Consider the following 102741-nt stretch of genomic DNA (forward strand, 5'->3'; position numbering starts at 1 on the left):
CTGAACCCTGATGATCGTCCCCCAGCCTCCGCGGGCTGGGGCCGTCTGGTTCCACATGTGCCACTGTGGAAGATCCTGCGAGCTGTCACCATTGGCATCCTTGATTGTGCATTCTAAGTGGCTCCCCTTTCTTAGAATTCTTGGCAAAGCATAACAAGGTCTTGGAAGTGGAGATACCGAGAAATCAGATTTAATAGTTGAGTGATGCCCAAGAATTTTATTAAATCCCCGATTGTGTAATTTTCAGACATCGCTTAACCTGGTATTAATAATACCTTGTTTTTCCACTTTAATACTTTACATTTTTACCTTAACGATTGTAATTTTATACATATGCTGCCCGTACATGTGCGCTTCCAACCATAGATGATTTCCCTTAACTGTTTTGCTGTTTACCCCACAGGATGAGAGTCTTTTTTTTTTTTAAGCAGAAAATGACAATTATAAAATCTTCTAAATTTTGTCAAAGGGAAGAATAGCTTATGGTGTCATATAAGTGAGACCAATCAGGATTGAGTTTAAAAACCCATAAGTGGAGTATACAACATTCTGGACTCAAATGCTATCTCTAAGAGTAACTGTGCCGTGGACGAATTACTTATCTTACTCTCAATTTCAAGGAATATGGGAGTTTATAATATTTACAAGACATCAGGAGGATTAAAGGAAGCAACATATGAGACCATGAATAGTCAGCAGATGGTTTTGTTTTCAAAGATAAGAAAATATTTAATAAGCTAGTGTTTCTTGCCCCCCACCCAACTCATTATTTTAATAAACCTAGACTCTCAGGATATTGCAAATGTAGCAGAATTCCATGTACCCTTCACCTAGCTTCCCCTATGACAACACCTTATATAACTACAGTACAATAAACTCAGGAAGTGATCTCTGCAAAACATTAACTAGACTAATAACTAGCCTTATTTAGATTGCACCAATTTTTACATGCATTGGTTGGTGTGTATGCCCCTTATGCTGTATTTAAAAAAAAAATTTTTTTTAGTTGTAGACAGTCACAGTACATTCATTTAATTTATTTATTTTTATATGGTGCTGAGGATGGAACCCAGTGTCTCACTCATGCCAAGCAAGTGCTCTACCACTGAGCCACAACCCTAGCCCCTTATGCTCTGTTTTTAAGTGCTGTGCCTTTATGGTGCCACACCTTTATAGTTGGAACAAAGTGTTCCCATTCTTTGGAAATCACTAATCTGTTCCATTTTTTTAAAGTTGTAGATTTTAAATTATAGATGGACACAATGCCTTTATTTTATTTGTGTATTTTTAATGTGGTGCTGAGAGTTGAACCCCGTGCCTCACATGTGCTAGGCAAATATTCTACCATTGAGCCACAACTCCAGCCCTAATCTGTTCCATTTTGTTCTTTGAAGATGTTGCCTAAGTTGGGTGCAATGGTGCATGCTTGTCATGTTCCTGGCGATAAGAACACTCAGGGTCACTCAAGGGGAACTGCGATGCATAAATAACCACACATGAGACAGAGATACCTTTTTCTTTGGGGGTCCTGTGAAGGCTCCTCTGATCTTAAGGGGGGAGGGAGAGAGAGAGGAGAGAAGAGAGAGAGAGCGAGTGAGTGCTGACCCCTTATATTGAGGAGAAGCCATTCAAATGAGGCAAGTGGTCAGGTTTCAAGGGGTTGAATCTAGTTTCATGATGTTTGCTGTCAGCAGGTTGACTGACATCTAGGAAGGCCACACCCAAAGGCAGAGCAAGAGAAGGGGACACACAAAGGGCATTTCCATGGAACATTCTGTCCCAAACAGGGCAAAGGGGTACTATCACAAAGGACAGGCAAGTGTAGCTCCACCCATGGGATTGTAGGAATGCATGTCTTTGCATGAAGACACATTTGGCTGCATTTTTAGTACCCTTAAGATTGGGGCTACTGTCTTCAGCCACTTAAAAGTAGCCAGATCACCCGGAGTGACCGACAGTGCCTTAAACCGATCAAGAGGGGAAAATGCTAGTCACATGAGATGGTGGCCTCCCACACATGCTTGTAATCCCAGCCACTCAGGAGGCTGAGGCAGAAGGATCACAAGTTCCAGGCCAGACTGAGCAACTTAGCAAGAACTGTCTCAATCAAAGTGTGAAATATGATATATCAAGAACTATGTAATGTTTTGAACAGCCAACAATAAAAAATTAAAAAAAATAAAATAAAATCAACAATCATGACCTTTGAACCAGGAAAAAAAAAAAAAAAAGAACTGTCTCAAAATAAAAAGGGCTGGGGATGTAGCCCAGTGGCAGGGCACCCCTGGATTCAGTCTCAGTACAGGAAAGAAAAATATATATATACAAGTGGAATTACATAGTGTGTGACCTCTGGAAGTAGCTTTTTCTTTTATATCTTTGAGATCCATCTAAGATATTAATATATTTGTATCAATTAATGTCCATTGTCCTTTTAAATTGTGTATTAGTAGACCTTTTGATGATGCATATCCATGTTTTAAATAAAGAATCTCTTGCTAGGTATGGTAGTGTACACTTGTAATGCCAGCTGCTCAGGAGGCTGAGGCAGGAGGATCTTGAGTTCAAAGTCAGCCTCAGCAATGATGAGGCTCTGAGCAACTCAGTGAGACCGTGTCTCTAAATAAAATACAAAATAGGGTTGGTGATGTGGCTCAGTGGTCAAATGCCTCTGAGTTCAACCCCCAATACCTCCCCCGCAATCTCTTTTTTTCAAATATTTCTTTTTACATAGAAGAATGCTCCATCTTTGGTGGTTAAATCTCTGGGTCCAAGTCGACCAAAATTACAAACAATAAGATAAGTTACTAAAGCTAAACATTGGAAAAAATTTTTATGCATTTACCCAAGTTAATGTGTATACATTATTCAATGATAAGGGAGAAAAACTTTAGGGACAAATAACATTATCTGTAATGCACAGAAAATGCATCACCTATAGCAGGGCACCTTGTCGAATGCATGTAATCCCAGCAGCTCTGGAGGCTGAGACAGGAGGATAACAAGTTCAAAGCAAGACTCAGCAATGGCAAGGTGCTAAGCAACTCAGTGAGACCCTGTCTCAAAATAAAATAGAAAATACTAGATAAATTTATCTAGTATTTATCTAATAATTTATCTAGTATTTAAAATAGGGCTGGGGACTTTATTTTTTTTTTAGAGAATTTTTTTTAATATTTATTTTTTAGTTATCGGCGGACACAACATCTTTGTTTGTACGTGGTGCTGAGGATCGAACCCCGGCCGCACGCATGCCGGGTGAGTGCGCTACCGCTTGAGCCACATGGGCTGGGGACTTTAACTCAGTGGTCAAGTGCCCCTGAGGTCAATCCCTGGTACCAATAAATAAAACATCACCTATATAAGTCTTATATATATAATATGTATATTATATATGCACATTTTTTCCCAGTAGGATAGCAATAATTAAATACCAAAGGAAAAACACTGTAAAAGTGAGCCTACAAACCTTTACCTCATTTAACACATTTAAGACATAAATCATGTTGTTGTGGTGTCTTAGACCATTCAGGCTGTTACAACAAAGATATCATAGAGAGATTGCTTATAAAAAATTTCTCACAGTTCTGGAGGCTGAGAACTTCAAGGCATAGGCAGATCCAGTTCCTGGTTCAAAGACAGCCATCTTCTTTGTCATCTTGTGTTCTCACCTGATGAAAGGGATAAGGGAGCTCTCTGCTATAATAATAATAATAATAATTATTATTATTATCAAGTCCACTGAGCCACATCCCCAGCCCTATTTTGTATTTTATTAAAGACCAGGTCTCATTTAATTGCTTAGTGCCTTGCTTTTGCTGAGGCTGGCTTTGAACTCTTGATCCTCCTGTCTCAGCCTCTCAAGGGATTACGGGCATGCGCCACTACACCTGGCACCCGGCTCCCTATTATGTGTTTTGTTGTTGTTTTGTCTTTTAAGTTGTAGATGAACACAATATTTTTACTTATTTATTTCTATGTCGTGTTCAGGATCGAACCCAGGGCCTTTCGTGCTCGAGGCAAGTGCTCTACCACTGAGCTACAACCTCAGCCCCTCTGTTATGTTTTATAAGGGCACTGATATTCATAAGAGCTTCACCCTCATGACCTAATTGCCTCCAAATACCATCACATGGGGGATTAGATTTCAAGATGTGAGTCTGAGGTACACAAACATTTAATCTAATGATTGCACCCTGACCCCCTTTTCACATGCAAAATGCATCATAATAGCCCCCAAAGTCAACTTGTTCCAGCATCGCCTTTAAGTCTATAAGGCTAAAAGCAAATATCTAAATCTAATTTGGGTAAAATTCAAGTGATCATTCATTCTGAGGCAAATTGCTCTTCAGCTGTGAACCTAGGAGACCAAGCATGTTAATGTGCTTCCAAAATATGTCAGTGGGACAGGCATAGGGTAGATATTTACAATTCCTCAGGAATAGGAAAAGGGAAAGGGGTGACAGGGCCCAAGTAAAACTAAATACAAGGCAGATTACATGAGATCTTTTTTTTTTTAAGAGAGAGTGAGAGAGAGCATTTTTATATTTATTTTTTTTTTTAGTTTTCGGCAGACACAACATCTTTGTTTGTATGTGGTGCTGAGGATCGAACCTGGGCTGCACACATGCCAGGCAAGCATGCTACCACTTGAGCCACATCCCCAGCCCAGATTACATGAGATCTTTATCCTTGGCATTTAGAATTTTTACCAGGATATATGAAGGGATGAACGTATATGCTTTTCTGTTAATTTTGTTAAACATTTATTAGACTGTTGAGAGCCACAACCAAGTCAAGTTGGTGCCTGGCATTTTGCCAGAAGGAGTGGTTGAGAAGTAATGCCAGCGAGCCATTAAGATGATGATAATTAAGTTAAGCTGTGTATAATTATTAAGATAATGACTGATTGCTATAACTGGATGATGCTAAATTGAAACAAGCTGTGTATTCAGTTGTGTATATAAACCTCTGCTGTCCGGCAATAAGGCGTTTCCTGCTACCTCAGGTGCCCGCTACTTTGAGTTCTCGCGGAGTTCCCGTGAGTGCTGGAATAAAGTTCGTTCCTGCTTGAATCTACAAGTGGCTCGTGACCTCCCGGTTATTTGTGCCCAGCCAGACTGCGGCATTAGACCATTTTTGAAGAAAGTTCCCAATCTTTCTTGAACTTAGGGAAAATTTTTAAAATAATATATCCCCCCCCTTATTTTTTGAGGGGGATGCTGGGGATTGAACCCACGGCCTTGTGTATGTGAGGCAAACACTGTACCAACCAAGCTATATCTCCAGCCCTTCCCCCCTCTTTTTTGTTACTGAAAATCCTAGTAAGCTTATATTTTGTTTACTGGAGAATCTTACTAAAGCATAGTGATGGCCTCCCAGAATCAGTGGAAGGCTAGGACACCTGACTTGGTCAGAATACAGATGCCAAGGAGCTATAGGCTACATGGCAGGAGTGTCAGCTATGGGTTTACAAGAAATTTTCCAGAACAGGTCTCCACTGCTGCCACTTGGTGTGAATGCTCTCCTGGCCTTTATTATAAGCTCCAATGCCACCATCTAGTGGCTCACTCCTGTACTTAGGTCTGGTTTGATATTTCCCCCTAAATCCAAGATCACCTGAACTGTATCTATAATTCTGAACTATTAACTTCCTTATAATTTTTATTATGCTTTTATTAGTGCATTATAATTATACATAATTTGGAGGTTTATTTTGACATGACTCTCTTGATCAGGAGGGACAAGGGGTTTCCAAAGAATTTTTCAAGAGTTACATTTCAGTAAGGGTTCCCAGGGCACCCTAATGGCATGTTAGGATTCACTTGTTAATTTGGAAGATATTCATTTCCTAGGTCCCCAGCAGGTATCAGCAGGTCGGCAATACCCAGCCGCAGCTCCTGGAACTTCCAATAGAGAACTCTGCCCAGCTGGCTGCAGGGTACGTCATGTGCCAGCCCCCATCTGACCCATCCTGTGCTGGGAGCTGAGAGCTACCACAACCAGCTCTGGCCCCTGCCCACCACGGCTGGCAAGTTGCATAAAGAATGGGACTTGACAACCCTTAGCCCTTGGTCCCAGGGTTACAGAGCCCAAAACAAAACAAAACAAAGGAAGGCTCAACAACATAAGCCATGCACAGCCATCCTTGCCAACAGTTTGACTCCACAGTGGAAAAAACAAGCCCTTTGTTCCTCATTAAGAATTGTTTTCCTATTCCCCCTTTTCCTTTTTTAACTTATTAATTTTTAATTTTCTATTTTTTAAACTTTTTTCCAATCTGCCTGATTTTGTGACATGTGTGTGTGTGTGTGTGTGTGTGTGTGTAATATAGATCTTTTTGCATATAATTTTTCTTTTATTTGCTCACTTCATCACCTGTTTACTATTTGGCCTTGGTTTGACTTTGGTGGGGTAAAATTTTAGTTGGTTTAATTGGTTTTGATCTTACATTTGTACCTTGTTTTTTGTTCTTTTTATTGCACTTCATCACTCTCTTCCCCCACAATATTCAAATGTTCTTGTTCCATCTTCCTCTCCTGCTTTGTTTTGTTACTTTCAGTTATTTTTTATTCATCCACCTTTTTTTTTTTTTTTTGGTACCAAAGATTGTACTCAGGGACACTCAACCACTGAGTCACATCCTCAGCCCTATTTTTTGTATTTTTTATTTAGAGACAGGGTCTCACTGAGTTGTGTAGCACCTCATCATTGCTGAGGCTGGCTTTGAATTCACAATCCTCTGTTCAGCCTTGGAGCCTCTGGGATTACAGGCATGTGCCATGTGTCAGGCTACTCCTCCATCTTTATAGCTATCATCTGCTACCTTTTTCCTGCCTCTCCTCTATTTAAATATTTCAAACTATCCCTTGCCTTCATACTCTATTTTCTCTTCACTTGAGAAGCTGTAATTCCACTATCTGATAGAATTATGTAGTTGATGTAATTTCTACCCATTCGTACTGTGATTATTAATATAGTGGACTGCACAGCAGACACCTGCTGTCTAATTCATGATCTAGTTCATGGTGGTATAGTGTTGGTGCTGATGTTAACTGCTGACCCCACCATTCCATTAAAGGTGGTATTTAGTGTCATAGATTGTGGGGAGTCACTCTGAATGGCCACGCCTTCTAGTCCTGATGCACAAGGCAATGACCAACCACTATATTCCTTGTGGCTTGGGTGTAGACCCATCTCAGATAGCAAGGCCGTCTTCTTTGTATGCATACCCCTAGGGTTGAGCTACACTCAAGTTCCCTGGAGAGTGACTCCCATGAAAACTCAGCTGACTCTTAATAATAGAAACAAAAAAAAGTTTGACTTGCTTCATCTTAAACACCTAGCAAAACCAGTTAAAATCAAAATATAGCCACTCCCGGGCATTTAAAGATAAATAATAATAGTTAAATATAACTTAAGAAATACATTTATGTTTGTCCCCCAAAATAAGTAAGACTGGAGGCTTCAAAGAGAGATTCTTAGGAAGGAATGCCTGATAACTATTAAATGAAACTGCCAAGTCAGAAGTTTTGGTCAGTTTAAGGCCTATAGCTCTTCCTAACCTCCTACACACGTAGGATCAATATTTGCTAACATAATTATCTAACCCTAAGTAACAGAAATAACCAAAGGGTTATGTACTAGAAACTGAGGTCATACCAGTAAAAATTTTACAAGATCAGATAACATTGAGTAGCTTAACTACATCTCATGGGGATGGACATCTGCAATGTTAAAAGTGAAATGTTGTGTTTACGTTCCTGATAACTCTAAAGATGTTAAAGATTTACAATCCTATATAAAGATCTTGTTCCCTCTGGCCTTATTATGGGGACAGCTTCTCAGTTTTCCTACCTCCTGGTGAGAAAATATTAACTTCCGTTGTCTTCATGATATTCATTGACATGTTCCAGAGGCTGCAATATTTATTTAGTATTCATGTTTTTTGTTTCTCTCTCATGGAAGCACCCATCCCCAGAGACTTTACAACCTGTTCTTCCCCAACCAGACTTCAATCCTACCTGACTTCTAAAAGGGAACTCTAAACTTCTTGCCTTTTCTCACATCACCACCTCTCAGCTCTGAAGCAGCCAAAACAGTCATCATCCCTTTTCCTTAGGGTAGTAGAAAATTCCCAAAATTAGAAAGGAGGAAATAAAACTATAATTAGATGGACAGACAGTATAGATAGGTAGATTGAATCAGGTCAGATCAAGGAGGCCAATTTTGAGTAAATCCGGAAGTTGGAGATTTTCCCCTGAGGGATTAAAATTCCTTTAGAGCTTGTCCTCCACCCTATGAAAGATTTGAAAGGGACACATAAGACAAGGGGAGAATGATGAACCCAGCCTAATTCCATCTCAAGATTGGGAGCCATCTTATCACAAAGTCATGAAAAGTTAATTTCTGTTTTACTATAAATTACTACAATTTCTAAACTTGTTTGGAATTCCTGCCCATGCCTTGAACTCACCTGGCTCCCCCTGAACAGATAACAATCCTCTCTGAATCCTCAGCAGTGCCTCATAAATTCTGATGTTGGGATCTGAATTTACTCCTTACCTTGAAATATTATGCCATTTAGATCATTAATCTGCTATCTGCCTTGTATTATGCTTGTCAAAACCCTGTTATCTGTAAGTTCTCAAGATACCCCCCCTTTGCAACTTTTTGTGCTATGAAACCACGTTTCTGGAGAGCTGGGATCTAGCCCGGGATTTGGGGAGAGACAGTCCTGGACAGCTCCTGTATACACAAATACAAGCTTTCTTTAGTTTGATTCAGAATTGGAGTCCATGGTCTTTTTTCACTTCATGGTTAAACAAATTGCAAATTTTATTGGGGATTTATTTATGTCATTTAAAGTTCTGGTCTCTTTCTGGTTCCGGAGGGGAGGATCCCTTGTGGAAACATGAAGCTGCTCACCCACAATCTACTGAGCTCACATGTGCTGGGGGTGGGGCCTCGTGGCTTCCCCCTGAGCCTCCAGGCCACCGAAGGCCGCATCAATCCCGTGGAGTTCAACCCAGACTTCATGGCATGGATGATACTCAAGGTGGAGTGGGCGGCGCTTCTGGAGGCGGCTGACACCTTGCACCTGATGGAGGTGCCAAAAGAGCTTACTGAGGCCTTACTGAGACATTTCTGAGAAAGATGCATCACGTGTTGCTGGAGGTGGACGCGCTGGAGGTGGATGTGCTGGAGGGCACCCTGCAATGCCCAGAGTCAGGACGTGTGTTCCCCATCAGCCGAGGGATCCCCAACATGCTGCTGAATGATGAGGAAACCAAGACTGTTGAGAGCCACAGCCAAAGGGGCCCCAGCAAACTTCCAGCTGCCAGCAAACTTCTAGCTGCCAGCTGATGATTGGCTCACAGCGGCCCCAGCAACTTCTAGCTGCCAACTGATTGGCTCCTCTGCGGTGATGCTCATTGGGCTGTTCCCTGCCCTTTCAGACCACTGAGCTGCTCATTGGGGGACTTTTTTTGGCTCCACCCACGTGACCCAGCCAATCGGCCTCAAGAGCAGGAGGATTGGGGGAGGTTGAGAGGCTTGTGGGAAGCCTGTGGTGGCAGTTGGGCTCTGAGGGTTTTTCCTGAGGAGCTGTGTGGTGTGGTGTGTGGTTCTAAAAATAAAGTTCGTTTCTTTTGACAAGTGGCTCCTGAATTGTGCCCAGCCAGACTGCGGCACAAGACTTAACCGTGTCCAGCACCAGTTTTACGTTTTGTGACCGTGCGTATTTTTGTTAACACATATTCTGTTTGCTAGTTCTACAGTGTGTAGTCCCAGCCCTTGACCCAATGACACAGTGACCACAGTGGTTTTGAGCTCCATAGTATATCTTTTTTTTTTCCTCATTAAAGGTTCAAAACCAAAAGCGCTTTCAAAATAAATAAAGTTCTGTAAGTAGACCTGAATCTTATGTTAGTTTTCACACTGCGGTAAGAATGTAAATATTTCTAAAAGACAATGAAAGCCTGATCTGTTCACATGTTAATTTTGTGAAACTTGAAAGCATTTTTCCACTTTTCCACACAAAAGGAAAGTCAAAAGCTCTCTCAGTCTTTCTTTGATTCATGCTTTAAATGTAATGTTGTGTTAGCTCACATTCATATACACTCAGGAAGCAATATATACTAACTTTGCAAAATGACATTTAAGAAAGAGGCAAATATTAGCTTCAGAACTAGAATATTTTACCTAAGATTTGTCAAGAGCCCCACCTTAACCTGAGATAAGGCTCTCTCTCCCACCTTACTGCATGTTAGAATGCCTCCAAAATAGGCTAGACTTCAGCTCACTTAAAATTGTGTTCAAAAGAATGATGTTTGTTGTAAAAATTACTGTGATCTCAAACAGGGTTACAATGTTCAACTCATTCAAAATTCAAGACAGCTATTACATAAACTAAATATGTTTTTACTTTTGTTAATTTCATTTTGTATTTTCCTTGTAAATTTCATAACTGTTTCCTGTTAATGTTTTGCAGAGATACTGCTTCAAGAACACACAATCTGGGTTAATTTGAGATAATAAGCCATCTCCTATAGGACAGATAGGATATAAGACTAACTTCTAGTACTAATACAGACCCAGATAATTATAAGGGGTAAATGACTGTAAGGTTATGGACTTTGAATTTAAAACCCAGTACTCTTTAAGACTGGTGATATTGGCTTGATGGATGTCTAAGGCCAAGGCTTAAAGATTAAGGTTAAAATAAAAGGGCCAAGAAAACCAATATTTAATTCTTGCCCTCTGAGTCAGCCTGAACCCAGGGAACAAGAGAACTTCTCTAAAGGGCTTTACAACACTGGGCCACATAACTTCCTGGTTAGGGAGATTAATGAGACCACTGGAGAATGGAAAGCTAATCAGTGCATCTGCTGCAAAAAGGCAGGTCATTGGAGAAGGGAGACACCCCTGATGTTTCCAAAGGAATTCACCTCATCAAGGAGACCCTACCTAGCAGATGGCACTGAAAGAGTAAGAAACTGCTCTCAAGTTCCTTAAGAGTGACCCCTGTGGAAACTCAGCTGACTCTTAACAGTAGATAGGAACAAGGTCAATTTGACCAGCGTGGTCTTGAACACCTAGCACAGTTATAAAATACAGCCATACCAGGGCATTTGAGAAGAAAAACAATAGTTCTTCTAAATAGAATTTAAGATGTCCACTTGTGTCAGTCCCACAGCCCTGATACCCCCAAATTTCTGGGTTTTTTTCTTTGCAAGGCTCAAATTTATCCTTGCCTACCAAAATTAAACTGGCCTGTGTACCTTATTTTTCCTTACTCCTCTGACATTTAACCCCACAACCGAAGCCTAGAGCCCCCCCCCCCCACTCCAATTATTCCCTTACTCATAAGGCTGAAAACATCCACTTGGATTACCACAGGAGCAGCAGGATTATGACCTTGTATTCACTATAAAAATACCACTGGTTATTGTAGCTGTCCAACAGGTCATCCATTTGGTACTGATTTTATGAATCAATTGGACTCCCTGGCCTCTGTCGTCTTGCAAAACCAGTTGGGGAAGAATGCTGTTTCTACGTAAATCAGTCAGGAGTGGTAAAAGACAAGGTTAAATGGCTCGAGCACCACCTGGAATAGGGAAAATAGACCAATTTACTATTGCTGTTAACAGGTTTATCATATTGATTCTCATAATAGTCACAACTATGAACATGGCTAATGGCACAGAGATTTATTGGGTCAATATTCCACAGCCTGCTATTGCTCACACAGTAACATGGTTTAATAGTCCCCCTTCAATATATCTTAATTCTACCACCTTTTTGCCTGGTCCTTTGTTACCTACTGGTCCACCCAACAATTTTTGTTTAATTACTCAAGATTGTCCTCCAACCTCCACTTTGTATTTCTCTCAATAACTCATATTGCTACCACACCAAGCCTCAAGCCTGGCCTCATCATGTCCCTAATCAACAGGATCAAGAGGCCAGGCTTACATTTCTCTCTGGCTCTTTTTGGGCCAGTTAAGGACACCATGTTGTAAGTAGGTTTAACTCAGGAGCTTTTTCAGGTCTAGAATGGTGAATCTCAATATGATAAATCAAAAACTGTTAACTTTAACTTTTTCCCTCAAAAAGGATTCCACCTCACAGCAATGTATATTAAATCCATATGTTTCATTATCTGAGCCCATTCAAATACAGTATAATACCACACAAAATATATATTGTGTTAAATGTGAAAACTGTATGTTGCAGCATTGTGTCAATCAAACCATATGGCAGAGCCCAGGACAAACTGTTATGATTCTGAAAAGGCCAGTAGCCACCTGGCTCCCTGTAAACTTAAAAGAACTGTGGCAGGAAACACCTTCAGTAGCATTCATGCAAGAGTTGCTAAGACATTCAAAGCATTGGACTAAATGACTGACGGATGGTTAATAGCTGGTGGTTGTTTGGTTGGCATCATTGTTTCTGCCTCCATAGCAGACGTGGCCTTACACCAAACAACGCATTACCTTCAGCAACTCTATAAGAATTACACTGAAACACGGCAAACTCAAGTACATATTGATCATGAAATGCTGAGCAAGGTCCAGCAACTAAAAGATTCTGTTATATGGCTAGGAGAACAAGTACAAGATTTACAGTGGGCTCAGAGACTCCAGTGCCATTATAATATTACCCACTTTTGTTTTACTAGAGTTTCATACAATGACATTGAAATTCAATGGCAAAGCATATGCAATCATCTCATGTGACTTGATCCTTTTCAAAATGCTTCTTTGGATGAGTTAAAATTATAGTCTCAGGCCCTGGTGATGGTTAATGCCAAAATACTTACTTTTTTTTTGTAATATTTTTTTATTTTTTTTGTTCTCGGCGGACACAACATCTTTGTTTGTATGTGGTACGGAGGATTGAACCCAGGCCGCACGCATGCCAGACCATGCACGCTACCGCTTGAGCCACATCCCCAGCCCCTTACTTTTGATAATAAAGAGATTTGGGGAAGTTCAGCTGAAGGAATTTCTTCCCTTAACCCTTTTAAGTACTTTCCTACGCATATAGCTGGGTTACTAACTATAACTGTACTGTTATTGTATCCTGGGTCTTATTTGCATTATCTGTCCAGCAGGGTGGAAACTATTAAACCATCAGGAAAGTATAATTCCAAGGTTAATCATGCTTGCTATGTTTCAAAGGAACCGGATCCCTGAAATCATGGGGAGAACACCCTAAATTTGATTGGGCCTTAATTGAAAATAATAGAGTCCTCAGCTATATCACATGCCAAAATCATTTTCCTAACACTAATAAACTAATTAATCTTCACCTTTCATGTTAAAATTATTCTCCTAACACTAGTGAGCTAATTAGTCTTTATTTTATATGCTACAATTGTTTCCCTAACCTGGCAAACCAGTTAATTTTCATGTTGTTATAATATCTTTTCTTCTAGTTTCAGTTTTACAGTTTCTTAATAAAGTGATTAGCTCAGCCACAACTGCTGGGAAACATCTCAAAACATCTGTCCTTCCACTACTCACTGCCTGATCTTCTGGACCCTCATGAAAAGAATTGACATTGCTTGCACCTCCCCCTCTGCTTGCACCCCATGTTTACTTCCAGGACTCTGAAAGAAGGGCCCCCTTATGTCACCTCCACCCAACAGGAAGCAACCAGAGATCTCACCTTCTCAATTCAATATCCCTGTCAGAGTCTGGAGTGTTGAATATGGAAAATGACAAACCTCAAAATAGTGTGGCCTGGGAAGAGGGAGTGAAGAGGAAAGCAGCACATTGATGGCATGGATACTTTCCCAGTGATAGAACAATCCATAGAAAGGAAGCCAAAGCATTGATCCTTCCCCAAAGAAATCCTTTTCTAGTGACATACAATGGGACCCTGAAGGGAAAGACATAAGCACTGAACACTGACCCCAGACTCTCCATTCTTCTCCAAGTAAAAATATTGGCCAATAAGAACAAATTTTCAAATTCTCACAAACCTGTTTCCTGAGTGCACAAATTGACCGCTGATCCTGGATTCCCCATCTCACCCAATGAAATAAACCCTAAATTCCTAAGTGCCCCAAACTGACAAGCTTATTCATTTAAGTCACCTCTCAGTGTAACCTATGTAAGCATAGACTTCCCTTGGGCTGATGGCTCATTTTCCACCAGGAAAGTGGGTCCCTCGAAGGCATGATTCTGTTCCTGAATAAAGACTTTGGCTGATCTGTGAAGTTTGCATCCAGCCAGGGCTTTGGTGGTAATACCTGCTGTTCTAGCCCAGGTGTCAGAGGTATGGCTGTGCTAGCCTGGAGGCAATCCCAGCTCCCTGCTAGTGAGTCATTCTAGCTGAGGCCTGGTGAGCCAGGCTGTGGATGTACCAGCTGCCAGGCTATGGATGTACACCGCAGAGAGAAGCTGCCCCTGCTGAACCCTGTCCAAATTTCAGCCAAATATTTTTGCTGTTTTAAGCCATGGATTTAGAGGTGGTTGTTGCAGAGCTATAGATTACTGGAACCATGACCGGCCAGTTATTTTGTGGGATTTACCTCCATTTGGATGTGCCTGAGGTTTGCTCATTAGATTCAGGCTATGCATTTTGGGCAGAGAACCACTGGAATAATGCTGTGCTTTTGTTACTGCAGCTGCTGGTGACATGTGATGGTGATCTGTTTCCTTACTGGTGATGCTAATGTCAATCACTTGAGTAAGGAGAGGCTGCCACGGTGAAGTTACACTGTGAGATAATGTAAATAAAAGCTGTTCCTCATCCCACTTTCATTCACTTATTTTTACCAGTTTACTAATTTCATTGATGTTCTTGCCTGAATTTATTATTATTATTTTTTCCCTAATTTATTATTATTATTATCATTTGCAGTGCTGGGGATTGAATCCAGGGTCTCGATCACACTAGGCAAGCACTCTACCACTGAGCTACATTCCCAATCTTTTTTATTTTATTTTGAGGCAGAGTCTTACTAAATTGGTCATGAACTTGTTATCCTCCTGCCTCAGTCCCTGGGTAGCTGGGATTATAAGTGTGTGCCACTGTGCTGGCCTAAATGTATTATTTTCATTTAAGTTTTTGAGGTGCTGGCAACTGAACCCAGGGTCTTGTTCTTGCTGGGCTGGTGTTCTATACCCCAGCCCCAAACTTTTTTTGTGATGGTTGCAAAATGATGATTCTCTAGCTCATTTATTCTCTTTGTTAGCTGACATTCCAGTATAAGAAAAAGCTTTCTCTTCTTTTAATCATTCATTTATTTAGGTGGGCATAAACTAATGGATTCGTAATGAATTCAGTGGATATTAATTATTGTTTATCTTGTTATATTATCTCAGATTTGATCAGCAAAAAACTCTTTTCAGCTGACTTCTGTGTCCTTTGACATATCCCCATCATTCTTTAGCACTTTCTTACTTCCTGGAACAATAGATCTTCCCTTGGTCACTTTGTCCCTGCCTTGGTCTTGGATTCTGCCATTTCTCCAAGAAGCCCTAGTTTCTCTTACTGGAGAGTAGTATTTAGAAATGGGCGTCTGGGTTCTGATTTTGCTTATTGCTGCTGGAGTGATAGAGCACTGCTTCCAAGGTCTGTCTGTGGCCAGAGACAAGTGAACACAGCAGCAGACACTGATGAACAATAACGCTGGGGAAAGACTATGGGAGCACAGAGAGGGAAGAGACATGTAACCCAAAGAGTCGGGGTTGTGGGAAGGCAAACAAATGTGTCCCAGAGACAAAGTATTTATGGCAAAAGACCTGAGTCAAGAGAACATATCACAATTAAGGAACCGAAGTAGTGTAATGTGGCTAGAAGCTGGAGTGAGGGGGCAGTGGTAAGAGAGCAGGCTGCAGGGCAAACAGGGGCAGTCGTGGATCCAAGTACCCAATGAGCACTGTCAGATGTCTGGAGTTCACCCTGAGAGCAGTGGGGAGCCATTCAAAAGGCTCTCAGCAGAGGTGAGATCTGTGGTTATCTTCAATAAAAAACTTATAGACTCCCCTAAAAGAATTTTGAAAAACCATATACGTCCTTCCACATTTTAAGTTAATATCTAATATCTTTCTGTAAGGATCATCTGCCATAGACATGCTGGGACTCACAATTGCTGGCTGTAAAGAACAGCAGCCACAGGCAGGCTTAGTCATGGCTGGATGCAATTGATAAGGGCCATCATCTAGAGACAGAACAGTTCTGGAGAGTGATAACAATGAGCACCAACTGGGAACTGCATATAAACCACTTGTCCTACCACATCAGAGAGCTTCCCTCCAAGGACATCAGTGAGACTGGCCGCCTTATTGTATGTCCCCAGGTCGACTCCACCATTTCCTGACGTCTACCTGTTGACTGGAGAGAACCACTGGACAATGATAACACCTGCTTTTTGGCTAAAAAAGTCACGTGGCATTAGAGGTACTTTGGGGCTCGTGTTGCCCTAGGATTGTTATTTGCTGGTAGCGTTTAATTGCCATAGGATTATGTGATTTACTTATAATGTTTAATTAGTGTGCATTAAATGCTAGTTGGGGTGCTCCAGCACACCCAACACTTTTTGCATTGTTTGTGTTTGATGATTGGTGCCACCAATATACACTTGCATTTAAAGACAATCACCTTGGAGTAATTCATGATGACGCTTTCGTAAGTTGAAAAGATGTTTACTTATTTTTGGTTAATGGGAGATTGAAAATGTTAAGCATTTTGAAAGATGAATTAAAATTACTATGAGTTATATCTGAAATAAATATTTCATGACATGGTACAAATCTGAAGAGTCTTGTAAAAGTTTTATCTGTGGGATTTATTAAATGTATCCTGAAAAATGTTAGCATCCCAGAAGCCATGGCTACCTTTATGAGTAACCCCATTGGATTGGGAATGTAGTAGAGAGTAGAGTACTTGTCTAGCATGCACAATGCCCTGGGTTCAATCTCCAGCATCTCACACACACACACACACACACACACATAAATAGCATCACTATTGTATGCTGCCTAACTTGAATTGTTCTGAATTCATCGCTATTCTCACTTTTAAAATTATCTACATGGTTGAACTGTTTTGATGACTAAGAAAAAAATACTCACTTAAGTAATATATAAATGACTAACCCACTTATAATCTTCTGGCTTCTTTATGATCAATAACTATGAATCTCAGTCCTAAAAAAATATCTACATGGCAGGTAAGGGAAGGAGGAACTTATACATTTAAAATGTTTCAATTAATTCTTTTTCTTTTGGTACTGGGGAACTCAGGGATGCTCAAGCACTGAACTATATCCCCAGCCCTTTTTCATATTTTATTTAGAGACAGGGTCTTACTGAGTTGCAAGTGGCTTGCTAAGATGCTGAGGCTGGCTTTGAACTTGTGATCCTTCTATCTCAGCCTCCCTAGTCGCTGGAATTACAGGCGTGCGCCACCATACCTGGCTCAATTAATTATTAAAAGAGGTTTCCAGACTTCTGTGAAGATGTAGTAACAGGGACTGGATTTACCCTCCTGCCTAAAACAACCAACTCATGTCACAGGAAAGCAGGAAGCTGACACTCCAAACCTCAGCTCTTGTGTTCCCATGACAGAATATTTAAAGTTAGACACCAAAAGTCATGCAAGAGAACTTTATTAGAAGTGAAATTGAGGGGAAAATAAAGTAAAAGAAAAGTGAAGCTTACGCAAAAAGCATCTTAAGGGGGCCATCTCCAAGCGGATAAGGACCCAGAGACAAGCGGTCCCCAATTTTATTACTGTTTGATTTTTACCAGGAGAACTGGGGACACCTTCTGTACTCTTTGCTCTTTGTTCATCTCCCTCTTCACCTTGGGTGGTGGAGTTTTTGACTTTAGTTGGTCCTCTCTGGAACTGTCAGGGTGGCCATCCTATTTAGGGGGCTTCTTCTACAAGTCAACCCATGTTAGTGTGGGCACTGGGATCAATTGCTGGTAAGAAGTTACCTTAGTGACCTGTGCTACTAAAGGAATCTTTCTTCCCAGACAAAGGAGTCACCTTTAGCCATAATTCCTAGCTTCATATCAACCTCAGTGGATTCTGTCAAGAATTAGTCCCATGAATCCTTTTCCCTTGATGTGCCTTCCACATTAGCTTCTTTGCTTCTGTTTATTTTCTACAAATTAACTACCACACTTTGCTTTCTCATTTACTTTGGGAGTAGTTTAAAGAAGACCCTAAAGTACTTTAAAGAACACTTGTGACCTTGCCTGCATTTCACTGCTCATTGCTAGCTATTACCTAACACTCAGACAAAATATATGGAACAATGGTTTCAAGGTATTGAACAATAGGCAACAAAAGACAGCAATCCCTGGTAGGAAATAAAAAAGGAGAGCATACCTGGCACGGTGGCTCTGGAGGCTGAAGTAGGAGGATCAAGATTTCAAAGCCAGTCTCAGCAATGATGAGGCACTAAGCAACTCAGTGAGACCCTTTCTCTAAATAAAATGCAAAATAGGGCTGGGGATGTGGCTTAGTGAGGGAGTGCCCCTGAGTTCAATCTCTGGTACAAAAAAAAAAAAAAGAGAGCACTTTGATTGCCCCAGCTGACTTCCTCAACAGTCTCCAGAGCACAAACATAACCCTTATTATATCAGTAATCATGTTAAATATAAATGGTCTTAACATGCCAATTAAAAGAAATTGACAGATAAGTTGAAAACAAGACCCAACTATATACTGCCTATAAGAAACACTTTAACCATAAAGATGCAAACAAGTTAAAGGAATGCAAAAGATACACCAAGCCAATAGTAGTCAAGAAAGCACAGCCTGGGGGCTGGGGATGTGGCTCAAGCGGTAGTGCGCTCGCCTGGCGTGCGTGCTGCCCGGGTTCGATCCTCAGCACCACATACAAACAAAGATGTTGTGTCCGCCAAAAACTAAAAAATAAAAATTAAAAAAATTCTCTCTCCCCCTCCCTCTCTCTCTCTCTCACTCTCTTTGAAAAAAAAAAGAAAGCACAGCCTGGTGTGGTAGCCACCTAGGAGACTGCAGCAGAAGGAATACAAATTCAAGGCCAGTCTCAGCAATTTAGTGAGACCCTGTCTCAAAATGAAGAGGAGTTGGGGAGGTAGCTTGGTGGTAGAGTGTTTGCCTAGCATATGGCATGTTCCATCCCCAGAACAGGATCAAAAAGAAAAAAGCAGGCATTGCTATTTTAATATTGAATAAAGTAGATATTAGAGTAAATAATATTACCAGGGGTCAAGAACATCATTTCATAATGATAACATGGTCAACAACAATGTTGAACATTTAGGATGCTAATAACAAAGGTTCAAAATAAATCAAGCAAAAGTTGATAAGAAAAGTCACAATTACAGCTGGAGATGTGAACACTCCTCTCTAACCAATGAGTAGAACAAGTGAACAGAAAGTCAGCATCTGTTTTGAGCAGCATCATTGACCAAGACAATCCATTCACCATTCATTGAACATCCCAGACAATAGTACGATGCACATTCTTCTCACGTACACACAGAACCTTTGCCAAAATCAGCTGGATTTCAAGCCATGAAATAAGGCTCAAGATATTTAAAGGGTTCAAGTTGTATAAAATATATTCTATGATCACAGCAGAAATAAATTAGAAATGAATGACATAGATATAGCTGGAAAATCTCCAAATCTTTGGAAATCAAATAACATGCTTCTAGGTAACCAAGGGGGTCAAAGAAGAAACCGAAAAGCATCAGACATTATTTTGAACTGAAAGAAAATAAAAAAGACAATATATTGAATTTATGGAGTATTGTTAAGCAGGCTATGGAAGAAGATAAAATTCATATGTTAGAAAAGGAGAAAGGTCTTAAACCAGTGATCTCAGATTCCAAACTAAGAAACTAGGAAAGAAGAGCAAATAAATACCAAATAAGAAGAAAGGAAATAATAAAAATCAAAGTGGAAATTGATGAAATAAAAATTAGATAAAATAAAATGAAATGAGGAACTGGTTGAGAACATCAATAAAATTGACAATCCTCTGGCCAAACCGATGAGGAAGAATGGACAGAAAACAGAATTTACCACATTCAGGAATGAGAAAGTTGACATTACTAGTTTCTAGATATTAAAAGAATGATAAGGGAATATTATGAACAGCCTTATGTCTGTGTTTGACAATCTAGGTAAAATAAATAGACTCCTTACATCGCAAATGCCAAATCTCACTCAGGAAAAAATAGAAAATGTGAATAGCTGTATACCCTTCCCCCCCACCCTTTGTGTTGCTGAGGATCAAACTGAGGGCCCAAAGAATGCTACAGTAGACAAGTGCTCTATCTGTGAGCCACATTCCTAGCACCATATGTCCATTTTAAGAAGTGGAATTCATAGTTAAAAACCATATCATAAAGAAGATTCCAGGTCCAGATGTCCTCATTGGTGAATTCTACTAAACATTTAAGGAAGAAAATAGAACTAATTATAAATTAATTCTTTCAGAAGCAATAAATCTACATAAACTCTCAATTTGTTCTTTAAGGGCAGCATTGCCCTGATATCAAAACCAAAGACAATGCAAAAAAATTACAAACCATATTCCTCTTAAACATTGTTGTGATTTGGGTATGAGGTGTTCCCTAAAGCTCCTGTTAATGCAGGAATATTCAGAGGTGGAATAATTAGACTGTGAGAGCTGTAACCTAACTTAGTTTGAATGGACTGACAAGGCTGTAATCTTGGTCAGGTCGGGTGTGGCTGAAGGAGGTGGGTCACTGGGAGCTGCCACTGGACTCTTTCTCTCTCTTCTTCTTGACTGTCAGAAATAGGGCAGCTTTCCTTCAACACTCCTAACCACCATGATGTTCTGCCTCTCCTTGGGTCCAGAGCAATTGAGTTGGCCTGTCACAGGAGAAAAGATGTCTCCGAAGAAAGGTACAAGAAGTTCCCAGAGAAGAGGGGGAATTGAACTCAGGACCAGTGGGGTTCTTGATATACGTAATGGAAAAGAATTTCAGCACCAGCCAAAGTCATAGACAGAGATATATTTAGGAAGGTAGATATGAAAAACCAGCCTCTACCTCAGAGCAAAGCCTGTCCAAGGAAGGGACATGACCTTTGTCCTTGGAAAGACCCACAGAGCACTACTAGGCACATTCCCACCCTGCTAAGTTGTTTATCTACAAATAACAGGAGAGATCTGCTGCGCCAGGTGTCCCTGACTCAGTCAGGCCAGGAGGGATCCATACCAGCCCCCTAGCAGCCACCAATCAGCATGAGACAGGGAAATACCTGGGATGCCAGATGACCCTCCCAGTAGTTTATGGTGTTGGGAAACCATGTAGTTCATCAGCACGAACACCCCTCTTGGTTTAAACCAATCAGTTCAAACACACCCCTACCCAACTTGTTCCCACCAGTGAATGTGCTAATCATGTTTTAGAGTTGTTGTTTGATTTTCCCCTCAGTGTGTGATGATTTGCTAAGAGATGCTATGATGTATGTGAAGTCCCTGCCTTCCCCAAAGAGTGTATAAAACTGCTGCAAACTCTGGGCTCGGGGTCTCTCAGCGTCACCAGTTGCTGTGTATGCGTTCGGAGGACCGAGCTAGCTCGCAATAAACACCTCTTTGCTGCTTACATCCATCTTGGTCTCTGGTGGGTCCCAAATTCAAGCATAACAGATACTCATTCAAGGGAGTGTGTGGGCTGTCTTGAGAGTGAGCAGCACACCTGACTTGGGCTGAGGGTCCAATATTTATAGAAGGGCTATACCAGGGGCTGACCAGAGGTGGATCCAAGGTAGAACTGCACAATTCCCCAGTTTTCCCTTGCCCTTGTGTATTTTCCTCATTTTACAAGGGCATGGGCCAAGGGCTTCTTGCTCAAGATTTAGAACTATGCTTTCTGCTTATGGGTGTTTCTTTTTTTTTTTTTTCAGTTGTCAATGGACCTTTATTATTTAATTTATTTATAGATGGTGCAGAGAATTGAACCCAGTGTCTCACACATGCTAGGCAAGTGCTCTACAACTGAGCCCTAGCCCCAGCCTCTGATCCTTTAAGATTCCCTATTTCTCTTTCTTTATCCTAAATCCCTATCTCAGGCCCAACATAGACTGACCCTCTGAAACCCTAAGCCAAAATAAATTTTTCCCCTCAAAGTTATTCTTGTCAGGTATTTTGTCACAGTGACAAAAAAATGACTTACACAATTGTAGATGCAAAAATTCAAAACCAGAATTTTAGCAAATTAAGTCCAACATATAAAAATGAAAGTATATCAAGATGTATTAAGGGCTGGGGTTGTGGCTCAATGGGTAGAGTGCTTTCCTAGCATGTGCAAGGCTCTGGATTCAATTCTCAGCACTGCATCTAAATATATAAATAAATAAATAAATTCATAAAATAAAGGTTCATCAACAATTAAAAAAAAAAAGATGTGTTGAAGTTTATCCCAAAAATGTAGGACTGGTTTAATAGTCAAATATCAATCACCCTATTTACCACATTAACAAAATGAAAAACAAAACTATTTAGTTATCTGTGGCTACAGAAACAAGAGTTGGACAAGGTCAATCTCTTTTGTGTGACACTGGGGATGGAACCCAGGGCCTCTCGAATGCTAGACAAGTGCTCCACCTCTGAGCTACTTTCCAAGTCCCTAGTATTTCAAAATTTTATTTTATTTTTCAGTTCTGGGGATCGAACCTGGCAGCACTCTACTATGGAGCTACAGCCCCAGTCCTTTTTTTATTTTTTATTTTGAGACAAGTCTTGCTAAGTTGGCCAGGCTGTCCCTGAACTTGCAATCTCCTGCTTCCATCTCCTGAGTTGCTAGGATTACAGGTGTGTGCCCCCAAGCCCAGCACAATATCCATTCTTGATAAAAACTCTCAGTAAGAAATGCTCTCAACTTGATAAAGGGTCTTTATCAAAAATATATATTTCTTTCTCTTCCTCTCCCCCTTCTCCTCCCTCATCCCTACCCCTCCTTAATCTCAAGGGAAACAGGATTACTTTTCTTTCCCATCCTAAGAAAAATTATCTGTCCTTAAGCACACACCTACCACTCCAACCAAGTAACTCAGATTTAAGAGATGGCACCAGCAGATCTAGGAAATGACTACCTCTCAAATCAACAAGTGAATTACAAATCTGCACAGGGAATACCAGGAATGTATCCTTTGAATCACCTCTTTAAAAAATCCCCTGATCTCTCTGATGGAGAGAATCACACCTCTGGGACAGAAGTCTCCTGTGTTTCTCCTTTGCCTGGAAAGCAATGAAACTAACTTTATTTATTTATTTTTGGTACCAGGTACTTTATCACTGAGAGATATCCCCAGCCCTTTCTAATTTTTTGAGACAAGTTCTCCCTAAATTGCTTACAGCCTTACTAAATTGCTGAGGCTGGCTTTGAACCTGTCAATCTTTTGCCTCAGCCTTCTTAGTCACTGAGATTACAGGCGTGCACCACCGTGCCTGGCAATAAAACTTCTTTTTCCTTTTTCTCAAAACTGTGTGCTTGTTATTGGATTGGCATTGGGTTATGAAGGCTGAGCTTTTGGTAATAATATCATGGCGCCAATGAGAGTAGGCACAAAAATTTGGGGACAGAAATTAGTGTGCTGTATTTGTTGTGTTTGGGGTCCAAAACAATGTTGGGACATCCAACTGAGGGTATACACAGTTAAATAGATCTGGAGCTCAGAAAAGAGATCTCAGGAGCCTCTTAGGAGTAATTTATTTTTTAAATAAGTGCTAAAGGGAAACAGGTGAAGAGTTAAGATGAGAAGGGGGCTAGAAATGCAAATACTGAAGAACACTACAATGACGACTAGGGAGGATATGGATAAGGCAAAAAAGGCAATTAAGAGTAATCATAGTATGAAAATATGCCACTATGGAGCACTGTAAGGGAAATAGTTTCAAGACAGCAGGGGTCAACAGAGTCCAAAGTCCAAGAGGAACTTCAACAGGGATCCTAGTGTATGCTGAAATTCTTAATAAACACAAGTGACCTCCAGAAATCATTTAAAGTAGACATTATCTAATATGGATGAGAGCTAGCCAATCCTCGATGTCAGCACATCACCTCACATTCCATGCCCTCAGGGGTGAACATTTAGGCAAGCTGAGACGCTCCTATTGGCTACCAGAGTATTCTCCAGATTGTTCACAGACTCACCAAGACAACCCAGTATCCATGACTTTGGAGGGCTCCAATATTCATTTTTCAGCTCAAAAAAAGGTAGGTGGAATATTTTGAGTCTAAACCTATTCTTTTCCAGGTTGGGTAACCTTTACTTCTGTATTGAGAAGCATATTAATTCACTCAAACTTGATTTTCTCCTCTGTATCAGGGAGACAGAAATACCAATTCTCTTTTATTTTTAAAAACTTTTCTTTTTTTTGGCACTGGGGATTGAATGCAGGGTGAGTTAAATCCCTCTATCCTTTTTATTTTTTAAGACAGGGTCTAGCTAAGTTGCTTAGGACCTGGCTAAGGTGCGAGCCTGGTCTCCAACTTCCTACTATCCTTTCTCACTCTAGGAGGTGTGCTCACAGTGCCAGGCTAAGAAACTCCAATTCTTTCTCTCTGGATCTCTCTCTTTTTTTGGTGCCAGGGATTGAACCCAGGTGTGCTTAACCACTGAGCCACATCCCCATCCTTTCTTATTTTATTTTATTTTGAGACAGGATCTCTCCAAATTGCTGAGGCTGGCTTTAAATTTGCAATCCTCCTGTCAGCCTCCCCTGCTGCTGGGATTACAGGTGTGCACCTCAGGTAGCAAAGCATGAGCCCCCTGTATGGAAAGAGCTGGGTATTTGTAGAAAGGTTTTGTTAGGGGAAGAATTTCGAGAGTGTTAGTGTCAGTCAGGTGGCGCACGCCTGTAATCCCAAAGGTTTGGGAGGCTGAGACAGGAGGATGGCGAGTTGAAAGTCAGCCTCAGCAATGGCGAGGTGCTAAGCAACTCAGGGAGACCTCTCCGAATAAAACACAAAATAGGGCTGGGGATGTGGCTTAGAGGTCGAGGGCCCCAGAGTTTAATCGCCGCTACCCAAAACGAAACTGTTAGTGTCGTTTCGACCCCAATTTGAGTCCCTGGATAACGAAATTCAAGGCAATACTTGTTTTGATCGGTAAGTAGAGGGACTGCAGCTCGCTCCCTCCAAAGATCCTAATAAAAAAAAAAAGTTTGTTTGCTATATAAATAGAGCTGCAAGAGCAGTCTCTTGGCTCAGCAGCCTACCTAAAAGCCGCTCCCCAACTCCGTTCTTTTGGAAATGCTGCTCCTGCTGTGGCCCCTTCCCCAGCCCGGCATCCATTGGGGATTGAACCCAGGGGCACTTTACCACCGTGCTACACCCAGAGCTTTTTATTCATTTTAAAATATATATCTTTTTTTAGTTATAGATGGACATGTCTTTATTTTATTTGTTTATATGTGGTGCTGAGGATCAAGTCTCACACGTGACACTGAGCCACAACCCCAGCCGCAGCGCTTTTATTTTGAAACAGGGTCTCGCTAAATTGCTGAGGCTGACCTCCAGCGGCCCTCCAGCCTCAGGCTCCCGAGCCGCTGAGACTACAGGAGTGTGCCACCGCTCCTGGCTATGGGCCTTTGGATGGATCGAATGGTCCAGTCCCACACTGATGCCCCCTGATTGACCACGAGACTTTTCGAAGCAGGACGCGGCCAGGGCCCCTCCGGTATCTCGCAGCCGCCGAGGGCCCCCAGTGCAGCTCTGCAGAAGCGTGCTCTCCTGGGCCCGCCACTCTGCCTGCGCCGGGGTCTGAGCGCTGCAGGGCAGCTCCCGGGCCTTGCGGTTGGAGGGGCCGCAGCGCAGGCGAGAGGGATCCTCCTCCAGGCGGAGGCGAGGGGCGTGAGGCCCTGCGAACTCTTCCCCAGGGCGGTGTGGGGACCGCTTCTTTGTGGCCGCGGGGGCGGTCCTCAGAGGAGGCCCCACCCACTCAGGGGCGGATACCAGCGCTGGCCACGCCCCGGCTCCTCCCCGTGCTCGGGCGGAAGCGAGTGCGGCGCGCGGCGGCGCTGCTCTCCCGCGGCGCTGGGCTCGCGCGCGGATCAGGCCCGACACTCTCCGCCTCCAGGCCTTGCGCTCGGCCTCGTTCCGCGGCGTCCGCTCCTCCGGCAGCTCACAGCGCGTCTCGTGCGCCTGCCGCTGCGGCCCCGATGGCTCTGTGCAACGGAGACTCCAAGGTCAGCTTCGGGCGCGCTCATCGCTTCCCGCCCGCTGCGGCGCGGGGCCCGACCCCGAGCCTCGGCGGCCTCTCACCTCCCGCGCCGGGCCTGGCTCAGGGCAGCCCCCCGGCCCGCCCGCCGCTAGCCTGCGCCGGGAGCGGCGGCGCTTTGTTGGTTCCGCCTGCGCGTCTGGGCGGGCGAGCCCCGCCGGCGGGGGCCCTCGGAGCCCGAGCCCGGCGGGGTTGCCGCCTCGGGCCGGCCTCCTCCGCCACCCGCCGCCTGCCGCCCTCGGCCGCTGCGCCCCTCTCCGCGGCCCGCGCGCTGGCAGGTGAGCAGGGGCCGCCCCGTCCGCGCGCCCTGCTCGGGCACCGGCCTCCTGCCCGCTGCGGGCCTGCCGCCACCTCTCGCGCGGCGTGGGGCTCAGTGGCCCGGAGTCGGCCCAGCCCCGCCTCGAGGCGTTTGGCCCGGGTGCGAGGTGCGCCTTCCCGGGGCAAGGTGTGCGCGGTGCACGGTGTGGCCAGGCTTTCGGAAGCACGTGGGTCAAGGTCGCTGGGGTGCGTGGAAGGCTGGCTTCGATGGACGTGACCTGGCCGAGCGGGCTGCGGTGTCCAGTCCTGGCAGCAGGTCGCTGTGAGAGGACGGGCGCTCGGTACCTGGTCACGACCTGTTTGCTGAACGGACGAGACCGGTCATGAGGTACTGGTGATGCGCAGGCTGGCTGGAGCTCTTCCTCTGATCCTAAAGCCGGATGAGACGCTCAACCCTTTAGTTTCATACCTCAGAAGCTGATGTGAACCCGAGTGCAGCTCTCTCCACTTGCCCTAATTTTGATCGTTACAACTCGCGGAAAGATCCATCTTTAGGCTCACAGATGAATCAACTGTTAGCATTAGAAGGACTCAGACCTAATTTTCATGCTTTGAAAATTACCTAGTGCGTCCGAGAAGAGGAAGACTGACGTTAAGATAGGCCCCCTTCTTTTGTTTTGACTTGACCGGGAATTTTAAAGAGAATCTTGATCAGTTTGATGGGTTTGAGCCCAAGGTGAACTAAGTTTTATTTCAAGGCCCTCGATATCTTTATAGTGTAATGAACCATTTTACAAAAGTATTTTGAAAATTGAATGTGAATCAAGTTGGAAGCATTTTCAAGAGGAGCAATTGGGGAATTAACATATTTAATCAAATCTATAATTTTTATGTACTAAGGGCGAGGGAGAATCCTTGATGCCTGATTTTAAGTATTTAAAGTAAAGATATGTTAAATATAGGGAAATATGCACAGTAAATAATTGAAGTAAGATTTTCTAAGAGACCCACCTGGAAGTCTGAGTAGGAGTCACTTTTCCAGAGCCTACCACTGAACCACTGTCCCATGAGAGTAAAATACCAGTAAAATACTGAGGAACTTAATTCTGGCTTAAAAAAGGGACATTAATTATGCTTCTGTATATTATATGCACATCCTAGTTTATAAATTAAAAATTGGGAAAGGGCCGGATTTGATTTCTATTTCTGGTACATTTATCAGAGTTTTCTAAAATGGCATTTTTGTACAGTACAGACTAGGGAGTGACCTAAATGCTGTAAAATAATTAGGATATTTTCTTTGGTTTTGTACATAGCATTTTAGAGCTGGGAAGGAAGGACCTGTATGTCATAGCTGGGATTAGAATCTAGCTTTTTTTTTCTTTTCTTTTCTCTTCCAAGCTACTTGGTTAACCTCAAGGCAGACTAGTTTGTTTAGTTAAGGAACTGATGTAATGTTATTAAGCTAAAGATCTCATTTCATATCAACACAAGCATAAACAGCGTTTCTCGAAATACTTTTTCTCACTATGGCAAGGTTGTATATAAAGAAGACAGCATTATCAGTGGGCTTGTTTGTATGACTTGTCTAGTTTCCTGCTGTTTGTCCCCTTGTCTAAGCTGAAGGCTCTTGATTGGAGTAGGGTGGTACCTTCCCTGAGATGTTATGTCTGGGTGTATGAGGCTTGGATTAAAGGTGTTATCTATTGATTGGGTAATATAGACTCTTCAATGGTATCTAACAGTGTGAATTTTTGTTTTTTCTTCTTTGCTGGAGATTGAACCCAGGACCTTATGCATGCTAGGCAAACACTCTACTACCGCTGAGCTATATCCCCAGCCCTAATAATGTTAACTTTAAAGTTGAAACTTTCAAAACTAAGGTTTTAAATTTAATGGAACTATAACCTGGATTTTTTATCTGGGATGTATTGGGAATTAAACAATTATCACCTTTTAAAAAATATTTTTATTTTGTTTGTTTATTTTTATGTGGTGCTGAGAATTGAACCCAGTGCCTCACAAGTGCATGGCAAGTGCTCTGCCACTGAGCCATAACAGCCCAGTTATCACCTTTTATAATAATGTGTTATGTGAAAAAAATTTCAAAGTTCAAAGATGGATTTTTTTACCTTCTTGTTTTGTTCTGTAAGTATATTGCAAAAAGAATGGTTTTTATTGTAGTATGTTCTTAGATTTGAAAGAATTTGAAAGTTTTCCAGGAACCTCAGATGACATTACTTTTAGAGTAGGCCAACTTGTCACTTAGGAAAAATAATTGTCTTTTTAAGAAAATTTGTGTGTGTGTAGTGCTGGGATTGAACAAGAAGGGCTTTGTATGTGGTAGTCATGTTCCTTTCCAATGAGCTACATCCCCAACCCAAGAATTTTAGGTTTTATTTTTATAAAATTATAGAATTTGGGGGTTTTATTTTATTTTTATTTATTTATTTTTGGAATAAGGGATTGAACTTAGACACTTTGCCACTGTGTTAAATCCCCAGCTCTTTTTATTTTTTTGGTGGGGTACTGGGGAACGAAGACCCCTGAGCCACATCCCCAGCCCTGTTTTGTATGTTATTTAGAGACAGGGTCTTCCTGAGTTGCTTAGTGCCTTGCTTTTGCTGAGGTTGGTTTTGAACTTGCCATCCTCCTCCCTCAACCTGAGATTACAGGCATCTGCCACAGCTCCTGGCATGTTTTTTATATATAGACTTGTCCTATACTTATTTTGAAGATAAACTGAAGTATAATCTGGAGGATACTATTTGAAGTAAGGAATGATTATTTGTTGTGCAAAATAAACTCTTATGGTACTTAAATTTTGTTTTTTTTTGTTTGTTTTTTTGACTCTATCTAAACTCTATATAGATGCTTAAAATGAGTGAAGCCCTCGGGGTTAATACATAATTCTGAATCAAGAAAGGATTTTTTTCATAGAGTTTTAAATCTTGCATATATTTAACGACAGGTTAGGTAGAATTTTATTTTTTTGTGCTTGTTGTGGAATAAAGACTTTTTTTTGTATTCAAAATCACAGTGATTTAATAAATATAGCTTTGCTATAGTAGTACCTTAACAGTTGTTTTTCTTGTTGGACCCTTGCCATGGCTTCAGGTTTATGTTTTTGAGGATCCAGGTGATACTTTTTTGTTGTTAAGTCTTTATACTCAAGATTATTCAGTAAAATAATGTACTAGGAAGAGAGTGGTTGTAGCAGCATGACTATATACTCTTAGTGCCTAAATGGAGACACAAGCATAAAAAGAAGTGTGGAAATAATTGATAAATATCGCTGCAAAATAAAATGTTATCAAACAAAATAAATAATTGTGGCTTTAGGCAATTCAGTAAATGGCAAAACACCTGTTGCAAGAGTGCTTCGTTTACTCTCTTCTGTACAATGCACAGGAGCCTTCAGCATCTTTCCTATCTGTATTTCTCAAAATCTGACCTTTTCCACTCCACCCAGAATATGATGGCCTAGAGGGTTTGTGCATCTGCAAGCTGTGGAATGGCTCTGCCACAATTGGCAGGTGGACCCACTGTCTTGTTGGCACTGCAAATTCTCATATGTGTCCATTCTCATCTGAGGTCGGGTAGCTAGCTACCCCTAGTGTAATGCCAGTGTCCAAGTGTGCTGTATTGTATACAGAAAGAGCTGTGTTGTCTGTCTGGCTCTCAGACTGAACCAGAAGTTAAAGAGAGCTAAGGCAGTGGCAGGAGGTGGAAATGTAGAGTGAAAGTCCAGCAAGCTCCTCTCATCCTGCCTTAATGCAATTTTACATGATAATATGTTGTTAAAAATGGAAGATCTCAGACAAATGTTAAGTTGTGAGATACACTGGACAGTCCTGGGTGATCTGGTCTGTGCAGTCACTTCACTGTGGACCACTTGCTGTTCTGAGTCTGGCTCTGATTTCTAGTAAAGTGTATTTACAATTTGGCTAAAGTTCAAACCTAATGTATATATGTTAGGATTATTTTTTGAATTAATAATTGTGCTAATAACAAGGCTATTATAAAATTCTTGAAAATTGAGGTCATAAATTACTTGTTTTTTAAAATCAGTTTTATTGGTGTGTTATATAATTAAACATGATAGTGGGATTCGTTGTGACATATTCATACACACATATTTGATTGGTTTTATGCCGAGCTGCCTCCCCTTGCCCTTTCCTCACACTTCCCCGGTCCTCTTCCTCTATGGGCCTCCCTTCTGTTTTCATGAGATTCTCCCCCCGCCTTTCATACATTTTTTTCTCTAGCTTCTACATTTGAGAGAAAACATACAATTCTTAACTTTCTGAGTTTGGCCTATTTTGCTTAACACAATGCTCTCAAGTTCTGTCCACTTTCCTGCAAATGCCACATTTCATTATTTTTGACTGAATAAAACTTCATTGTGTGCATATACTTCATTTCCTTTGTTCATTCATCTGTGGACAGTCACCTAGGCTGGTTCCATGACTTGGCTATTGTGGATCATGCTGCATTAAACATAGTATGCTGATTTTAAAATTCTTTTTTTTTTTTTAATAATAAATGGATTTTTTTCCTTTTTTTTTTTTTTTTTTTGATATGGGGGATTGTACCCAGAGGTACTCACCCAGTTACATCCTCAGCTCTTTTCATTTTATTTTGAGAGACAGTCTTTCTAAATTGCCTAGGCTGGCCTCAAATTTGGAATCTTCCTGTCTCAGCCTCCTGAGTATAGAATTGGAGGTGTGTGCCACTGCACTCTGCTTACTTTACATTTTTTTGTGATAAATACTGAGGAGTGGCAGGGCTGGGTCATCTGGTGGTTCCATTCCTAGTCTTTTGAGGAACCGCGTACTGATTTCCATAGTGGTTGTACTAATTCAGGGTCCACCAGCAGTGACTAAGTGTGCCTTTCCCCTCTCATCTTTACCTGCAGTTATTATTTGTATTCTGGATTTTTGCCATTCAGACTGAAGTGAGATGAAATCTCAGTGGAGGTTTGATTTACATTTCCCTTATTGCTAAAGATATTAAACATTTTGGGGCTAGAGTTGTAGCTCCGTGGTAGGGCACTTGCCTGGCAAGCGTGAGGCCCTGGGTTCGATCCTCAGCACCACATAAAAATAAATAAATAAAGGTACTGTGTCCAACTACAACTTTAAAAAAATAAATAAATAAAACCTCACAGTGTGCCATGTAATTTAAATCATCTTCACCTCATCTGAAATGTGGAGAACTAATCTCAGGAGTTCTTTTTAGTCTCATTATGAACTGAATCTAGGACTTAAGGTTTCTTTCTTTCTTTCTTTTTTTTTTTTTTCTTTTTGCCACTGGGGATTGAACTCGGGGACACTCAACCACTGAGCTATATCCCCAGCTCTGTTTTGTATGTTAGAGACAGAGTGTCATTGAATTGCTTAGTGCCTTGCTTTTGCTGAGACTGGCTTTGAACTCCTGATCCTCCTGCCTCAGCCTCCTGAGTCTCTGGTCACCACGCCCAGCTAGGACTTAAGGTTTCTGACATCCTGTTTTGAACAAATTTTAGATGCGCAGCCCTTAATTTAGGAAATTTTAAATGAACAGAAATACTGGCAGATACGTCATTGTTTTGATCTTATTAATAATAGTGGAACTTTTTTTGTTCTGTGATTTATTTATTACTTATTTTGTGCAAGCAAGTTAATATTTGCTTTTCTCTCCTTCCTTCCTTCCTTCCTTCCTTCCTTCCCTCCCTCCCTCCCTCCCTCCCAGGGGTGCTTTACCACTGAACTACATGCCAACCCTCCCTACCCTTATTTTGCTCTAGCTTCCCCTTGTAACCAGAAAACATATGACCCTTGATTTTTTTCCAGTCTGGCTTATTTCACTTAGCATAGTATTCTCTATTTCCATTCATTTACTGGCAAATGCCGTGATTTCATTCTTTATGATGGACTAAAACTTTATTGTGTATTTATACCACAGTTTCACAGTTTCTTAATTCTTTCATCTCTTGATGGGCATCTGGGTTGAAGCCATAATTCAGCTATTGTGAATTGTGCTGCTATAAAAATTGATGTTCTGTGCAGGTGTGGTGGTGTACAACTGTAATCCCAGAGACTAGGTAGGATGAGTTAGGAAGATTACAAGTTGAGGCCAGCTTCAGCAATTTAGTGAGACACTGTCTCAAAATAAAACATAGAAAGGGCTGGGTATATGGCTTAATGGTTAAGTGTCCCTGGTACTGAAACAAACAAAAATTGATGTTCCTATATCACCATAGTATGGCAATTTTAGTTCTTTTGGATAGGATAATAGGATAAATAGGATAGGTGGGTCACACTACCATGATTCCATTCTTAAGTCTTTTGTTTTCTTTTTCTTGGTATCAGGGATTGAACTCAGGGGCACTTAACCACTGAGCCACATCCCCTGCCCCGTTTTGTATTTTATTTAGGTCTCACTTGAGTTGCTTAGCGCCTCACCATTGCTGAAACTGGCTTTGAACTTGCCATCCTCCTGCCTCAGCCTCTGGAGCCACTGCTCCTAGCTTTTGTTTTTGAACCAGGGATTGAACACAGTGGTGCTGAGGCTGGCTTTGAACTTGTGATCTTCCTGCCTCAGCCTCCCGAGCCTCTGGGATTATAGGAGTGTGCCATTGTGCCTGGCTCCATTCTTAGTCCTTTGTAGCATTTCCATATTGCTTTCCAGAGTTGTCGTACTAATTTGTAGTTCACCAGCACTGTATGAGTGTACCTTTTCCCCCATGTCCTTGCCACCATTTATTATTATTATTATTATTTGTATTATTGCCATTCTGACTGGAGTGAGATGAAATTTCCATGCAATTTGGATTTGTATTTCCCTGGTTGTTAGAGTTGTTGAACATTTTTTGCATATATTTGTTGGCCATTGTATTTCTTCTTTTGAGAAATATCTGTTTAGTTATTTTGTCCATTTATTGATTGGGCTATTTATTTATGGTGTTAAAAGTTTGGGTTCTGCATATATGGTGGATATTAATTCCCTCTCAGAGGAGTACCTGGCAAAGATTTTTCTCTTCTTTAGGTTTTCTCTTCATGCTCTTTCCTTTGCTGTGCAGAACCTTTTAAATTTGATATTGTCCCACTTATTGATTCTTGATTTTATTTCTTGAGCTTTAAATGTCTTGCTAAGGAAATCAGTGCTTGTGCCAATGTATTGGAGTGTTGACCCTATGTTTTATTCAGAAACTTGCAGTTTCTGGTCTAATTCCTAGGTCTTTGATAACACTTTGAGTTGAATTTTCTGTAGGGTGAGAGAGATGGATTTATTTTCATTCTTCTAAATATGGATATCCAGTTTTTCTAGCACCATTTGTTAAAAAGGCTGTCTATTCTCCAACATGTTATTGGCATCTGATACTTATGTTGAGTATCAGATGACTATAACTACATGGGTTTGTCTCTGTGTCTTCTGTTCCATTGGTCTTCATATTTGGTTTGGATGCCAATAACATGGATATGTATTCAAATCTTCCCTTTAAAAGATGGGCTGGGGTTGTAGCTTGATGGCAGAGTGCTGGTCTAGCATGTGTGAGTCGCTGGGTTTGATCCTCAGCACTGCATAAAATAAATAAATAAAGTATCTTGTCCTGAAAAAAAAAAAAAAGAGAAAAGAAAAATTAAATTGGCAATTCATTGTCCTAAGATATCAGTTTAGTGTTTTTTTGGAGCTGATATTGTCCACCCCACCCCCTTTTTCTTAAGTAGCTGTGATTTTCATAATTCAGATGTTTGTGTCAATGTTTGCAGCTGGAGAATGCTGGAGGAGACCTCAAGGATGGCTGCCACCACTACGAAGGAGCTGTTGTCATCTTGGACGCCGGTGCTCAGTATGGGAAAGTCATAGACAGGAGAGTGCGGGAACTCTTCGTGCAGTCTGAAATATTCCCCTTGGAAACACCAGCCTTTGCCATAAAGGAACAAGGATTCCGGTAGACTTTTCATTGATGTTTTTAAGAGGGGTTTGACTTTGTAGGATGGAATATTTTGTTATTAGTTTGCTTGGACACTGAATTTTTTAATGAAAACCATGCAGAGTGGTTTTACAAGAAATTTCCCATGACTTTGATTTGGGGTAAAAGCAAAGAAAAAAATTTTAGATCTTTGTCTAATATAAGGGCCAATTGCAACATCTTGTACCCTTGTGGTCAGGCAGCATTTGGTTTATATGTGGTTCCTTCCTTCAGTGCCTCACTTTGGCGAGTGCTGTGCCTTTTCTTATGGCATGCTTACCTTTCTTGGTTAAGAGTCTTCCAGAAGCAGGCGGCTGCAGTTCTTGCCCGTAACTCTCCTTAAATCTAATATTGGAGATGCTGTGCTTCTCCCCAAATGTGTTTTTTTTTTTAAGAGAGAGAGAGAGAGAGAATTTTAATATTTATTTTTTAGTTCTCAGCAGACACAACATCTTTCTTTGTATGTGGTGCTGAGGATCGAACCCGGGCTGCACGCATGCTAGGCGAGCACGCTACCACTTGAGCCACATCCCCAGCCCCCCAAATGTGTTTTATTTTCCTTAAAAAAATTAATTTGTTCAAGTGAAAAATGGTTCAAAGAATTTTTAAAGACCTCACAGATATGTATATGCTATCCTGTGAGATTTTTGGTTTCTGAAGTAGAATGAATTGGAAATCAAAAAGGCAGGCTTAAACTTAACTCTGTTCTAGTTTTAGGATACAGATTAAAGATGACTCTCTCTGAAATGTGTTGTAGGGCAAGAAGGAATCCTTGAATTCATCTAACTTTGTTGTCTTTGATTTACCAGTAAGAATTGAGAAATCAGAAACATTCTGTCAAACACAGAAAAATACCCTGTTAAATTAACTCAGACTACAAAGGTTTTAAAATATGGAGACCCAAATGCTTGATCACCAAACTCTTAAGCGTTCTTCCTAACAGTTGCTAGGTGCAGCTACCCAGCGCTGCTCTCTGCAACGGGAGAGGAGCTACAGCACCTTGCCTTTCAGGTCACTGTCATCCTCCTGCTGGCATTGCTCTCTGACTACCCCTTTGAACAATAAATGTTAGTTTGTGGCATGAGAGACATTCTAATTGTTTTAAAGATCTTGGTCTGCCTAATACATAGCATTGGTATTTATAATGACTTGTGGCTTGTGCCTTATAATTGCAAGTTAGTTTCAAAATAGAGTAGGAATTGAGAACTCGGAAAGATCTTCTCAAGATTTATTGAGATAAGACGGTTCATAATTGGTTTAAGTACTGCTTAAGTTTTATCCTGGCTTTAGGCCATCATATTTTTAATTGTACTAAGAATCTTATCTCCTTGAGTTGTTCAGTAGGTTAATGAAGGATCATGGGTGGTCCCAGGGTGGTGGTTATCCTTTACAAAACTAAAAGTAACTTACTGATATTATTGAATGTTAAAAATGTTTTATAGAATTTAAGCTTCTATATTTTTAAGGATCTAGGTTACAGATCTACATGTAGGGCTAATGCTACACCCCTTCACATTTATTATTTGAGTAGGTTGTCTTGCACCTCTCTTTTACAGGAAACATGGAATACTATATCTCATGTTACCTACGGAGTTAAGAGGGTGATTTTTGAGCTCCCAAAGAATATTGTTTTTTAATATATATTTGCATGCCCTAGCTTGTGGAGTTGATTTAAAAAAATTAGTTATACTTGGACACAATATCTTTATTTTGTTTGTTTATTTTTATGTGGTGCTGAGGATTGAACCTAGTGCCTCATGTGAGGCAAGCGCTGTGCCACTGAGCCACAACCCCAGCCCACTGAGTTGCTTTTTTATGTTATTTTGAATTATTAGAAGCTTAGCAGTATATTTCATGTCTTTACACGGCTGGCAGCCTCTAGGTAAAGGGTAAATTTTAACCCAGGTTTATGTAGACTTTTGGTTAGATCTTGCAGTTTGTCTTTTTTAGATGAATTGGATGAATTAATTTAATTGAAACTGAATTAGATGAATTGGATTTATCTGCAAACCCATTGGTACTTTCAGTTTCATACAGGGCGCGTGTATGCCTTGGTTGTGAGTCACCAAGTATGGCAAACCTTCACAGTACAGTCTGAAGGAACAAAGCTGCTGTGACTACACTCTTGTAGCTTGGAGGAGTGGGGCCTGGTGTTGTCAGAATTTTTTTTTTTCTCTAAAAAAAAAATAAAGAAATATGAATATTTAAGTGATACTCCTATTATTAAAATGATTTAATTTTTTTGAGTGAACGTTGAGGGCCAAATAAAAATAAGATCAGTGTCCAAGTGAGGAACATAACCTGAGTTTGTACCTCTTCTTTATTCACAAAGTTCCTCTGCTAAGTAAAACCCAGAGGATGCTCTACAAGTTGTATGTAGCCCAATTATAATACTGGCCTAAATTCTGAGAGCCTAGAAAATGGGGCAAAATTGATATTAGTGCCCTCTCCTGGATCTCAGGGGAAATTGCTGAGAATATAAAGAAATTGTTTCTACTGGAGTATCCACTGACTCTTCCTTAAATCTGCAGTGCCATTATCATCTCTGGAGGACCTAATTCTGTGTATGCAGAAGATGCTCCCTGGTTTGACCCGGCAATATTCACCATTGGCAAGCCTGTTCTTGGGATTTGCTATGGCATGCAGGTACATCTATAAATTTGCTATGATGTCCACTTATATTTTATTCTTTTCATGATTCATATTTCTATTTAGTTGGGTTGCATATTACTGCTGTGTATGAATTGCTATACTAGTGTGATAGAATGGACCTTATAGGGAATCTACAGAAAAGTAACTACCTTTTTTGTGTGTGAATATATATATAATATATTATATAGCATAATAATGTGAATATGGTAAAATCTTATAGTTAGCTGTGTATGATGATGGCAGGTGCCTATTATTGCAGTGACTTGGGAGGCTGACACATGATAATTGTGGTTTCAAAGGCAGCATCAGAAATTCACTGAGGCCCTAAGCAAATTAGGTAGGACATGTCTCAAACTTCTTTTAAAAAAGGACTGGGGATGTCAGTGTTTAAGCACTCCTGAGTTCAATCCTCTGTACAAAAATTAAAATTAAAAATCTATAAAATCTCCAAAAACACAAGTTAAAAATTATCAGGACAAGTCTTCCTCTGATATAATGAACTGTAAGAATTAGGTTTCCTCCAATTTTCAAAAGTAAAGATACTTAATAGTCTTTGATTTTTTTTTTTTTTTTTTTTATATTCATTCAGAGATGAACTGTCTGCAGTATACAATGAAATTTGTGAGCATTATTTCTAACACATTATCTAGTGATATCTAATGAATTTTAAGCAAAAGTTAAAAGCAGTTAACCAATTTCTATATTTAAATGCCTTCTTTCTGTTAATAATTCTCATATACATCAAAATGTGAGGTCTTGAAAGGACTTTTTTTTAATTAAGTTTCAAGGTTTTGTCTTTGTGGTAAATATTTTGCTGTTGTCTAAGGCATATATTTTGGACAAATGCCTTACTACATTTACTTACATGTATGAGGTTTTGGAGGTTGAAGAAAGTTTGAAATTAAGACTGCAGAAAATGGAATGATCTCCCGTGTTCTTGGATAGGAGGAATTAATATTATCAAAATGGCCATGCTACCAAAAGCGCTATACAGATTTAATGAAATTCCAATTAAAATCCCAATGACATTCCTCATAGAAACAGAAAAAGCAATCATGAAATTCATTTGGAAAAATAAGAGACCCAGGATAGCCAGAGCAATCCTCAGCAAGAAAAGTGAAGCAGAAGGCATCACAATACCAGACCCTAAACTATACTACAGAGCTATAGTAACAAAACAGCATGGTATTGGCACCAAAATAGACTTGTAGACCAATGGTACAAAATTGAAGACAAAGAGACAAAGGTACTGAAAACACACATTGGAGAAAAGATAGCGTCTTCAACAAACGGTGATGGGAAAACTGGAAATCCTTATGCAACAAAACTAAATTAAACCCTTATCTCTCACCATGCACAAAACTCAACTCAGAGTATACCAAGGACCTAGGCATTAGACTAGAGGCCCTGCTCCTAATAGAAGAAAAAAGTAGGCCCAAATCTTCATCATGTTGGTTTGGGCCTGACTTCCTTTATCAGACTCCTTAAGTACAAGAAATAAAATCAAGAATTATTAAATGGGGCTAGGATGTGGCTCAAGCGGTAGCGCACTTGCCTGGCATGCGTGCGGCCCAGGTTTGATCCTCGGCACCACATACAAAGATGTTGTGTCCGCCGATAACTAAAAAGTAAATATTAAAATTCTTTCTCTCTCTAAAAAAAAAAGAATTATTAAATGGGATGGATTCAAACTAAAAAGCTTCTCAGTAAAGGAAACAATAACGTGGAATTTGGATATAGACTTGAAGAAATTTTTTTATATTCTTAGGGTTCTATGCACTGTGAATTCTCTGGTGTTTAGTAATGTTTCAGCAGTGGCGTAAAGCTTTGTGACATTTTTTCCGTTTGTACCATCTTTCACCAGTATGAATTCTCGGGTGTTGAGTAAGGTGTAAAAAGCTGTTGGAGACTTTGTCACATTTTTTTTACATTGGTATAATTTCTCTCTGCTATGAGTCCTCTCATGTGGAATAGGGTTGAACCATCCTTAAATGTGTTGGCATGATGTTCTCATTTGTAGAGCTTGTTTTCCCTACAAATTCTCTGATTCATAAGTCATGATCTTTGAAGTTTTGCAACATTTTTCACATACCAGTCCTTGTAACAGGCACTTCATTTTTTAAAATGAGAGTTCTGTGCCACATTTTTGCCAGCATTTGGTGATATAAGTGTTCTAGATTTGAGCCTTTATATAGCTTGCTTTAAGTTTATACAGTATATGTTTACCAGGTAAGTTCAATGTCATTGGTTAGGATGATAGAAAAATAATAATGAGTCAGTAACATGCGAGATTCTCACTTAACAGAGATGATTTTGATCAAGATTTATTTACAAAGAGGCTAGGAATATAAATTGATAATTTTACAAAAAGTTATTACTGGTGATTATAAGAAAAATGGTTATCTAGTTAAAAGAATTTTTAACAGTGTATCTTACTTGATTAGATCATCTGAAAATTGAGTTAGGTAGGAAACTAAACTAGTCTGTAAGTAATTTATTATTAATTGACATGTTACAGTTACATGTTTTGCCTTTTTCAAAATGTCAGAAGCAGTATTTATTTTTTAGATTTAGTTGAACACAATACATTTTATTTATTTATTACGCGGTGAGCTGAGGATCGAATTCAGGGCCTCACATATGCTAGGCAAGTGCTCTACTGCTGAGCCACAACCCCAGTCCATATTTTTATTTTTACCAGGGATTGATCCCAGGAGTGTTTAACCACTAAGCCTTTTTTTATATTTTATTTAAAGACAGGGTCTCACTGAGTTGCTTAGGGCCTCGCCAAATTGCTGAATCATCTTCTAGCCAATAAATATATTATAGTAAATATTTAGTATCCTCTGCCTTGTTTTTGGTGGTAATATGGGGGAAATCAATCTAGGGGTGCCCAGCCCTTTTTTAAAAATAGATTGCAACAGGGGCTGCCTTGAGCTTGCCATCCTTATGTCTCATTCCTATGTGCCACTGTGTACCCGCTATTTTTTTTTTTTCTAATTTAATGTTCTCTGAAAAGTCCATCTGTAGTCTTAGAAGAGTTCGCATCCTGATTAAGTTGAATATTGGAAATTGGCTGTTTTCTTTTGTATGCCTTTGTCCCACCCAGCTTGTGATGTATTGATCTCGGGTCCCAAGTGGTCCACTTTAACTATGTAATACAACTTGATAATTAAAGTGGAATGGCTGCTGGAATGTTGGGAGGGTTATAACATTATATAAGGGGGGCATTCATGAGACTTTTTAAAAAAAATCTGCTTGTTATGAAATCTGTGTAGATCATTGGATCCCTTAATGTAAGAGACAGTGGCTTAGTACTTCCCCGTTACATCAGTTTTCTGTATAATTACAAGACCAGATTTTTCTGTCATGGTGAGAGAAGCCAGGCCTGCTGATGTTGAATGTGTAAAAAATGTTGTCTTTTATGATTATCTGAACTTCCATAGTATGATAATGGAATTAGGCTTTTGGGCAGAAATTTACCCATTCTGTCTCTCTTCTCTCTTCTCTCTTCTCTCTCCTCTCTCCTCTCTCCTCTCTCTCTCTCTCTCTCTCTCTCTCTCTCTCTCTCTCTCTTTCTCTCTCTCTTTGGTATTGGGGATTGAACTCAGGGCCACTCGATCACTGAGCTACATCCCCAGCCCTATTTTGTATTTAAATATTTAGAGACAGAGTCTCACGAGTTGCTTAGCACCTTGGCATTGCTGCTGCCTCAGCCTCTTTAGCTGCTGGGATTACAGGGGTGCACCACCATGCCTGGCTTTTATTTTGTTTATTTTTATGTGGTGCTAAGGTTTGAACCCAGTGTCTCACACTTGTGAGGCAAGTGTTCCACCACTGAACTACAACCTCAGCCCCCATTCTCTTCCTGTATAGCCATATTCATGTTTATATCTCTAATATGTTTAGTTTTGTTCATTGACCTTTATATACATGAAATCATACTGCCTGTATTTTTAGCTTCAGTTTTGAGGTTTATTCATTTTAATACATTTAATTGTAAGTCATTCATTTTCACTGAATTCATTTGAATATAATACAAATTATTTCTACATCTCAACATATGGGACAGAGTTGTGTTCCTGGTCATCTTCTAATTTTGCATTTTTTACAGTAGTATATAAAAATATCTTCTGTCTGTATCCCTGTCAACCCTTGGCATGACCAGAGCTTAGTTTTTTTTGTATTGCACATTTAGGGAAGATACTGTAGTCCGGATGTTCTTTCTCCTTATTAGTGTGTTTATTTGCCACTCATGCCGCCTCTTTACTGTAAAGGCTTATTTGTGACTTTTACTCATTTCTCTGAACTGCCTTTTTAAAAATTTTTTTGTAGTTATATATATGGGCAGCATGCCTTTATTTGTTTGACTCTTGGTTTCAGAGTTCAGTCCAGGGTCAGTCAATTCCATTGCTCTGGGTCTTAGGTGGGACAGCACATGATGGCAGAAGGGTGTGGTGGAGGAAAGCAGCTCTAGAAGTAGCACCCAGGAAGTAGAGAGACTCTATGTCTGCTCCCCAGAGACAAAATAGAAACCCCAAAGGCACCACCAGTGTTTCCTAAATTGCATGTTAACCAATCTGTTGTAGAAAGTTTTATATGTCTGAGTTTTTAGTTTGAAAAATCCCAGGTTAGACAAAGTGTGTTCCTTTACTGCTAGATGTAATCTGAAGCTTTATTGTGGTCAGATTTAGTGTGAATCCCTAGGAGAGATTATAGAGGTGGCAGCATTCGCTAAGGGTTTTGAAGAATACTCCTCTCTGAGTTTTAGGAATGAGTGTTTCCTTAGCTCTCTGCCTGCTTCTTTGTGGGGGGCTGGTCAGCCTGTGTTTTGCCTTTCTCACCTTGCAGGGCAGGTATCTGTGGCTCGTGGCAGGCCACCATCTTAGGCTTCTGCTGTGCAGAAGGCAGACTGAGTTGAAGCGAGTCTGGCAGTGCAGATTTGAGGTTTGCACAATCTTACGTGTGTTTAGTGTGGGTGGAGGGTTCGGGTTATATGGGAAAAATAAAAAGAATGCCTACCATGGTGGTGCACACTGTAATCCCAGCAATTTGGGAGGCTGAGGCAGGCTGAGGATCTTGAATTCAAGCCTCAGCAATTTGGCAAGGCCCTAAGCAACTTATTGAGATCCTGTCTCAAAATAAAAAAGGCTGGAGATGTGGCTCAGTAGTGAAGCACCTCTGGATTAAATCCCCAATACAAAAAAAAAAAATTAAAGAAGGTGAACATAAGGAAGGGTGGAATGAAGAAATCATTTGAATTAAGAAGTCTGTAGGTGTATGGGATTTGAACAGATTGCTGATTGAAAGGCTGGATTTTCTTGCTGACCCCATCTGCAGTACAGTTCCTGTAACTTTAAGACGGCTCCTTTGGTGCCAAAGAATTAAAAGCTTGGAGGAATTTACACTTGTCTAAATTTGTGATTTCTGCTTTTCTTCTCAGCTCAAAGTAACTTTTTTTATTTTTATTTTTTTAAGAACCAGGGATTGAACTAAGGGCACTCAACCACTGAGCCACATCCCTAGCCCTATTTTGGGTTTTAGTTAGAGACAGGGTCTCACTGAGTTGCTTAGCACCTCGCCATTGCTGAGGCTGGCTTTGAACTTGTGATCCTCTTGCCTCAGCCTCCCAAGCCGCTGGGATTATAGATGTGAGCCACCACACCGAGTTTCAGTCACTTTTTAAATTAAAGTGATTTAAATACCAAAATTACTATTTTTAAAAGATGAATTAATTAAAGTATATTAAGTAGAAAGTCTTCCAGTGTTTAACAGAAATTAACCTCAGGTCAAATTTCTAATCTAATTTTGTTATAATCATGCTTTTTAATGACTATATAATTATATGTAAAATATAAAGTTATCTACATTTATCAAACTCCCTGTATTTTGGGGATACAAATATAACAATAATCTGGAAAACAGAATATAAATGATTAAATCAGCATAACAATGAGTGTTTTTCTTTTCATATTAACATCAATTAATTTTCTCTTTGAATAGATGATGAATAAGGTATTTGGAGGTACGGTGCACAAAAAAAGTGTTAGAGAAGATGGAGTCTTCAACATCAGTGTGGACAATACATGCTCATTGTTCAGGTATTTTTAGAAGAATAAAGGTTGTAGATTAACTAAAAAGTTGATATTATTGTTCAAAATTGGAGACTCTGTAATTCATCCTCTTCGGCCCCTAAGCTTGCTGTGTGTGCCTCCCAGGTGCATGTCAAGGCAGCACAGGCTAGCCGGATGCTAGTTAGGACTAAGAAGAATATTTAGGAAGTGCCCTCAAGGCCCCTGTGTGGTTTAGCACCTTGTCATGTGATTCCAGCATTTGTGGATCTTATATGTTAGTGTGCCACATGTGGCAAGTGAGTCATGACTTAAACTGTCCTGTGTCTACTGTATGGTGGCACATACCTCCTTCTGCACACCTTTTATTTTTTTCCCTAATTTTTTTGGTACCTGGGATTGAACCCAGGGGTGTTTAACCACTGAGCCAAATCCCCAGCCCTCTCTTATATTTTATTTATAGACAAGGCCTTGCTGAGTTGCTTAGTACCTTGAACTCATGATCCTCCTGCCTTAGCCTCCTGAGCTGCTGGGATTACAGGCATATGCCACTGCCCCAGGCATGCACTCCTTTGTTTCTTGATTCTTAACAAGCCATTCAATTTGCGGACTCTTTATTCCTCCTTCACCTTCTTTATGTGGAGGCAGAACTGTGGCCTGGGTACAGTCTTTTTAATGTGATGAATGCGTTTGGTTTTGTTGCTAGGTAATAAGATTGCTGGTAGTTCTAATCTATTTAAAACTTGATGAATGATGGCTGCTGATGCAGCTTGTTGGTGAGGGGAGTGTGTGCTTGACATGCGCAGGGTCTTGGGTTCAACCCACCTTTCTCTCCCCAGCCCCACCCATCCAAAAGTGAATGAGCTGCTTACAAGTTTCCTCAAATCATTGATTGGCTTGAATTTTCATTGTTTTTTTAAAAGACCAGACACTTATATTTTAGTCTCTCCTTTTCTTTTTGGATTTTCTGCACTTTGTGCCTGCACAAGAAGTTTTATACATAAATTAAGAGATCTTTTTTCCTGTCTTTCTGGTTCATGTGCTATTCCCTACCATTATTTAATACCAAGTTCTCATTCAAATTTTCCTGTAATGTAAGCAGTATCTTTTCATATTGGTCTGACTAACTCAGGGTCCAGAGAAAATCTACACATTATATGTGTATAATGTTATGTAAGTCTCTTTATCTATAGTAGCTCCTCCCCCCTTAATTGTCCCTGATTCACTTGGCACTGGAGGTCCATGTTGCTACAAGTTTGTTACTGTTTGTAGGACTTTTCAATGAATGGAGTGACGCGGTATGTTTTCTTTTAGAAAGAGAAAATTATCAGTATATATAATTTCTAATTAAAATGACAGATTATAGTTTTTACCTAACTCTAATTTTTTTAATCTCCTTACTCTTAAGCTGAACATTTAGATTATGGGATTACAATAGTTATGTTTTTTTTAAACTGACAATACACATATATTTGTATTTACATACAGCTGTAGGATAGAAGTATCAGTGTTAGTACTGTCATTCTTGGTACGACTACCATGCTGCTGAATGAAGCATGAAGGTCTTTGAAATATTTCTCTTAAGTTAAACCCATTTGTGTTGTAATATCGAAATTTTTGTTTCATAGACTCCAGAAATTATTTTGTGTGTGGTTAAACTACCACTTCACATATTCTCAGTTTTTATGGATTTCCTTTTTAGTTTTTTGTTAAGATTTGATATACTCTATTTGCCTTATATGTAATAAATTTGAATTCCAACTGTGTTGCACTGTATATATACTTACATCTATTTTCTTGATCCACGCATGTCATTTCTAAAGCAAAAGAGTCTGTTAATCACTTATAATTGAGATTCGTGATGTTTTACTTTTTTATGTTTAGGGGCCTTCAAAAGGAAGAAATTGTTCTGCTTACTCATGGAGATAGTGTTGACAAAGTAGCTGATGGATTTAAGGTTGTGGCACGTTCTGGGAACATTGTAGCAGGTAGAAATTTACATTTGTAGATCTCATCTACATATCTGCAGAGTATGCATATGTTTCTGTGTGTTGTCCTCTTTGATCTTATTTTTTAAAGATATTGCAGATGTGGCAAGATAAACTGTTAATTAGTAGGGAATTTAATATTGGAAGAATTATCTAGCTTACTTTAAAACACTTTGACAAAGGTTGTCCTAGTAGAAGCTTTTCAACTATAGATCACTGTACTGCATAACTCAGGAAACATTGCCTCTCCTCTTTCCATGCTGTTTTCACAGTTGCTTGTTTTTAATGCCTTTTAAATGGATTTTTACAAAATACCAAAGCATTCAAAGACTTTTTTCTCAACCAGGATTGGCCAGCTGTGACCTGTGGGTCAAATCCAGCGTGTATCCTAGATTTGGGGGTGTCCATATAAGGGTGGTTTTTATGTTATTAATGGGCTTTAATAAAACCCAGGAACCCTATATGTCCCTCAAGTCTTCATACTTTAATTCAGTGTCTTGTCCTTTCTAGAAACTATTTTTATGCTCGACTTTTTTTGAGGAAGAGGGATTTTGGCAGTTCAGAGTTTGGACTTGCTTACTTAAAAATTGTTATATAATCACTGATATCCTTGGAAATCAGTAAAAGAAAAAAATGCCTTTGTCAATAAAGCTCTTTTTTATTATATATATGTGTAGTTTTAGTTGTAGACAGACATGGTAGCTTTATTTTATTTATTTATGTGGTGCTGAGGACCCCATGTGCTAGGCAGGTGCTCTACACTAGGCCCCAGTCCCAGCCCAATAAAGCTCTTTTTGTTTGAGTTGCCAAACCTAATTGATAAGTTTAGAAATGATTTGTCATGGATGAACTGAGTCGAGTAATCTGCCTGCACTCACTCGAAGAACTCATACTTTAGCAGAGGAGTGATCAGGAACAGTTGTCCTCTTCATGTAAAAGCTGTACAGTGGAGGGTGGGCTCAGTGTTTTTATTCATTTAACAGATTTGACTACCTATTTTGTGTCAGGCACATTCTAGGTGTCAAGGATCAGGAATGAACAAAATGGGCAGAAACCTGGGGAGTGGGGAGGGTAGACAACACAGTGCAGAATAGGTGAGCTGTTAGATAGTGTGAACATCAAAAACAGGTGGGGGGGTGTTGCAGAAGGTGATTAGGAATGGTACTGTTTTTTTTTAATGGGGGTGGGGGGATTGAATGCAAGGACACTCAACCACTGAGCCACATCCCCAGCCCTATTTTTTGTATTTTATTTAGAGACAGGGTTTCACTGAGTTGCTTAGTGCCTCACTTTTGCTGAAGCACTAAGAAATTGAGATCCTCCTGCCTCAGCCTCCTAAGTAGCTGGGATTCCAAGCATGTGCCACCACCCCTGGCTTGCACATGACTGTTTTATCTAGGATGTTCAGAGAAGGTATTCTTATAAGACAGAATGGACCTGAAGAAGATGAAGTGACCACTCTTGATATCTGATGAAGGAAGAAATAGTAGTTGAGAGGCCCTGGGATGGGACCACATTTAACACAATATAGAGCAGCCAGGTGAGGTTGTACACACCTGTAATCCCAGCAGCTCAGGAGGCTGAGGTAGGAGGATCACAAGTTCAAAGCCAGCTTCAGCAAAAGCGAGGTGCCAAGCAACTCAGTGAGACCCTGTCTCTAAATAAAATACAAAATAGGGCTGGGGATGAGGCTCAGTGGTCAAGTGACCCTGAGTTCAATCTCTGGTACCCCCTGACTCCCCCTGCAAGGAGGAAAAAAAAAAAGGAAGACAACATAGAGCACAGTAACGTGGAGGAAGTGGTTCAAGGTAGAGATTAGGTAATTGTGGTCCACTGCACAGGACTTTTGACCCATTGTAGTCTTCCACTCTTTTTAGTTAGGTGAGGCTTTGAACAAAGGAAAGACTTGATCTAATTTCAAGGTGACAGTACAATGAGGGGACAGTACAATGAGGGGAAGAGTGGGGGAAGGACTGACACTGGAATGGCATCCAAGAGAAACACTTAAAGTGTTCTGAAATGCTAATTGTGAGATTCCATTTATATAAGAAATTGGCCATTGCACATTTATGTGAAAGCCATATGGGACGAAGAACCAAAATTAAGTTATTGCATTAACTGCATGACAATTAAATTATTGGTGGAGGGGCTGGGGTTGTGGCTTAGTGGTAGAGCGCTCACCTAGTGTGTGTGAGGCCTTGGATTCGATCCTCAGCACCTCATAAAAATAGATGGTTGAAGGAAAAGTATTGTATCCAACTACAACTAAAAAACATTAAAAAAATAAAGTATTGGTGGAGAAGTGACAGTACTGTGAAACTCAGTGTACTCTTGAAGACTCATTGCAATGTACTATAGCTTATTCATTGTTATATTAAAGAAAAGAAACCTTAAAGATTGTGGCAATGTCATTTTGTTTTGTGTTTTGTCTTTCCATGTAACTATAAAGGTCCAGTAAAGTACATTAGTTTAAACATTTTTAGAGAGATTTTTGAGGATGAATTATGGGTATTGGTTGAGTCTTTGCAACCTGAAAAAAAAATTGTGATTATTTTTTCTATAAAGGTATAGCAAATGAGTCTAAAAAATTATACGGAGCACAGTTTCATCCTGAAGTTGGCCTTACAGAAAATGGGAAAGTAATATTGAAGAATTTCCTTTATGATATTGCTGGGTGCAGTGGGACCTTCACTGTGCAGAACAGAGAACGTGAATGCATTCGGGAGATCAAAGAGCAAGTTGGCACATCAAAAGTCTTGGTAAGCAGTTATCATCTGACAACGCTACATGGTTATGTGGGTGATGTTGGAATCCATAGCTGGATTTCTTAACAGCCTTGGGTGTTGACTGGGTGAGTCGGGTGTGCTGCATTGCTCATCAGCACTTGTTTGTTAATATCTTTAATACAAACTGTGCTTCTAGGGAGGATCTGGGGAAGGGATGGTGTTTATTTCCTTTCTGTTTATTTTGCTCAGTTTGATTTTTTCCCCCTTTATTTTCCTTTGTAGGTTTTACTCAGTGGTGGTGTAGACTCAACGGTTTGTACAGCTTTGCTGAATCGTGCGTTGAACCAAGATCAAGTCATTGCTGTGCACATTGATAATGGCTTCATGAGGAAACGAGAAAGCCAGTCTGTGGAGGAAGCCCTCAAAAAGCTTGGGATTCAGGTCAAAGGTATTAGTGGGCCAAAGAAAAGTGAATTTACCTGTCGGGATTTGTTTAATGGGACCAAGCTTTGTGGCTTAACGGAGCACATTGCCTTAACCAGTTGTAGTTTTCCCATAAGCTCGAAGTTGAAAATGTTTCGTATTTCTATTTTATAATTACCTCTGGTTCAAGAGTGTTCCCTGTATAAATTTTCAGAAGTGATGATTTCTACTAGTTATGCTAAATGGGTAAGTTAACCATTTTGTAGCTGTCATTCTGTTCTCTAGTCATGCTCCCTCTTAAATTATATTTCCCCAAATGATTTTGTATTGTTATTCTTGCATGAGAATGCCCAAGCCCTCTTACAACAGGTACAAATACACAGATTATTTTGCAAACAGGAAGGCTTGTACAGAGAAGAAGGATTTAGGTCTGTAGTCATCCGGGCACTGTGGTATGCACCTGTAGTGTGAGCTACTTAGGAGGCTGAGGTAGGAGGATCACTTGATCCCAGGAGTTTGGATCCAGCTTGGGCAAACATAGGAAGACCTCATTTAAAAAGAAAAAAAAAGGGCCGGGGTTGTGGCTCAGTGGTAAGTGCTTGCCTAGCATGCGTGAAGACTGGGTTCGATCCCCAGCACCACATACAAATAAACAAATAAAATAAAGGTATTGTGTCCATCTACAACTAAAAAGATATTTAAAAAAAATCCACAATCTCTCATACTTTTAAAGGGCAATCGTAACCACCAGCAGACTTCTAGTCCTTAGTGATATTGACATTTGTGGATATCATTTATACTCAAAGGTATTATTGATGGTTACAGTGAAATGAGTTCAGTAGTTTAATAATACAAATTGTAAATATTGTTTAATTAATTAGAATTGAAGGCAAAAGGTTGAGTGTAAAATGAAGACTTGTAGGTAAGTATGAAGTAGACACAGTCTACTTAATAATTTTTTCTTTTAAAAACTCTTCAAAAAAGGTTTTTCATAATTCTATCTTTTCGAAATTCACTAAAATAGCAGTGCACACATAAAGCAAGTACAAGTGTTGCAAGATAAGGAACAGGTATAGCAGACAGAGGATTTGTTGGACTGTAGAAAACAGGCCTTGCTGGATTTCCTCAGCTAAGTGAAAGGAGTTAAGCTTGAGAGGCCCCGACTAGTCAGCCCTCTTGCAAAATCCTGGGGAGGACCCCAGCAGCATCTTCACAGGACCATGTTTTTGCGAAATTGGCAAATATTTTAGTAATTTGTATTTGGTTGACTTTATTATCTCTGTCCATTCAAATTTATTCTCTGGTGGGTGGTACAGGCATGGCTGGCTATAGGCCTTTTGGGATCAGGCTAAGAAAACATTGAGCTGGAGATATATTTAGTTTGGATTTAGTGGTATATATATGATTTCTAATTATTTCTGTGTGCATCCAAGCTCTTGTTAGTCTTTCTAGTGTGACTTGTGATATTTAAGGTATCTTATTTATTATTCTCTTTCTTGAAGGGGGTCTTCAAATTGTAGAAGTTTTAATAACCCACACAAACCTGTCCTTGGTGGTCAGTGTAGTAGTATGAGGAATTCAGAGTCCTGGGGGAGGAGATGGGGGAAAGCCTACAACAAAAGCAAGCAGGTCAGTGCTATTGTGCCGCAGTCTGGCTGGGCAAAAATCCGCGAGCCACTCAAGCAGGAACTCCAGCACGCAGCCTTCTCCTGGGACACACCACACACCAACCGGAAAATCCCTCCTCTGGCACTTCCCCAACCAATGGGAGCTCTCTAGGAATCCGCAAGAACTCCAAAGTAGCAGGCTGAGGCGGACAGCAGGGGTCTAATATACAATTGAATACACAGCTTAACATAACCATCATTATCTCAATGGCTTGCTGGCTTCACCTCTCAACCACTCGAGTTCTGGCAATGCATCATTCTGACTTGGCTATGGCTCTCAGCACTATTGACTTTGGGGAGAGCTCAGGAGTTGGAAGCCTTGGGCTCCTTTGGGACACAGGTCTCTGGATGAGCCTAAGTAGTAGTTCGTTGAAAATATGAGAAGTACATCATTTTCCTGAATATAGGAACAAAGTGTTGCTTTCCTTCCCTGTTGGAAGACTGAATTTTTTTCTCTGGCTTGGTGTACTGGGTGTAGTACTGTGAAGAGGTTTAAGTAAAAATATGTATGCTGAAGACTGATTGCCTCCTGGCACATCCTCTGTCCCACAGCTGGAATGCTGGTAAACAGGAGTTTGGAGGTGTTTTTGCTTGGGTAAGGGACCAAGGAAAGGGAAAGACCCACAGATTCATTGGTGAGGCCTGTGTGGCCTGCTTCTGTTTTTACTCCTGCTATGGAGCTGTGCCCTCCCCCTTTATTCTCTTCTTTCTGGTACTAGGGATTGAACCCAGGGGTGCTTTACCACTGAGGTATATCCCCAGCCCTTTTTATTTTTTTATTTAGAGACAGGGTCTTGCTAAGTTGCCTCATCTGGCCTCCCAACTGGTAACCCTCCTGCCTCAGCTTCCTGAGCTGCTGGAATTACAAGTGGTCACTACTGTGCCTGGCTGGCTTGATAGTTCTTTTTTAAAATATTTTTGTAGTTGTAGATGGGCACAATACCTTTATTTATTTTTATATGGTGCTGAGGATTGAACCTAGGGCCTCACACATTCAAGGCACACGCTGTGCCATTGAGCCACAACTCCAGCCCCGGCTTGAAAGTTCTTGAACAAATAGGCAAGTTTAGGGGAGATCAGAGGAGCCACCTAGGTTTTCTGTTGTTTAACTTGTTACTTATAATTTTTAGTCTCTTGGTTAAAACACTTATCTCCCCTCCCTCAGTGATTAATGCTGCTCATTCCTTCTACAATGGAACAACTACTTTACCAATATCAGATGAAGACAGGACCCCTCGAAAAAGAATTAGCAAAACATTAAATATGACTACAAGTCCTGAGGAGAAAAGAAAAATCATTGGTGACACTTTTGTTAAGGTACCTTTCTTTTTTGTGTCCCTGGGCTATTTTTTATGTGGATCTTGGTATTCTAGTTTTTTGGTGTTTTGTTTTTTTGTCATTGTGTCGGATTAAAAAATTGCTAATTTTAGATGTCTATTTCTGTGGCTGAGACTTTTACATATTGTTTTTACAAATTATTAGAAACTGATGTTTAAAAACATGTATGTTGCCAGGTTATTGTTTAAAATTTAAAAATAGATGTTTTCAGGTGATACTGGATTTTAATTTATTGGGTATCTCTAGCTAGATTTCAAGCTCCTGAAGTTCACCTACTTTTTGAATGATGAAGCATATGTTCTTAAACGCTGGTGAATTTAATATCCTGGTTGGTATGGCAAAAGACTGAATCATTCAGCTTAAGTATAAAATGTTGCTGTCTTTTTAAGAAGATTCACCTGTAAGGCTGTTTCACTCTTGTTGGTTATAGATTGCCAATGAGGTAATTGGAGAGATGAATCTGAAGCCAGAGGAGGTTTTCCTTGCCCAAGGTACTTTACGACCTGATCTAATTGAAAGTGCATCCCTTGTTGCCAGTGGCAAAGCTGAGCTCATCAAAACCCATCACAATGACACAGAGCTCATCAGAAAGTTGAGAGAAGAGGTAAGGTTGAGAGGATTCTTGACTTACAGTGATGCCGACGATACCTTCTCTGCCTCTTCCCCGTCCTTCTTCCCTCCTAGTTCTCACAGGGTTGTACAACAATCATCACCACAATCTGATTTTAGAACATTTTTGCCCCCCCCCCCCCCCCCCCAAGAAACCTCATACTCAGCAGTTGACCTGAATTCTGCCTGAACCATTCCCCTGCCCGCTCTTGCCTGCTCTAGACAACCACAAATTTATTTTCTGTCTCTACAGTTTCGTCCTTTCTGGATGTTTTGTCTAATCAGATCATACAATATGCAATCTTCTGTGGTTGGCTTCTTTCACTTACATTATATTTTCAAGGTTTATTTTCATTATTTTTATTTTGAGAGCTTTATTTTCATTGCTAATATTCCATCATGCAGAATTGCATTTATTCATTCATCAGCTGGTGGACCTTTGCGTCATTTCCACCTTTTAGTGTTAAAGTGATGCTGTGTATAGATTTTGGTGAATGTATATTTTCATTTCTTTTAGGGTGTGCCCAGGAGTAGAATTGCTAGGTCATGTGGTAACTCTGATGAACCGCCAGGCTGCTATCCAATGGCTGTTCCATTTTACCTTCTCCCTGGCAGTGTGTGAGGGTCCCAGTTTTTCCATATCCTCACCAAGATTTGTTCTTAACTGTCTTTTGTGTGTGTGTGATAAAAATACATAAAATCTACTATCTTAACCATTTTCAAGTATACAATTCAGTAGAGTTAAGTATATTCATATTGTTGTGAATCTGTGGAACTTCTTCATCCTGCAGAACTGGCATAATGTTCTTAAGGTTTATCCACGTGGGGCACAACAGCATCATCTTCCTCTTTGCATCTGGATAACACACCTTGTGTGCAGGTGCTACATTTTGTTTATCTATTCATTGGTGGTTATCTGGGTTACTCCATCTGTCAAATATTATCAGTTAATGTGCCATTTGAACACGTACATGTACATGCAGTTGTTTTGCATGTATACCCAGAATCGAGATTACTGGATCATGATAGTCATATTTTTAACTTTATTGAGGGACCTCCATACTATTTTCCATAGCAGTTACCCCATTTTTCAGTCAAACTAAAATTATGGAAGGTTCCCAGTTTCTCCACATAATCACCAACATTTGTTATTTTCTGTTCGTTTAGTGGTAGCCATGGGTGGTTGCTTTTGATTTTAGTTATCCCAGTGGGTGTGAATTGGTACCTAATTGTGATTTTGATTTGCTTATCTCCAGTTGCTGATGATGTTAAATACTTTTTCATGGGTATATTGGTCATTTATGTATCCTGAAGAAATGTCTGTTCATTTTTAATTGACCTTTTTAAAGTTATTGATTTGTAAGTGTTCCTTATATATATCCCAGTTATTAGTCTTTAAATTAGATATATACTCCCATTTTGTGAGTTGATGTTTCATCTTATCATTTGGAGAATTTTGGGTGGGGAGGCAGTAATGGGGATTGAATTTGGGCACTGAGCCACATCCCCAGCCCTAGTTTGTAATTTTTTTTAAACAGCTTGGTTATTACAATACATTGTCATCATTAGTAATTGAAGCAAGTTTTCTTTTACATTAGTTTAAAATAATAAAAATAAAAATATCTGCGTTATCTTTCAAAAAAGAAAGAAAAGCATTTAAATTGAGCCCACTGACTTGCTGTGACACAACTTGATTTGTATTTTTAAAATGCAATAAGGGCTTCTGCCAATCAGGTTTTCTTCATTAGAAAATCAGGCCATAAATAAATGCACACCTGGACCTGGGTCCTGTGCAAGTCCGTGTGGGTGGATCTGGGCCAGGCCTGGGCTCCTGTGGTAGTCTTGGGCCTGTGTTAAGGCTTGAACCTCCCACAGTTGTCTGCTGGTCGGAAGGGGCGGTCCTGTGTCAGAGGCTGGGCCCCGGTGGGTGTCTGCCCCACCGGTGGAGGGGATGGACCTAGGCCTGCTGTGAGCCTGAGTCCCGCGCAGGATGATGTGACCCCTATTTTGTATTTTATTTAGTGACAGGGTCTCACTGAGTTGCTTAGCGCCTCACTTTTGCTGAGGCTAGCTTTGAACTCAAGATCCTCCTGCCTCAGCCTCCGGAGCAGCTGGGATTATAGGTGTACACCACTGTGCCCAGCTTCATTTGGAGGATTTTAATATTGAAATATTGTGTGATATTTTCTATTTGCCTTGAGGGCAAGATGAGTGGTGGTAGGTGTGTGATTTTTATTTTAAATATTTTAAGTTTTAAATGTACTTTAGAGAAAAGTACATATACCACTGAAATATTCATCTGATTCCTTGTGTGCACATAGGAGGAAATACTTTAAGAAGTGAATGTTTTTGTTTGTTTTTGTGGTGCTAGGAATTGAACCCAGGTTCTTGCATATGCTAGGCAGGTGCTCTACCTTTGAACTACATCACCAGTTGAAAAGATGTGTTTTTAAAGACAATGCTTTAAGCTAAGGAAAATGCCAACAGGAATACTGTTTACTTATTTCCCATTGTTTTCTGTCTTATTTTGATTGCTAACTATGTTGACTGGCTTTTCCACCTTCCTTTAGGGAAAAGTAATAGAACCTCTGAAAGATTTTCATAAAGATGAAGTGAGAATTTTAGGCAGAGAACTTGGACTTCCAGAAGATTTAGTTTCCAGACATCCCTTTCCAGGTAAAAAACAGAATTGATTTTCTTTTATTTGTCTTTAGACCTTCATGATAAAGAAAAATCAATTTTGAATAATTTATCATTTTGAGGAGTTTTTAATATGAGGAAGAAAAGGATTGAGAACAAATTCTGTTGGATATCTACTAAATTTATTTTATTAAATGCTCATTTTCTACTATATTTGTATTTAGATATTATGTGATCCTTGGGAGTCCAGCATATTTTAATAACATTGCCACTCAATCCTTATGGTTGAGGTAGGATTTATATGTTCTTCATACGATGTATCCTGATGTGTTCTACAGAAGTGAAAATAAACTCTTTCCCAGGCTGGCAGCTAGGATGATAGGCATATGCCACTGTGGCTGGCTTGGTGCTCTTACATTATTATCCATGTCTGAATGGTTGGACTGCTTCATTCACCTGCAAAACTCTTTGCACAATGCTCTGTGTAACTAATTCATGAACAACAACAAAATTCTAGATAGTCATTTGACTGTCATCACAAAAAAACACTAGATTTATTTGTTAGGACTGAGAGTCTTAACCTATTTTGAGCTTTGGCAAGTCTTGAAATCTCAAGTTTTTGCTTTCTGTAGTCGTGTAGGTGGTAAGTTGGGAGAATGGTCTAATTAAAAACATAGTAATAGCTACTATTTCATGAGTACTTTTGATGTACTGTGCACTCTGCTAAATACTTCAAACATTCTTATTTGATCCTCACAATAGAAAATAGTATTACCTTGTTTTCCAGATGAGGACAGTAGGGATGAGTCTAATTTGCCCTAAGTTACACAAAATAGAAGGTTTAGTGTCAGGGTTATATCCTCAATAGTCTTTACATCAAAGTTTCTGTTCTTAATCACTGAACTGCCTCCACAAACAGTAATTAAAGTGTCTAACCTATGTGGTGAATAGCACATTATCAAGCTTAGCAATTTCACATCTTTAGTCCACAACTTGTAGGCTGGTGAAAGATGGTTGGTTAATGTTAGTGGAGGGTAGTCAATTAGTCCTTTGTCCTTGGTTGTCATTTCATGTAGGCTCATTTGATTTTCTCAAAATCTACTTTATATTTTGTGTTTTCTGTCCTATAAAATTTCTCTGGCAAAAGGATTTTGCTGCTTTAAAAACAACTTAAAATAAGCTGAGGAATGAGAGTAAGGATGATTGATAGTTAATTGCTATGGTTTCACCTACAACCAGACACCTTAAGTCATATTTTTTTCTGTTGTAGAAAAGCAACAGAATCTAGTTTTTATGAGATCCATGTATACCTGTCTTTTTTTTTTTTTTTTTTTTTTAAATCACCTGTATTTGGTATTTAGTAAAATAGAAAAAAAGAAAGTATTTGGTAAACTAGAAATACTAGTGGTTCACAACTCTCTGAATTCAACACTGTCATTATTTATTTTAAAGAGCATACTATTTTTCTTTAGTAGTTGAATTTGGATAATGAATATCATGTGGTTCTTTACACTGTTCTCTTTAATTTTGTGTATGTTAGAGAATTCCTTTATTAAAAATTTTTGTGATTTGAAATTTATTTTCTGGAACTGGGTATTGAACCCAGGACCTTACAAATGCTAAGCATGGGCTCTTTTACTGAGCTATACGCCCAATCCTGAAATTAAATTCTTTAAAAACTTTACTTGGGCCAGGGATATAGCTCAGTGGCAGAGCACTTGCCTATCATGTATGAACATCTGTTTTTGATCCCCAACACTGAAAAACAAAACAAAAATTTATGATTTTCATTTTTTTGTCATATTTTATTTTATTTATTTATTTTTATGTGGTGCTGAGAATCAAACCCAGCGCCTCACATGTGCTAGGTGAGCACTTTACCACTGAACCACAACCCCAGCTCCCTTATGATTTTCATTTTATAAGAATTTTATATTTTTGGAATAATGGCATTTTAATTTTAATTTTTTTGGTGTTTTTATATTAAATGTAAAAATTTATATTAAATACTATTGTTATTTCCTAGGTCCTGGCCTGGCAATCAGAGTGATATGTGCTGAAGAACCTTATATTTGTAAGGACTTTCCTGAAACCAACAATATTTTAAAAATAGTAGCTGATTTTTCTGCAAGTGTTAAGAAGGTAATAATTTGACATATCTATATGGTAAGGAAATGAATGTCATACTCTTGTATTTACAAGTGGAGTTTCATTATTTGAAAATTGAGAGCAAAAGGATATAAAATCAACATACATAATCAATAGTTTCCTTATACACCAATAACAAATCTGTTGAGAAAAAAAGCAGGAAAACAGTCCCATTCACTGCCGCAGTCCGGCTGCAGCAAAATAACCGGGGGGGTGACGAACAACTTGTGTAGATTGATACAGCAGGAATGGGAGCCGTTTATTGTAGGACAGGAGCAGTATTTATACATTCCACACAGCTTATCTAATTAGCATAAACTAGATACATCAGTCAACCAATAAGGAATCTCTACACTTAATGGCTCGCTGGTGTTACTTCACAAACCACTCCCTCTGGCATTTTGCCAGGCACCATCCAGACTTGTTTACAGACTCTAACATTTCTCTGGCAAAATGCCAGGAGCCATCCTGACTTGTTTACAGACTCTAACAATTCACAATAGCCTCAAAAACCCCCCAAAGTTAGGAATTTAAAAAACAAAACACAACACAACACCAAAGAGGTGAAAGATCTCTAGAATGAAAACTGTTAAAAGACTGAAATTAAAGAAGACACTGGAAAATGACGAAGAGACTTCCCATGTCATGGATAAGTAGAATTAATGCTGCTGAAATGGCCATGTTACCAAAAGCTATATACAGTGCAATTACTATCAAAATACTAAGGGCAGTCTTCACAAAACTGGGAAAAATAGTCCTGAAATTTATTTGGAAGAATAAAAGATGCAAGGATAGCCACAGTCATTCTAAGCCAAAAAAACAATGCTGGAGGCATCACAATTCCCAACTTCAAATTACACTGCAGAGCAATAGTAACAAAAACTGCATGCTACTGACATAAAAACAGACATGTAGACCAATGGTACAGAATAGAAGACACACAGGAATCCATACATCTGTTCATCTGATCCTTGACAAAGGTGCCAAGAACATACATTGGATAAAACACAGCCTTTATAACAGAGGTTACTGGGGAAATTGGATATCCATGTGTAGAAGAATAAGACTAAATTCCTATTTAACCCTGCACAAACGTCAACTCAAAATATATCAAAGACCTAGAAATTAGACAAGAAACTTTGCAAACTCTGGAAGAAAATGTAGAGTCAACATTTCAAAGTATGGTTGCAGGTAATGACTTCCATAATAGGACTTGGGCTAAGGAAATAATACCAGGAATTAGTGAGTCTGATGGCATTAAATTAGGAAGCTTATGCACAGCAAAAGAAACAAGAATGTGGGGCTGGGGTTGTGGCTTGGTGGTTGAGCACTTGCTTAGAACATGTGAGGCACTGGGTTTGATCCTCAGCACCACATTAAATGAATAAAATAAAGGAATTGTGTTCATCTATAACTAAAAAAAAAAGAACGTGAAGAGAGAACATAACCAAGTGGGAGAAAACTTTGCTAGCTACTCTTCTGGCAGAGTATTAATAATAATATTTAGAATATACAAAGAATTAAAAAAACTTAATACTAAAAAACAAATCAGTCAATAAGTAGGCAAATGAAATAATTAAACATTTTTCAACAGAAGAAATAGAAGTGACCAACTTACATGAGAGTCAAAGAAATTCGAATCAAAGCTACAGCCAGAGCCGGGTGTAGGGGCATATGCCTGGAATCCCAGTAGCTCAGGAGGTTGAGACAGAAGAATGGCAAATTCAAAGTCAACCTCAGCAACTTAGTGAGACTCTGTCTCAAAATAAAAAAGAAAAATGTGCTGGGTATGTTGCTTAGTAGTTAAGCATCCCTGGGTTCAATCTCTAGTAAAAGAAAACAAAACAAAACTACACTGAGATTTGATCTCACTCCAGTTAGAATGGCAGCCATCAAGAATACAAAAAAACAGCTAGATATGGTAGCACGAGAGGATTGTGTGTCCCACGCCAGCCTCAGCTACTTAGCAAGACCTTATCTCAAAATGAAAAGGTCTAAGGATGAAGCTCTGTGGTAATATGATACCCTCAGGTTTATTCCTGTCCCGTCCATACCCAATACAATGATAAGTGCTGGAGAGCATGTGGAGAAAAGGAACATTTTACACTGTCGGGTGAGTCTGTAAATTCGTACAACCACAGTGGTTATCAGTATGGAAGTTCCTCTAAAGCCTAGTCATGGAATAGCCTTGTGACCCAGCTTCCCACTTCTCCGTATTTATCTAAAACAATCCAAGTCATCACACTAAGGAATGTACACATTCCATGTTTATAGCAGCACAATTCCCAGTAGCCAGACTGTGGAACCAGCCTAGGTGTTTGTCACTGGGTGAATAGCTAAAGAAATTGTGTGTACACACATGGTTTTATTTAGCCATTCAAGAATGATATGGCATTTGCAGGAAAGTGGATGGAACTAGAGAGCATTATGTTAAGCAAAATGTGCCATCCTCAGAAAATTAAGGGTGGTATGCTTTCTGTCCTGTGTGGAAGCTGGAAAGGAAGGAAGGTCATGGAGCAGGAGCAGGGTGGGTTCTCATGAAACAGAAGGAAGAACAGCACAGAGGGAAAGGTCATTAGGGGAGCAAAAGGGGAATTACTGAGAACAGTCTTGACCAAATTATATTGTCATGTATGAATATATAAAGACGAATTCATTATGTCTATAATCATCATAAAAATGGGAAGAAAGAAAATTTAGAGTAATATAAGTCTTTGAAATGACTGAGAAAGTATTCTACAGAGACTTAGATGCAGATAAAATGATATTCTGAAACACTGAAGCATTTTAAAACATTCTTTCATGTGTATTGGAAAAAAGTAAGGAAAATACTTTGAGTCAGGAATGAATTGGAAGCATCAGTTCAAGCAGCCAGAGCTGTTTCCTTCTCTGAAGGCAGCCAGATCCCTTGTGATCTAGGGCTTTGGCTGAACGCTGCCATTTATGAATTGGCGTCTCAATGGGAGAACTGTTCCATGAAGGCTGGAAAATGAATCAGGTCTTCACACTGAGCAACACTTCAGCTCCAAATTGAGGGTGAGTGGAAGAGTCTCCTAGTCCTGCAATTTTAGGGTGTTAATTTATACCTCTGTTCTGAAAACTGCAAGATAAGAATTTTAATTTGAAGTGGACCTAGGTTGATAGTAATTTGAATTCTCCTTGAAATGATCTTCAGCTAGTCGCTGAAAAATCCCCATAGACAGAGATCCATACTTATGAGCTTATCAAAAAACTACCAAATACATATAGAAGTAAGGCATCATGAATAGGAGCAGAAATACTAGCAGAATAAATGATACCAAATTAGCAAACAGTGTATAAAATGAATAGAAATAGAAGAACCCATTGCTGATAAAAAGAGGGAATAAGAGGTTGGCTACTAAATATGGGCAGATTAAAAAGAAAAAACAAAAACCCAAGTTCCAGGAGTGAAAATAATAACTGGGATTATAACAGAATTCATGAATTCAAAGATTGATATTAGGAAGTTGCCCCAAAGTAGGATTAGTCCTCAAAAAGAAATATGGGTAGGAGAGAAGGAGATAGTAGCAAGAATTAATTAATTTTTCCAAGCTGATGGAAGGCAGCGTCTCAGATTCAGCATCATAACATATCTCAAGCAGAGGTGACACCCAGGAGGCGTGTCCTAGTGAAGTTATAGCTGCCAGGGAAGAAGCTGCAGAGAAGATGAGATGGTTACAAAGGCAAGACCCCTTTACTGAAAGCCAGAGTAACAGCAAGACTTATTAACTGATGTGCAGCTAAACTGCCTTGTAAGAAGAGAGCAAAGTAAAGTCATTTTCAGATAGTCAGAATTTGTTACCAATAGTCCCTTAGTTGAGGAATTAAAAGCAATGTTTTCAACCCTGGCTTTATATTAGAATCATCTGGGGAGAACTTTTGCCGTATTCTTTGGCCAATCTCCCTATGATTTCTTATTTAATTGGTTTGGGATGAGACCTGAACATCCCATGTAATTTGCCTCTGCAGTGGTGGTTGGGAACAACTGATTTAAAGTAACTGAGTACAGGAGAAGCAGAGGGATGGATCCCAGTAGAAAAGTCTTAGATATGCAAAGGATTGGTAAGCAGAGAAATTGGAAAATGGGAAAGTTGAAACAAACATGGACTGTGTAAAAATAAAAATCTCTCTCCTTTTTGTTGTTGACTTAAAAGTGTGTAACAATATTCAGAGCATCAAAAATACTTGAATTATTTGCCAGGACTGAGATGATTCTCTTGTTCAATATACTGTTAACACTTGAGACAAAGTACTAAAATAGAGGAATTAACCTCAATTCATTTTGTTCCATTGTCCCAGATGTAGAACACCTGTAGAAACGTAAATCAAGCAACAAATATGCTACTTATGTCAACTGTGAAGTAATATTTGAATATTTATTATGTTTGTAGAATTGAAAACTTGGGCCTCGGTGGGTTAAAGCTAACCAGTAAGGGCTGTGAACCTGGCTGGGTGTGAAGCTCAGGGTTTGATCTCCATTACCCACGCACACCAGCTGTGAATGGGAATCAGCCAAGAGGAATCCCCAGTTCAAAGGAGAGTGAAAAAACGGAAAATAGACATAAAAATGGGACAAATGTGAACTGCAGGATAGATGCTTGAATGAATGATTAATCTCTACTGAGTCATTTATGGGCAATAAATCTGAAAAGTATAGTGTTTATAAGATATTACTAATTTCTGGAGAGGAATGAAATTAAAAAGTAGAGAAAGACAAGCAAATAAAAGAATTGGACAGAACTATACTTCAAAAAAAATTTTGTTGCAAAAGTTATTAGGGATAAGGTATAAGTTGGACTTAGGTGTTTCACTTGCTGGTGACTTGAGGGGTGTAAATTCCGTCTGTGTTTCGTACCTGAGGCTTCCCTCCTTCATGGCCCAGCTCTCAGGAATGAGTTTCTGGTGTAGTGTGTGGCATGTGCAGGTCAGGAGACGCCCCGCATGGGCCCTGTTAGGAGCTGGTCAGTGTAGCTGCGTGAGGACAGATGCCTTATTGACGGAAGCCTGAATCCGTGTCTGCTCTTCTCAGCCTCATACACTGTTACAAAGAGTCAAGGCCTGCACGACCGAGGAGGATCAGGAGAAGCTGATGCAGATTACAAGCCTGCATTCCCTGAGTGCCTTCTTGCTGCCTATTAAAACTGTGGGTGTGCAGGTGAGTTGTGCGAGTTCCCTGACTGGCAGAACTTTTCTGCCATTTGCTGCTTACACTAATCCTGGAGTAGGAATTGCTTAGGAAAATGAAATGTGAAAGTATTACACCAGGTTTAGAAACCACTGTTCTACTCTAAACTGTGATGTGAACTTTTTAAGTAAATGTTTATAAGGTTTATAACTTTATTTTTAAGTAAATGTTTAAGGTTTTTTGGTCTACCATTTAAATTCTTAATCTACCTAATAAATGTGGGTAGATGTTGTCTTCTAGATTAAGCAAGCTGGCTCTCCATAATTGTGCAGGTATTTGGAATTAAATCCCAGTGGACCTCTGGCATATTTCAGTTAAATTCTTGAAATTACCATGGTGCTCTCTTTAAACTAGTGGAATTTAATATGGGATTTATTCACATCATTTCTTTTCTTTTCTTTTTTTCTTTTTTCTTTTTTTGATGGTGCTGGGGATTGAACCCAGGGCCTTGTGCATGCAAGGCAAGCACTTTTTTTAACCAACTGAGCTATATCCCCAGCCCCCAGATTTCTTCATATCTTTAAAGAACCATCTATAATGTACTTTTATTTGTAAATATGTTCTTAAAAAACAAAACCAAAAAATGCTGTTAGTGTCACCATACATAAAACATTTTCTGGCTTACTTTTTGGCTTTATAAAGCTACTAGAAATGATGGATTACATTTCTCTTTTCAGGGTGACTGTCGGTCCTACAGTTATGTTTGTGGAATCTCCAGTAAAGATGAACCTGACTGGGAATCGCTCATCTTCCTTGCCCGGCTCATTCCTCGGATGTGTCACAACATAAACAGGTATCTTCTGCAGGAGGTGGGGTTGGGGGATGCACGGGGATGTACATGGAAGGACAGTGTTTTAAGGTCTTCCTATTAGATGAAAGACCAAAAGGTTCAAATGTAGATAAAGAAAAGCTAGTGATTCTGTTTATATTTCAGTTATATGCTTTGGTTAGGGTTAAGTAGATATTGAGTATTATCTCGTTTTGATCATCTCAATGTACTCATCTATCTATTTATTTTTAATATTTTTCTTTAGTTGTAGTTGGACACAATACCTTTATTTATTTATTTTCTAAGTGGTGCTGAGGATCAAACTCAGCGCCTCGCATATGCTAGGCAAGCCCTCTACTGCTGAGCCCTAGCCCCAGCCCTTATTTATTGTTATTTAAAGTAGAAATAGGAAGGATTTTAATTTTAGTATAAAATATTAAAGGTAGTTTTAAAGCATGTTGTTTTAGTCAGCTTTGCATCACTGTGACCAAAACACCTGAAAAGAACAATGTAGAGGAGGAAAAGTTTATTTTGGCTCATGGTTTTAGAGGTTCAGTCCATGGTCAATGCCCTGGGCTCAAGGTGAGGCAGAACATCATGGTGGACAAGGGTGGTGGAAGAGAGCAGCTCAGGTTATGACACTAGGCAAGAGTTCTGCTCATGGACATAACTGCCAGCGGCACACCCTGCAGTGATCTGCCTGCTCCAGCTACCCCCCACCTGCTTACAGCTACTGCCCGGTCCATCCCTATCAGTGGGTTAACTGCTGAGTATCGAGGCTTGCACACCCAGTGAATGCTTCATCTCCAAACATTGTCACAGTGTCTCACACATGAGCTTCTGGGGGACACCTCATGTGTGGACCACAACATGGGTCTCCAGATTAGTGGTATGAACTCAGTTTCATGGTAACATGCTGTTTTCCAGGGAGATTGCAAAAAAGTTTGTTGGGTTCTAGAATTACATACCAGGTTGGAAAGTTAAAAGAAATAGGCTTGTGGCAGATATCATTAAATAGTAACATTGAAGTGTATGATTGGCAGTTTTTAGACCTTTTTTTCCTTTCATTTTACATCAATGTCTTACATTAGAAATACCAACAGATGGTTTATAGACTATTCCCGATACTCCTACAGTTTAAAATTGTCACTTGTTTAAAACTGGATTGTTAATTAAATGTTTTATTTCACAGTTGTTAGCACTTTGCAATTTTTTATGGGTATTAGGCAGTTAACAACCCAAAATAATCACTTGGGATTTCATTTTCAAGTTTGCTATAGAAATGAGAAAGCTCCCCATTAGCATTAACCTAGCTGAGTCTGCATAGTTATGAGGAGACATTGGAAAGTTGTTCAGGACATTATAATTTATATTCTGAAGCATGCTAATAGTCTCCATAAACTTTGTATGTCAGAACATTTTATTTTTTTGGAGGCGGGCTGGGGATTGAACTCGGGGGCACTTGACCAGTGAGCCATATCCTCAGCCCTATTTTGTATTCTTTTTAGATACAGGGTCTCACTGAGTCGCTTTGTGCCTCACTTTTGTTGAGGCTGGCTTTGAACTCTCGATCTGCCTGCCTCAGCCTACCAATTACAGGTGTGCGCCACTGCGCCTGGCAGTCTGAACATATTTCTAAGTGTCTTCTGATTGCTTTTAATAAGTAGCATGTTTTTTATTTATGTCTTGTGTTTTTTTGTTTGTTTGTTTGTTTGTTTTTAATCTACACATGACATTACAGTGATCTTGGCAATTCATATCATTAGGGTATAATTTCTCATTTTTCTAATTGTACAGATTGCAGAATCACACTGGTCATAGAGTCACCTATATACATATATCAATCATAATGTCTATTCTATTCTGCTGCCCCTCCTATCCCCCCTATTCCTCCCCTCCCCTCCCATCATTTCTCTCTATCCAATCTAATGTGACACACTTTTTTTTTTCTTTTTCTCATCACAACATCATATATGTATTCTGTATAACGATGAGGTTCTCCTTCCATCTTCCGTGCAGTTCCCCTTCTCCCTGTTTTTCCCACCCACCTCTCTTCCCTATTTAGTGGTAGTCTTCTTCTCATGCTTGTGTTCTTTGCTAAAGCACATTCACTTTTACTTAATAAGCTTTATCCTTTCAGGTGCTACTTCTCTTTTTTCCCTTATCTATTTCTTCCTTTCTCGACCTTTCTTCCCTCACCCCTCAGAAAAAGAAAAAAGGTCAGCAAGTTAACAACTAGATCTTAAAACATGAACCCAGCAAGCCCTTGAGTGGGCTTACATGTTTTGCCAAGTTCCTTTTTGGAAATTGCAATTTTAAAATATTTTTTTATTTTCATGATTTTTTTTCCTAATTTGGAAAGGGAACCTTTGCCCATGGAGGGACTTTTCCAGTTTTACTCATCTGCACAGTGTGGGTATCTATTTTCATGTCCGTTGTTGCAGCTTCTCCTGTAGGAAAGGAGAAGATGAAAAGTGCAGGTTTGAGGCTCTCAACCAGTTCCCTTCTCCTTTGTGATGGTTTACGGGCTTTAGGAGTGACGGTGTTTACATGAGGTATGGCTTACTTTCTAGGGACAAAACCTTCTACAGTGTGTTTGGAGGGAGTCAGTGAAGTAGTTGGGTAGCGGTAGTTTTCATGTTTTGTATATTTTGCTGCATGTGGATATTAAGCAAAGACATTATTAAACTTTTGTTTTCTTTGCTAATGGTAGATTGGCCTGAGGACCAGTGACAGTTACCTGCTGGCTGTGGTTGGCATAGGGAAAACTGGGTGCACTCAGATCTCTGTCTGATTCCCTCTTGTTTTTCTGGTAAAGATTGTGACTTGGCAAGGCACACTTCGGGCTGTTACAATTTTCTGGTCCCGATTTCTTCAAGTTATGCTCCAAACCCTTATTAACACTTGCAGCGTCTTCATGTCTTTCAAAGATATTTCCCTAAAGTGTTAGTAAGATACTCTTCTGGGAAAATTGTAGCAGGATACTAAGTACTATTTGAGTGACGTTTTTAATAGTGTGGAAATAAAAATCTAGGAGCACTTCTTCTCATTATGGGGTTAAAAAACGTGGGCTAACTAGGTTGAAGAAATTGTTCTTACCTTCGAGCTTTTCCAATGCATGTTAGCATGTTACAATTTCTGAAGTCTTACCATAAAGAACTTATGCCAAGTTTCTGTTCACGCGACTAAAAGGTTCAGGGGTCACTCCAGTTAAATTGGGCTAGTTGGGCTACGCAAAATAACCACACAAGAGACACAAATACCTTTTTCTTTGAGGTCACTGTGACGGCTCCTCTGACCTTAAGGGTCCATAGGGAGAGAGAGAGCGAGAGCCCCTTTTATTGAGGAGAAGCTATTCAAATGAGGCAAGGGGGTCAGGTTTCAGGGGGCTGAGTCTATCTTCATGATGTCCACTGTCAGCAGGTTGACTGACATCTGGGTAGGCCACACCCAGGGCACAGTAAGAGAAGGGGATACACACACAAGGCACTTCCATGGAAGATTCTATCTAAACAGGGCAAGGGGTTATATTATAACAGGTGAGCATAGCTTCACTCATGGGGCTGTAGCAAGAGACACCCATGCACGAGACATCGACCCTCAAACCCAAGAATGGTGGGGAAAGCTCTGCCACATTTCTGTGATTGAGCGCCTCAGCAACCAGTTGGGGGATGTGACTCAGTCACATGTGAGGTTGGTCTCCCACAAACCTATTTATTTGTTAACTATGTGTATTGATTTCCTGATGCTACCTGTAATAAATACCACAGACTGGGTGGGCTTAACCTAGCAGATATCTATCCTTTTATAGGCCAGAAGTCTGAAATAAGGGTGCTGGCTGGACCATGTTCTCTGTGTTGATTCCAGGGAAAGATCCGCTCTTGCCTCTTCCAAGCATCTATGGTGGTCCTGGACTTGGTGGTGTCCTGCTGGTCCTCAGCTTGTGGCAGCACAGTCCGGTGTCTTTTTCCATATTCCTGTGGCACGCTTTAATCTGTGTGTGTCTGTTTCCACACTGCTTGTTCTTGGGCGGGGCAGTGGCTCACTGGTAAAATGCTCTCCTACCATGGGGAAGGCCCTGAGTTTGATCCCTAGCATTGTAGCAAAACAACAACCCCCCTCCCCCGCCCCTAAACAACACAAAACCAAATTTCCCTGTTCTTATAGGACACTGGTCATTGGATTAGGGCCCACTGAAGTCTAATATGACTTCGTCTTGATGACACCTGCACACCTGTTTTTACCCACAGGTTCTGACTGGTCATGAATTTGGGGGGACATTCAAACCAGTACATTATGTGAAAAGGTTGTAGTGGTCACATAAACCTGTGCACACGGAGTGCTGGTATCCAGGCAGCACACTGGGAGGGAGGTGTATTTGAAGATCCACCCACAATCCTGCGCCTGTCCTGGTCCTGGCTGTTGGGAGCTGAAGCCAGTTGGAGGTCGTAGGCAAGTGGAAAAGTGGTGGACTTGTGCCTCCCTTCTCCTACTGAACTCTGATCGTGAACTTCCCCTTTCCTTCTAGAGTTGTCTACATCTTTGGCCCACCAGTTAAGGAACCTCCTACTGACGTGACACCCACTTTCTTAACGACAGGGGTGCTCAGCACTTTGCGTCAGGCTGACTTTGAGGCTCACAACATCCTCAGGGAGTCTGGTGAGTTGCTCCTTCTGCTGGCCTGGGGGTGCCCATGCTGACCTTGTCTGGGCGGAGTCACAGAACTAGGTTCTTTTCCCTGGTGTGTGGATTGGTTCTGCATATCTGTTTCCCTAGGATATTCTGGGAAAATCAGCCAGATGCCAGTGATTTTGACGCCCTTGCACTTCGATCGAGACCCACTTCAGAAGCAGCCTTCATGCCAGAGGTCTGTGGTCATTCGAACCTTCATCACAAGTGACTTCATGACTGGTGTGCCTGCGACACCTGGCAACGAGATCCCTGTGGAGGTATGCATGTTTCTTTCTAATGTGCATTTCAGGACCTCGTGATTCCATGATACAGTGACTTGAATAGGCTGTGCTGAAGTTGATGTTTTTGGGATTGGTTCTCTGTTTTTTGTTTTTTTTTCCTGTCTTCATTTATTTGACCCTTTAATATTTGGCAGCAGAAAAGGCCCTTAAATTTAATATGCCCTGCAGATGTCTGATTGCTATGTAGAAAGTCACAACTGTAATCTAATCCTGCCAGCCCCTGTACTTCTCCAAGTGCAGGAAACCCTGGGAGTGAAGAGGAGTTTGTAAGGATGAGGTTTGATGGTGCATGTCCAGGTGTGAACCGCCTAAGGCTCTGCCTGTCATGCTTCCAGTTCCAGTTTTGATCATTTTCTTTCACCCTCTGTCTTTCCACCACAGTGGGCCAAAGGAGCCCCTTACATAATAGCAACTGAAAATCAAACTCAGACTTTAATGTGAGGTCCTGGTTCTAGCTGAATAGCTGGCTTGTGGGGAATGTGGCTTAAATTTGCTGAATCTTTGGCCAGTCAAGTGACCAGGCCATCCTCTCTTCCTGTGCACTTTACAGTGACTGATGATAGTGCATCAGTGTCCCCTGCGTGGCTCAGAGTTGCATGTGTAAGCCACAGGTGACTTGTAGAGCCATGTGCTAGGTGCCGTGGCAGTGTCAGGTCACTGTTTATGTAGGCACTTGTGGACTGATGGCGGGCATCTCTTGTCTTCCAGTACCTGTCCGTGGACTACACTGAGTAGTACTGATTTGAAGTCACTAATATCTATTATAGAGTGAGATAGGTTCACTCTATAAGATTAATCAGAGATCATTCCATGTTCATGAAGGATGGTAGTAAAACTAGATGACATCTGAATGTTAAATTGCAAAGCACGCCCTCTAGGACTGTTGGACGTGCAGTGGAATCTGACTCTTGTGTTTGTAATCTTTCTTTTTATCACAGGTGGTGTTAAAGATGGTCACTGAGATTAAGAAGATTCCTGGTATTTCTCGAATTATGTATGATTTAACTTCAAAGCCCCCAGGAACTACTGAGTGGGAGTAATAAACTTTTTGTTCTGTTAAAGTACTGTGTGCAGTTTAAATTGATTAGAAATCATTCTCATTATTAACATTCAGTACTGTGAAAAAAGTTACTGGAGCAGCTCCATCACATCCAAGTTCTCCACAGCAAAGATCTGCAGCTCCAGTGCGGAGTTATGGATAACCAAAAGGTACTGAAGAGTGTGGCTGGGCAGATAGTCAACACACTGCTGCCCACACCCAGACAGGCCAGTGCTGCTTTTGCCTCTGCCTTGTGCATTCTTAGTATAGACTCACAGTTGCTATGATGTCTCTGTCTACGAAGGTGGATGAGGGTGGGTGATTGGCAGCAGGCCTCTCTTCTCCTTGCTAGTATCTAAGAGGAGTTAGAAACACCCAGTGATTATCAGTGTGACTGTGTGTATCTTTTGGAGAATTTGGGTTTCCCTGTGACATTATTTCTGTAAAGGGTGAGGAAGAGATAAAACAAACTTCCTCAGACAAAGACATAAGTGGGCTGATCCAGCAGCCACTTTTACAAGATACTGGAGCTGTTGAACGTAAGCTACGGTGGGTGAGATGGGAAAACCACCTGGAATTTATGGAAGCACATTAGGATTTTATGACATCCCAGCTATGGGCAGGAAGAAACTCTGAATGTTCTCAAATGTATATGAACGATCTCACTGTTTTTAACCCTTGTTCCACGTCAGTGCCATATTCCTCATGCCAGCCTGTTAACTGATAAGGAACTCTCTCCCAGCCTGTGCAGCTGCTCCCAGAGCCTTGCATGGAGTTTCTGCTCTATCTCCTGAAGAGTCTTCTGTTTCCATGATGTTGTGGTGTCCAGCATAACACAGGTGGGGCTCACGAGGAGACTTGAAACCCTTGTTTTGCTGGTCAGAGGAATCCCAGGGCACAGAAGCCGTGATGCATGCCTGCAGCTCATGAGGAGAGAGGAAGATGCTTTCATCATCCAGTAAAGAGTTGTAAAATGACCTCTTAGGTCCGTTCTTTAAACAGATGCAATACTTGCTGCTCAGTCTGTGACCACTCTTGGCCCATGCAAGCTATTTGCCAAACTTTGTAATCCTTTCTCCCATCTAATCTGTGTGCTTGATGGCCATTGCTGCCAGCTGTTAAACTGATCCTTTATAGCATTCATATAAGCATGACAGAAACCTACAGTCATAGACTTCAATTCTGCCACTATTTCTCTTACTTTTTAGCTTAAGATGCTGCCATGTTTTCTTTATAGTCTCACCTTGGGTTGCTGCCTCTTACCTAGTTTAGGTCTTGTCTAATAATCAGGTACAAATTTTGTTTGGGATTCAAAGTGAGAAAAAACTTCTGTGTGGCAGAAGTCATATTTTCATTCTGGCTGGTCCAGAGGCCCTCGCCAAATTGATGCTGGACTGACAAGGGCAGGTTCTGTCTGTCATAGCAGACACCCTTGCCCAAAGCAGTGGAGTGTGCATCTCCTGCAGAGCACAAAGGGTCATTCTCCATCCTGCTGAGAAGACGGTCATAGTGGCCTTACAGAAGGGAGGATATGATAGTGACCTGGTCTTAAGAAATTTTAACAATGAATTTAGAGCTAGAATAGACCAGCTATCAAATGCTCACCAGCATGCATCCATACATGTTGATGTTTTTAAAAAAACACAATCAAAAAACCCAACTCTTATTGCAGACATGTCCTATGGTTTTTGTATTCAAGCACACAGTGGGAATTACAAAGAATATATAGTAAGATCACCTCCCCTGCTGGTCCCACAGAACGCTGTTCCACTGTGATGTGAAAATGGCCAGGTGACCACAGAGGTTGGATCCTGGACATTCATAGTAAATGATGTTCAGAACTCTTGAGAAATTTGAAGTTAAAAAATAGTTTTTTAAGTTTGCCTCACTTTTGTGTTTTTGTGATGTTTTCTTCTTAAACACCTTTTTATATAAAGCCTTCAACCCCCGCAGTACTGGGAATCCAGCCCAGGCCCCCGCACACTGGGCCAGTGCTCTAGCACTGAGCTGCACCCCACCCTGTGTAACCCTCCTCAGTACTAGAAAGATGGTTTCTCCAAAACACCTTCATGTGATGTGTTTTAGTTTTTGAAAATATTTCCTGGAATTCAGAACTTTCCTAATATTTGATGTCTGTCTTCCTTTGCACGATACCTTACTTCATGCCGTACAGTGTTCCCCAGACCTCCACGGTATTCACCAAGCCACTGTGAAAAGGGAAGGTTGCAGTTCCATTTACAGCTGAGGAAATAAGCTCAACTCAGGAATGGTTACCTAATACAGTTAAGAATTTTTTTTTTTTTAAAGAGAGAGAATTTTAATATTTTTTTTTTAGTTTCCGGCGGACACATATCTTTGTATGTGGTGCTGAGGATCGAACCCGGGCCGCACGCATGCCAGGCGAGCCTACCGCTTGAACCATATCCCCAGCCCCCAGTTAAGAATTAAATGTCTGCCGCAGTCCGGCTGCAGCAAAATATCCGGGGGGTGATGAGCAACTTGTTTACGTTGATACAGCAGGAGTAGGAGCCGTTTATTGTAGGACCGGAGGGATATTTATACATTCCACACAGCTTATCTTAATTAGCATAAACTAGGTACAGCAGTCAACTAATAAGAAATCTCCACACTTAATGGCTCGCTGGCGCCACCTCACAAACCACTTCCCCTGGCAAAATGCCAGGCGCCGTCCAGACTTTTTTACAGACTCTAACATTTGCTATTGCCATCCTGACTTGTTTACAGACCCTAACAAATGTCAGGTTTCCTTAGTCCCAGTAGTACTTTCATTAGTGTTTTCTGACACCTAAAATTACACAAACGTAATTACATGATGGGTTGTTTTTGGCCAATGCTAGGATGACTTCCTGCCTCCAAGCATGTCACTAGTTATCCTGGGCAGATCATAGCCTCAACTGTGCTCACCCCAACCTGGGACACTTCCCTGGTGTACACACACACACACACACACACACACACACGGTACCTATTAGAGGACGTCAGGTCAATGACAATATAATTTGCTCCTAAGATTGTCAGACAAAATCATTTTTAAAATAAATACAAAGTACCCAGTCCTGCCCATAGAGGATCATCAGCTATGTTAGCAGTAAAACCTGGCATAGTTTCTGAAGCTGTGTTCAGGTGTGCCTGGGAGACAGGTTTGCTGTCTTCTCAGCTTCCATAATCTCAAGTAGCTGCGTGCATGTGGCCAGACAAGCACGTGCTGGTTTCCTGGCTGGGTCTCAGCCTCCCTTCTGATGGCCTGTTTCAGAACACCTGGACTTCCTTCTCAGGTGAGGCCATTCAGGGGGAGCAGGCCACCCTGCCATCAGAGTCGGAGTTATAAACTTTTTGTTCTGTTAAAGTACCGTGTGCAGTTTAAATTGCTTAGAAATCATCAGACAGTTGTGTCAACTCAGACAAGTCATTTGTTTCTTTTTTGGTCATTTTTTGAAGATTCTGTATAGACCAGCAACACATGACCACTTAGAACCCATCAGAATGTTCCTGGTGGCAGTGTGTTTTGAAAGCATGTTTTTGAGAGGGTATGCTTGGGCCTTGGGACCAGTAAAATCCCCCCTCAGCACCAGCCCTTGTTTCTGCATTGAAGAGGTAACTTTGCAGCCCTTAAGGCAGGGCTTGGAAGGAAGCTCTCTGCACAGCTGTCAGTCACAAATGCTTTGAAGTAAGAGTCCTCTCCGGACTATGTGAATCTCATGAGATTGCACTCTTCTAGAAGTTTTTCTGATATCTTCACGCCCAGTGTCAGAATCCTGCCCCTTCCCACCTTCCACACCAGTTCTGTGCACTGCTTGACAAACTCCCTGTTTCTGGGATTTTCACCAAAATCTGGTGAGACTGGCCTTAGATGGCACCCCAGTGGATGCTCCCTCCCCTGTCTCATATCGCAGATGTAACTGGAAACAGCACAGATGGATGTCCCCTCTTGGATGCACCCTTTTGTCCTTACGGAGGTGACTTGGCTATACCAGGTGGTTCAGCAACCAGGGTGTCTTCCCCATTGTGGGGAAATGGCAGTGGAATGGCAGGGGCCCTGATGCTCCTCTGAGTTGCTGGTCAGGGATCTCTACCTTGGTTGCCTGTTATTACTACCTGAAAAATTAAAAAACCAAATTAAAAAAAAATCCACACCTCCAGTTAGACTAACTTAGAACCTCGGGGTGAAGCCTAAGCATTTACAGTCATAAATCTCACAGTTGGAATAAGTTGTTATTGAGGGACACACCTGGCCTGTCTAGTTCTGGCTTCAAATCCTAGTCAGACCTGTAAGTGAGAAATGTAGGCTGCTAGGACTGTCTTCCCAAAGGTCTCAGCTAAATCCATTCAGATGAGGGGCCAGATTCTGGATGTTCTGCGTATGCCACATCATAGGGCAGACTCCAGCAGTCAGTTTGGTACTTTTGGGACAGCTCAAGATCATTACCTGTGTGGATGTCAACAATTGCACAGGCCTCTTTGAATCTCTCCCTATTCCTTTTACTTTTCCCTCAGAGGAGAGTCCATTCCTGTGCTGCAGCCACCCCAGTTCTGACAATAGCTAGGCCACAAACCTGAGCAGCTTTCCTGCACCAGTGGAGAAAGTCTGCGGCTGTCACCTGAGCATCTGTCTGAACAAGAGATTGCCCACGTGAAACCCAAGTTTCCTGAAGTAGAACTGTGGAGCGCACTGTCTTTGTTCTGTGGTGAACCCCAGGGCAGCCTGGGGCCTTGTTATGGGCCCTTGGTTATGTGATCATGAGACCTCGGGGAGTCTTGGGCATATTAGGCTCAGCAACACCAAGGTCCTGAGCTGTCCAGGAATTCTGGACCTTGAATAAATCCAAGTGGAGTTCTTGTCTTTGCAGAATAGGTTTTTTTTTTCCCCTTTTAATATTTTTTTAGTTATACAGAATACCACTACTTTATTTATTCATTTTTTTAATGTGCTGTGGACTAAACCCAGGGCCTCGCATATGCCGGGCGAGTGCTCTACCGCTGAGCCGTGAGCCCAGCCCCAGAACAGATGTTTAAGATAAGTAATTTTCTGTCTTTGCATCTACTGTGACCATTGTTACAATCTTATAACACATGAAGAAGTGAATGTAAACCTCTTGCACAAATTTTTATAAAGAAATATTTTGTTAATTGGAGCAGGTAGTAGCTGTGAAATCACCACTGTGCTGTACTGCAGTGTCTGTGTCATAACTGCCACATAAAACAGCTTTGCTAAAATAAATGTGAAATGACTGATCTTTTTTGTCTTCGGTGTGCTTCATAAAGGAGGAAATGATGACTTTTATAATTCTTCATTAGGCCTCAGTGTTTATCAGAAGGTGAGAGAAATAAGAGCAAAGAAGACAGATGTTTTCAGAATATGTGAAATAAATCGTACGCACTGTCAGGGATTTCTTGAAAATGAACCATCTGTTTCCCTTACCTATGTGGGAGGGTCAGCATTTTGCCCATGTTAGCAGTGGACAGAAAATACTGCATAGCTTTTCAACTTAGTTATCAGCTAAAGGTGTTCTCATGCCTGTGTGATTTCAAAATCAGTCATATATGCATATATATGAACAAACGTGACTTTCCTACAGGGCATATATATTTGATCAAATCTTTTCTCATTTTCTCAAAACAAATTACTTCTATGATTTTGGCATATAACTTAAATTCTTTTAGTTGGAACTGTGTTATGTTTGTATGAGTGAAGATTAGAGGAGATAACCATGCTTATTTTTAAGTTTTTTAATTTTTTAATACGAGGGATGGAACCCAACCATGCTTAACCACATAAGCCACATCCCTAGTCCTTTTTATTTTTTTCTTTTAATTTGACACAGTTTCTCACCAGGTTGCTTAGGGCCTTTGCTAAGTTGCTGAGTTTGGCCTCAAACTTGCAATCCTCCTGCCTCTGCCTTCCCAGCCGCTGGGATTATAGGTCTGCTATCACGCCCAGCGACAACCATGTTTAGAAACCAAATTCATTGACTATTTTCAGGCCATATTGCTCTGGCCTGTTTTCTTTAAGATCAGTGACCTGGTCAGGCATTCTGAGAAGACTAGTTAATTCAACTGTATTTTGAAGTTTTTTGTTTTTTTTTTAAACAACATAGCTTAAGATAAAAATATTAGTTCTTATCTTCAAATCTTAGATAAAGCTATCATTCTACCTTTTAAAAATAGTTTTATAAAAACTATTTAATATCACATAATTTTAAAATATTTTATGAATTATTCTAAAGAGTTTATGTAGAGTAGTTCCTAAGAAAAGTGGTTAGAAATCTGATCACTTTGACCTTGCTCTTGTCAAATAATCTGTCAAATTCTAATTATTAAATGCTTTTTTAATATTTCAGGGTCCTGTTCCATATGCATATATTACTGTCCTTTTAGACAACATAATCTGCCAAAACAAATTTTTTTTTAGTCAATTTTAAGTTAATGTTAGGTTAGTATTAAAAATTCCTACTCTGGCTTTATAAAACAGTGGGAACACAAGGGCCTTTTGTCAAGATGCTGAGGTTGGACTCAAACTTCCAATCCTCCTGCCTCAGCCTCCCAAACTGCTGGGATTGGATGTGTTTTTGAATGCACTTTGCTATCAAATTAAGGATTTGGGCATCTATGTTCATCAGGGATATTGGTCTATAGTATCCCTTCCTTGATGTATCTTTTGTCTGTTTTGGTATCAGTTATTACACTGGCTTCATAGAATGTGTTTGAGAGTGTTCCCTCCCTCAAATTATTCAATTATTATTGAATAATTTGAGGAAGACTGATGTTAGTTCTTTAAAGATCTGCTAGATCTTAACAGAATCTTTCTGGTCCTGGACTTTTCTTTGTTGGAAGGCTTTACTTTATTTTCATGTCTTTAAAATATTTACTTACTTAAAATGTGTTAGAAGGTTTTTAATTGCTGTTCCACTACTTGATACTGGTTTGTTTAGGTTTTCTATGTCTTCCTGGTTCAGTAAGGGCAGGTCATATGTGTTTAGAAATTTCTGCCATCTTTTCTCTCATTCAGCTCAGTCTAATGAGGTTAGGTGCCAGGAGGCAGATAGGACTCTCAGGGATTTACAGTCCTGACTGCAGGTGGTCCAAACAGTTGCCCTGGCTCTTATGTCCAGACTGGCCAACTGGCAGTTCAGGTTTCATCTAGAAAGTCTCTTTAATTCTCTGGACAGGCCTATAAATAGTAGTCTTTGTCACAAAGGTTCGTTGAGTTTTAGGAAAAGGTTAGGCAATTAAATCTCAAGATTTCCAGGTTTCAGCTTTTGTAGAGGGGAATGCTACTCAGAAAAGTGAAGCTGGATGGTGTTTATGAGGTGTATCTTTGAACACTGAACGCTGTGGAGGGGCCTGGTAAATGAGGCAGCCACAGGCTATGTTAATTTTGTGGTTAAATAGTAGAGGAGCAAGAGAGATTTGTTGTCCATCATGATTGCATGCCTTGCAGTTGTGTTTCTCAGTAAGGAGCAGGTGTATATAACCTGACATTTATTACCTTCCAGCTGCCACAAGGTCATGTGTGGCAGGTGCTCTTGGTGGCACCTCTGGCTGGCTCCTCTTGCTCCACAGAGCAAGGCTGGGAGTGGGAGGAGGGCCTGTTGTGTTTGACCCCAACATGTGTTTAGGTCAGTGTTCCTTCTCCAGCACTTGAACCTGTTCCTTTCCTAAGATGTGTCTTTAGCCTGCTCCTTCTCCAGGTTTTGCCCCCCAGTCCAGGCCCTCAGCTGCCCCCAATCTGGCTTACGGCAAAGGCAGCCTTGGGATTTTTCTTCTCATCTCTCTTCCAGGCTGGTATGTCTGCTTCAGAATACATATTATGGCCTGGGTGAGTTGTGGTTTCCTCGTTCCTCTGCTCAGAGCACCTTGGTGACCTATTGCCTGTGAGATGATGCCCTGGCTTCACTGGGATACAGCTGTTCTTCCAGCTCTAAGACCCTGCCTTCTACCACTGGGTCCTTCAGACTTCAGGCCTCTCTCTGTCCCCGTGTATGTCCGCAGCCGTGCTCCCTCACCCACATGATGTAAGGCCACCCCAGTCTGCCTTTTGAAAGCTCCCTTTATTTGCTCTAAGCCAGAACACTGGCTGCTTACTTTCCGGAGCAGATCCATATCTGGTCAACATCTGTCACAGCATTTATGTTCTACTTTGCCTTGCAGTTCACCTGATTCCTAACTCAGTTGCAGACCGTGGGGAGAGCGCTGTCTTCACTTCCTTTGGGTGCTGGCAGCACCTGTCCTGTGAGAGGTGCTCGGCAGATCCTCGATGCTGCATCCTGTGCTTTATGTGTCAGTGCCTGCCTTTGGTCACAGGCCTAGTTTTAAGCTGTCAGTGATTACCAGGGAAACTGGGCTCTTGCCATCCAGCCTTGCCAGGGGTGGGTCAGGAAGGCTGAGGTAGTCATCAGGGCAGACGCCCCTGGGGTGCGAAGGTGGAGAGCAAGGTTAGTCTCCTGGACCCTTTCCCTCACTTGTGACGGTGGAAGTCACATCATCAGGGAGGTCTATAGCCACCCCAGGCACCAACCTCACGCTCACTGAATCTGTGAGGATGAATCACCCTGCATTTTAGGTTTAGCCGCTGGCACACTTCAGTGAGTAGCAGTCACGCAAACTGCCAGCTCCGTGTGGGCCTCTGTTGCCCCAGCAGATGGCTTTGGCTTTGCGTCACCCTGCATGTGCTGTGCAGCAATGACAGGAACAGCCCAGCTGGCCGGCCATGGGCGCCATGACCTGAGACCTAGTTGGTCTGCAGTGCCTGCCCAGATAGAGCTGATTGTTATTTCCCGCCTTGGGAGTTGGGCTGGGGTGTTCTGAAATACAAAATTTTACAGCAAATGAGAATGAGTAGATGAGAGGGTCCCAAGGCTGTGCTGGCACTGTGCGAGGTGAGGCGGTGAGAGGTGCGTAGTCCAGTGAGGGCAGAGGAAGCAGGGGCTGGAGCAGGGGTGCCCAGGGGAAGGTGCGGGTTTCCTGCCACCAGGGTAGGTGGCATATGTGGCATGTGGGCTCTGCTGCTCCCGCCTCTTCCAGGGCTGGACAGCTAGCCTCAGCGGGTCTGAGCTGGTGCCTGGTGTGTGCTGTACACCTGTTACCAGGGGACCCTCAGGGGTGTGACCCCCGAGTCCACCTGCCTCAGCACTAGGTCCTCTCAACCCTGGAGGGGTGTGGCAGCAACCGTGTTTATTCCCCTGTAGTCTCTAGTGTGCCACTGGGGCACCAGGACACAGGGTGCTGGATGGTAGGTACCAGTCATGACTCCTGTGATGGATAGGAGCCTGCTATCGGTACCCAAAGAATCTAGCCAGGGAGCGGGGTTCACAGTTGATGCTGAGTGAACGAAACCAGGCTGGGGGGTTGAGAAGGAGCCGCAGAGAGACTGCAGCTCGTCCTGCGGTGCAGGCTGTGACACCCTGGCCAATGACAGCCCTCATCTGGGCCTTAGTTCAGAACCAGTGTTGAGGTTTACCTGAGGCTCTGTGCCCGGACAAAGGCCCAGCACTCCCACCCGGAGAGGAGCAAAGCCCACTCGCTGATGAAGTTCCTATTTTAAGTTGTTCCTTTTCTTTTTTATCCTGTAGCACAAAGTCAGCCCGCTTCAATATAAAATATACTTGCAGCCAGATATTGAGGTGGGGGGGTAAGGTCAATTTTTCTTTGTATTAAAAACTTTTCATCATTTTTTGGGAAACTTGTGGCTTCCCAGGACGAACTGAAATAAGATGGTTAGTGCAGTCTCATGAAGCTCTCGTAGTGTGACTTGGTCCAATGACAAGTGAAGTTTAAGAGGCTTTGATGCCCCTCAGTTGCTCAGCTGTGTGTCTGGTTTACCCCCCCGCCCCGCCCCATCTCTGTGCCTTTAATTATTTATTTAGCTGTCAGTCTGCTTCTTACCTTTGTCACTGGGAGAGAAAGGCAAGGGAGCAGACTGGTTTTCTTACATAACTTCAGCTTAAACCAGTTCAGTGTTGGGGAAAACACTTGGCCTCAGGGAATTTCAGGCTTATCTCTAGCTGTACAGATTTCTAGAGGATGAAAGTGACAAGGGTCCAGGAGAGTGCTTTCCATTTATGTGATCATGTGGGCAGCAGAGGCTCCAGCACAGCTGGCTAGTGCTGAAGCAGCATGGACGCCTATCCCAGGACTCCAGCCTGGGTGCACCTCCCACCACTGCAGAAGGAGGCCTGCCCAGACGTACCAATGATGGGCTTGCCCCTCCTCTCCTGTCCCTTGGGCAGGCTTGTCTTGGCTCACTGCAGCATCCCCATCAAGGTGGATTAAAAATGAGACACCAACCTGCTTCCCCCTTAGGAAGCAAGCCCAGAGTCAGCAGCCAGAATGGTGCCTGTGACAGCGTTCCTCCTCCAAGCCCGTCTGATGGGCTGACTTTAGAGCTGGCTTTTTAATCTTACAGGTCGTTTTAGAAAGCAGAGTTTAGTTTTTTGTGGGGGTGGAGTGGGGCAGAGTACCAAGGATTGAACTCAGGGGCACTCAACCACTAAGCCACATCCCCAGCCCTATTTTTGTATTTTTTTTAGAGACAGGGTCTCACTGAGTTGCTTAGCACCTCGCCAAGTTGCTGAGACCGGCTTTGAACTTGTGATCCTCCTGCCTCAGCCTCCTGAGCCACTGGGATTATAGGCATGCGCCACTGTGCCTGGCTCAGAGTTTAGCTTTTTTAGTTGTATGAAGAAAAGACAAATTTTAATGCCTTTAGTAGTCAATTAATTAATTTATTTAGCTAGCCATTGAAGGCTCACTCTGTGCTTCAGTCATCTATGAGACCAACAGAAGAAAATTTTAACACGACTTTCAGATACTTTGATTCTGCTTTATGTTTTCATCAGTTTCTGGACAGCAAGAGTTTAGCGATTTTTTAAAACTTATGCAGCTTTTGATGAGCCCTCCTGGGATCTCATGGTAGGTCTGGAGGAGAGAGATGAGCTTCTATTATGAGGGCCAGGATTAGGAAATGTAACCTGGTTTAGGTTGGTCCCCAAGCTCCACATGTCCATGAATCTAAGCCTCGGTATAGTAGGTGGTCTCTGGCTGAAGTGGCCCCCCAAGCAGGAGAATACCAGATCCCTTAGTGGAGCTGCAGAGAGGCAGGGTATTTTAGTGGTTAGAAGCAGGCTGACTATGTGTGGTGGCACACACCTTAATCCCAGCCACTTGGGAGGTGGAGACAAGAGCTGGAGTAGATGAGCCCCTGTACACATATGTCAGAAGGAGCAAATGAATTATGGGATCTTTGAACTATCCAAAGACAGGATCTCCCTTGGGAATTTCTCAGTGCAAAGGCACCCATCGAAGATAACCCAACCAATGTGGTGACGCCCTGTTCATAGGGGGATTCTGTGCCAGTCCCGGAATTTATTAGTTCATAACCTTGTGTTCAAATGCCTGCTGCCCAGAGGTAGAGAATTATAGTCACAAGCTGATAGGCCCTAATTGGGCTGCTTTACCCTCAGTTTCAGCTCTTTATCTTGGAGAAGCTTTCTCACAGTAAGTCCCTCTAGGTTTAAACTATACAGTAGATGTGCCGAGCTCATTCTTGGTCAGTCTTCCTCCACCAGGGCCAGGCTGAACCACTGTGCCCGGCTTTTTCTCTATTTTTGTGTCTGTTTGTCTTTTCAAAATCCCCTCATTGACTGGTTCATGGAGCCCTGAATGAACTGTCACGCAGGATGACACACACACGTGCAGCTGGGGACTGTGTCACTGCTCTGCCCTCCGTGCACACCTACACTAGACCACACCAGTCCAAGTATATACACATCTGTAGTGTTTTGGTACCTTTCCGTATCTCTCCACTTATCATGGTTGGAAGCAATATTACTTTTGAATAAATACAGTGTGAGCTGGGCAGACATCTCAAGAGAGGTTTAGTCCTCTTAGCAAGGACAAGGCAGAGCTCCGTGAAAGGAAACATGGCTCCAAAGCATCCTCCACCTGATGTTAATCCACCCTATTCCCCATTCAGCCCGAGTGCACTCACCCTCCCCATCACCTCAGGGCTCCTGTTCCCAGGTCTCCTCTAGGTGCAAGTCACAGTCTAGGACCCTGAGACAGCAGCATATTGGTTAAGTAAATTTAAGCACCTCTACATAATAACATCATTAAATTGGATGTTTTAGAAAATTGTAATCCCAAGATAATACTTTTTGCCCACAAAACATTATGTGCTAAATGCACCTTATTTCTATAAAAATGTTCATGTGGAAAATTTTTTTTATAAGATTGTTCCCTAAAATGTTATTGGTGAGTATCTCAGAATGATGGAATTAGAGGGTAATGTAATTTTCTCCATTTCTGTATGGATTTCCTGTATTCTCCACACACATGCTACTTTTGTAGGAGAAAACATTCCTTTCCAACAGCAGATGCTCCTCTGAGAGGCAGGCCTAACAGTACTGTAATCACACCCTAATTTGCTTACCACTAGCTGAAGGAGCCAGGAGGAAGCTCTTAGAGGAAATAAATGGGTTAATGATGGTCTGCGGGGCCTGAGAGCCGTGGGAGAGGACACGTCTTGATAAAATCAGAACTTTTTGGTTTATGGCAAGGAAGCCTGTGTCCCTGTCAGCCCAGGGAGTGAGAAGCCTGCGGATGTGCCATCTGCCCAACAGGAACCCACAGGCTTGTGTGTGGCCCAGTGCTTTTGTTGACCAGGTGCTTTGAACAAAGTACCCTCCGGGCCTGGGCCCCTCATGAGGTGCAGTGGGCTCCATGCTGTTCGCCTTGCATTAATGCAAATGCACAACAACAGCCACACAACTGGGCCCCTGGACCAGAAAAAGGAGAACCCTGCATTTCTTGCCTGTGGAGAGAGAGCTCAGGCCTCGGGGTACCATCGGGAAGAAAGGCAGTGTGTGTGTGTGTGTGTGTGTGTGTGTGGTCTTACATGTAATGACATTTTGACAAGCATTCTTTTATCTTAGACTTCTAATGTGGGGTCACTGTCACTAATTAACATCCGGTTAATAGTTGCCCTTGAAAGCTGCTCTGGTTTGGGTAAGTGTCTCCAAAGGAGACACTGTGGAACCCTTGAGAGGTTGGCCCGATGGAGGAAGCTGGGGACTCCCTGGAGGCTTGCCCTTGAGGGGCATGCTGAAACCTGGCCCTACTTGCCCTCTTCCTTCAGTCCCCAGCAACCACGGGTGAGCAGCTTCGTCCACCGCGCGCTCTACTGTGATGCGCTGCCCCACCACAGGCCCCAGAACAGGGGCCCAGCACCATGGACTGCACCCTCCAACCCTCAGCTGAAATCAGCCTGTCTCTCTTTATCTCAGGTATCTGTTGCAACTACGGAAAACTTAAAGAGCACATAAAGGAGATCTAGTTAGAAAACACTAACTGGTTTACAGTTGAGCTAAACCAACCTAAGCAAGGTAATCTCACTTCCGATCCTAGATGTCTGTTTTTGTGGTCAGATAAAAGTTAAAGAGAGACTTGCCTAGCATGTGCAAGACCCTGCATTTAATATCCAGTAAGGAAAGAAGGAGAGATGGAAGTAAAGAAAGGAAAGGATAGATGGAAGGAAGGAAAACAAGTTGAAGAGGAAATGCCTCAGTTCCCTCTTCTGGCCAACTCCTAACTCATTTAGGTTTTGTATTTCTGATGAGATTTAAAGTCAAGGTTTAAATGAATATTTTAAAATATTTCTCTGTTTCATTAATTTCAACTGTGTACTTGTTAAGAACAACTATGGTTGACAGCAATTACCTGAATACTTGAAAATAGCTCGTAGGGAGGATTTTGAATGTTCCCAACACCGAGAATGATAAATGTTTGAGGTGGTAGATATGTCGGTTACCTTGCTCTGATCATTACACATTGTACATGGGATTTGAAAACGTCACACTGTGCCCCATAAGTTTGTACAGTTGCTGTGTGTCAATAAAAATAAGAACATTTTTTAAAAGAGAACAGGGGCTGGGTTGTGGCTCAGTGGTAGAGTGCTTGCCTAGCATACCCAAGGCACTGGGTTCGATCCTCAGCACCACATAAATGTAAAAGATACTGTGTCCACCTAAAACTAAAATATATGTGTGTATATATATATATATATATATATATATATATATATAAAGAACAGTACTCGGAAACTTGCAGACTGGTACAGATGGCACTGAGCAGGAGGTTTAGTGCTCATCTCACCTCCGCCACCCTCTGTGGTGCAGTGGGGGTGGTGAAGCAGCAGCTAAGGGAGGCTGGAGAGGCTGCGGGTGGTGGAGGACAGGAAGCGGGCTGAGCAGCTGCGCCATGAGGAAGGTGCAGAGCCCCTGAGAGTGGCTTCACCTTGTGGAGCCTCAGCAGCTCCAAGGAGTGGGTGACATTGTCCTCCTGGTTTGCAGATGAGAAACAGGCGTGGGTGTGAAGCCTGGGCTACAGGAAGTGCTGTGTAAAAGCTGTCTAATACATAGAAAAGGAATGGGAGACTTGGCGAGCAGTTGAGATCATGTTGTCCATGACCTGACCTGTGCCTATAATCACGCTTCCAGCCTGCAGGGAGGCCCAGATGGTTAATGCAAAGGTATTTTCCAGACTAGTAATTAAAGTCAGATCTTTAGCTGATGCATGGTCCTTGGGCACTGCACATTTTTCATAAATTCAGTCTAAAAATTCCCAGTTTGGTGATAGGGATACCTGTCCCCCATGTCTGATCTCTACCTTGTGTACTGCTTAATGTACATTGGCCAGGATCATGGGCAAAAAAGGTAATGTGTGTCTTATTCAAAGTATATTACAGAAGTTAGAACAAGAGTATTATTTGATGAATTTTTAACTTTCTGTTCTTAAAATCTGCAAAGCCATCTAAAAATATATTTTTTTCCAATGAAAATTGGAAAAAGTAGAGGTCTGGAGAAAGTTTCTGCTCCTATATTTTAAGTAGAAATTCTTAAACTTGGCAACTTCACCTATTTTTGAACTTTCAAACATTGAGATGCGATGCAAATCAAAACTACTTTAAGATTTTATCTCACTCTAGTCAATGGCAATTATCAAGAATACAAGCAATAATAAGTGTTGGTGAGGATGTGGGGAAAAGGCACACTCATACATTGCTGGTGGGACTGCAAACTGTTGCAACCATCTCGGTATGGAGATTCCTCCGAAAACTTGGAATGGAACCACCATTTGACCCAGCTATCCCACTCCTCGGTTTACACCCAGAGGAATTAAAATCAGCATACTACAGTGACACAGCCACATTTCAGTGTTTATAGCAGCTTAACTCACAATAGCTGAACTATGGAACCAACCTAGGTGTCCTTCAACAGATGAATGGATAAAAAAAAATGTGATATATATAATGAATTATTACTTAGCCATAAAGAAGAATGAAATTATGGCATCTGCAGGTAAATGGATGGAGCTGGAGACTATCATGCTAAGTGAAATAAGCCAATCCCCAAAAACCAAAGGCTGAATGTTTTCCCTGGTAAGTGGATGCTGGTCTATAGTGGGATTGCCCTGGAGGATAAGGAAGAATGAAGGAACTTTAGATCTTGCAGAGGGGAGTGAGGGGAGGGGTGGGGTGGTGGTGATGGTAAGGACAGTAGAATGGGACACACATTATTGCCCTATTTACACGTATGATTATACCACTGGTGTGACTCAGCACCATATACAGTCAGAGGAATGAGAAATTATGCTCTGTGTACAATGTGTCAAAATGCATTCTACTGTCGTATAACTAATTAGAATAAAAAATTTAAAAAGCAAAAACATTGAGATCTTTATTTTAGAAAATATATTGTTGAGTATATTTTTGATACTGTGCCCATTAAACTTGAAGGTTTTTTAATTTGTCTCTTCTTTCTGCCTCATTTTTCCTTCTTATTTCTCTTTCTTGAACTGTCTTCCTTGGGCACACTTGAGAAGTGATGTCCACTGTGAAAGTTACCACCATATTTTTTTATTGAAAAGTATATTTCTAGGTCTCAATTCTCTTCAGAGAGGAAAACTATTTATCAAGTCGATTTTAGTTTTGCATCCCACCTTTCTTAAGTTTATAAAATGGTTCAAGGGACATATTGCCCTTGTCTTATATAAGGAGGATCATGGAAGAATGTTATTTTGTTTTTAGTTGTAGATGGACATAAAACCTTTGTTTATTTTTACATGGTGCTTAGGATCGAACCCTGTGCCTTCCACATGCAAGATGAGCACTCTACCATTAAGCTACAATCCCCGCCCCAGAAGAATGTTTTTAATAGAGGATAAGAAAACAACCTCATCCATTCAGAGTTGAGTGGCCAAATAAAATAGGGTCAGTGTATAACCCTTTGTCACTATTTAAAAGAAGAAAAATGTTGTTCTGTTGATATGAAAAACATACATAGCATAATTATTTATACTTCAAAAAGCCACATCAAGGATATAAAACCAAGAACTTCACAGTAGTGAATTGCCTTTGGGTGAGTGGGCTAGGGAGGGGTACTGGGCTCCAGTATTGACCTGTATTTTGTATGCTAGAAACTTTCATGTGGATAAGTTAATATTTTATTTGAATTTCTGTATTATTATTTTTAGAGTCCACACTGGGAAGACAGCCTTCCTTTACCTTTTGTGCAGGTGGCTAGAAGATCTCAAAGCTGAAGAGATTATTATTGCTGAGCATTACACGAAAAATAAAGAAAATAAACCAATCCAATATTGTATTTACCTTACCATGGCATCTGGATAAAAATGTGAATGCTAGCCAGGTATGATGATGCATGCCTGTAATTCCAGCCACCTGGGCAGCTGAGGCAGGTGGATTGCAAATTCAAAGCCAGTCTCAGCAATTCAACAAGGCCCTAAGCAACTTAGCAAGACCCTGTTTCTAAATAAAATATAAAAAGGGCTGGGGATGTGGCTCAGTGGTTAAGCACCTGGGTTCAATCCCTGGTAACAGCAAGAACAACAAAATGTAAATGCTGTGGACCAGATCTGGGAGGAACACAGAACTGAGCTAGATGGAATGTTAGGCAGCAGGTTTGTAGGTGGCTGGACACTTAGCAGCACACCACTGGGCGTGCCAAGACTGTCAAAGAGGGGAAGTGCAGGCTGAGCAGGCCCCAGAGCCCGGCTGACTCCGGGTGAGTCCTGGTTTCCTACTGCTAGCTTGGTGCCTCTGGGCCTCAGTGTCTTTATCATTTTAATAGATGAGAATGTCTCCCTGGGGGCATTTCTGGTGGGCATTGGAGAATACACAAAGTGCTGGAGCAGGAGGTGGCTGGAGGGAGCCCGGGAGCTGTACCAGGGGCTGCAGAGCTGGTGATTTGCTAGTGCTCATTTCCTGTTTTCTCCTTAGAATGAACACATCTCAGGACCTCAGCCACCAGTTCCAGCAATGGCTGGCGACCAAGGTTCAGCTCGTGAGACCTAAATTAGGAAATCACAGGGAGTGAACAATATACAGAAAAAAACAAAACAATTTAAAACCAAAAGTTCAATACTTGGGTTCTGGTTTGTCATTTCTGTGCTCCTGACCAGAATTTGACCAGAATTTGAATATTTGGTGGTTGACCTGGTGGCCAGCTGTCTTTCAGGGCTCTTTCTCCTAGGGAGTGTTCTCGAGGCTTCACAGAAGGGGATATTCCTTTCTTCCCATCAGCCCTGCTTCTCTGGATTCAAGGCACAGGGCAATTTGCAATAAAAATAAATAAGAACTATTTCTTGTGAGAAAACTTGGATGCAGGGGCATTGTTGAGACACCCAAGCTTGGATTTGAATTGGCCGCGCAGTGGGAGGGCCTGGGCCTAGGGAACTCGCTGGGGTTTGGGTCCAGCGATTAGCATGTGGTTTGCTCAAAGCGGCACTTGGCTGAAACCTGTCCCCTGGGGGGAAATCCTGGCACCAAAAAGAAGCAAAACCCAGATCTGCAGACGTAGATGAGTCCCGGGTGGGATGGGTTCCTGGGAGATCTTGGTTGTGGTCCCTGGTGAGGGACCTGGTGGCTCAGGAGAGGCAGTGGGTAGGCCCTGCCTTTCCTCACCGGCCTTTGGAGCCCCTACACACCTGCGTCCCTCTCCTTTCCCATCCCTCTATGCCTCCCTTGCCTTTCTCTCCCCTCTTGGCCTGCAACGGCTCATTTTTGTTAACGTTGTGCTAGCTTCTTTGAGATCTTTGGTGAACTGAGTTAATAAAGATTGGTCTTGCAGTTAGCATCTTTATTAACTTGCTGGGGGTGCTGAAACCAATGCCAGAACCCGGTGGCCTGAACAACCCGTGAATATGGTCTCACAGTTCCTAGGCCCTAAGACTGAGTCCAGTGTTAGCAAGACCTGCTCCTTTGAAGGCTCTGAGCAACGGTGCTGCAGTCCGTCCCCTGGCTCTGGTGCTTGGCTGGCTGCCCGTGGTGGCCCCTGGCCTGGGGATGCACCTCCCCCGTCATTGCCTGTATCTTCACGTGTGTCCCCGTACATATTATCTCTGTGTCCTTGTATAAGGACACGGTGCCCCTCTCCAGGCCCAACACCCCTGACCTGGGTTCTACCATTGTGGTTTGTTCAGGCCTATTTTCTGAGACAGAAGCGGAGGAAACTCTCCCCTCTCTACAGAGGCAGGGACAACTTTTGAGCACTAAAGTGTGTTGATTTGATTTGGTAAGAGTTAATTTGATAATATTCCCAAGATAATGAAGTTTCTTTTCTGGTGTAAAATGGAGACTTTTGGGAACAGCTGTCCCTGCTCATTGTCCTCACTTTGGTGATTAGACTCTGTGTCTGCACAAGAAGGTCACTCAATGAACATTCCTTCAAGTGGGGACGGACGGGGGTTGGTGTCAGAGGCCTGCAGGTCTTTAAAGGAGGCAGACTTCAGGAATCTGTCTCTAGATTCTCTAAGCTCCCCACCCGCTTCCACAGCACACCGCAAAGAACTAGAAGCTTTTAGGGTGTAAACACGTTTAGTTTCTGAAACAAGTCATTTACCTGCAAATTGAAATGATATGCCTAGTTTCACATCAGTGGGTCTCAAACGTTTTTGGTCTTAGGACCAATTTTCACTCTTAAGATTTATTCAGGGTTCAGGGCATGGTGGCACATGCCTATAACCCCAGCCACTTGGGGCCGGAGGCAGGAAGATCCCAGTTTGAGAATAGCCTGGTGACTTAAGAGTCAATGTTTCAAAATAAAAAGAGAAAAAATGAGAGCTGAGGATGTAGCTTGGTGGTAGAGCAGCCCTGTGCTCAGTTCTAAAAGGAAAAAAAAAATCATCAAGGACTCCAAAGAGATATTGTTTACATGGATTATATCCAGCAATATTTACTCTATTGGAAATTAAAATTAAAATCAATTTACCTATTAATTCATTTAAAAATAGTAAACTCATTATATATTAACAAAGTGACATATTTTTATTAAAAATAATATTTTTCCAAATGAAAAGAAATTTAGCAAGAAGAGTGGGATTGTCTTACATTTTTATAAAGCTCTTTAATTTCTGGAGTAACAGAACACAGTTGGATTCTCACCTCTTTTTTAAAATTTATTTATTTATCTTTTATTTGTTCTAATTAGTTGTACATTATTCTTACCTCTTTTGCATTTGATTTTTTGGGGGAAGGTGCAGGGGACTGAACCCAGGGGGACTCTACCATTGGGCTATATTCCCAGTTCTTTTCATTTTGAGACCTTCCCTAGTCGCTGGGGTTACAGGTGTGTGCCACTGCACCAGCATCTGCCTTTAATTTGCCGTGGTGTGTTCTTTTGCTTGAAGTAGATGCAGAAAGTCTAAGCCAGCGGGAGAATATGGAGGCAAAAAGGGTCCTTGCACGGCTCTAAGTCCATCCCACAGTACCTGAGAGAAGTGTGCGGAGAGGTGGTCAAAGCTCGGCAGTTACCATGGCTTCCTCAAGGACATTTGCATGGGGCCTGGCTCCTGTCTTGCTCCTGGGAGCCTGTGGCATTGAGGAATGCAGCCACCTGGAGCTTTGCTACCGGCCTCCTCTGTGGTCCAGCTCTGTCCTCCTCTGTGGTCCAGCTCCGGCAGTTTCACCCACATGTATAGATGTCAACATAAGGAAAAGATGCAAATGTGGGATGAGGAAAGTAGGTAGGAGCTTAGGAGGGAGAATCCATGGATATGAAGCCTGACTGTCTTCCTTTTCTTTTCTTTTTTGGTACTAGGGATGGAACCCAGGGGTGCTCTACCACTGAGCCACATCCCCAGGCTTTTTTATTTTTTGAGACAGGGTTTTGCTAAGTTGAATTGCTGGAATTATAGGCATGTGCCACTGAACCTGGCTTTTGTTTTTCTTTATTGAACTTGTCTGATTTTGATTTGATTTGATTTTTTATTATAATTATTAATGCATATTAATTGTACAAAATAATGTGTTATTGTGACATTTCCAACATGCATATAGTGTGTTTTGATCATATCTATCCTCATTCCTGTGTCCTCTCTTAACACCCCGCATATCCCTTTCCCCTTCCTTTTTTTTCTTTTCTTTCTTTTTTTTTTTTTTAGAGAGAGAGAGAGAGAGAGAGAGAGAGAGAGAATTTTTTTAATATTTATTTTTTTTTTAGTTTTCGGCGGACACAACATCTTTGTTTGTATGTGGTGCTGAGGATCGAACCCGGGCCGCACGCATGCCAGGCGAGCGCGCTACTGCTTGAGCCACATCCCCAGCCCTCTTTTCTTTCTTTTTTTCTCTCCCCTCCCTCCCTCCCTCCCTCCCTCCCTCCCTCCCTCCCTCCCTCCCTCCCTCCCTCCCTTCCTTCCTTCCTTCCTTCCTTCCTTCCTTCCTTCCTTCCTTCCTTCCTCGCCCCTTCTTTCCACATATGAGAGAAAACAAGAGATCCTTGTCTTTTTGAGCCCGGTTTATCTCACTTAACCTGTTGACCTTAAAGTCCACCCATTTTCCTAAAAATGACATGATTTTGTTCTTCTTTATGACCGAATAACTCTACTGTGTGTGTGTGTGTATATATATATATATCTATATATCACATGTTCTTTGTGCATTCACCTATTAATGGGCACCTAGGCTGGCTCCATAACTTGGCTATTGTGAATAGTGCTGAGATAAACGTATAGGTGTCTCTATTATATGATGACTTTGATTCCAGGTGTGGTACAGTTGGTCATATGGTAGCTCTAGTTTTAACTTTTGGAAGAACAAAACTCATACTGTTTTCTAGTGGCTACATTAATTTACATTCCCAGCAAAGTGTATAAGGCTTCCTTTTCCCCATATCCTTACCAACATTTGTTATTTTTTTTGTTTTCTTGATAGGAGCCACTCTCATTGGGTTGAAATGGAATATCAGTGTATTTTGATTTGCAATTCCTTCATGGCTAAAGATGTTAGCATTTTTTGATATATATATTTGTCAGTTGTATTCCTTTTTTATTTTTATTTTTTTTACTTTGTTTTATTTATTTATTTATTTATTTTTATGTGGTGCTGAGGATCGAACCCAGGGCCTCGCACATGCTAGGTGATCGCTCTACCGCTGACCCACAACCCCAGCCCCTGTATTCCTTCTTTGAAAAGTGTGTCTAGATCATTGGCCTATTTTGATTGGATTACTTGTTCTTTTGATGTTAAGTTTTTTTAAAAAATATTTATTTTCCAGTTGTAGTAGGACACAATATCTTTATTTATTTATTTTTATGTGGTGCTGGGGATCGAACCCAGGGCCTCGCCTGTGCTAGGTGATTGCTCTACTGCTGAGCCACAACCCCAGCCCTGGATGTTAAGTTTTTTTAGTGCTTTATATATTCTGGATATTAACCCATCTCAGAGATTCTCTCCCACTGTCTAGGTTGTCTCTAACTCTGCTTTTTCCTTTGCTGTGCAGAACATTTTTAATTTGATGTAATCTCTATTATCAATGCTTGCTATTATTTCCTGAGTTATTAGAGTCCTGTTTAGGAAATCATGCTCATACAGATATTTTGAATTATTTCCCCTTTGCTTTCCTCTAGTAGTTTCTTTTCTTTTCTTTCTTTCTTTTTCTTTTCTTTTCCTTTTTGGTGCTGGGGATGGAACCCACAACCTTGGGCATGCAAGGCAAGCATTCTACCAACTGAGCTATATCCCAGCCCTTCCTCTAGTAGTTTCAAAGTTTTAGGTCTTACATTAAGGACTTCAATCCACTTTGAATTGAGTCTTGCGCAAGAAGAGAGAGATTAAATTTTGTTCTACTACATATGGATTTCCAGTTTTCCCAGCACCATTTATTAAAGAGGCTGGCTTTTCTCCAACATGCATTTTTGACTCCTTAGTTGAAAATCATAGCTGGAGATATGTGGGCTTATTCTGGGTCTTCTGTTCCCCTACATGTGTCTGTTCTTACACCATCACCATACTTTTTTTGTTACTATAGCTCTGTAGTAAGTTTTGGAATCAGGTATTGTGATGTCTTCAGCTTTGCTCTTTTTGCTCAGGATTGCTTTAGCTATTTAGAGTCTTTTGTGCTTCCATATGAATTTTAAGATTGTTTTTTCCCAGTTCTGTGAAGAATATCATTGGTTCTTTGATGGGGATTACACTGATATGTAGGTTGCTTTTAGAGTATGGCCATTTTAACAATATGAATTCTCCCAATCCATGAACATGGGATGTCTCCTTTTTCTACTGTTTTCTTCAATTTCTTCCTTCAGTTTCTGTAATTTCCATGGCAGCTTTGATCTTGAGTTCACCCTCACCTCCCAGGAGGTGTGCATCCTTTTTTCTTCCATTATGAAATAGTGGTAAGGCCTGGTTCCTGCGTTGCCCACTGTGTGGTGACAGGTCACGTAACTTTACTTCTGTGTACAGTGAGAATAACATGGGATGAGCCATTGGCTTGTAGTCCCAACCTCAAATTCCTTTTCAGAAAGCCCGTATGATAAGATTATCACATCAAAAACTAGAAAAGATTATTGCTTATGAGCCTTTAAATAACCAGGTTCTATCACCATTGAACAATATAACTGGCTATGATCCTGAAGCCGTACATTTTCCTAATGTCTTCACTTTAATCACAAATACAGACTATAATGAGCTTTAGAAATGTCAGTGTAAAAATATGGGCAGGATCTAGTATCCTCATAAAATAACTACAGAATGTCAAAATGTTTATGGTAATAACTGTAGGCCCACAGGACACCTCTTCTCTCCAGGAAGACAGATGGGAAATAAAGGAGAATTTTTAGAGATGCAAATTCAAGGGAAAAAAATGTCATAGATACTTAACCACTTCTGTGCCATGAGATTTCCTCTGCATGGCCTGTATTTCTCTAGCAGTTGGCGGGCTTATTCTCAGAGCCTCGGGTACATAGATGTTGGGGTAGGATCTGGAGACGCCTCACAGTGTTCCAGGGTCTCACTCTCCCTGTGCATCTGGCTCCTCTACTTTAGAAGGTGACACATGCCACAGTGTGGGGAAAACCTTGCTCCCCTGCTGTCGGGAACAGATGCCAGAGTGCTCAGAGCTGTGATCGGCTCTGATTCTTTCTGGTCTCTCCTATCTTAGAATTTTGAATGATGCTCCAAGAGAAGCTTTCCAAAAAGCTGCAACTTTGAAACCCACAGATTCCAAATGGAGATGTTTCTGTATATTTATATATTTTTATATTTAGTAGGACTCTTGCCATATCCTCAAGCTCAGAGATGATGTCCTCAGCTGTGTCCTGTCTACTAATGAGTCCATTGAAGCTGTTCTTCATTTCTCTTACAATGTTTTTGACCTTGAACTGTTTAAAATTCTTTCTTAGAATTTCTCTCTCTCTGCTTTCGTTACCTGGTTACAAGACACCTACCTTTCCATTAGAGCTCTCAGCATATTTATTTTTACATTCTTTTTCTGTTGCTCTAATTAGTTATACATGACAGTAGAATGCACTTGGACACATCACACATAAATGGAGTATAACTTCTTATTCTTCTGTACACAATGTAGAATCACACCGGTCGTGTAGTCATATATATCATAGGGTAATAATGTCCATTCATTCTACTATTCTTCCTACCCCATACCCCTCCCCTCCCTTCAGTCTCCTTTACCTAATCCAAAGTAATTCTATTCTTCTTTATCTCCTGCCCCTTATTGTGAATTAGCATCCACATATCAGAAAAAACATTCAGCCTTTGTTTTTTTTTGGGATGGGCTTATTTCACTTAGCATGATATTCTCCAGATCTATCCATTTACCTGCAAAGGCCATAATTCCGTTCTTCTTTAAGTAATATTTCATTGGGTATATATATACCACATTTTCTTTATCCATTCATCTGTGGAAGGGCACCTAGGTTGGTTCCATAGTTTAGCTATTGTGAATTGAGCTGCTATAAACATTGATGTGACTGCGTAACTGTAATATGCTGATTTTAAGTCCTTTGGGTATAACCCAAGGGGTGGGATAGTTGGATCAAATGGTGGTTCCATAAGTTTTCAGAGGAATCTCCATACCACTTTCCACAATGGTTGCACTAATTTGCAGTCTTACCAACAATGTATAAGTGTACCTTTTTCCCCACATTCTCACCAACATTTATTGTTGTTTATGTTCTTAATAATTGCCATTCTGACTGGAGATGAAATCTTAGACTAGTTTGATTTACATTTCTCCAATTGTTAGAGATGTTGAACATTTTTTCATATATTAGTTGATCGACTATATTTCTTCTTCTGTAAAGTGTCTATTTAGTTCCTTAGCCCATTTATTGACTGGGTTATTTGTTTTCTTGGTTATAAGTTTTTTGAGTTCTTTATATACCCTGGAAATTAATGCTCTATCTGAGGTGCATGTGGTAAAGGTTTTCTCCCATTCTGAGTCTCTCTCTTCATGTTTCTTTTGCTGAAAAGAAACTTTTTAGTTTGAATTCATCCTATTAAATTGATTTTTGATTTTACTTCTTGTGCTTTCTGAGTCTTGTTAAGGAAGTCAGGTGCTAGTTCATCATGGTGAAGATTTGGGCCTACTTTTTCTTCTATTAGGCACAGGGTCTCTGTTCTAGTGCCTAAGTCTTTGATCCACTTTGAGATGAATTTCATGCAAGGTGAGAGAGAGGGGTTTAATCTCAGCATATTACACAGCTGTGTTAATCACTGCAGTCTGGTAATTCCAGCTTCCCTGCTGTATCTGAGACTGGTTCTGATACTTTCTCTATTTGTTGTTTGTTTGTTTTTGCCTTTTAGTAGGCCTTGTAATTCTCTGTTGAAAGCTGGACATGGTTCCCAGTTGCCTTCACTGACACTTATGTAATAATAAGGAAGTATGCTGATGGGATGATGGTTGGGTCTTCCCTCTGCATAGAGATGAGGGCAAGACTGCTAGCTGGGCAGATTAGGAAGGGTTAGGTACAGGGCGACAGTGTTAGTTAGGTGGTTGGAGAAACTTCAAGGCACTGAAAGCAAACAACTGCTGTTCTAGCCATAACTGGAGTTTACTAGTTTATCAAAAGCTAGGTCAAAATATTCAGCAGAAATACTGCAACTCCAAGGTCAAAAGCTGGCAGCTCACAGGGTGAATCAGGGCTACATGAATGTTTTGTTTGGGTTACACTGTGATTGAAATATCAACAGATGGTGAATGGATAAGATTTTTGGCTTTTCTTGACCAATGTGAAGACTTGCTACTTTTTGCCCATTTTCCTGGATGGCAAAGCTGGCTGGACCTAAATTGTCTTGTCCTCTTGTGAGGGAGCATGAATCTCTAATTCTCCAAATGGAACTGAGGTGGACTAAAAATGTTGATATGGAAAAAAAATGGAAAGTTTATGGAAGAAGGTACAGAAGAATATCTTTGATATGTTGTTTGGGGATAGGTTTCTTACACAAGATTCCAAATACTAGACACCATACATTAAAAAATTATTTTCATCAGAAGTAAGTATTTAAAAAAAATTTTTTTTTTAGTTGTAGATGGACACAATACCTTTATTTTATTTTTATGTGGTGCTGAGGATTGAACCCAGTGCCTTCCACATGCGAGGCGAGCACTCTACCACTGAGTTACAACTCCAGCCCATACCTTTATTTTTATGTGGTGCTGAGGGTCGAACCCAGCACATTCTAGACAAGTGCTCTACCACTGAGCTACAGTACCAGCCCAGAAATAAGTATTCTTACTACACAAAGGTCCTCACAGCCTATAAGAAGGCAGATTTGAAGGCTGGGGTTATAGTTCAGTTGATAGAGTGCTTGCCTTGCATGCACAAGGCCCTGAGTTCAATCCCCAGAAAACCGCAAAAAAAAAAAAAAAAGCAGATTTGAAAAGCTCTTTTAGGTATATCAAGCCAACAATTAATTAATATCTAGAATATTCAGGGAATTCTAGTACATAATTTTAACTCATAGCAAGAAAGTCAGAAAACAGAATATTAACAAGTAATTAATAGAAAAATCTTTATCATCATTAAATATCTTTAGTAAATGTAATAAGAAAAATTGAGCTTAAAATAAAGAAATTCCATTTTCTGACAATGCTGTTGACAAAAGTTATGAGGCCTGGTAATATCGGATGCTGGCCAAAGCTGCGAAGATGTGAGAATTCTCACATATTGCTGTTGGAAGCATAAAAAGCCAATCCAGGGAGGTGTCCTGGCAGTGCAGAGGGAAAGTAAGATTGTGTAAATACTATGCCAGAAATTCCATGCGGGCAGAAATCTCAGCATCTGGAGAGCCATTTGCATAGAGTTTTGCAAAAAGATGTCCTCAAAAAGACATATGAGAACATTCATGGTGGTACTGTACTAACAGACGGAACGACACGGGTGCCCATCTCTGGGTGAATGAACAAGCTGATGTGTCTCTGTTTAGGAGGGCAGAAGCTGAATGTGAGCAGGATCTGCATGTCATAGAATAGATATACGCACATCTGAATGAACAGGCACGAAAGACAGTTCAGAGTGCAGTCTATAACAGAGTACGTCCCTATACCTGGGAAGATGTTAGCCTTGGGAATACAGAGAAAAAGAGACTCCAAAGCATATCAGAACAGGCCCCAAGCCTCTCAGAGGCCAGCAATGATTAGGGAATATGATCCACTCAATTCTGTAAACCTGAAGTTATGAGAGATTTCAATAAAAAAGAAGAGTCACCATTCCTTTGCCTTATGGCCAAAGATAACTCTCTAGAAAGCAAAGGGAGAGCCCTGCCATGACCCTGGCTTGTGCTGCTGGGTGGGAGGAGGCAGGGCTGGGTTTCACAGTGGGGGTGGGGGTGGGTGGGAGTGTTTCGCCTGCTGTCTTTCCTCCTGGGTTCACAAGGTCCTCTTTGTCTGTGCATCAGCCCCCAGGGAGTCTCATGAGTGACAAGGTGAAGCCTGGGTGGCTGCAGTTGTTCCTCCTCTCATTGCAGAACCTGGGAAGCCCTTCTGCCTTCCCTGTGTTAAAGTCTTAGAGCAACTGTGAAACCAGGGACAGCTCCCCACCCCCCACCCAGGGACTCTCCAGGGGGCCTCCCACGAGGCCTCCGTAGTTGGCTTTTCCTTTTCATTCACCACTTGTGTTTCCAGAGACTTTTAAATACTAGTTCAGCCAAATTGTAATGACAGGAGGCAAAGCCAAGGACATCACAGCACCCTTCCAACTTGGCTGTAGGTCTGCTGGGTTTCCCAGGCCCCCTCCCCAGACAGAGAGGGTCACACCCATGTGCTGAGGTTTGGGGAAGAGAATGGGAACAGTAAGCCTAGGAGTGAGAGGAGGTCTTTCGTGCTCGTCACGACTGATCAGCTTTTTCGATGCTGTGACTAAAATACCTGATAAGAACTATTTTAGAGGAGGAAAAGTTTATTTGGGGGCTCACGATTTCAGAGGTCTCAGTCCATAGATAGCAGGTTCCACTCCTTGGGGCTCGAGGTGAGGCTGAACATCATGGTGGAAGAGTGTGGCTTAGGGAAGCAGCTCATATCATGATCAGAAAGCAGAGAGACTCCACCCTCCAGATATAAAATATAAACCCCATAGCCACGCCCCCAATGCCCACACCCCACCTGCCTCCAGCCACACCCCTCCTGCCTCCAGCCTGCACTCAGTTAATCCCACCAGGGGATTAATCCACTGATTGGGTTAAAGCTCTCACAACCCAATCCTTTCCCCTCTGGACCCTCTCACGTTGTCTCACACGTGAGCTTTGGGGGAAACCTCATACCTACACCATAACAACGACCAAGTTCTTCCTTCATTTTGGTTCTTTTGTGTAATCAGTCAGCCTTTGCAGAGCGCAGGGGCAAGATCCGCGGCTCTGATTCTGACAGGTCATCGTTAGCTTGGCCTCCTCCTCTTGTGATGAGGTCATGGCCTTGTTTTCTGGACTGTCCTTTGATCATGGTTCCATGGTGAAGAAGTTGTTGGAAATCAAGGTGCTCCATGGCTTTTCAGTTTGTTCCCAGAGAGTTGATGTTCTTGGAAACAGGGAAGAAACATGGGTGTCTTACAACAGCTCATTCTCACTTGCTGTCAGAAGGACTGTAATGGAAGAGAGATCTGTGGAAAAGAACAAGGGATTGAGGAGGAGACAGCAGGAGGGATGGGAAAGGGAACAGTGGAATGAACCTGGCCCAAGTTTCCTAGGTATGTATAGGAATATACAATGGTGAATCTCACCTTCAGGTACATCCTCAAGGCACTAATGGAAAAGAACTATAAATAAACACAAGCCAGCTCAATAGAGTAGAGGGAAAGGAATGGGAAAGAAAGGAGGGGAGGACAGGGGAAGTGCTGGGGGACTGAATTAGAGCAGTTATATTCCATGCTTATACGATGATGTCAAGACTAACCCTAATATTAGGTATAACTAAAAGGAAAAAAAGGACAAACAGTTGGGTTTTGGTTCACTTCACCTGCTGTCCACATGGAGCTGGGTGAGGCTTGGTTTGGTATGGTATAGGTAGTGCATATTCTAGCCTGGTGATCTTGGGTGTCTTAGATTTCTGAGACGCAGTTTCCTTGAAAGAATAAGAATTGGTTGTGTTTGGAGTTTCTGAGCAAAATTGAGCAAGATACTGAAGAAGCTCATTACGTGTTGGTCTCCCCTGATGGTTGCCTAAGGGGGACATAAATGAAGTAGAGAGCTTAGTTCTAGTCCTCAGGCGCTCACAGGACAGCCAGGGAGATGAGGCTGACTCTACCTATAACCAGCAGAGAAGACGCCTCTGTGAAGATCCCAGGGTAGCCTGGCTTAGTATCTGTCCCCATATCACCACTGATTCTGGAAAGACTCACTCTCTTTTCTCTTTCCACATTATTTATTGGTGTCTTATGGTTATACATATGCTGGAGTTTGTTGTTGCATATTCATACATGCACACAATATAGCAATGTAATTTGGCCAATATCCCTCCCAGCACTATACCCCTCTCTTACTCCTTCTGTCCCTGGTCCCTTTCCTCTACTGACCTCCCTTATTCATGAGATCCACCCTGACCTCCTTTCTCTTCCTTCTTCCTCTCTAGATTCCACATATGAGAGAGAAAATAAAACCCTTGACCTTCTGAGTTTGGCTTATTTCTTTTAACATGATGGTTTTAAGTTCCATCTATTTTATGACAAGTGACATAATTTCACTTTTCTTTATGCTGAGTAAAATTCTTTTGTGTACATACACCACATTTTCTTTAATTGTTCATCTGTCAATGGACACCTAGGCTGGTTCCTTAGTTTGGCTCTTGGGAATTCTGCTGCTATAAACATAGGAATGCATTTATCACTGTAGTGTGATGAGTTTAATTCTTTAGGAAAAATATGGAAGATCCTTTTCTTTAGAAATTGTGTTTGTATTTGATGTACCCAAGGCATTCTATAAACCAACAGCCCTTCTCTTTAGTGGAAATTAAATGCTTGACTTTGATTTTAAATCAGGCTCAAACACACACACACACACACACACACGATGTTAGGGCTCCATTAGGACATTCAGCTGAAAGTTGTGCAAATGTTTGATCCATCTGGTGACAGCTCATGAACATGTTATTTCCAGTGTTTGCAAATAACAACATAAACAGAAATCTGCTTGAAGAAATTCTATTTAATGTGTATGCACTGAAAAGAAAATTCCTTGCTGTGTTATATATTAAAAGAATTGGAAGTCTTCCTTACATTCCTTCACAATTGCACAAATGTCTTTCTACTACTTGAGGTAGGGGACATGGCAGGAGAGTTCTAATGTGTCCTTTGGCATTGCTCTTTCTGAAGCAGTTGTTTACAATGCCCGTTGGTTTTATGCCAGCAGGTCAGTGAGAAGCACAAGCTTTGAAGCTGGCTGTGATCCATGTACCTGGCTTGGAATGAGGGATGTGAAGGGTTCGTATGAGGTGGTGGTGGTCACATTTGCATAGTGAATAGAGAGTCTTATGGAATCAAGACCAGACCTTTCCCTTCCCATGCTCGTTGCTAATGTGTCTCTGATGCTTGGAATCATCCCCAACTGGGGACACTGTGAGAAATACTATTGGGCAGGCTCCAGGAAGCACTTGCTAGATAGGGGGACCCCGGTCCTGGTCCAGTGCCTCAGTGTTCCTGGGGAGGGAGATGGGTCTGGAAGCAGCTGTGTCTGAAACCTCAATGCTCTCTTTCTTTTTTTTCCAGTTGTAGATGGACATGCTATCTTTGTTTTATTTGTTTATCTCTATGTGGTGCTGGGCAGGGATGGAACCCAGTGCCTCATTCATGCCAGGCAAGCACTATACCTGAGCCGTGACTCCCACCCCTCAGTGCTCTTTCTTTGGTGGCAAGGGTAGCCATTGCTTTGGAGGAAGTTCTTGTGACCAGGTGTGGGGGCTCACTGGCTTCACCTCCCACAAAGCTGCTGGTCCCCGAGAAAGGTGGAGAACCTGCAGGCTGCCGTGGGTTCCTCTCTCGGTGACACCAGCCTGAAGCCCTGGGGCGGTGCTTGTGGGCTTTAACTGCACCAAAGAAGCTGGGTTGGGGGCTGTGGGGGTGGGAGGGTGAGGCTTGGAATAAGGTGCTCAGCAGGCCTGCTGACAGCCAGAGTTGGGGACGATGGAGTGCCTGAAGGAGTTAGGGACTGGGAGTCCTAAACAGCCCCTTAAGATGCGATTAAGCAGCTAATCAATGGCAGGGTGGGGCTGGAGTACAGGTCCTCCTTCGCCTGAGTTCCCTTTCTCCAGTGTGGACCCAGGGGTTGAGACAGGAGCAACTCCCTGGGCCAGCCTCGAAGCTTGTGCAGCATTGCCGGTTGCTCAAGTGTCAGTGGCTACTGTCCCTAACCCAAGATTTGTGTCGCCCACCTGGGTACACTGCATTCCTTGCGGTGTATTGTTTGGGGGGGGATAATTTTAAACTCTTGGCCCTTTCCTTGATCACTTTCCCTGCTCGAGTGTTCTCAGGGGTGGAAAATTCAGAGCTCTCCACGGTGCGGTTCACACTATCCGGACGAACATGGGCAGGTCTCACTTGAGTGGTTGCTGGGGACGGAAGCATGCATTTTACTTGCTTTACATGTTTGATGCTAAATTAAACTGAGAAAATGTGTATGGAATATATTGCACGAGACTATTAGAAATGGAAGCATATAAAACATGCAGAGAGAAACATTTCTAAGAGTTCTTGGAAGACCAGACATTTTTATTCTCCTCAAGTAAAGTTCACCAATGTGAGACCACCGGGAGCTCAAAGGACTTGGGTTTATTTTTCTTGCTTTAGAAAGACTGAAAGCCCAAAGGAACCATGAGGGTTGGGAGAAGCTTCTCACAGGATGTGGTACATGCCAGATGGCTGGGGGCTTAAGGAAGCGGGCACCAGCTCTGGACTGGGTGTTTCAGGAGGCAGGGACAGTTCTGTGACTGTGTACCCTAATCACATTCCTCTTTCTGCCAGAGTTCTTGGTGAGGTGCAGGAGCAGCAGTCACTCATTTGGACAGAAGAGGGGGATGTTTTATCATTTTTGTGGTTGCAGAGTGGCCTTATGTGGGTCTCTTTCCAAATATGGGCACAGAGTGGCCTGTGTAGACATGCATTCTGTTCTGTGAGTGTGGTTTACATCCTGCTGGGACCTTGTGGCCCGGCTTCCAGCTGGGCTAGTTTTCACAGTCTTACCTAGTTTTAAGTATGTGTATTTATCTTCTTTTCTAGAAAGAGAGAATTCATGTTCTAGAAGGGGACCAGGCTGCACACTGTGGCAGAAGGTCTCTAATCATGTTTTGGAGATGGCATAAAGAAGAATTAAGTCACAGGACCCGAGCAGGAACAACACCCACGTCAGAAACCAAGGCATGAAGCACAGGAGGAAGGAGGGAAGGGCGAGCGGCCAAGGCCATTCCAGCTGCTGGGAGCAGCCCTCCGCAGGCTCTTGTTGCACATGGGTAAATGTGGGAACTCACAAAAGATCAGGAGATTCCTATTTCCCACTTCAAATCCAGCCGCCAGAGCTCCTCTCCAATATGAAGCATGATGGGTATCCCTTGCCTTCCGTTTCCTTCCTGGGTGGCTTCTCCTTGCAGGCTCCATCTCCCGGCACACCGTGGGCTCTAACCTTCATTTGTCCAGATAACAAGGAGAGCAGTAAGTTATGGACGCTGGCCATTACCCCTTCTGGGAAGGGATGCCCAAGAGTTGTGGCCGAAGTCCTCATCCTTGGCTTTCTACACTTCTGTGTGATTTCAATTTTATGGGCTAATTTAATGTAAAATTTAGACTGGTATCTTAAAATCAAAGATGAAACAGTCAGAAGCAGTGGTGGTGAATGGTGACTTGCTTCCGATGCTCTCTGAAGGATGACTTTAGAGTTGAAATTCCTTCCAGTGAGAAGAATGGTGTAGGTGTCCTGGGTCTATTTTAAACTTATTTTGATTGTAAGCTAAAATCGTGATTCACATTCAAATATAAAATGAAAAATGTTACTGATTTTATTTAATTCAGTAACTAATGGGGAACCAGCAAGATGTTCAACCAGCTCAAGAGAATTCTAAGAGCAGACATGATACAGGCCACGGGGAATCCTGGAATGGATCTGCTTAAAGAGTGAAAATCGGCCTCTAGGTGGAGAAGCAGCGATCTGCCCCTCTACCTTGCAAGTTTCATCTGGAGCCCATGGATGAGTGTCCTCTGCACTGCGGTCAGCTCCTACATTCACAGAGTATGGCAGCTCCGGGACGCTGGCCCAGAGGCAGACGAAGGCAGAAGTGCCCGTGCAGGGAGCCCACTTCAACAGTTTCACATTTTCCCTGCCAGCTCAGAAGTGCGTTTGTTAAAGTTCAGGCGTTTCTGCCAGAGACCTGCACTTATGATTATGTGTGTTAGAAGAGGGGAGACTGTTAGAATAGGCAACTGGTCTGTTAGTTCCCAAATCTCTTTCTAATATTTATTTTCTGGTGATAAATGACGATCCTAAAATGATTGTCAACATTTTTGATGACTTCAAGAATGTGTAAATGGCATGATTATCAGTGAATAGTTTTAAATTTGCTTTCATTTGATATTTTTTGAGGGGTATAGTTCAGAAAGCAAAGAATCCGTTATGATAAATAGGATGATATATTAAAAAAAAAAACCCCTGAACTTCTTTTTAATGATGGTTTTCTTTCTTTACTGTACTGGTCATGATTTTTAGAGAAAAGTTAGTTTAACATCCTCTAATATAAATATATAAATTAACTTTTTTTTTTTTTGTACCAGGAATTAAACCCAGGGGCACTTTACCACTGAGCCACACCCCCAGCCCTTTTTATCCTTTGAGACAGGGTCTCACTAAGTTGCTTAGGGCCTCCCTAAATTGCTGAGGCTGGCTTTGAACTCACTCACAATCCTTCTGCCTCAGCCTCCCAAGCTGCTGGGATTACAGGTGTGTGTCCCGTTCTCAGTTAAATTAGCATTTTTAACTGATCCATTCAACCAGAATTTCATTTCTTCCCCAGATATGGAGACTATCTGTATGTGCTTTTAAAGGTATGCACACATGTGCACACACATGCACACGTGCACACACACATGTGCACACACACATACACACTCGCACATTCCTCTAAAGGAAGAATGATTAAAAACTGGATCTAATTGCAGTAGGAGAAGTAAGGTGTGGAGTGCAAGGCAAGACTATTGAGGAGGGTGAGAAGGAGAGGAATCAAGAGACCACCTGTGAAGGTTTAAAGTAGCAGGGAGGACGCTTCTG

General features: G+C 41.4%; 1 protein-coding gene and 1 pseudogene across 3 annotated transcripts; both read left to right on the plus strand.

Moving 5' to 3' along the window:
* Window positions 1-8894: 8894 nt before the first annotated feature.
* On the plus strand, window positions 8895-25761 carry LOC124084461 (multifunctional methyltransferase subunit TRM112-like protein; annotated as a pseudogene).
* Window positions 25762-26008: 247 nt separating this feature from the next.
* Window positions 26009-73931, plus strand: Gmps (guanine monophosphate synthase). Of its 3 annotated transcripts, none has more exons than XR_009225615.1 (17): window positions 26009-26182; window positions 34227-34408; window positions 36961-37075; window positions 43085-43182; window positions 45037-45140; window positions 47706-47899; window positions 48149-48314; window positions 51122-51273; window positions 51725-51898; window positions 54474-54579; window positions 56570-56685; window positions 61742-61867; window positions 62575-62690; window positions 67195-67325; window positions 67443-67615; window positions 68578-69663; window positions 73194-73931. XR_009225615.1 is itself a non-coding variant. In XM_046431660.2 (16 exons), exons 1-16 carry the CDS (start codon window positions 26156-26158, stop codon window positions 68677-68679), a joined length of 2082 nt encoding a protein of 693 aa, XP_046287616.1. In that variant the 5' UTR covers window positions 26009-26155; the 3' UTR covers window positions 68680-73931. The 3 variants fall into 3 exon arrangements, 1 of the variants encoding a protein (XP_046287616.1); XR_009225616.1 differs by having other exon boundaries at window positions 68578-69517; XM_046431660.2 differs by having other exon boundaries at window positions 68578-73931.
* Window positions 73932-102741: the final 28810 nt, after the last annotated feature.

This window comes from Marmota monax, unplaced genomic scaffold, assembly GCF_021218885.2.
Source record: "Marmota monax isolate L192 unplaced genomic scaffold, Marmota_monax_Labrador192_F-V1.1 WCK01_AAM20220418_F8-fsc00022, whole genome shotgun sequence".
Lineage (NCBI taxonomy): Eukaryota > Metazoa > Chordata > Mammalia > Rodentia > Sciuridae > Marmota > Marmota monax.

Excerpts from the sequence above, each read along its gene's own strand:
- Gmps (XM_046431660.2), top strand. The coding sequence starts at position 26,156 with ATGGCTCTGTGCAACGGAGACTCCAAG. Across the intron at positions 34,409-36,960 it reads ATAAAGGAACAAGGATTCCG|TGCCATTATCATCTCTGGAG; the intron begins GTAGACTTTTCA and ends TTAAATCTGCAG. Across the intron at positions 51,899-54,473 it reads TCAGAAAGTTGAGAGAAGAG|GGAAAAGTAATAGAACCTCT; the intron begins GTAAGGTTGAGA and ends ACCTTCCTTTAG.